The 144179-nt window shown below is 41.0% G+C and overlaps 1 protein-coding gene across 1 annotated transcript; it reads left to right on the top strand.

The window, feature by feature from the left end:
* The first annotated feature begins 37335 nt into the window (after positions 1-37335).
* LOC126201452 (odorant receptor Or1-like) lies at positions 37336-132950 on the top strand. Its single transcript, XM_049936790.1, has 7 exons — positions 37336-37590; positions 61142-61291; positions 88511-88986; positions 116049-116148; positions 123213-123326; positions 131831-131986; positions 132782-132950. The coding sequence occupies exons 1-7, from the start codon at positions 37336-37338 to the stop codon at positions 132839-132841; spliced, it is 1311 nt and encodes a 436-aa protein (XP_049792747.1). The 3' UTR covers positions 132842-132950.
* Positions 132951-144179: the final 11229 nt, after the last annotated feature.

Below are 144179 nucleotides of genomic sequence, written 5' to 3'. Positions count from 1 at the left end.
ACAATCTGGCAACACTGTAAAATGCGGAAGTATTAGGAGGAAGTGTTGTTGTCTACTTCCGAGAAGAGTTGGATTGAACGAGCCCGCGGTCTTGTGGTAATCGGCGTGCGTTCTAAGCTTAAAGTCGCATGTTCGCGTCCAACTGTATTTTTTTTTTTACCACATTTCGCTGTAAAGTTATGAGTCTGATTGAACATCGAAGATAATTCGCTTAACATTCTACACACCAGCAATAACAAGTACTTCCAGAAACAATTCCGCAGGACAGCTCGTGGCTGCGTCGCGATCATAACACCTTACGCTCGGACGTTTTCTTGCGCTGCAGCGGCTACCGGCCACAGGCCAGACGCCACCCGCCACCTGAAATCCGGCGCCGCCCATGTAAAGGCGGCGCCACGCTGTCAGTGTGTGTATAAATGCCATTTTCGAATATGAAGTTCTAGTTATCATTTTGCAGTTAAGCATTGGATGTTGCATATTTGAAAATCATGAACTACAGTTAAGCATTGTAAAATTGAGTCGCAAGTGGAAAAAGGTGTAACATCTGCAACACAACGTTTACTTTTGGTATAACAGAGGGGTGAATGTCGAGGAGGCAGCTAGAAAGATTTGAATTGTGTGTGGAGCGAGTGCTTTTGGGAAAAATACGCCAGAAAAAGATATTCTTGTTTCAACAAAGATCGTTCTAGCATGAACGATTTTCCACATTAAGGAAGTCTCGACTACTGATATATGTGACGGATTACCATTTTACCATCATGCGACATTTGCATTCAACAGGCAAAGTTCAGAAGTCTGGTGTAGGAGTACTGCATGCTCTAGTTCGAAACAACAAAAATCAACGGAGTGACTATTATTGAACGTCATCAGGTTTCTCATTGAGCATTCCTATGCAGTACTGTTACTGGTGACGTGTTATGATGCCTTTACCATTAACTTCCTAAGAAGAAATGAAAGGCTGAGCTCCACCAAAAGACGTAAACTCGAGCAAAGAGTAGTGTGAACATAATATTTTACATTTGATAGCTCCAAAAGTGTGTTTTGGGCTACGAATTCTGCCCCAAGGGGTGTGTGCAACACAGCTGGAATTTGTTGCTAACAACTGAGACACCTTTCGGTCCCAGTGTAAGGAAGTCGAGCAACAAAACTACATCACCTGTGCTACTGCGTGATAACTCACTCTGTTGATTTGAGAAACAAAACTATCCAGGATATTGATAGGAAAGTCGTCTCTCAGGCCCTTGCATTGATAGTGAAGTCCTCTCTCAAGCACTTGTCCCTCTCGTCATACATTCGTAAAATTTTACCTTTCCCGCTCTTGATCGATCAATCGTCAAAGCAATTCATTTCTAGACGAAAATACTCTTAAAACTACTCTGGTTTAATGACATCGTTAGAAAAAGTAGGTTTCTACGGGTGTAGATTTGAAAACAACTTTAGCATTGTCAGATTGTTTCAGATATCGTGAAAGAATATTCTGCTGCTGATTAATTTCTCTTTGTTGATTACTGTTGCGATTAGTAAACTAATGGAAAATGCAATTAAAATATTCACTGTACTAATACAAATTAAATTCAGCTTACTACAGAAACATCACGACGGCAATCGATCTTAATAAAGCGTTAAGTGTCTGTAAGACGATTGAGCCTATTTTAACACGAATTAGTAGGATATTACCGACTTTTGACTTCGAAAAGCTCTGTATTTACTTCATTTCCTGTATCATTCGCAAGTATGATGAAAATGTGGCATTTCATAGATGAAACTATGTATTCACAACAACAAAAAATATGTCGGCAGAAAACAAAAGTGGCATTATGAAATTGGCAGTACAGTAAGGTTTTCGCTCTGACATTAAGGGTTACTGTAGGTAGCAAGACGCATTTTCCTCGAGCGTTATCTTAGGATTCCCTTACTGAATTTGTATCTGCCTCCTTGTAGCTCAGCTACAAAAGAATTAAAAATCTGGCTTTCAGCAAGTCTCGAAAGGCGAACGAAAGCAGCTTGCACCTGGTAGGCAAGCATGTTACATGGGAACTGTTTTTTTCCTAAAGTGGGAAGACATCCTTTTGTGGTTGAATTGTTGGCAAATGTCGGTCAGACGTGTGCCGTTGGTCTAAGCGTCTCAGTGTGCTGAATTTGTACCACTGATTTTTCTACAGGTTTTTTTCTGTCCCAAATAGAGAGTTGAAGTCTCCCATTAGTATTTTCACGTCATCTTGGTGAATTTTGCTCATAGTATTTTCGAGTGTGTTCCAGAATCTTTCGACATTTTCGGTGTTTTTCTTATTTTCGATGTTGGTGGGTGGGCATGTGCATTGATGAGTCTAGATTTTTTACTGGGGCTCTGAATGAGCATAGTCATAAGTCGATTGCTGATCGGGGTGATTTCTTTGACAGAGTTGATGATAGATCTGTGTTCGAAAAAAACAATGCCGAAGATTGGTACGCCTTTCGCTACCTTTTGTTGTATTTTGCTCTTAAAGATCCAATGGTGTCCGGAATGCAAGGTTTCACTGTCAGTTAGTCGTGGTTCTTGAAGAGCAAGGATGTGAGTTTCTTGTTGGTCGATTTCTTTTGTGAGATTATTTAGTTTTCGTGCTTGGATCAATGTATCGATGTTTAGTTTTCAAATGCATGTTTTCTGTTGTCATTAGCAAATCCGATATGGTGCATCTTCCCACCACTGAAATAGATGTGCATTGTTCGATTAAGTATTTCCATCACATAAATAGGGGTTATAATTACGTTACATTACTGCTAGTAGACATATTTCTCACTTTTTCTTAGTTGCTGCCTGTTACTCCATCATAGGAATTTATGTGCGCAGCATTGTTGCAATACAGGCGTTCAAATTATCCGATTTCTGTAACTTCATTTCGATACCAGATCATTCTAATCGGATTCAGCCAGTCAGGCTTAATGTGGATATCCGAATACGACTCTCATCATTTGATAGACTGGGTAAACCACATTCTTAATCGGACGGTTTAATCTAGATCACTTATTTATGACAGGGCCTGAATTCTTAAAAACTGTAGAAAATAATAATACAATGTGCTTATTACAAATACGTTACTTAAATATAAATATATAGACGAACGAGATAACAGTTTATTTACAGGAGGAGAGCCCCATCCATCATAGCAGAGCAGTGCGAGATTGGTTTCAGGGCCAAGAGAGGATAAATCTGTTGCGTTTGTTCCACGATCACCGAACATCAACCAGATAGAGAATATGTGGGCAGAGGTAACAAGGTCATTACCTTGTGGACCTACAAATGCAAGCGATCTTTGGACGAATATAGAAAATGTATGTTGGGAAGTAAACCATAACGCTACACTGTCGACGACTTAATGAAATCAATGCCCCTACACCTTCGAGAAATCTTACGTAATGATCGTGGGTGGGTTGGTTACTAGAAGTATACTCGTCCACAAAACCCATGTGGACAGTTATCTGATAGTCGGTCAAGGTTTGTTCTGTCGCAGATCTTTAGATACAAGGCCATTTACTTTCAGTCTCCTCCTTACAATTCTTTCAATGCAAGGTAATTGAAAAATCTCATCCACTCGACGCCAACGGAGGAATTGACTGGTGCATGTGTTGTTCAACTCACAGTAGTTGTCACCCTCACTGGAATCAATGTGTGTGTGTGTGTGTGTGTGTTTTCGTGTTCATGCACAATCTGAATCAATACTATTAACGTTAGAGAGACAACCAACAATAAATATTGCATCAAATATGACTGTAAAGTATTTTAATGCGATGGGGAGTTATAAACTGAATTTTTACCCAACCCACGACCTGCATATTACGTTAAGTAAGATGTATTAACTCTATACTATCTTTAGCAGAGACAGTGCGGTCTTGTTGTCGAGGCTCGCGACAAGTGCAGCGATTAGCAGCGCCCAATGCCGCCGCGATTTGTTTATGTTGGCTGAGCGTGGACACTGCAGCAGACGCTTCGCCATCAACAGAAAGAAATCACCTTGGCTCTGACTGCAGCGAGCGGATATCACTGCCTGCGTGTTCTTATAGTAACCAACGTGAGACTCTACTCACAGGTGCCATGGAGCAATTGCAACGGGTATCATGTCATTAGTCATCAGAATATTAACCAGTGATGAAATGTCCACTCTATTTGAATCCCAAGAAAATAGGAACCTTCTCACAAAGGAATGTGAGGTGATATCAAAATACACTCCTGGAAATCGAAAAAAGAACACATTGACACCGGTGTGTCAGACCCACCATACTTGCTCCGGACACTGCGAGAGGGCTGTACAAGCAATGATCACACGCACGGCACAGCGGACACACCAGGAACCGCGGTGTTGGCCGTCGAACGGCGCTAGCTGCGCAGCATTTGTGCACCGCCGCCGTCAGTGTCAGCCAGTTTGCCGTGGCATACGGAGCTCCATCGCAGTCTTTAACACTGGTAGCATGCCGCGACAGCGTGGACGTGAACCGTATGTGCAGTTGACGGACTTTGAGCGAGGGCGTATAGTGGGCATGCGGGAGGCCGGGTGGACGTACCGCCGAATTGCTCAACACGTGGAGCGTGAGGTCTGCACAGTACATCGATTTTCTCGCCAGTGGTCGGCGGAAGGTGCACGTGCCCGTCGACCTGGGACCGGACCGCAGCGACGCACGGATGCACGCCAAGACCGTAGGATCCTACGCAGTGCCGTAGGGGACCGCACCGCCACTTCCCAGCAAATTAGGGACACTGTTGCTCCTGGGGTATCGGCGAGGACCATTCGCAACCGTCTCCATGAAGCTGGGCTACGGTCCCGCACACCGTTAGGCCGTCTTCCGCTCACGCCCCAACATCGTGCAGCCCGCCTCCAGTGGTGTCGCGACAGGCGTGAATGGAGGGACGAATGGAGACGTGTCGTCTTCAGCGATGAGAGTCGCTTCTGCCTTGGTGCCAATGATGGTCGTATGCGTGTTTGGCGCCGTGCAGGTGAGCGCCACAATCAGGACTGCATACGACCGAGGCACACAGGGCCAACACCCGGCATCATGGTGTGGGGAGCGATCTCCTACACTGGCCGTACACCACTGGTGATCGTCGAGGGGACACTGAATAGTGCACGGTACATCCAAACCGTCATCGAACCCATCGTTCTACCATTCCTAGACCGGCAAGGGAACTTGCTGTTCCAACAGGACAATGCACGTCCGCATGTATCCCATGCCACCCAACGTGCTCTAGAAGGTGTAAGTCAACTACCCTGGCCAGCAAGATCTCCGGATCTGTCCCCCATTGAGCATGTTTGGGACTGGATGAAGCGTCGTCTCACGCGGTCTGCACGTCCAGCACGAACGCTGGTCCAACTGAGGCGCCAGGTGGAAATGGCATGGCAAGCCGTTCCACAGGACTACATCCAGCATCTCTACGATCGTCTCCATGGGAGAATAGCAGCCTGCATTGCTGCGAAAGGTGGATATACACTGTACTAGTGCCGACATTGTGCATGCTCTGTTGCCTGTGTCTATGTGCCTGTGGTTCTGTCAGTGTGATCATGTGATGTATCTGACCCCAGGAATGTGTCAATAAAGTTTCCCCTTCCTGGGACAATGAATTCACGGTGTTCTTATTTCAATTTCCAGGAGTGTATGTTAATTGTAATTTAATTTGTTCCAAGGCTGCTTCTTTACCTTCTACAACAATACTCATCCTCCAGAGTCCCGACCAGAGCAGACTGCCGACACGCGCAGGCACGCGCCGACTCCTGTCGACTACAGCTTACTAGCACGGACTGACGACTACTACCGAACTGACTACTACTACTGTCGACTCGCGCAGTCAAGCGCAGACTGGCAACAACTAACGATAAACTACTCTCTGGTCAGAGATTCTGTCATGCCTCACCCATCGCCGGCAATGTATACGTCTTTCATAACCCTCCACTGGGGGGGGGGGGGGCAAAAATTTGGCAGCGATGGTGAGTCAATTGGACTTGCCATGAGCAACAAATTTTTCTTAACTAAGTTTACAATCACAAAATATATACATATATATGTGCAGAACATGAAATAAAATATAGTGCACATGCACTGAGTATACAACATATCAAGTATACACAATGAGTACAAATCATATTAACAAATGGCAAAAGTGCACACGAACTGTAAAACTCTTTAGCATTTTTACAACAAATAAACATAATGACTACAAATCATATTGACAAATGACAAAAGTGCACACGCACTGTAGTTCAGAACATATCGGCAAATCACAAAAATGTATATGCAATGAATAAACATAATGAGTACAAATCATATTGAAAAATCACATTAAGTGCACACGCACTGTAGTTCAGAACATATCAGGAAATCACAAAATGTATAGGCAATGAGTACAAATCATGTTAACAAATGACAAAAAGTGCACACGCACTGTAGTTCACAACATATCACCAAATCACAAAATGTATATGCAATGAATACAAATCATGTTAACAAAATGACAAAAGTGCACACGCACAGTATATACCTTTTTTTTACTATGTTACAATAATTAGTATAGGAGAGGGAAGGATTGCATCATGGTTGTAGCACTTTAGGTTGCACGCAGCTGCACTAAAAGTCCATATCTTTCTACAGAAGCACAACACCAAGTGAGACAATCTGAAGTTCTTTTCCCTGAAGTATTAATCAGTGTAGCCAAGACACTGAAATGTCGTAGTAATATTCCATGTTATCATTTTGGTAGTACATTAGATACACCAAACAGTGGGACCATAATAACATCTCCATCGCTCAAGGTGGTGGACAGCATGTCGTGTCAACACCACGTTCTTGTAAGGTACACCAACGTAGAATTAGTGCAAAAACCAAATAGAGTGCTCCATGATCATGAAGATACACAGGACAAACGGATATTGCAGTAATTTCTGGTGATTAGGTCAGAAGGTGAAGGACATTAAGTCACATGCTAGTCCTCATTGAGAATTACACTAGTCTAACAACTGATTTGAGTAATTGGTGGCACTCATTGCCCAGTTACTGAACATTTCTGTACCATGTATGAAGTATTACAGAATAATGTTCATAAATCATCTGATTACAGTGAACATTGGCACTCATTGGCCAGTTACAAACCACCAGAAGTCATCATTAAAAACAGGAGCTAATGAATGGCATACTATTAACATAATTCACTTAATTATAGTAATCAATGGCACTCATTGGTCAGTTACTAAGCATAAAGCAAGTATTGAATAGCACAAAACTTTTTCATCATTCAAGTGACATACAACATATTTAAAATAATTATTGGCACTCATTGGTCAGTTACTAAACATATAGCAAGTATTGAATAGTACAAAACATTTTCCATCATTCATGTGACATATGACATAGTGAAAATGTAACATACTGTAACTATTACTCAGGGTCTGTGGTTGGAAAACATTACGCAGAACTCATCATTCAAGTGACATACGACATAGTGAAAATGTAACATACTGTAACTATTACTCAAGGTCTGTGGTTAGAAAACATTACTCAGTATTACTCAGAACTGATTATTCAAGTGACATAGGACATATTCAAAATGTAACATACTGTAATTATTACACAAAGTCAGTGGTTAGAAAACATTATTCAGAACTCATCAGTCAAGTTACATAGGACATAGTGAAAATGTAACACACTGTAACTATTATTCAACGTCTGTGGTTAGAGAACATTACGCAGAACACATCATTCATGTGACATAGGACATAGTGAAAGTGTAACATACTGTAAGTATTATTCAACGTCTGTGACTAGAAAACATCATTCAATATTACTCAGAACTCTCTTAAACTGGTAGCATTATTTGGGACAGGTAATACATTTTTTTGTGCTAGCAATGCATTGCGTTGGGATCAATAATTAATAACTGGGGCATAACAATATTTGCTTTTGAGTTACTGCTGCAAATGAAAATGTGTAACGTCATTTGTCATGAGTCAGCTGTAGCAAGGTTATGAAACAAGTAGAGTATATGTGATCACATTCATGAATGACACACGTTTAATGATTAACTGCTTATAGCGTATTAATTTCATGAATAGCTTCTCCTACAAAAATACAAAATGAATTATTAAGCTGAAAGAAGAAACGCATATTATGCTGAAAAGTAGTGAACTTCGAATTAACAGGTAGTGAAATGTGTATAAAATATATATGTTCTCTAGCTGTCCTTTCCAAACCTTTCAGTCATCATACCATGCGACATAAGACATACTTTCAAAACGAACTGCAACAAATACTTAAATAACTACACAGCAGAAATACATAAACTTCAACATTATCCTCATCTGCAAAGAAAAACTTCATTATCCATATCATCATAACTCCATTATTATCATCACCTGTAAAGAAAAACTTCATTATCCATATTAACATATTCTTCATCATTATTCATCACCATTCATTATCATCTGTAAAAAAGTCACTTCATTATTCATTATACAACTATTCCTTATTTCTAGCACATTTCATCACTAAAACTAAGATGTGTAGTTCTGTCTGACAGCCTGCATCAATCGCCTTGTATTCTGAAAGGAAAAAATTAGTTAAGACTGCTATCATACGATGTGTATAGTATATTCTCGTTAATGCTAGTTAATTCTGATCCATTTACTCTTCGTGATGAGGTATTGAATCTTCTTTCGTTCATTCTGAAGGTGAAATTCCATTTCTGTTTAATTTATTTCTTTTACACGTTATTTCTTTCCGAAAATGACGAACAAGATAAATCATATACCCATTAAATACAAACTGGTTTCTAGTGATATAATTGAGCATACAGCATAGCATGACGGAAAACGTAATATGTCAAAAACACAGACAGTGTACAGGTGCAAAAATGTACACAGAGTATTACAATGTAGCAGCAAAAAAAAAAAAAAAAAAAAATAGTCACGATGTTGAGATATCATAAGGCAAAATGTCAAAGTCAACTGGTGTTTGTTATATCTTGAATATTTCATAGTGCATGCAGACAAAACAGGAAAACAATCATACATACATGAGAAACGGAAAATGTGCACAGTCTGATGTTAACGACAAGAAAAAGCGACCTGTTTATCTTACCTTGCTGGGCACTTGCCAAGAAAAAATACGATAATCATCAGTAAGTAGTCACATAAATATAATTGCATAAGTGGTCATAAAATATGTAAGTTCATCTGGAAAAATATGGACGGTCTGATGTGTAACGACAAGAAGAGCGACCTGCTAACCTTACCTTGCCGGGCACTTGCCAAGAAAAATACGATAATCATCAGTAAGTGTTCATGTGAATATAATTGCATAAGTGGTCATAATAAAAAATTAGGAAATGGCATTACAGTGTGATAAATCATAAAGTATGTTCATTCAATAAAGGGTTTGATGTTGGAGACATGGTGATTGCCCTTGCTTTTTCTGGTTCTCAAAGTTTCGACGTGTACTACATTGGGGTGAGGAATGCTGCGAATTCGATATGGACCTGCGTATAGAAGCTCAAATTTACTGCATCTACTCTTTCCTCTGTTGGATAAATAGTGTGTACGTACTAATATCTTCTGTCCAATGTGAAAGTCACGGCGTGTACAAACCTGTTTTTGCTGTCTTCTCCGGCGCTCTGCGGCACGTTTGATGTTGTTCAGCGCAATGTCAATTATTTCATGGTGTCGTAGTCGACGAGATGTAGGAAAGGTTACTAATTCTTTAATTTTGTTAGGTGGTTCAACATTTTTCAGTATAACAGACGGAGATAGCATAGTAGATTCATTTGATATGGAATTAATTACATCCTGGAATGAGAGTATGTGTGTGTCCCAATCAATTTGTCTTTTATGGCAGTATATTCTATACAATTTACCAATTTCTTTCATTAATCGTTCACAAGGGTTCGAAGAAGCATGGTACCTGGATATATAGATCGGAGAAATGTTTCTAGCTCGTAACATACGTGTCCATATAGCAGATCTAAACTGTGATCCATTGTCGGAAATTACTTTCAATACATGCCCTACATGAAATACAAAATGTTTTACAAATGCTTTCGAAACAGTGTTAGCAGTAGCTTTGCGTAACGGAGTGAGGGTAACAAATTTTGAAGTGAGTTCAACGGCGACAAAGATGTAGCAAAAACCTCTATTAGTTCTGGGAATCGGACCAAAAATGTCTACAGCGGCCATATATCTCAATTTAACAGGTACAATGGGATGTAATGGAGGAACATGTGAAGTCGTGTCTGATTTAGCTTTCTGGCAGATTTTACATGACGCTAGAACTCGTCGTATACGTTTCTCCATGTTGGTAAAATAACAGTTCTGTCTCAGTATAAGAAAACATTTTCTGGCTCCGTAATGTGCGTAACTTAAATGAGTATACCAGATTAATTTGTTAACAAGCTGGTCAGGAATACATAATAACCAATTGTTGCTGTCAGGGTGAGAGCGGCGAAACAGAATATTATTGCGTACAGTGTAATGGTTTCTAATGGTAACATTATTCCTGTCTTTACTCTGCTCCTATGCTATGTCTCGTAATGACGACGAAATGAAATTTTCAAATGCAACTTGTTGAATGTACATGACGCTGAAATTTGCTTTGCAGACGTTGGTTGCGATGTCTTGCTGATTGTTGTTAAGAGAACGGGATAGTGCGTCTGCTACAATATTTTGTGTGCCGGGAATGTGAACAATTGTAAAATTAATTTCCTGCAAATAAAGTTTCCATCTGCTTAAACTGTCGTGAGTAAATTTAGCCGAAAGTCTCTGTAAACGGTGGTATGTCTTCCATAAAGGAAATGCCGAAATCTCGTAAATGCCCAGACAACACATAATGTTTCAAGTTCAGTAACAGAATAATTACGTTCAGCAGGTGACAGAATGCGACTCGGAAAGGCGATGTTTTTAATTACTGTAGAACCATCTTCTTCAATTTCCTGAAAAATATGTACGCCTAAAGTGGTGTTAGAATTGTCGGTGGCAATGGAAAAATTTCTTGTAAGATCTGGATGTGATAACAGTGGTGCATTCAACAAAGCATGTTTCAGGTTCATAAATTCAGAATGTGCTTGCTTATCCCAGGACCAAATAGTGTTTTTACCTGTCAAATGACATAATCTAGGGGTGTCTAAAGCAGAGTAATGAATAAATTTACGAAAAAAGTTAATTAAACCCAAAAAGCTGCGTAGTTGTTTCTTCGTCGTAGGAACAGTAATGTCACGTAAAGCTTGAAGTTTTTCCGGGTCAGGAGCAATGCCTTCTGCTGAAATTACATGTCCAAGAAATTTTATAGAAGTTTTGCCAATGTGCGATTTACTGAGATTAACTGTGAGTCCTTGTGCACGAAAAGTTTGCAACAGTTGTTCAAGAATCAGATTGTGTTCAGACCAGTTAGCTTCTGCAATAAGAATGTCGTCCACGTACGTTGTGATTCAGTCTTTAAGTTCTGTCGGAAGTATTGTATTCAAACCGCGAATAAATGCTGCTGAAGAAATAGTTAAACCGAACGGTAATTTACAAAATTGATAACAGTCACCAAAACAGAGAAATGCTGTGTACTTTCTGAAGTTCGGATGGAGTTGAATTTGCCAAAATCCCGATTTCAAATCTAATGTGGAATAAATAGCAGTTCCATGAAATTTCTGTAGAAGTTCTTCTAGTGTCTGTGGGCGATCCGTTTCATTAATAATAATGTCGTTGATGTGCCGCGAATCAAGTACGAGGCGAAGTGAACCATCCTTTTTCTTAACAATATGGAGCGGGTTTATGTACGGACTAACTGCCGGTTCAATAATTCCTTGGTCAAGCATAGCTTGCAATTCTTTCTTAACTTGTTCTCTATGAATATATGGAATGGGATAATGTTTGGCTTTAAATGTGTCGTGCTGTTTAACTTGAAATTCATACATAAAACCGGACATAGTACCAGGAACGTTGTCAAAAACTGGAGCTTGCTGTAAAAGAATTTTGCGTAGTTGCGTGCGTTCGTCGTCTGTATTTGCACTGCTCTGTTTAACTTTATCAGAAATCACCTGTATAACGTCATAGTCAGCTTCGTCTGGAGTATTATAGTTGTGTACGTACGTATCTGTGAACAATGTGGAATGACAATCTAAGTTACGTGATGCGGAAATGACCTCTGTACGATTAATTGTTTGTTCTTCCGCAGATAAGGAGTGCTGAAATTCTAAAGCCAGTTGCACATTTTCATCCTTTAACATTAAATAGGAATTTTGGAAGTCAATAATTGCGTCGTGTTGTACCAGAAAATTCGTACCTAAAATAACGTCTGTCGTCAGTAAGGGAACAATCCAAAAATTTGAGTGAAATGTATGACCTGCAATACAAAATGATAAATGTGTCTGTAATTTTACATCTACACCTTTACTAGATACTGCTCCTTTTACTTTCGTTTTGCCTAATGGTAACGTAGGATAGGTATTCTCTTTGTTACACTCGTTGAAAGTTTCTTCATTTATAACTGACATAGGTGATCCAGAATCGATTACTGCTGAAAATTTCGATGATCCAATTTTAACTTCGATGACAGGGTGTGAAATGGTTTTTTGAACAACTGGTCTTTCCTGCAAAAGGCCGGCCGAAGTGGCCGTGCGGTTAAAGGCGCTGCAGTCTGGAACCGCAAGACCGCTACGGTCGCAGGTTCGAATCCTGCCTCGGGCATGGATGTTTGTGGTGTCCTTAGGTTAGTTAGGTTTAACTAGTTCTAAGTTCTAGGGGACTAATGACCTCAGCAGTTGAGTCCCATAGTGCTCAGAGCCATTTGAACCTGCAAAAGAGTGTCTCGGATGTCGTCAAAAGTAATAACATTTTCGTGAACAAGATTCTGTGTATCTGAAGTATTGCTTACGTTGTTGGAAGATGCAACCTGTACTGTATGTAGTCAAATTCTATCTGACTTGTTATTATTTTCAGGAGGATGCTGTGGTATTTCGACTATTCGAACTGTTCTGTTATTTCTTCCAGACGTATTACGTTCTGGATGATACTTACTGTCTGGTTCATTCATGATAATATGTTGTTGCTGATCTTCTTGCTGCTCATAAGATCGATTGTTATTAAATGTACGCTGAAAATTGTGCTCATTATTTTTACGTGTGTCATGATAGTCATTTCTATACGGCGCATTGCGATAGGAATTGAAATAGTGTGTTTGCTGTACGTACTGATTCCCTTGTTGCTGTGCGTTACTATTTGTTGGAGCTGATGCTATACGTGTACGCGGCGAAACATTAAAGCTTCGTTGACCTTGTACATTACATTGTTGGTTAGGTATGCTAACCGGTTGGTTTTGTTGCTGTTGTTGGGAAAAACGTCTATTGTTACCAAAATGTGGTTCCTCTTGCTGATAATTTTGTCGATAGTGATAATTAAAATTTTGTCTGTTATTAAGGTTCTGGTGGTTGTCGTTACTGAAGCGTCTATTAGCTTTGCTATTGAAATTGCGTGGCTGATCGTAATTGCTGTATATTTGTTGACCTTGGTTATTATATGAAAAATTTTTGTTTATAAAGGAATAATCCGATTGCTTCACTTCCAAAAGCTGTAACAGATCTCTGAATGCCGAAATATTCTCTTTCTGCTGACTCGTTAAAAGTGACACTCTTAATGATCGTGGTAGTTTAGAAATACATAATTGAATAAGAGCAGATTCACTGTATGGTTCACTTAAGTACTGGTTTTGTTGGACCATGTGTTCAAAAAATTGCGTGACACTGGGAAAATTTGAGTTCTCATAATTCGGTAAACTAATTAGTTGATCCTTAATTCCGCGCTGTGTCGTCTTCGACCAATACGCTGACAGAAAAGCATTCTGAAATTCTTCTACCGAGTAGCATTGTCTCGCGATCGGTCTCATACGAGTTGCCGGTTCGCCTTCCAAAAAACTGCAAATAAATTCAAGTTTGTGCGTTACAGGCCAAGTCGGTGGAAAAGCAAAGCTAAATTGTTGTATCCAATTCAAGGGGTGAATCTGTGTTCTGTCATTTTTAAATACTTTAAATTTTCTCACTGATAGAAAATGTTTGTAATCAAAATTATCGTCACTGTATGTCTGAACAGGTTCAGGATTGTATGAGAATCTATTTGTCTGTGATTGATCGGAATCTAAGTCACGTACTCTGTGTAAATTACCCAAATTATACTGGCTGTGTGAGTGTGAGAAATGTTCGGAATGTGCCGTATGCTGTGACGTGTTATTAACTGAAATATTTTTTATCTCTGTCACTTCTTGCTGTAAAGTTGACAATTTTCTACGTAATGTATTATCTCACTGATTGTCTGCTGTAAATTTTGGAATTCAGGTGTTTGATTAAACTAAATCGGTGAAGTATCGTCTGATTTGCTGTCATTATTACTTTCGATAACATCAATACGACTGGCCAATTCATCATATTTTTCAGTCAGTATTTTTACCTGTTCATCGTTTTTAGTGTCACAAGCATTAATTTGTTTTTGTATTTTACGTGTGGTTTCGTTCAATTTTTTAACGTCAGCTTTGATGACTTCGGGATCCTGAATTAGTTCTAATTGTTCAAGTCTGTCGGTCACTGTCTGAAAGTCTACTGTGTGTGTGTCTGTTTTTGTTTTAAGATCGGAAATTTCATCACGCAATTCGGTGTTCAACTGTTTGATAGTATTAATTTCGTCTGATACTGTAGCAATATTGTTGTCTACGTATGTTTTTGCTTTCGTAAACAATTTACGTTTATCTTCCTGTCTCTGTGCGGTAATTGTTTCCATGACTTGTCGCTTTACTTTATTCTGTTCCTGTATAAATTTACGGAAACGCATATCACTGTTTTGTAGGTGATGATTAAAACGTTCGTCAATTTGACTGTTCTGTTGGTCGAATTTCGCGTCTACTTTTGCATCTAGTGTTCTGCTGTCATTAATTTAAACTCCTCGCGTAACTGTGTTGTGTTTTCAGAGCATTGTTTAGCGACTGCACTAATTTCGTGTCTAAGTGATTCTGTTGTGGCTGCTTGCATATCCTTTAATTCTTGAGCAACAGATCTAATTTCTTCACTACTTTTCCTAGCACAAGTCTCAATTTCCTCACGTAATTGTTCCTTAGTATCATGACACTGCGCGACAACGGCTCTAATCTGTTCACTAAGCTGTCTGGAATTGTTGTCTAATTTTTCATTAAGGTTGTCATGTTTTTCATTAAGTTGTTTGAAATTTTCATTAAGGTTGTCTTGTTTTTCATTAAGTTGTTTGTTCTGTTCACTAAGTTGTTTGAAGTTGTCGTCTTGTTTTTCATTCAACTGTTTGAAATTTTCATTAAGGTTGTCTTGTTTTTCACTCTGTTGTTTGAAATTTTCACCAAAATGTTGTTTGACATTCTCGTTAAGCTGTATCATTAATGCTATGACTCGATCCATGCCAAAATTAGCTACTGTATTCTCTGTGCTGTGTGATGGTGTATGTGCATTTGTCACGTTTTCTGTAACCGTTTGGTCATTCTGTAATTCTTGAAAGGGTTTACCAAACGGATGTGCACTGTCAGTCACTAAATCGGAATTAAATAAATCTGCCGTACTTTGAGTACACTGTTCATTTGCGTTAGAAAAATTTTTCTGTTCACAATTCAAATTTTGCAAATCGGGTGTGTTAAACTGGGCAGCGTTCATTGTAACAGAACGTGCCGCGTAATCAATTGTCGTTAATTTAACAGAGGACACAATTGAATTTGTTTGTTCATCACTAGGATCAAAATCAACATTAGTGGTCGGTACGCACTGATTGTCTACAATTAGGGGATTAATATCATTACACTGAGTGACGCAAATACTATCGGTCAAATTATTCGAGTCGGCTATTTCACTCATTACACATCGCGATGTACTGTTAACAGTTTTTCGCGGCATTTTTCACAAATCAAAATTATTCACAAATAAAACGAAGACAATGCAAAATGCAACAAACAAAAGTACAACAAAGAGCAACAAATTGCCGATGATCTGTGAAAGAAAGAGTGACAAATTAGTAAATGCGCTGCGCCAGATGCAAACTACATTTAAGTAAATAAGAGCAGATATATGACTACTTATCAGAAGATTCACAAAGAAATACGATCCTGGCCGGATGTCGCCAAGTGTAACCTCCCCACAAAATATTGAAAAATGATTTAGTAACCAGGAACCAAATGTAACCTCCGCACAAAAAATGAAAATGTAAATGAGCCAAGTGTAACCTCCCACAGAATTATAATTAAATGAATTTTTCTAATATTGTAACCTGTGAACAAAATTGGCTCGCATTTATGCTCTGTGTGTAGAAATCCATTCACATTTAATGTTCCCACAAAATTCTTTTCTCATTTAATGTCAAGTTCGAAACAGAAAAATTCCTAAACACCAAAATAATAAAAAAGTTTAGTAACCTGATAAATTTTATGAGGACAGCAGTGCTGGCCTTCGGCCCTGTATTCTGAATAAAAAAAAGCAAAAATTCTTACCTCAATAAAAACCGCAATTGTATCTGCTCTTAAGTTGGAATTTTTCGACACAGCTTCGTGCAATGCTGGCGTATATTTTTTTTGATTATTGGAAGGAATGATAATGCATTGGAAATATTCTTTAAATTGAAATGAATGCTTTTCTTTATATTATAAAAATTATTATTGGGGCATTTTTTTTGGAACAAATTAAATTACAATTAACATACATTATTAAATATGCGCAAGGCTGCCTCTTTACCTTCTACAACAATACTCATCCTCCAGAGTCCCGACCAGAGCAGACTGCCGACACGCGCAGGCACGCGCCGACTCCTGTCGACTACAGCTTACTAGCACGGACTGACGACTACTACCGAACTGACTACTACTACTGTCGACTCGCGCAGTCAAGCGCAGACTAGCAACAACTAACGATAAACTGCTCTCTGGTCAGAGATTCTGTAATGCCTCGCCCATCGCCGGCAATGTATACGTCTTTCAATGGGACTTAACTTCTGAGGTCATCAGTTCACTAGAACTTAGAACTACTTAAACCTAACTAACCTAATGACGTCAGACACATTCATGCCCGAGACAGGATTCGAACCTGCGACCGTAGCGGTCGCGCGGTTCCAGACCGTAGGGCCTAGAACTGCTCGGCCACCCCGGCTGGCATACTTGTATACTGACCATTTGTTATTTGACTAAATATGAACTACAATCTGATTCGCATATATATATATATATATATATATATATATATATATATATATATATATATATATATATATATATGACAGGGGTTAGCGCCGGCACAAAGCAATGACTAAGGGTTGGATGCCGTTGAAGTCCCGTTACACTGATGGCAAGACAAATGTTCGCAAATCACCTCTATTGCCTCAAAAACAATTGCATCTTAAATATCGAAGGACCGACGTCCACACTGTCACAGCGCGCTGAAATACAGCAAAGACGGTAGATGAATATTTGTGACCGCCTGGGCTTCGAACCTGGACCTCCTGCCTACTAGACAGACATGCTGATCACTGCACTATTATTTTTTTAAAAACGTTTGAGAAGACTTTAAGCACTAGGTAGGCGGAGGCAAAGAGGGCAGGGGTCGAAAATCCGAGGCCTCAATGCCTCCCCCATACCTGTCACTGAGCAGCTGCATTATTCCCATGTATTCCATGTTTGCACCCATATATGCCTTTAAATTGTGGAACAAAATTGAAGGAGTAATTAAGGTAAAACAAATTACAGATTGCCGCCTCCAATGGCGTGCGTTCCTTGTAGAACATAACTTATAACTGTGAAAAGGGTGACTGAAAAATACACAAAAAACATTCATTCAGAAATATATTCACAATTTAAGTTATTATGCACTGGATGCATATGAGGTCTGTAAGGAAGCCACATATTTTTCAACAAATGAAAAAAATATCGGAGCCGGAGGGGTTTTGCCAAATTAGAACAGTTCTGATTTTAGAACCAACGTAAAAGAATATTCCAGGAATAAAAAAAGTGAAAGAATAGTATTCTGCTTCTAATCAAAAAAACTGTCCACCTCTTTGTAGCCCACATAAAGTAACAGATAAAAAAAATTTGAAACCGTTCCTTATATTTGTTGTTCTTCTTCAGAGTAAAGTGTTCTTCTGCAATATAAAACATGTACTCTTCTAAGTTCTACGTTTTGTTTGTTACGACGTAAAACACAAACTATCCCAGAAGCCACGAATAGCTGTTATTCTTTGCGGACGGACGGGTAACATTTCCAGTCGGTTGTAAAGCTTCAGTCATCGGTATACGACTTTCTGCGGTTCTGTTGATAGTGCTGATTTCTTCCTAGTCCAGTTCCAAATTCTGATTCTATTTTCACATAAGAAGATCTGCGCTACAGTTTCTACAAGCCGACATTTGTCACAGTTTGAAGATGGTCTCAATTTGATTTTCCATAATCGTTCCGCTGTGGGTATGGTTTCCTTTACAACGTCGCACCATACGGCACTGACTCTAGTTGGTAGAATTTTATTGTTGGTATTTTTCCAGACGTTCCTCCAGCTTTTTGTAGGTTAATTTACCGGAATTGGTTTGTGAAGACGATGTCTGGTAAGATAATCATAGACGGTTCTAGTGTTGGTTTGTGCTGGTGGAAGTCTTATACAGCTCCAATCGCCATAGTACTTTCGGATGTAATCTAGGCTGGCATGCTACATTAACAGGAGCGTTCCTATCCCCAGGATCTAACGAGAGGAACAGAAGTTTCGTGATTCCTGTCTCAGTGGCATATATTAGTTTAAAAGCACGTCTTTAATTCCAAGTCCTCCGTTTTGCCTCTGCAAAGTCGCCGTGTGGAAGCATCCTTTGAAGATATTTTGTTTCCACACATACCAAGAGGCTACAGCTAATATTTTATGTGCAGTGACCTGCAGTATCGGTAAGACTGCTGCGACATGTAAAGGTGTTGCAGATAAGGTTGTGCCGAGAAATAATTGTAAAGAAAAAAATTCTATACGTTGCGTAGTTTCCGATTTAATTGGCATTGACATCAGCCAGTCAGGTCGTTGTGCACGAAAATTCAAGCACCTGCGCGCGCTAAAATCAGTTAATGTACAGACATATGTGGGCCCGTGACCACAAACGCTCATTATCAGTTGAAATGTGCCTTTTTCGTAAGTGATAAATTTGAGCTAGGTGAGTAAACGCTACGTTTGTTCGGTTTGAGGAAACAAAACGAAGAACATGTTTGAGGACACTGCTTTGGCACACTGCTTGAACTGGCGCACGCGACTTCCTGACTGGATAACTTCAATGCTAATTAAATCGGAAATGGCGCAACTTATCGAATCTTTTTCTTTTCAGTCATTTCTCAGGGCAACCTACCCTGCAACATCCTTACAAGCTTTTCAGACTGACCACCCCGTAAAATCTTTGGGAGTAACCACAAAGCAGATACCACTCTGCAATTATTCTCTGATGCCGCAGTGTAAGCTGCTTTAAGCTACGGAAGTTCTTTTTCCGCTGCTGTTCAAATGCGTGTAGCAGTCAGGGCTGTACCGAGATGGTGGTGACATAGGCCCTTACTAAGGGCCTTCACGCAGGCACGGAGGGAACATAAAAATGACGAGAAAAAGAGAAGGAAGAAAAAGATGAAACTTTCCCCCGACCCGCGACTCCAAATGCACGAGGTTGTCACTGTGTCCTTTCGTCGAAGCAGCAGAATGAAACAGCGACTGCCAACGTGGTTAAGGGGGAAACAATGGGCTCGTTTCAGACAGCTGTGGCCTACACAGTTAGCTCATGTTCCACAATGGAGTTCTCGCTATTGCTTCCCTGTGGTACTGTGCAATCTCAAATGTCGGCCAGCAAATGTGTTTTCTGATTCTAAAAGTGCCCACAACATACAAATGAAATGGGTGTAGTGCACCGAGGTAATAAAAGAAATTGTCGCCAAAGTAGAAACAGGTATGCTGTAGTGGATGAAGTTAGAACAACGATCTTTCTAGTGCTGTTCGATGAAAGTTCAGATATTAGGTTAAATAAACCACTGTGTGTTCTGTCAGGTATACCTCTACAGTTTCGGGTGGGATCAGATCACAACTTCTACAACTCATCGGTTTAGACCCTGCAGATTGTTCCGCAGATAAACTCTACATAACTTTTAAAAAATGTTTCCCTGCAAATGCCATACCATTAACGATTATTGTAGGCGTTTATTGTGATGGTGCCAATGAAATGATCACGGCGTTTTAGAGATTCTTTTGTTTCTCTTCATAACCATGACGCAAATTGTGTATTCCTAATAAGCTACTGAAACCAGCAGCTACAAGACAGCTAGCAAAGCACCAATTCGTATGCTGCGTAATTGATAAATGGTCTCCGTTACAGTGCTTTTTTAATGTAGCTGCATTTGGCGATAAACTAAAAAGTGGTTATTTCGTCTTTACACCGAAGCTTACATCTTGCTTCTAGATATGCTCTTAATTTTGTCAGGGTTTCAATGCCCATTTTCAGAGTCGGAAGAATCTTATTCACTGCCTGGCAGAAACTTTTGTCAAACTTCTTAAATAAATCCGCCATAACTTTTTATCAGTAAGAGCAGTGAAAGAAAGCAATATACTTAATCCATGGTGTCCTTGAATCTTCCTTTCACTGTGCGTATTACTTTGCAGAAGCAGCTACCTGCTTCTGGAATTGACAAAATCAGAAAGTATTGTTTGGAAGTTTATGTGACTTCTACTGAAGAAATACAGAGACGCTTTCCAATTGGGGATACAATGTATAAAGAAATGAAATTTTGTGCTCTATCTTAGCAGTCAGGAAGGATAGGTCTGAGTTTACTGATTACGACATTTAACTAATGATTTCAGTAAATCTGTCAATGGAAACAATGCGTCTGTTCAGTGGCGACTTTTGCCACATTTTTCGGTGAATAGAAGGCAAGAAATTTAATGCCAATGGAGACACATGAAATGTGGCACTTAACTGATTTATTGAAGTTTTCTGACTTAGGAAAATTCGCAGAATTGATACTAGCATTGCCGGCCGCTGTGGCCCAGCGGTTCTAGGCGCTTCAGTCCGGAACCGCGCTGCTGCTACGGTCGCAGGTTCGAATCCTGTCTCGGGCATGGATGTGTGTGATGTCTTTGGGTTTAAGTAGTTCTAAGTCCAGGGGACTGATGACCTCAGATGTTAAGTCCCATAGTGCTTAGAGCCATTTGAACCATTTTGGTACTAGCATTGCATCATTGAAACGCGGAATCATAAATAATTTTTTCAGCAGTGGGTGATGTAAAGGACAAAGAAGAATCGCATAGGTGACGAGGCTCTCGGTACAGTTGCAGTCTCACGGTCTGCCTTACAGGCCGCGGGACTGGCCTGCTGTTCGTTTAAGGTCACCAACACCCATCTGAAAGTTCGCGATTCAGACGCCCTGTATTGATAAAATGAAGAAACTGTCCAAATCATTTTACACCTTGTACAGTTGAGGCTGCCCACAAGAACCCTTTGTGTCCTATATTAAATTTAGTGGGTGCAATTTACGTAGGTTCAGTATTTTAGATATTTTTATAGGCCTATAATTGGTCAGTTTCCTTCTTACAGGATTTCTAAAACAAATTTGAATGTGGGAAAAATGTTGGTTTCGTGGGAAACTGTTCGCTTATTTCAGGGAAACATGAGATAAAGTATCTGACAACACTGATCGATAATCTGCGGTCGCGTCGAGTTGGGCTGAGACGATATGCGTGTCGGCACTGCCCGGATGTACTTCCTGACTTGCTCCCGATACGAATCCTCGCGCCGCGGTTTGCTCGCATTAGGGTTCAGTATGAAACGATCAATATCGTAATGCGGCATGCGCGATATTACTAAACCGACTGTACTTAAAAGTTTTTCATATGAGTAACGTTTTCAGAAAAAAATCGTACAGTTCGTGACTTGCTAACAATAAGTATTCACAAATAAGCTCGTCGTTATCCGCTTCCTCAAAACTGTCAGTGAGTGAAATAAATATATTGTTAACTTATTGGAGTGGAGGGATGTGCCGGCATCGTCGTAAATACAGCATCACTTATCCATCCGTGCTATAACCCGCTGCTGAATTTAAAGACGCCAAATGGATGTGCGATCTTTCTTTCTTGGTAAATATGACATCTCACTTGAACTCACCAAGGGAAAAATCAGCTCATAAGTACTATGTATTACTATATGAAGACATTCGAAAGAAAATAAAGAAATTCCGAACTACGAATAAAAAACAATTTCAATCTTTTGTCTTCCCTACCCAAATGTAATACTGGAGTCAAAGGCAATTATGAAAGCTTCAATATATTTTCAAATCCACTACAGTAAGTACACGAAATTTCCAAGTGTCAAATCTTGACAGATGAAATGACATTCATCTACATCTACATAGGTACTCAGCAAGACACCGTACTGTGCGTGGGCGAGGGTACCCTGTACCAGTACTAGTCTTTTTCTTTCCCGTTACACTCGCAAACAGAGCGAGGGAAAAACGACTATCTATATGCCTTTGTATCAGCCCTAATTTTTCGAATCTTATCTTCATGATCCTTGCGCGCAAAGTATGTTGCCGGTAGTAGAATCTTTCGGCAGTCTACTTCAAATGCCAGTTCTCCAAATTTTCTCAATAGTGATTCTCGAAAAGAACGTCGCCCTCTCGTTCTGGCCAGAGCATGAATTAAGTGTCCTGCGTCACATAGGCATAACATTTTAAATATGTAACTTTGTGCACGTGCATTTGTTAATTACTATTCACAAAAGTTTACAGTGATCGTGAATTCATTTCAGGAATTTATTTTCTGTGTAAACATCACTCCATTGTGAACATAATTGCAGTATTTATCTTTCAGTTCTTTCTCTTTTTTCTTTTTTCATTTTTATTTATTTATTTTTTTCTGGTACAGAAGAATCACAATAGATCGTAACAGTACGACGAATAAGCTATACAGCCATGCGGAAACACTACTTCATAAAATTCTATTATGCATTTCGATTTCAGTACTGTGATTTGGTCATAGCTCCACCTCCATGACTGAATGGTCGCTATTTCTGACTGCCACACAGAGGCCCCGATTTTGATCCCTGGAGATTGATGAGACGACAGGAACACTGTTGAAACAAACTAAAAGCTAGAGAAGTTGCAGGAGCTCCATTTATCGTTAACGTTTTTTAGGATGAATAATTCAATGTAATTTCTTTTGCTGGCGGAATAAGTGATAGCTATTCACCACAGAATATACTTTCAGATGTACGTATAAAAAAATGAAAAAATTGCGATCTACTTATTTAGTACTCTTGATGTTCAATAAATACAGTGACTGTTGCTTCTAGAATATGATTAAATAGCTCAGTCAATGTTCTCGTTTACAAATAAATAGATCAATGTTGCGTGTGTGAGTTTGTTCTCCGGTAAGTTTGCCGATATTTAGACGCAGAATCCCCGGCAGAGTGAAGATGACGCAAAGTAAAACCTGCGAAAGTAGTCTTAAATGCTTCTGAAAATCTTCAGGCTTTACATTTGTCATATCGTACGAGAAATAAATGTATATCTGGCTTCCTGTGGAAAGACCCGTGGAAACTAGAGAGGCCTTATGGATTCGAGAGTGGATGCAATATCTGGACCACCTATCTTCCTCTGTAGTTCGCAAGTGTGATTGCTGTTTTGACTTCTTTTCCTCTAGTGTTCTGTTTTATTTGCAGGACACGTTTATCGCGCTTCTTTAGCGAGAATGGAAGTGAATAAGAAATTCATACGTATGAGAGATATTAAATACGAACAAAGAAATTTTATTTTGCCTTTACGCTTGGTATGAACTACGAAATTATTCTAAGTCGGGGAAATTTATGGAGGTGATCGAATAAGACCTTAGTGAAATGATGAAAGCCAACGAGTGAACATCATTGTTGGCGTGCGTAAATTACATGAAACGTTGATTTATTTCGCTGCAGTTCACATTATCATGAGTTTCACCAATCACGGTGAGATATTTTATTGCATTGTATTTGTATGTTTTGATTACCATTTCTCGTTTTTACGCAGTACCAATTTTTATTTTATTTGATAAATATTCAGAACTGCAAAGCGCTCACTGAAACCAGCAAATAAAATTTTACTGGACACACTGCATTGTCACTCGCCCCGAACGAATTCATTCTCCCTGAAGACGAGAACACGTTGCATGTCCGGCGAAGGAGTTGTGTAGCCGGCTGAATTTTTTATGGTCAGTATTATTCTCTTCCATAATGAAAAAACTCCACATTGCTCTAGTTAAGTGGGCAATCAACGACAATAGCAGCTTACCTTGGGAAATAAACATCAGTTCGCTTCTTGAAAGCCTAATGTGTGTTCCATCGGGTGACATTATATTGTTAGCTGGGTGTTATTCCGCAAGGAGGAAAGACCATTAATGACCGTACTAGAGCTCTGTTTTCCAGTACCAGTATCTTTAATTGATGTGTCTCGGAAATATTCCATCAAGTGATAGAGCTTCGGAAAAGCTCGGGTATGCTTTGCAGTCTCAAATGAAGCGTTTGCCTTTGTTCTTCATCGTTTCTTTGATCTGCCTGTGGTCCACGTGACTGAGAACTACACCTTAAATAATGAAAGCGGCCCGCAGTCTCTCGCTGGCGTGTCAGGACCGCAGAAGCAGAGGCAGGAGGGTGCCCACGAGACACGAGAGGTACGTTACGAGTCAGCCCGGCCCACACTCGCCGCCTGCTGTCCCGCCCCTACAGCTCCCTGCGACTTACAGCACTCATGTGGGCGAATCTTTCTTGCAATATTCTGCTTCAGTAAGACACACGAATAAAACCGATGTCTGTCAATTACGATTCATAAAGTTGTCGTGGCTTCTGTAATTCTGAGATCACTTGTAAGTTCTCACTTTAAATGAAAGGAAATAACGTCAGGTAAAAATTGCAGTATGTCAAAAAATAACCAACGAACTATGTTTAATTTGAAAAGTAATCTTTGACGTCGGAAAAATATATTAGATAACTTTTCCGAACAACTGTATCAAGGGGAGACGAAACTTGTAATTAAAGCAATACCAAATCTCTCTGTTTGTCATTAACCTTATTACCATTCAAGAGTAGAGAATTTCTCGCTTCCAGAATCAGTATTGAATATTCGACTACCTTAATCCAGAGTAAGACCTCCCGTTACCGTTATCGATTGATTCGTACGGGCAATTCTCGAGTACAGAACAAATACAGCTATTAGTCGTACTCGTAAAAGTTCTCGCGTGTGTGATCGCTTATGTTCGGTTTCCGCTGAACTTTACGAAGGAAATTCTTTCAAAGGCTGTCAGCAGTTGTGCAAAATTGAACGTTACTTTACAATGTGAGCTAAAATAAGTTCAGTTGGATAACTCACCCTTAAGCTTTACATTATCACAACCTTATACAATTTTATAATATACTTCTCCATTTTCCCTAAAAATTCTCATAGAAACGCTGAAGCCGTTTAGATTGCAGTGCTAGAGTCAGGTTCTCCAAAATCTTAGATCTAAATTTCAACAAATGAAATCATACTCTTTTTCCACAGTCAACGGTGGACAAAGATGTAGACTCAAAACTACCGTTATCAAGGACGCCCATACGACAAGTTGTAGAGGGGGGCATGAAGTATTTTTAATATTTTGGAAGACGAATGGCGAGTTGTAAGTAGCCATAGAACGGTTCCAGTTCCGACTCTTTTGAAAACCTGCGTAATACCAACTTCATTTTATTGAAAGAAAAATTACTGATTATGTTATTTTTTTCCTTTCCCTGAGAGTTAGTGGAAAGGTGGGGGGGAGGTGGCGGCCCCTTTTGCCCACGGGTATGGGGGATCTTGCTAGCAGCATGATCCCGCAAATCACGTCACAGATTAGGAAGAGAACAGAGTAAGGAAGGATGAGAGTGCACTGTCTAATGTGATAAGACGTGAGAAGGAGCAAACAGGACAGGAATGCGCGCCGTCACAAAATCTTTAAGAAGAAGAAGAAGAAGAAAAGAACACGTTATTACGTCTAATGTCCACCTACTCATTTTAAACAGAAATGGTAGCAATTTGAGTAAGTGACGCAAGCATCCCAAAATCAGTCAGATCAGGGGAAGAATGTGCTTCATGAAGACCTGTTATTTGTGAAAGAGTGCATACACAAGGCCTACCTGTATATGCTTGTACACTGAGAACATAGAATGGCATACTTTATTTTGGCAGATGCGTTGCTTAGCGTATGAGTGGCATCGGGCGATGCATGCGACCGTTAATACGCTGAGGTTCGGAAACCGCGTGAATGGAAAGTATAACGCTCTTTACCAGTCTTTCTAAATACTTCAGTTTCTCATTTCACAGGGTGTACTATGTGAATTATAATTTCGATGTGATATGTATGAATAAAGCTTAAGTAAGAAGTGTGTAATAATTATATTTGTAATCGGCTTCAAGCCAGTGAAGTTGAACTTCAGGTTAAAACATTTCTTTCCTCATTCGGTAAAAAAACGGAATTCTCCGTATGTCTGTCACTCCGACTATTAAGACCCCTTTTGCTTAGGAATAGGTCGACTTGTCAAGGGGAAATACATGCCAGATATAACACTACGGTTCTGTATTGTGTAACCAAAAGGTACGGTATTTGTTCATAGTCGCAAACCCATTCATGAAAACCTATATGGGACTTTCGATTGACCTAGAATCACGAAATTTGGGAAGAAGCTAGGGTTCATATTAAAAGTAAAAGAAAAAATACTAAAACTGTTAATTTGTTGTTAACACATTAAGAATATTTTTTCCACTATAAAATTAAATAGCATTCGTAATCTGTCAAAAATTTCTCGAGCTACTATAAAGATTCTCATCTAGTTTTCAGCAGCAGGTAGTGTTTCACGAGGAAGGTTTCTGTAAAGGTTTCGTGCTAACTGTCTGAGCTACAAGGAAATGAAGTGCGCTGTCGCTGTGAAGACGATGCCTTGTCATCCAGCAGTGGTGGGCGTATGGACGCGCGACTACCGCTGACACTCCGTGGCTCCATGCCTTTGACACGTACTGCATCTGTAAGTAAAGCATTATTGGTAATACGTAGATGCAGCACTACAATTCCATTGTTTAGATGAGGTTCCCATAAAATATCCATTGAAGCATTCCACAACAACACTAGCCCTATGGCCGGCTGTACTGTTTTCTTCTCTGGAGATTTCCGTCCGATCTTCAGCAACAGCAACATGGACGAGAGTAGACGAAATTAACGTTTCTGCATTTTCCATAACTCCAAATCCATAAAATAACTGAAAACCTACAGTAGCGATTGCGAATCACACAAAAATTTTAAACTCAATATTAATACCTTCTCGAAAGCCTTGGAATTCCCGGGATCCATATTTTGTTAATGTCGATATCGATAATAGCGAAAATTGGCGAGATTCTCTATTGCTGCGATGGATGAGCTACCTAAAAATTGAACTACGCTCTAACAGAACATGAAGGCCCAACGGAATCGACCGGCTGCCGTTTCATTTTCAGCCCAAAGGCGTCACTGCATGCTGACATGGAGGGGCATGTGGCCAGCACATCGCCCTCCCGACCATATGTCAGTTTACGAGACCGGAGCATCTACTTTTCAATCAAGTACTTCCTCAGGTTCCCTCACTAGGGCTGAGTGCAACCTGCTTGACGAGAGGGCTCGGCAGACCAGATGGTCACCCATCAATGTGCTAATCCAGCCCGACAGCGCTTAACTTCGGTGATCTGACAGAAACCAGAGTTACCACTGTGGCAAGCTTCCCATAGATATGGCCACAAGAACAGGTTATGGTATCAAGAGACAAGCGTATATACACGAGGGTTATTTTGAAAGTAAGGAACGATCGGTCACGAAATGGAAAATACAGTGAAAATCTGTTGAAGCTTTGCACAGATGCATTGGGCACTGTGTCGAGTACACCCGTCGATCGCATCATGTTGCCCTTGTCAGTTCTGAGCTCGCAGTGAGAACGTAAAGATGGCGAGAAATTAGCGTCTCTCGCCGAGTATGAGGGCCTGGCGAAAGATTTCGCCTGAAGCTATGCAATCCACATAACATAACTGTCATGCGGTTTCTTCTACAGGACAATTCTTGGCCGCACTCTGCAGGGGCAATGAAGACGTTCCTGCAGCGTTTTCAATGGGAGGTGTTTGATCACCCACAACACAGCCTGTACTTGGCTATCCCTGAGGTTCATCTCTGCTCAAATGAACCGCTGGCTATGAAGACAATATTTGACACAGACAATGAGATGCAGACCAGAGTAGAAAATTGTCGAAACGCACTGGCAACCGTCTCCTATAACGAGGACATTGAAAAGTTGGTACAACGCTACGACAGATGTCTAAGTCTGAGCGGCGACTGTGTAGAGAAGTAGTTGAAAGGTGTAGCTAACTGTAGCAAATAAAACACTTTTGATTTTCACTGTGGTTTCCATTTCGCGACCTATCGTTCCTTACTTTCCGAATAGTCCTCGTATGATAATGATGATGTTGGATTCAACTAATACTGATCGCAATTTCATCACTACATTTTCAATTTCAGTCAACATAAATGGCTTCAATAAGTGACACCTGATACGCAAGCACAACGACCTGTAGTAGTAGCCTAAGCAGATACATCAGAAAATGATTTGGACTGGGTTAAAACCGATTATGGAACGAAAGTTAAATGGAGAGCAGAAATAGATAACGTTCTCAGTGCCAAATATGAAAAAACAGTGTATCTCTGTACATGAGTGATTAGCATGTAGAAAACTGAAAAGGCACTCTCATACCATAGAATTACATTCCACATATCGTCAGTGCAAAAACTAATGAAACAAATTTTGAAATAAATACTTTGTTAAGAAGTTCTAAATACCCTACCAGGAAACTGGTTGATTCTAAGTGGCAATAAGAAAGTTTTTGCCAGCTGATTCTTGCAAAGGCGAAAACAGCCAGGTTCCGATACGTTTAATAATGCGATCTATTTGCACAAATAACAGTTTCGATTTGAGAGCTTGTTCTTGTTTATATTACATTTGTTGTTGTTTATTTTAATAGTAGATTGATCTTTTTCAACAACTAACGTAAACAGCAAGAAACGTAAAGTAAATGTGACCGAACTGTTTGAAGACTAAAATGTCGGTTCGAAACGAGTAACGACGTCATTTGTGTAAGTAAATAGCATTATGAAGTACGTGGATTTTTGTTTTCGTCTTTGCAAGACTCTACTTACACGTTGTATCAGTTTTCCACATAACGATAGGAAGAAAATCTTTGTTCAAGATATCACTGTTACTGGGACACTACGTGTTATTTATGATAATACGAAGTAGAGAAATACAGCATTACCTTTTTAACTAGCAGAACTGTAGTCGACAGAAACCACTTCTTATACCTTTTACGTTTAGAATCTCCGGAGGGAATTACAGTTTAGCACAAAGACCATGCGCCATCTACCAACGCTTGTTGGTATGCTAAAGAAAGTTTTCTATAGGAAATATAAATAAAGTCGCTCATTCGTCAATTACAGAAAAGCCTTCAGTGTTTGTGGTATTAACCCAGAATGTCAGGTACAGAATATTAGGTGGGTATTTTTTAAATGAAATTTCCACCATTTGACTGTATAGATTGTTTAATTCTACTGTACAATCATGATTTCGGCATTTGGACATTTTCAAGTGCCACAATTTTGGCTATGATCGGACTTCTATAAATGGAATCACTATCGAAATATATTAAACTTCGTTATATAACGCAGGTGTCACAGCATAAAAGCGTCAACATATACACGAAGTGTCTGACAGAAATAAAACAAACATGTGTGACATACACTGAATAAGATGGTCGCCAAAAACAGTCGTTACATGTGAAGCACCATCATCTCAAGCCACAGTGTGCCTTAGGACAATGGTACTTGCACATCTAAAGACTGTTCTTGGCGACCATTTTACGGAACAATTATTCAGTGCATGCCACACATGTCTGTTTTATTTCTGCCACACACTTCGTGGAAATGTGCTGACACGTGCATTATATGACCAACTTAAATATACACTCCTGGAAATGGAAAAAAGAACACATTGACACCGGTGTGTCAGACCCACCATACTTGCTCCGGACACTGTGAGAGGGCTGTACAAGCAATGATCACACGCACGGCACAGCGGACACACCAGGAACCGCGGTGTTGGCCGTCGAATGGCGCTAGCTGCGCAGGATTTGTGCACCGCCGCCGTCAGTGTCAGCCAGTTTGCCGTGGCATACGGAGCTCCATCGCAGTCTTTAACACTGCTAGCATGCCGCGACAGCGTGGACGTGAACCGTATGTGCAGTTGACGGACTTTGAGCGAGGGCGTATAGTGGGCATGCGGGAGGCCGGGTGGACGTACCGCCGAATTGCTCAACACGTGGGGCGTGAGGTCTCCACAGTACATCGATGTTGTCGCCAGTGGTCGGCGGAAGGTGCACGTGCCCGTCGACCTGGGACCGGACTGCAGCGACGCACGGATGCACGCCAAGACCGTAGGATCCTACGCAGTGCCGTAGGGGACCGCACCGCCACTTCCCAGCAAATTAGGGACACTGTTGCTCCTGGGGTATCGGCGAGGACCATTCGCAACCGTCTCCATGAAGCTGGGCTACGGTCCCGCACACCGTTAGGCCGTCTTCCGCTCACGCCCCAACATCGTGCAGCCCGCCTCCAGTGGTGTCGCGACAGGCGTGAATGGAGGGACGAATGGAGACGTGTCGTCTTCAGCGATGAGAGTCGCTTCTGCCTTGGTGCCAATGATGGTCGTATGCGTGTTTGGCGCCGTGCGGGTGAGCGCCACAATCAGGACTGCATACGACCGAGGCACACAGGGCCAACACCCGGCATCATGGTGTGGGGAGCGATCTCCTACACTGGCCGTACACCACTGGTGATCGTCGAGGGGACACTGAATAGTGCACGGTACATCCAAACCATCATCGAACCCATCGTTCTACCATTCCTAAACCGGCAAGGGAACTTGCTGTTCCAACAGGACAATGCACGTCCGCATGTATCCCGTGCCACCCAACGTGCTCTAGAAGGTGTAAGTCAACTATCCTGGCCAGCAAAATCTCCGGATCTGTCCCCCATTGAGCATGTTTGGGACTGGATGAAGCGTCGTCTCACGCGGTCTGCACGTCCAGCACGAACGCTGGTCCAACTGAGGCGCCAGGTGGAAATGGCATGGCAAGCCGTTCCACAGGACTACATCCAGCATCTCTACGATCGTCTCCATGGGAGAATAGCAGCCTGCATTGCTGCGAAAGGTGGATATACACTGTACTAGTGCCGACATTGTGCATGCTCTGTTGCCTGTGTCTATGTGCCTGTGGTTCTGTCAGTGTGATCATGTGATGTATCTGACCCCAGGAATGTGTCAATAAAGTTTCCCCTTCCTGGGACAATGAATTCACGGTGTTCTTATTTCAATTTCCAGGAGTGTATTTCGAGAATGATTTCGTTTATGGAAGTCTGATGATGCCCAAAATTGTGAGACTTGAAAATAGCGAAAGCTTGAAATCATGATAGTACAGTCAAATGACGGAACTTTCATTTAAAGAGCATTACGTGACTATGACCCTAAACCATGGCCAAACTGCCGATAATTAGAAAGATCGAATACGTATGAGGAAGTGCTAAATTAAATGAGAGAAGAAAGAGATTTATGGAACAACTTGACTAAAAGAAGGAATTGATTGATAGTTCTATCATCCTGTGGGATTAATGAATAGTTAGTTTGATAAAAGAAGTGCAAAAATACTAGAGGGAGATCAAGACTAGACTACATTACACAGTGTCAAATGGCTGTATGTTGCAGTAACTAAGCAGAGCTGAAGAGGTTTGTACGGGATAGACGAGCGCGAAAAGTTGTATGAGAGCAGCCTTCAGTCTGAAGACAACAACAACATATCTGACATACTAGGAACGTAAAGCCAATTCTGCTACCGTCTTGACAGAGCTACATCCAAATTTCGTAAAAAAAAAAAAAAAAAAAAATGTCGAAATTGAGCATACCTTGACTAATGACTGAACAGCTTTGAACGAGAGTTTATAAATAAAGGCGTATATTACATATGGTAAGAAACACTGAAATTTTCATCTTCATTACAGAATGGCTAACCATGAACGCATGTATGACGAATTTCAACCAACATGTAACATCCAGTTCATTAAGCCCATCTACCACTCAGAAAAGACTTTATCCAAAAGACCATCATGGAAGCAGAAACATTCAGGCAGAACGACTATAGGATATTAAAGGAATGGCGCAAGGGATGGAATATGGAGAATCTTATCTACTCGTATTGTATTGTATTGTATGTTAACCGGGGACCTAGAAACGACGGAGAGGCTCCGTCCGCACCGCAGCCGCAGTGGTCCACAACCCCAGGACGACTACCGCAGTCCACTTCACCCCTTCCGCCGCCCCTCACCGAACCTAGGGTTATTGTGTGGTTCGACCCCCGGTGGACCCCCCAGGGAACGTCTCACACCAGACGAGTGTAACCCCTATGTTTGCGTGGTAGAGTAATGGTGGTGTACGCGTACGTGGAGAACTTGTTTGCGCAGCAATAGCCGACATACTGTAACTGAGCGGAATAAGGTGAACCAGCCCGCATTCGCCGAGGCAGATGGAAAACCGCCTAAAAACGATCCACAAACTGGCCGGGTCACCGGACCTCGACACAAATCCGCCGGGCGGATTCGTGCCGGGGACCAGGCGATCCTTCCTGCCCGGAAAACCGTGCGTTAGACCGCACGGCCAAGCGGGCTGGCTTCATCTACTCGTATAAATGTATCTAAAGGAGAAGATTTTTCGCCAGCGTCAGAAATATCCTACAGGGACTGAGTCAGACTGAAAAGAATACGAACTTGTTACGGAAGATGTGCAGATACACAATTTTGACAATGTCTAGACAACCTCACTATATTTGACGCACTTCAAATAATTATTAGTTACCCTTATTGTGGGGGAAAGTGCGAGCATGTGAGCGGAATGGAATGGCTTCTTTTCAGCTTCATCAGAAGTACTGCACTGGGCTCACCTTTGCTTATGAATACTTTATTAGATTGTCTGTACACTTTTACATGTTTCCTTTTACTTCTGACGTTTCTAAATATTTATGTTTATATTTTTATATTTATTGTTTTGTCATGTATACCATACGATAAATAAAACCACATGCTGACTGATGCGGCCCTATATACATATACCTCTCGATTTGTTGGAATTCTCCAGCAATGCCTGCTCCAAACAAAGGCATCTGAAATGGTTTTCAAACTCTTACAAGGCATCAAAATGTTTTACAATAAAACTTTGTAAAAATCCCACCATCTCACTGCATATTGTCTTACGGTGGAAAGAAATAACATTTGCAGATTAATAGTAACAACTGACTTCAAAACAATGGAAACGTTTTGACGGGCAGGAAGAGATGTGTAATCTCTCGTGGCCATTAAGATCGGGATAAAATGACGTAAATATTTTGGAGCAAGAAAGATCAGCCACTTTAATTGATTGACTTTTGGGACAACTTCCTTTCTTTTTGGGCATGCCTCATGATCTTCTTCATTTTTACGCGCATTGCGCCAGTTCTCCAATCGCTGTATCTCAGAATTTCCTATGTGGTGCATGTTACAAAGTCTTTCTTTGTTTGCCACGAGAATTATTATCCTCTGCAAATCTATTCAGTAGCGATTTAAGTGTTCTTGCAGTTTTCTGACTTATCTGATCCATTTTTTAAATCGTTTTACTTATATTTTTACCCCTTGTTATCGCCTCTCAGTTCTTCAATTTTCCCTCTGTCCAATAATGAATGGGAAGTTTAGTCTGCTGTTCGGTATAATACGAGCAATAATAATTTCGGGTGATCCACTGGCCTGGTGTCGGTCTTTCAATTGTACGCCACGTCGACGGCTTGCTTGCCCCATAACTCCAGTTATCCAACTGGGGAAATGGGACCTACAGTTTAACTGGAAATCCGAACCACTTGTTATTTCTGGCGACTCCTCACATCACTGGGCAGTACACACTGGTGAGATAAGACTTTTGACCCCCTATTTAGTAGGGTGCTGGTCCTCCTTTGGAATAGAATACAACTGTGCTTCTACGTCATACGGTTTCGACAATTCCTTAGTAGCTTTCCGAAGGTAGGCTATGTGGCACCAGATGTCTAAGCACTCGTCACTCATGTCCCATAAACTGCGGGCCGGTGCTTTGTGGGCGTGGAGATTGCGCCTCGTAGTGTCCAAGATGTGTTCCATTGGGTTCAGATCAGGCGAATTTAGTGGCCAAGACACTAACCAGAGTTCACTGTCATTCTCCTCAAACCACGGTGACTTTGTCAAATGGACAGTTATCCTGCTGGAAAATACCAACGTTGTCCTGGAACACATCAAGCATAAATTGATAGAAGTGACCTGCAATAATGTTCATGTAGCCCGTGCTTGTCATGATGTCTTCACTACCACAGGTCTCATAGAAACAAAGGTGAGTGTTCCCCATAGCACAATACTGTCCCGATGGCCTCGGTCCGTGGCGCTAAGCATGATTCGAGCAGCGTTTCCATGAACAACGGCACAGCCGGACACGACCATCGAGTTGATGTGACAAGAAACTTGATTCATTAGACCAGGCTATACATTTCCAATCCCAATGACACCATCCCAATTGCAATAGTAATTCCCAATTGGCTGCTCGGAATACAGAGGTGTCGTCTGCTGCGGAGGCCCAGGTTCAACCAAAAATGCGCCCCGCGCTGGGTTGCCGCGCGGTCTCACGCACCTTGCCACGGTTCGCGCGGTTCGTGTCCTCCCTCGGGCATGGGTGTGTGTGTGTTGTCCTTAGCGTAAGTTAGTTTAAATTAGATTAAGTAGTGTGTAAGCCTAGGGACCGATGACCTCACTACAAATTTCCAAATTTTCGACAATGTGCGCTGAACGGGGCACCAGAAACATTAATGCCTGCATTTGCATTGTACTCTGTCGTTAGATCTGCCACACATTGCCGTCTATTCTGCTTCTCCGGACGAGGAAGCCTACGACCACTTCATTCTGTGATGAGGAGTAGGCCTACTCCTGCAGTTCCTTGTGACCTAATCGGGCATCACCGTCCTTCACTCTCCATAGATGCTCACAACTGTAGCACGTGGACAGCTAAACAGATTTGCCGTTTCCGTGGTGCTTGTTCCCAGCCGTCGGGCAATAACTATCTGTCTTTGGCCAAAGTTGCTCATGTCGGCAGATAGCTCGCGTCCACTGCCTGTATCGTCGCTAGAATGAGTCCTCATTCGTTTACCCCGCACTTATACAGGGTGGTCCATTGATAGTGACCGGGCCAAATATCTCACGAAATAAGCGTCAAACGAAAAAACTACAAAGAACGAAACTTGTCTAGCTTGAAGGGGGAAACCAGATGGCGCTATGGTTGGCCCGCTAGATGGCGCTGCCATAGGTCAAACACGTATCAACTGCGTTTTTTTTTTTAAATAGGAACCCCCATTTTTATCACATATTAGTGTAGTACGTAAAGAAATATGATTGTTTCAGTTGGACCACTTTTTTCGCTTTGTGTTAGATGGCGCTGTAATAGTCACAAACATATGGCTCACAATTTTAGACGAACAGTTGGTAACAGATAGGTTTTTTAAATTAAAATACAGAACGTAGGTATGTTTGAACATTTTATTTCGGTTGTTCCAATGTGATACATGTACCTTTGTGAACTTGTCATTTCTGAGAACGCAAGCTGTTACAGCGTGATTACCTGTAAATACCACATTAATGCAATAAATGCTCAAAAGGATGTTCGTCAACCTGAGTGCATTTGGCAATACGTGTAACGACATTCCTCTCAACAGTGAGTAGTTCGCCTTCCGTAATGTTAGCTCATGCATTGACAATGCGCTGACGCATGTTGTCAGGCGTTGTCGGTGGATCACGATAGCAAATATCCTTCAACTTTCCCCACAGAAAAAAATCCGGGGACAGATCCGATGAACGTGCGGGCCATGGTATGGTGCTTCGACGATCAATCCACCTGTCATGAAATATGCTATTCAATACCGCTTCAACCGCACGCGAGCTATGTGCTGGACATCCTCATCTTGGAAGTACATCGCCATTCTGTCATGCAGTGAAACATCTTGTAGTAACATCGGTAGAACATTACATAGAAAATCAGCGTACATTGCACCATTTCGATTGCCATCGATAAAATGGGGGCCAATCATCCTTCCTTCCATAATGCCGCACCATACATTAACCCACCAAGGTCGATGATGTTCCACTTGTCGCAGCCATCGTGGATTTTCCGTTACCCAATAGTGCACATTGTGCCGGTTTACGTTACCGCTGTTGGTGAATGACGCTTCGTCGCTAAATAGAACGCATGCCAAAAATCTGTCATCGTCCCGTAATTTCTCTTGTGCCTAGTGGCAGAACTGTACACGACGTTCAAAGACGTCGCCATTCAATTCCTGTTACATAGAAATATGGTACGGGTGCAATCGTTGTTGATGTAGCATTCTCAACACCGACGTTTTTGAGATTCCCGATTCTCGCGCAATTTGTCTGCTACTGATGTGCGGATTAGCCGCGACAGCAGCTAAAACACCTACTTGGCCATCATCGTTTGTTGCAGGTCTAGGTTGACGTTTCACATGTGGCTGAACACTTCCTGTTTCCTTAAATAACGTAACTATCCGGCGAACGGTCCGGACACTTGGACGATGTCGTCCACGATACCGAGCAGCATACATAGCACACGTCCGTTTGGCATTTTTATCACAATAGCCATACATCAACACGATATCGACCTTTTCCGCAATTGGTAAACGGTTCTTTTTAACACGCATAATGTATCACAAAGCAAATATCGTCCGCACTGGCGGAATGTTGCGTGATACCACGTACTTATACGTTTGCAACTATTACAGCGCCATCTATCACAAAGCGAAAAAAGTGGTCCAACTAAAACATTCATATTTTTTTACGTACTACATGAATACGTAATAAAAAATGGGGGTTCTTTTTTTTAAAAAACGCAGTTGATATCCGCCGTCTAGTGGTCATAATGTTGCGGTTCATCATTGTGTATTAATAATACTAAAGAACCACACGTATGTTGCGACTGCGAAAACGCGTTGTTCGTTCAGCGAATAGTGCGTGGGGAACTGCATCTTTATAGACTAAGTAGCCAGCTGACAAAGAAATAGCGGACTAGGTAATCCCTTCGAGAGTGTCATTGCACAACCATTGAGAGTCTGGACACCGCTAGCTAATAGTGGCTTTGAAGACCGCACATTCCACAGCAGGAGCCAGCATGGAGCACCCGCCGGCGGACAGCGACTCGTTGGTGGTGCCCGGATCGACGCTGCGGATGCTGCTGGGTCTGTGGCAGCCGCGAGGCGCGGCCCCCAGCACGCTGAACAGACTGCTCGCCTGCGTGACGCTCGCCTCCATCACGTTCCTGGCACTGTGTGTGGCCCTCAAGCTGTCCGCCGACCCTCCGGAGGAGCTCGAGCAGATCACGCTGTGCGGCCTCGTCGGATCCGCCTGTGTTGGATATTTCTTCAAGGTAAGGTTCACTGTCCATTCTCCAGATATGTGGTCGTGACTTCCATTCACGGTATACCTACAAGGTTACTTTACGTACCGTACAAAAACACCACTAGTAGAAACAAGATACAATTTGCTGTCGAAAACTCCTCTTTCAGTTTGATCACTAGTTAACGTGAAAGATATTTTGGCTGTAGGAACAGGCAGCTGCATTGGAATGTCAGTAGGCTTTTTGGTTCATACTGACGATATTTAATGGATACAGAAAGAAAGTTAAGCCTCATTCGCCTGTCGACGCTCACCAAGCCACGATACAGCGAACGACGGGGTACGTAAGGCGTTTTCAAAGTTACTACCCTGTTATCCCTCGGTTCGCTACTGAAATTTATCGTCCACCAGTTGTAACACTACGCTACTCCGCACGATACTTATTAAAGCCTGTACTATGGTAAGTTGACGGGCTTCACCTTATAAGAAAGGATTTTGGTATATATGTTGACCGCGTGTACCAGAATGGAGGCAAAATCAGACTTTCACCCACTCAGTAACAACAATGACACGTCAAGCAAGTCTGAAGTGCAACTACACGTTAGGACGGACAAGAAACGACATAGCAGATGCTACCAAATTGTTAATAATACGGTCGCCAGCCTAATTAGGCATTAATTGAGTTTCTTCCCTGTACAAGTTGAAGTACGTGTATGCAAAACAACACGTAATAACACTGCATAGTATGGTAAATTTTTGAACCAGAAAATCTACTGAATTAATAATTTCACTTTCTGTACTAATATGGACAAGCCATAAATACACAACAATATACTATAATGTTTACTACAAACTTCGTACAGTCTACTGATCTGATTAAAATCGGGCATAGGTTACCCTAGAAATAGCACTTTCGAAACACACATACAATGTCAATTTTGAAAAAAGTAAAACACTAATAACTTTTGGTTTTATCTCGACTTTGCTGGTCAAATCAGTTCAGTACATTTCAGAATTTACATGAATAGAAAAGAAAAGGGGGGGGGGGACCCTGAAACTGTTATGATCACTGTACTGAAATTTTTGATAATCGAAATCGTTAAGCACTCAAGATTTCCAATATATGAGTTACTACTCTTTTTGTCTTATTTCTTGCTCATTTGACTACCATTGTTTTTGTCTCAAATTAATTAGCCTTCATTAATAAACCAATTTTAACATTATCTTCCAACTTTGTCAGACCTATATTATTTACCTATATATTCATTAACAACAAAGTTCTTTAAACATCATTCTAACATAGATAGATCTGCAGGTAAGTATTATTAACATAAACTTTAAATCTTTATTTCGGGACACTCGGATTGCACAACATGTAGAAAGGAGCCTGTCTAGGTTAGTGATGAGGATAATTAAATGATGGGACAGTTCTGGTAAAAGTGATGTTGTTATTGAACAGTCAGGAACAAAAGTAACACTGGTCCACACGAATACAGTACTAAAAGTTTCAACCTGTTCGTGTCGATGCGGCGGTTGGCGGACGGCGAGATGGCGAGGCGCAAAGCACACATACAATCACTGCTATGGCTCTTGATGTATCGGCACTTTGTTTCTTCTTAGCGTCGCAATACATTTCCATTTAGTGCCTATGGAATATAGCCATGCTGTATAGTCGTCGGAAACGGCACATCCGACGCTCAATGAAATCACGTTTTTCAGGATAGCCTCCTCGATCCAGAGCGTGTTTCTCAGACCGATGCCCAACTCCGACTACTACTGCTGAGCCCGTTATGCCGTGCCGCGCCCGTGTGCATTTTCCCGCGCTCGCCTGCCATCCACCTTTTACCGCTCCCCAACAGACAGGGTATTCACCAAAGGTTTTGCATTCTACATATCCTAATACATTGCCTACGTATGGACCAGGCGCACAATTACAACTTTATCTTCCAACAGTTTCAACATTTCTTACATTTCAATTTTGTTATAATATTTTGTTATAATATTTTGTTATAATATTGCTTGCAATTTGACATAAACATTAATTACCGAACAATCAGTTTAATAAGCCACAGCTGCAAAATACTAACACGAATTCTTTACAGACGAATGGAAAAACTAGTAGAAGCCGACCTCGGGGAAGATCAGTTTGGATTCCGTAGAAATACTGGAACACGTGAGGCAATACTGACTTTACGACTTATCTTAGAAGAAAGATTAAGGAAAGGGAAACCTACGTTTCTAGCATTTGTAGACTTAGAGAAAGCTTTTGACAATGTTGACTGGAATACTCTCTTTCAAATTCTAAAGGTGGCAGGGGTAAAATACAGGGAGCGAAAGACTATTTACAATTTGTACAGAAACCAGATGGCAGTTATAAGAGTCGAGGGACATGAAAGGGAAGCAGTGGTTGGGAAGGGAGTAAGACAGGGTTGTAGCCTCTCCCCGATGTTATTCAATCTGTATATTGAGCAAGCAGTAAAGGAAACAAAAGAAAAATTCGGATTAGGTATTAAAATCCACGGAGAAGAAATAAAAACTTTGAGGTTCGCCGATGACATTGTAATTCTGTCAGAGACAGCAAAGGACTTGGAAGAGCAGTTGAACGGAATGGATGGTGTCTTGAAGGGAGGATATAAGATGAACATCAACAAAAGAAAAACGAGGATAATGGAATGTAGTCGAATTAAGTCGGGTGATGTTGAGGGTATTAGATTAGGAAATAAGAGACACTTAAAGTAGTAAAGGAGTTTTGCTATTTGGGGAGCAAAATAACTGATGATGGTCGAAGTAGAGAGGATTTAAAATGTAGACTGGCAATGGGAAGGAAAGCGTTTCTGAAGAAGAGAAATTTGTTAACATCGAGTATAGATTTAAGTGTCAGGAAGTCATTTCTGAAAGTATTTGTATGGAGTGTAGCCATGTATGGAAGTGTAACATGGACGGTAAATAGTTTGGACAAGAAGAGAATAGAAGCTTTCTAAATGTGGTGCTACAGAAGAATGCTGAAGATTAGATGGGTAGATCACATAACTAATGAGGAGGTACTGAATAGGATTGGGGAGAAGAGGAGTTTGTGGCACAACTTGACCAGAAGAAGGGATCGGTTGGTAGGACATGTTCTGAGGCATCAAGGAATCACCAATTTAGTATTGGAGGGCAGCGTGGAGGGTAAAAATCGTAGGGGGAGACCAAGAGATGAATACACAAAGCAGATTCAGAAGGATGTAGGTTGCAGTAGGTACTGGGAGATGAAGAAGCTTGCACAGGATAGAGTAGCATGGAGAGCTGCATTAAACCAGTCTCAGGACTGAAGACCACAACAACAACAACAACAACATTAATATTTACATCGAAAATTGTTTACATTTTCTTTAACATAATGACATGACAAGAGAAGAAATGAATTCAGAACATCGATTACACTAATTTATCGAAAATCAGAAGAACAAATTATTATTTGTACAATAGTACAGCGTTGTTGTTGTTACACAGTGTGTTCTGTTTGGACGAAGTAAAAATGCAAACTCCGACCACAGGCCAAAGTGGTCCCATCGGAACCGGCCGACCGCCGTATCACCCTCCGTCAGTGGCGTCATTGGATGCGGTACGGAGGAGCACGCGGTTTCACGACGTACAGCCGCTACTACTCTGTCAAGCAGCCCCTCAACTGGCTTCACGAAGCTTGGTGCACCCAGTCCCAGTCCTCCCACCAAGGATGAATCTCTGTCTGTACCGGGAATCGAACACGGGTTGTCCGCATGGCAGTCAGTTACACTGAAGATTCGGCCGCGGAGCCGGACTTAGACGAAATACCTCAACGAAAATTTGGTTTTTTGGTTATTTTTCTTGTGAATTGGTTTTACGATCGTCTGACTTGTTCTTAGTGAACTAGGGAAAAGCAGTGACAGCCCTGTACATATTGATTTGCGTGAAAAATGGTATATACCTTTTCGTTTACGTTGAGGCTTACCTGCACATCGTCTGATTCGCAGTAGGCGTCGAAAAGGGACCCAATATTCTTCATTAATGTTAGTACAGCCAGTGCAACTAATTTAATGCATTTTCTTCATCAGAACTTAGGAAACTGTTTCATTCATTTAAAACATAGTCAGTGGTCTGAAAGTTACAAATACACTCCTGGAAATTGAAATAAGAACACCGTGAATTCATTGTCCCAGGAAGGGGAAACTTTATTGACACATTCCTGGGGTCAGATACATCACATGATCACACTGACAGAACCACAGGCACATAGACACAGGCAACAGAGCATGCACAATGTCGGCACTCGTACAGTGTATATCCACCTTTCGCAGCAATGCAGGCTGCTATTCTCCCATGGAGACGATCGTAGAGATGCTGGATGTAGTCTTGTGGAACGGCTTGCCATGCCATTTCCACCTGGCGCCTCAGTTGGACCAGCGTTCGTGCTGGACGTGCAGACCGCGTGAGACGACGCTTCATCCAGTCCCAAACATGCTCAATGGGGGACAGATCCGGAGATCTTGCTGGCCAGGGTAGTTGACTTACACCTTCTAGAGCACGTTGGGTGGCACGGGATACATGCGGACGTGCATTGTCCTGTTGGAACAGCACGTTCCCTTGCCGGTCTAGGAATGGTAGAACGATGGGTTCGATGACGGTTTGGATGTACCGTGCACTATTCAGTGTCCCATCGACGATCACCAGTGGTGTACGGCCAGTGTAGGAGATCGCTCCCCACACCATGATGCCGGGTGTTGGCCCTGTGTGCCTCGGTCGTATGCAGTCCTGATTGTGGCGCTCACCTGCACGGCGCCAAACACGCATACGACCATCATTGGCACCAAGGCAGAAGCGACTCTCATCGCTGAAGACGACACGTCTCCATTCGTCCCTCCATTCACGCCTGTCGCGACACCACTGGTGGCGGGCTGCACGATGTTGGGGCGTGAGCGGAAGACGGCCTAACGGTGTGCGGGACCGTAGCCCAGCTTCATGGAGACGGTTGCGAATGGTCCTCGCCGATACCCCAGGAGCAACAGTGTCCCTAATTTGCTGGGAAGTGGCGGTGCGGTCCCCTACGGCACTGCGTAGGATCCTACGGTCTTGGCGTGCATCCGTGCGTCGCTGCGGTCCGGTCCCAGGTCGACGGGCACGTGCACCTTCCGCCGACCACTGGCGACAACATCGATGTACTGTGGAGACCTCACGCCCCACGTGTTGAGCAATTCGGCGGTACGTCCACCCGGCCTCCCGCATGCCCACTATACGCCCTCGCTCAAAGTCCGTCAACTGCACATACGGTTCACGTCCACGCTGTCGCGGCATGCTACCAGTGTTAAAGACTGCGATGGAGCTCCGTATGCCACGGCAAACTGGCTGACACTGACGGCGGCGGTGCACAAATGCTGCGCAGCTAGCGCCATTCGACGGCCAACACCGCGGTTCCTGGTGTGTCCGCTGTGCCGTGCGTGTGATCATTGCTTGTACAGCCGTCTCGCAGTGTCCGGAGCAAGTATGGTGGGTCTGACACACCGGTGTCAATGTGTTCTTTTTTCCATTTCCAGGAGTGTATTTTACAGTTTGGTTGTAGAAAGTTTACTTGACAAAGAACCATAGTTTCGTTTTCTTACCCAACCACACACACACACACACACACACACACACACACACACACACACACACACACACACACACACACGCGCGCGCGCGCGAGAGAGAGAGAGAGAGTGAGAGGGAGAGAGAGAGGTGTGTGTGTGTGGGGGGGGGGAGGGATAAATATATTTAAAAATAACTATATATTTACCGCCAAATCAGCTATATGATTAAACATTCTGTATCTGCAAGTACTTCCAGCAAAACATCATCATATGGCATAAGTGAACTGGTTGTACTTTTCATTACGAGACAGTACCAGAAATAGCCTTTCAAACATACAAAACGGTTTCGTGATATACAGGGTGCCCCAGAAAAATGGTCAGCATTCGGGGATATGACAGGAACGATCATTCGAAGCCAAAAAGTCTAGTAAACACGGACTCTAAAATGCATAACTTAAGAGTTATGAGCCCTACTTCATTTCCAATATTGTGAAACAAATCTCTTCTACTGCAAAGTTTTGGCTTTCCATATTTTGACAGGTGGTGCTGGGGATTAAATTAAGAAAAATATGTCCGCATTAAAGCATCTAGAAACATTCGAAGCAAAAAAGTCTAGTAAACACGGGCTCTGAAGTCCGTCCCTTAGAGCTATGGACACTTTCAACTTGGCTGCTGCGAAACACGTGTTCTCTACCGGAAAAGTGCTCATAGCTCTTAAGTTAAGCATGTTAGAGCCCATGTTTACTGGACATTTTTGATTCGAATGCTCCTTCCTGTCATATCCTTGGATATCCTGGGGCACCCTGTGTATAGTGTAATTTTAAAACTTGATGCAAGATACGTCTACGTCTACACACATACTACGCAAGGCACCCTACAAAGCCGAAAGGACGTTACTTCGCACCAGTATCAACGATTTCCTAACACATTTCATTCACGTACGAGAGCGTGGAAGAAAGGAACCAACCCGTAAATTCGCGACGTAATGTTTGGAAATAGAACGCCTCTTACATACAGAGCAAATAGGATGCCTCTTACAAACAAAGCTTAAGACTCAATTTCAACAAAATATCTATAGCAACCCTTGCTACACTAACTGATGTTAATATATTGAAGAATATAGACATGCGTGCTACTGCTTCTATTAGATTTCACCAGGGCAGTGAGAAACTCAGAATGAAAAGAGAAACCAGGAAAGTGGTTACATGTCAACCAAACAACACTGCCGGAAAAAATTAGTACGCCTTTTTGGAGGTTTCCATTTCACTCAAGATTTATTGTTGCAACAGTCCATATGGAGCATATGAAATGATTACTTTTATAGAACACAGAGGTACCAGGTATCGACCCCTGCTCAAACAACATATTAGTATGTGGTGTGGCCTCCATAGGTGGCAACGTAGGCGCTGACTCTGGTATCCAGTCGGTTGTACAGGTGGCGGATACTGTCCTGGGATACGTTATGCCACGCCTACTGGACCTGTTGACGTAGTTCTGTAAAAGTTGTTGGCTGACGAGTTGCACGACTTACTTCTCGTCCCGTCATATCCCACATGTGCTCGTTTGGAGACAAGTCCGCAGATAGTGCTGGCCAGGGAAGTTGCTGCAAGCCTTTCAGGGCACGTCAAGTTTCACAAGCAGCCTGTAATGTCTGAAAGAAGAGATACCATCTTCCTATAGATAAGGCTTACCGTCCAATGGTCTTCTTCGGTGCGGATGCACTCACGTTCGTCAAATCTTACGGGAATTGGTAGATTGACTGCCGCGCGTGATGAGTACAGTGGGCAGGGGAACTGCAAATGTAGTGTGTGGACAGTAAGTTGGAAGTGTGGGTCTCACGGGTAGGGTGCCAGAGCTAAGCCCCTGCAGTCACACTATACTCTGTGTCCTCGATGGCTCAGTCAGATAGACCGTCTGCCATGTAAGCAGGAGATCTCGACTTCGAGTCCCGGTCGAGGCACATATTTTCAATTGTCCTCGTTGGTATTTATCAACGCCTGTAAGCAGCTAATTGTCTGGATTTCATTGTAATTTCATTCTCTGAGAGCTGCAAATCACTAATGTCCGAAAGAACAGATACCATCTTCATATATCTGTTTGTGATGGTCAGATCGACACCAACGTGTCTGTAGATGGCACTGTGAAAGGTCAGAGGACATGGCGGTTTTCGAGGCTCACACACCGACTCCAGGAATCACGATGTGATGGCTACTGGATATGAGAACAGGACTGGTTTGCTAATTGTTGAAGGAAGAATGAATTTTTGTTGTTTTTTCTTACCCTTAATGGACATGGTACCAAATGATATATTCCAGTAACGAAACAAGACCCCACACCACAAGCCTCTTGAGGAATGTACTGACCCGTGACTAAGCTGCCTAGTCATTTGGTTTGTCAACCACAGAACATCTAGGGGATGCGATGGGAAGATGTATACTTTCATACCAGACTTCACCCACCATACTACGTGAACTGACACAGCATGTGTTTTAAGCGTGGCGAGAACCTAAAGATGATATTTTCAAATTGTTTCATTCGATGTCATAACTAAACGAAAAATGTATTCGTGTCCGTGGAGGTCACACCTCACACTGATGTAGACAGCAGACATTAGTTTCGAAAGGAATGAAAGTATATTCATTTAACGTTACGTGATGCGCAAAACGTTCAAACAACCGACTGCTGGTTCATAGTGTAACACTTTCCATTTCCATCAACGTATATAACTGGTTGTGTTAAAATTTACAAGTATTCTATCGCTGCGTGTATCTGTCTGTAGCACTTAATACCCTGTATTGTGTGACTGTCGTCTGTCCATTTCTACTTTCTGGCTTAAGTCTGAGTGGCATATTTTCACGGCTACAAAAATGGGCTACAGTTTCAGCGGCATCTCCAGCAAAATCTCGACCTTGGTTAGTAATATTTTATGTACGGATCTAAGAATTATTGTTAGGCTTAGTTCCTGGAAACCTATTATTGTCATTTGTTATCTACTACAGAGTTCGTATCCGAGGATCAGGAGTCGCCGATCTTATGGAGAGCTTACTCAGCCTTTCAAGGATGTAAGGCGACAGCAATAAGTGGAAGATGAACCAGTTGAGCTAGTTTACAAAGAGTTCATTTCAAAATATCACCGTGAGCTATCCGTAACCAGCAACCACATAATCATTCTCCACTGATACTTTCCGACGTCTAACATTAACATTGCTCCATGCTTACATTAGAGTTCTACTACTTTTTTGTCTAAATGCCATATACATTCTATTCACTCTCAACACAAGTGAGACATAACGAAACTGTTTCCTCCCCACTTCCCCTCCCTAAATCCATCTGTAAAATCACTGTAATTTTCGTTTCCCTGTCACCAGCAGGGGAACGCCCCTTCTTATTTTTGAATTTGCCAGCAGATGGGGAAACCTGGTAGCGTTGTATAAATTTCTTTACATTCTAATGCCACGTGACACAGTCAGTGCCCCACCCACATCACAAGGCCTGCCTCCTTATCAATGACATCACCACTCTTACCAGAAATGTTATCAGACTTATCACTGATATCACCTTTCTGATGTGACAAGCCAGGCAACCACTCCTTACTGTTACCCTTCGCGTGCCGCCTCAAACCCAACAATTCAAAATCCAAGATCTCGGAACTTGCGCTGTTTTACTTTTTAACACCTTCCACTCACCTCGCTTCCCCTCTCCTTCAATCATAGCATAGTACTTTACAGACTATTAAAATGAAACAGTCAATTACAATGCAGCGATCTTGGCGCTCAAAAGTATCCCATTTTTTTGTCTGCTATATTAAAAAATAATTAATCAAAAATCAAATTACTGGAAATATTTTTGACCACGCTTGCTAGAGAAATCATTTTCAGAATATTGAAACAAGCCTGCCAACTTTCGTATATGTCTCACACTTCTTCTGGGTGTTATGATTTTTTTTTTCGTCAGCATATGTTTCTGTACCACGAAAAGCACGTCAGTCACAAAAGAGGGTTAATTTATAGCAAATGATTATTTACTATTATTTCTTTTACAGGCGGTTTTCAGTGTAGATCAAGCTCTGAGAATACTTGGTAACGATGAATACAATAACGAGATCGAGTATGACAGCAGTCAGATTTCACTAAGAGTCCTTTGCGTTCCCACCCCCCCCATGCATGTCTCGATGCGATTGATGAGGATTCAAGCGATCAAAATAATGAAAATTTATATAATTTAGGGGGAAGTCAAGTGATGACTGAAACAGAAGTAGAAATAGTTATGGAAAGTGAACGTACTGGAAGGATGGAAACAAGAAGAGAAAAGGCAGGAAAAGGCAGACAGGATGATTATGGTATACAAACAGGAAGAAAATGTATCATGAAGAGAAATGTGATCTTACAAACTGCAGTAATGAATGGTCTCAACATTATGTTCCCAACAATTGAAGGCTATCGTAAATACAAAGACAGAAAAAAAATCGGAACACCAAGAAAGAGCTATGCGACATAAACGTAAGGTGGTAGGCGTGTTTCTATATCTGAAACATCATGTCTATTCAGAAGCAACATTTGGCACCACAGTGTCAAAAACAACTGTCAAAAATCGATTATTTCCCCGCCGGGAATCGAACCCGGGAACCCGGGCGTGGGAAGCGAGAACGCTACCGCACGACCACGAGATGCGACTTCAGTGGTGTCAAGCGGGAGTTCATTGGGGGGCAGAGTGGAGGTCGGCTGTGTTTTGTGATGAAAGCTGGTTCTGCCTCGGTGCTAGTGATGGGTTTGTGTTGGTTAGAAGCAGGCCAGTAAAGGATCTGCAACCAACCTGACTGCGTCCTAGACTCACTGGACCTACGCCTAGAGTTATGGTCTGGTGTGTGAATTCGTATGACAGCAGGAGCATTGTCGTGGTTATCTCACGCAACGTGAATGCAAAACTGTATGTCCATCTGGTGATTCGACTTGTTGTGCTGCTATTCATGAACTACATTCCAGGAGTGGTTTCCGACAGGATAACGGTCGACCACATAACCGCTGCTGTAATCCAGCATGCTCTATAGAGTATCGACATGTTGCCTTGCCCTATGCGATCACCAGATCTGTCTCCAATCTAGCACATATGGGACATCATTGGACGACAGTCATCCATAACCAGCAGTTACCGTCCCTGTATTGATCGACCAAGTGCAACAGGCACGGAACTCCATCCAAAAATCCGACATCCTACAATTGTACCACACAATACATGCACATTTGCTTGCTTGCATTCAACAGTGCGGCAATTACCCCTGTTTTTAATGCACCAGAGTTTCACATTTGCAATGGCTTCCCTCGCACTTACATTACCGGAGGAGGAAATTGGTGTTTAGCGTCCCATCGATAACGAGGTCATTAAAAAGGGAGCACAAGCTCGGATTAGGGAAGGATGAAGAAGTAAATCGGCATTTCAAAGGAACCATCCCGGCATTTGCCTGGAACGATTTAGGGAAATCACGGAAAACCTAAATCAGGATGGCTGGAGAAGGGTTTGAACCGTCGTTCTCCCGAATGTTAGAGCAGAGCTTACATTAGCCTGTAATCTTGCTATGTTAAGCACTGAAATGTTAGACAATTGTATTCCTAAAAATTCGTTACTGTACATTCATTATTTTGCGGTGTTGCTATTTTTTTCTGTCAGTGTGTTTTGGTCTTGTTTTGATGATAATATGATTGAGACGATTACCACATTCACAAACCAATATGTTGCAAACATAATAGATTGGGAGATTGATTTCAATTAAAAGGAGGCTATTTATTACAATTATTTACTTAGCAGTTATACTGAAATACTGAGGCGGATATGTACTAGGAAACAATAATCTCGTTACTTGGGATAACACAGTCGAATTCATAATGTCCAACTTACAGTTATGTGATTTGACAAGGTTAACGAACAATTGCAGGGAAGTGCAAAAAATGGTTCAAATGGCTCTGAGCACTATGGGACTTAGCTGCTAAGGTCATCAGTCCCCCAGAACTTAGAACTACTTAAACCTAACTAACCTAAGGACATCACACACATCCATGTCCGAGGCAGGATTCGAACCGGCGACCATAGCGGTCGCGCGGTTCCAGACTGTAGCGCCTAGAACCGCTCGGCCACTCCGGCCGTCAGGGAAGTGCAACCAGTGAAGAAAAACGTAACGTTGATGAGACAACTATAGCTTACTCTGGTAAGTATAGATGCAAACAGTTCTCAGAGGAAAACCAAAACAATACGGCTACACAATTTGGACTGGAGCTACAAGGACTAGATAAATTGCATGGTGGATCCTTATCAAAGTACGAGCATTACTCTACCGGAGACCCACAAACACTAGGGCTTAGGAGCGAGTGTTGTTCTACAGTATACTGATGTGTTATTGAATTTGAGGAAATACTCCTATAATCTGTTTTTTGATAATTACTTGATATCATTTCCCTTCCTTACTGAATTACATAATAAAGGCATTCAGGATACAGAGCCAATTAGAGAAAAAATGAATCTCCAAATGTGACCTATTAGACAGTAAGTAGATGAATAAATCCCATCAGGGAACCATTCAATTAAAAAGCGACAAGTCTAGGAATGCAATAGTTGAAAAATGGAATGACAACAGTATGGATATCTGTAAAGTCACTACACACACTAAAGCGATTTTCGCAGAGTAAGAAGAAATGCATAGGTATCGAACAGCCTCTAATGATTCAGCTTTACAGTGAAAACATTGATGGAGCTGATCAGGCTGACCAAAGCATAAGCCTCTACAGGACCTTCATCAGAGGGAGAAAATGGTACTTCAGTTTGACAGCACATTGCACTGATACAGCTGAACAAAATGGATGAAAATTACATAGGCTTGAAAGTAAAGAGTAACTGGATCATCTTGACTTTCGTGGGCATGTTGTAGCTTTGTCCTGTAAACAAATGCCCACGCATGCAAACCTAAGGGGAGGCCATCAGGACACGGCACCAGGACTCTAGAAACGACAGAACAGATCACTCGGTGATTGGCCTACGCAAACACTCTGCAGCCTCTGACATACAAAAACCACGGCAAGGTGTGTAAAATGTGATGTTGGCTTGAATGTGAATGATAAAAAGGGAGTGTTTAAACATGTTTTTAATCTGTTTATACTACTATCAACTTTGAAATGTCACAAATTTCACTGTATTCATCGCAAATAATACGTGGTGCACTATGTGATCCAAACCATCCGGACACACCCAAAAACATACGTTTCTCATATTAGGTGCATTGTGCTGCCGCCTACTACCAGCTTCCTCGTCATTAGACATCGTGAGAGAGCAGAATGAAGCGCTCTGCGGAACTTATGGACTTCGAAAACGGTCAGATGATTGGGTGTCACATGTGTCATACGTCTGTACGCGAGATTTACACGCTCCTAAACATCCCTAGGTCCATTGTTCCCGATGAGATAGTGAAGTGGAAACGTGAAGGAAGACGTACAGTACAAAAGCATACAGGCCTACCTCGTCTGTTGACTGACAGAAACTGCCGACAGTTGAAGATGGTCGTAATGTGTAATAGTCAGACATCTATCCAGACCATCACACAGGAATTCCATACTGCATCACGATCCACTTCAAGTACTACGACAGTTATGCAGGAGGTGAGAAAACTTGGATTTCATGATCGAGCGGATGCTCATAAGCCACACATCACGGCGGTAAATGCCAAACGACACCTCACTTGGTGTTAGGACGTAAACATTGGACGATTGAACAGTGGAAAAACGTTGAATGGAGTGACGAATCACGGTACACAATGTAGCGATCCGATTGCAGGCTGTGGGTATGGCGAATACCTGGTGAACGTCATCTGCCAGGGTGTGTAGTGCCAACAGTAAAATTCGGAGGCGGTGGTGTTATGGTGTGGTCGTGTTTTCCATGGAGAGAGCATGCACCCCTCGTTGTTTTGCATGAGACTATCACAGCGCAGGTCTACACTGATGTTTTAAGCTCCTTGTTGCTCCCCACTGTTGAAGAGCAATTCGGTGATGGCGATATCATGTTTCAACACGATCGAGCACCTGTTCATAATGCATGGCCTGTGGCGAAGTGGTTACACGACAGTGAAATCCATGTAATGGACTGGTCTGGACAGAGACTTGACCTGAATCTTATAAAACACCCTTGGGATGTTTTGGGACGCCGACTTCGTGCTAGGTCTCACCGATCAATATCGGTTGAGAGGATAGTGAGGTGAGAACATGGTGTTCGATTTCTTTTAGTGAATCTGAATCTTTTATTTGTAGGTTTAATTATCCATACTACATTTTAATCAACCTTTGTTTATTTGAAATATAATTACTTATAAATCCGCTGTTTACAGTTTTATATCAATATATTCGTTATCATTCTTTGTATTAAGACACTAGAGGGTGCTATGTCACATGGGCGCCATCTAGTTGAAATTGGCAGTCTCGCTTCAGGATCCAAAAATACTAGGCTGTATCGGAAAATCGGAAATCTAATAGTGTATTCCAATCTCACAAGACATTCATAATAAGACACTTTTGTTGCATGCTCTAGGTCCAGCCAAGGTAAGTTCACAGGTGCTACTTTGGTTCTAGCTGTCTGATATATATATATATATGTGTGTGAATTATTTTCTGCTTGGATGATTTAATGATCTTGTGAACTCCAAGGCAACAATTACAGAATAGAGGATACATCATTAAAATACTGCTAGGTGCTGTAGTCAGAAAACTAACACATGTTCAATTTACTTGATGACCTTCATAAATCAGTACTCACTGTGCAGTAGTGAGTTGTCCACAATGCAAGCTGATCTCCCTTTTTGTTGCACTCAATTACAGAAGTACACGTGTGTGCTAACCTATCTATTAGATTTCACTCTGTTTTTCTGGGGATGAGAATTATGCACTTCCAGAGCTTAGTTACCACTACTTATAGGAGTAGTCTTTGCTTTTTTTCACAACACACATCTTTCAATGGTAAACAGCAAATGGTAATCTTTGAGCTTGCTCTTCATGAAGATATGTCGCTTCTCATTTGGAAACCTTTACCTACAGCTGTTTATATTGCTACTTTTTCGTTTCTCATTACATGTTACACGATACACATTTGCACTATTACACCATTACACAGTTGCATCATTACAGCACAACCTGGTATCTCTTAGCCATTATCTGTTACCCAATACACTCTTACACCATTACCCTATTACACCATTACTCTGTCAAAAGTTGCCCACAATGCCAATATCTGTTTCCCATTAACCACTGCCAGTCACACCCTTAGACCATGACACCATTACAGTAGCATATGTTTGCCTATACCCCATTACTCAGCTACCACGTTACCTCATTACACTGTTATCCCATTCCCCCAACTGAAGCAATTGCAGAGTTACACTGTTACACGACGCGGGGGTGGTGTGGGTGCCTATGTTCGCTCTGATCTGAGACCTACTATACTATGCACATCGGATGCAAAGTGCGAAGGAGAAGCAGAGTTCTTGTTTTTCGAAATAAATACATCAAATCAGAAACTGCTAATTGGAGTAATCTATAAACCTCCAAACGTCGGTGCTATGTCCTCCTTTCAGTCTGCCCTGTCCTCGCTCGTGACACTGTATGAACACATAATCATTATGGGCGACACAAACATCGACTTACAGTTAAAATCTCCCTCTGCAGAAAAACTAAGGAGACTGTTCCGCTCCAATGATATGAGTTTAACACCGCTGGACCCAACTCATCACACGCCACACAGCCATACACTCATAGATATAATCGCAACAAAGCGACCAGATAAAATAATTCGCACCAATCAGACATCCGCTCCAGGACTCTCTGCTCATGACGTGATATTCTTAAATTACTCAGTGCATACTACCAAAGAAAAATCTCACCTGGTAACCTACAGAAACCTAAAAAATGTTAACCATGACGCTCTTCAAAAGGATTGCTCAGACATCCCTTGGTATGATATAAGCAATGAACCGACTTTAGACGGAAAAATTCGGGAATTATGTCGCAAAATCATTGCACTGTATGATAAACATGCTCCTCAACGCACTGTCAAGGTAAAGAGAGCTCCCGCTCCGTGGCTCACCACTGCATTACGCCAGTTAATGAATAAACGTGATGCTGCACATAGGGCCTTCAAGCGTAACCCAACTCCCGAGGCGTACGAAGCTTATAGGAAACTCCGAAATAGAACCAAGCAGAGCGTGAGGAATGCCAAAATCAGACATGCCCGCTCTGTCGTATGCGGCATATCAAAACCTGCTGCACTGTGGAAAAAGCTGCGCAGTTTCGGTATAGGGAAGCGAAGATCTGACGCTGTTTATCAAGCGTCTGCAGAAGAATTAAACGATTTCTTCTCAACAGCTGTAAACTGCCACGTAGCGACAAATTACCAGCCCCAAGATATCAATCTCTCGAGAGACAAGTTTTTCCTAAAACATGTCACTACCGGCACAGTACACAAGGCAATTACGAGAATCTCTTCCGAGGCAGTAGGAAATGATGGAGTGAGCATTGGCATGATCAAGAACGTCGTAGACACTATTACCCCAGTTATCACAGACATCTTCAACCTGTCTCTTGTCAGTAGTACATATCCTACTGAGTGGAAGCAAAGTTTAATTCAACCTATACCCAAGATTGACAACCCTAAGTCGCCAGGTGACTACAGGCCAATCAGCATACTACCTGCAATATCTAAAGCCCTCGAATACATCGTCCATGAACAGCTGACGGATTACCTCAGAACTCATAACATCCATGACAAATATCAGTCAGGCTTTCGAAAGCACCATAGTACAGCAACTGCATTAATCAAAGTAACTGATGACATTAAACATGCTATGGACAGACGTGAAGCTACCATCCTAACACTGCTTGACTTTAGCAAGGCTTTTGATACAGTTGACTTTGATATATTACTAATTAAAATGAAGCAGCTGAATTTCTCAAACAGCGCAATACACTGGTTCGACAGCTACCTCAAAAACAGAAGTCAACAAGTCATTTGTGGGTCGGAAAAGTCATCATGGAAAAACGTGCGCTCTGGAGTTCCCCAAGGCTCCGTCCTTGGTCCATTACTCTTCTCACTGTACATTAATGATATTTCTTCAGTGATTCACTCCTGCAACTACCATCTATATGCCGACGACATCCAACTGTACATAAGTGCAAGCCCCAAGAACATTGCTGACGCAGTAGCGAGTATGAACGCGGATCTTTGCTCTGTTTCTCGATGGGCACAGAACCTAGGTCTGAAACTAAACCCCAAGAAATCCCAGGTCATACTTATATCTCATCCAAAGTTAATCAGTCGGCACTTTCACGAAACAGTCCCTCAAATACACCTCAATGGTACCCAACTACCATACCAAAAAACAGTAAAAGACCTTGGAATAATCTTGGATGAACACCTAAACTGGGAAGAACAAACAGTTACAGCTTGCCGGAAATCGCTCTCCTCCCTACATGCAATTCAGAAATTTAGAAAAATATTTCCAACCCATGTTAAACAAAAATTAGTCCAAACACTAGTCTTGCCTAATCTTTACTACTGTGATGTAGTTCAACACGGCACAAATAGTGAAAATTCGAGACGCCTCGAGCTAGTGATGAACGCTTGCGTTAGATACGTATGCAATATACGGTTGTATGATCATATCAGTCCTTCATACTCCCAGCTAGGTTGGATACGCCCACATAAGGCACGCGATCTCCACACGATGTGCTTACTTCATCGATTTCTTAGCCACTGGTGCCCCCAATACTTATCTTCTCACATTAAACACCTATCATCATTCCACAACCGCAATACCAGATCGGATACGTCTAGCATCTTGGCTGTACCTTTACATAACACAAAATCTTTCTCCATGTCATTCTCCATCTCAGCCATACGACTATGGAACGCGCTCCCCTGTGATCTGCGTCTTATCCGGAACCACTCAACATTCAAGAGTGAACTCAAGACTTACATATTAGGGACGGTATAGCCACCATTGTTGGGCCCCTCTCATCTCTTTCTTTCTCCTCTCCATCATAGCTTCGAATTTTACCATTCTATTTCTCTTCCTCTAACCTATCTACCTCTTCTATATCTCTTTCACCCCATTCTATCGTCTTATGTCTCTGCTTGATGAGAATAACTCACAAGCTGCAAGAATATAACGAGAAAATTCCCAACTAGCAATAGGACTGACATTCATAAAAGAAAAATATGTTTACTTTCATATACATACTCATTATTATTATTATTATTATTATTATTATTACTATTATTATTCTTCTTGATTGTTATAATTAATTTTTGATTGTTATAATTATCATTGTACTACGTTTATAATCTCTATTTTTTTCTTAACATTAATACTGTATAACATGTAATATGTCCTTAATGTTCTGTAGAAACTGAAATTTGTTGAATCTGAGTATGCCTGGTTAGGTGTAAGAGAGGGCCTGAAGGCCCTAATCTTGCCAGGTAAAATAAATGCATAAATAAATAAAATAAATACTGTTACCCATTTACTAATATGCTTTTATGTTGTATATAAGTTAGCCTTTTACCAATATCCCATTGTACTGTATTGTACTGTATGGAACTGGGGACCTAGAAACTAGGGAGAGGCTTCCTCCCCGCCGTAGCCCTCAGTGGTACACCCCCACAGCAGGCTACACCAGTCCACTCACCCCACCGCCACCCCACACCGAACCAGGGTTGTTATTCGGTTCGGCCCCCAGTGGACCAACCCGGAACGTTTCACATCAGACGAGTGTAACCCCAATGTTTGCGTGGTAGAGTAATTATGGTGTACGTGTATGTGGAGAAAGTGTTTACGTAGCAATCGCCAACATAGTGTAACTGAGGCGGAATAAGGGGAACCAGCGCGCATTCGCCGCAGGACATGGAAAACCGCCTTAAAAACCATCCACAGACTGGCCGGCACACCGCCGGACAGATTCGTGCTGGGGACTAGCATGCCTTCCCACCCGGAAAGCTGTGCGTTAGACCGCTCGGCTAACTGGGCGGGCAATACTCCGTTACACTATTTTATTCATTACCCATTACACTGTGACCCCACTACCTCATTACCCTGTCAGCCCATTACACTGTTATCATGTACGAAGTTATGCTGTTACACTGTTACCTGTTGCCAGGTTACGCTGGAAAATGGACGCCAGTAGCTGACATCCTCAGTAGCTGACACCCATAACAGCTGACAACCACAGTAGCTGATAACCTCAGTAGCTGACACATCACATAGCATGTGCTAGAAAATTTTACAAAGTTCCCAGCACAACTCTAATGTGCAAAACAAATATCCAGTTGAAAGACAGTTTCTAATGTGTGACCATATGATTTAGCATTGTCATCGGAAGACGAAAAAATTTTGTTGGAAGGTAACGTAAGTACCCTAGCAAGGTGTCAGTATAATGTTTGACAGACTCTGAAAGTGAGTGGTTGACAACATAGAAACGCTCGTATCAAATCTACACAAATGTGTATTACAACTGCACTGTAATGTTTGGTATTATATCAGCAGAAGATGGCAAACATTTTATTCTGCGAAATGAAGTCCAGCATGGAATCGCTTTAATGTCTGACTGACTTTGAAAGCGTAGCAACCCTCGTTTCACACAAAGCTTAACAATCCTCCTTTCATACCTAGACGAATTTTCACTGCTACTGTCCTATATGCTGTTCCATCTAAGTGTCATGTACATAGATTCCACTGGGTGACAGCAGACGATGACAAACATTTTGAACTGCAAGATGAAGTTAATACACTAACTTGGGGTCACTATAATGTTTGGTTGTCCTTAATATCGGCTTTGGAGACGAGTTTCTGATGAACTGATATATGGGAATAACATTGTTTGCTTTTATAAACCTCGTCAACGACTGCATTTTAAACCTGTAAGTTAGATCACCAATAGCGCCCACGTGCAATTTGCAGAGCAGCTTTTGTGCCATACAGTATTACGCCGAGCCAAGAGTCAAACACATTGGATGCCGGTAGGACAAGACTTGTTGGAACAAGCAAAACACCCGGTCACTGGGTTCACTCTTAGCAATGCGTGCCTTGGGGCACATGACAAGCTTCGTAGAATATTTTGATTGTGAAACTGATTAATTTGAGGTTTCATTGTGCCTTAAACCATCTGACACAGAAATCAAAGTTTGCATCTAAAGAAGTCCTGCTTTACGTAATTTTGTCTTTAAAATGATCCTTCTCAATATATTGCAAAAAATTCAGAACATTCAGATGTTTTTGAGCACAGGTAAGATAACTACATCGTGATCGACTGTTTCATTTAAATGGTCTGCAAAACACATTTAGCCGTGGAAATACTACAGATCACACACTTTAAGTAAATTAGGAGAAATTCTTCTAAAAGTCGCACAAAAAAACAGGCTTCAGAGCATTTCGATGATTTTGAACATGGTCAAAAATACTACAAGTTAATCCTGTAGTAATTTCTTGAGTAAATATGTTTTAGAATAGCGCACAGAGTACATGTAACGTACAGATACTTCTGAGTGCCAAGTTAGCTGCACTATTATTAACTATTTCATTTTAATGAACTGTACATTACTGTGTTCTGATTTTAATATTTATTTTGAATTTTTTAAGGGTTCCACTAGCACACCCGGCTTACTTCCACCATCTTAGACAGTGATTGGCTGGGGAGAGTTAGGGTGTGGAGGTAGGGTTGAGAGAGGAGAAGAGGTGCTTTTCTTATGGGTGACGATAATTAGGTCATTGATAATTCCGATGAACTCACTGACAAGGTTTTTTTTTAAGAAAACAGAGAGGTCCAACCTGTAGATTAATGTTGCTCCTTGGTAGCTGCGCTACTGGTCCTTTAGCCGAAAATGTTGGTGTGACAGGATTGTATCTCTTAATACACACATCAAAAAAAGTTTTGCAACACCCCGATTCCCGGAACTCCTGAAGATAGACGTTGACTGTGGGTATTGTATCACAGACACAGTCCCTTTGACTGTTCAGAGATGTCACCAAACCAGCCCAAAGATATAAATCACCATGCATGAGCAGTGCCTATTAGACGGAGGGGGTCCGTCAGCTGGTCAGTTCCAGTCATTGCACTTGGAAGGAGTTACACGGCTCGTGTTGTCTATAGTTTAACCATGCCTAGACGGTCAATACCGCAGTTCGATCGCGTCCGCATTATTACTTTGTGCCAGGAAGAGCTCTCAACAAGGGAAGTGTCCAGGCGCCTCGGAGTGAACCAAAGCGAAGTTGTTCTGACGTGGAGGAGATACAAAGAGGCAGGAACTGTCGATGACATGTATCACTCAGGCCGCACAAGGGATCCTACTGCAGTGGATGCGCGCGACCTACGGATTATGGCTCGGAGGAACCCTGACAGCCACGCCACCATGTTGAATAATGCTTTTCGTGCAGCCACATGACGTCATGTTACGACTTAAACTATGCGTAATAGGCTGCATGATGCGCAACTTCACTCCCGACGTCCATGGCGAGGTCCATCTTTGCAACCACGACACCAAAGAGCGTGGTACAGATGGGCCCAACAACATGCCGAATGGCCACCTCAGGATTGGTATCACGTTCTCTTCACCGATGAGTGTTGCATATGCCTTTAACCGGACAATCGTCGGAGACGTGTTTGGAGGCACCCCGGGCATTCTGAACGCCTGAGACACACTGTCCAGCGAGTGCAGCAATGTGGAGGTTCCCCGCTGTTTTGTGGTGGCATTATGTGGGGCCGACGTACGCCGCTGGTGGTCATGGAAGGCGCCGTAACGGCTGTACGATACGCGAATACCATCCTCCGACCCATAGTGCAACCATATCGGCAGCATCTTGGCGAGGCATTCGTCTCAAGGAGACAATTCGCCCCCATCGTGCACATCTTGTGAATGACTTCCTTCAGGATAACGACATCGCTTGACTAGAGTGGCCAGCATGTTCTCCAGACATGAACCCTATCGAACATGCCTGGGATAGAATGAAAATGGCTGTTTATGGACGACGTGACCCACCAACCACACTGAGGGATCTTCGGCGGATCACCTTTGAGGGGTGGGAAAATCTGGACCAACAATGCCTTGATGAACTTTTGGACGGTATGCCAAGTCGACTACAGTCATGCATCAATGCAAGAGGACGTGCTACTGAGGTACCGGTGTGTACAGCAGTCTGGACCACCACCTCTGAAGGTCTCGCTGTATGGTCTTACAACATGCAATGAGTGGTTTTCATGAGCAATAAAAAGGGCGGAAATGATGTTTACGTTGATCTCTATTCCAATTTCGTGTACAGGTTCCGGAACTCTTGGAACCGAGGTGAAGCAAAACATTTTTTGATGTGTGTAAATAAACAGAGAAGTCCAGTAATTTTTTGCGAATGTTCTAACGAAATCACTTCGTATATTTATTTACGGAGATTGATTCCTATCGGTAAAGACCAGGCCTCGTTACAGCTCTCCTTGCACCAGCATTTGACGGATAGCTTTGAATTATATTCCGCCAAAAGGATGTGAAACATGAATTAATTGGCACACAAAGTAATTTTTCCTGAAGGAGATCAAAACGTTGTCTAACTAGGCACACGGAACGACGATAATAGTCCGTTAAGGTATCATAAAATAAACATGTCTTTGCTGTGAGCAAAAATTGTTCTACAATTTGGAGATAATCTACTCTTCTGATCTATTTAGTCGCTCACTAGTTGTTATGGATGCTTGTAGATCGAAAACTTACATACACAATAACTTTTTAAATAAATTATTTCCAGCAAAACTAATGAATAGAAGGAGTTCATAACAGCGAATTGTATAATCTGAATAAATAGGTTTCACAGGGGATATCAGTTTCCATTAGTATGTAAATTCATGTAACGAGTGCTTAGATAACGGATTCTATCATCAAAATTTATGGGAAGAATAACAGCATGTAAAGAAAACTTAGTATACATCCTAGCTATTGTAATTAGTAGCATAAAAAACAAAGTGGTATGGTGGGGTCCAAACATTATGTAATCCCGTTTTGAAGAAAAGAGGCGATTAAATGGGAAATAAGAAAAGTGATTTCCAAGGAGACCTGTGTATGTGGGTAAATTTATACACGATTACAAATGAGGACTGTTATGTAAGTGGCTGGGATTGGTGACGTTCTCCTGCAATCCAGCGACTTAGAGGCCACATGTGGAGGATGGAATGAAGGTGGGAGTACTTTTTCACAGCATCCTGTGTTGATCTGGCGTCCGCATTGAGATCGCCACCAGTGTTATCGCTTGAGAGGAGTCTTGGGTAATCAGGTTAGGTAGGGAGTGACGCACTGGGTCAGGGAGGAACTGAGCCGGAGAAGGCCTCGTGGTGACTAGCGTAGGGATAGCGTCGGGATGCAAGGAAACCTATTTGTAGATTTATGTTGCCTCTCGGTAGCTGCGCCACTGGTCCTTTAGCTGAAAATGTCCGTTACAGAGAAAAAGAAGTCCAGTAGTTCCTTTGAAATGTTCACACGGAATCGCTCTGCATATTTATTTACAAAGTTTGATTCCTGTCGCTTAAGGTCAGGTCTCATTACAGGTCAAAAATGTTTATGCATATCTCCTCGCAGTCACATGTTCTGGGTATTACCTTTATATACTAATGCTGGTTTCTCCTGCCGGTTACAAAACGAATACAATCTCTGTGGACCTTTCTCATCGAATCCAGCTCTGTCCGCCTTCTTACAGCATTCGTGCCGGCCTATGTGGTGATACCATCTATTCAATGTTCCGACATCTGACAGCTGCAAGTATCCTGTGTCCAGTTGACAGTTCGGCCTTTGACCCTATTGACCTCCTCGTTCCCAAGAAAGTTTTCGGTCTTGAAAAGATGATTTTCACAAGTGACTTAACCTGTTGCTATGTATTAGCAATGTTCGTGGTATTGTTTTTGTTGTTACAGAATTTGCCTTACTTCAGCGTGTGTTCTCTTCTCACAGGCGGGGCTCTTCGTAGCACAGGGCGGCACGCTGCGTCACACGGTGCGACTGCTGGCAGACACCAGACTACGGTTCTGCAGTGGAGATAGCAGTGAATTTATACGGCGCCGGTACCAGAACCATTCAAACATCATTTACTACCTCTGTCAGGTTAGAATATCAAACAGACCTGCAGCCTCAGGTAAAAATAACTGTGATTCTTCACAAGTAATGAGTGCTCTATATCTACAATCAATTCTTAAAAACTGAACGTGTATTAAACAAGGACAGAAAAGGGGATTAAATAACACTGACAGTAACACAGTTGATAAGGTAGTAATACTGTGTATCCTAACTAAGACCTGAACGTCACAGTCATGTCGTTTGGTTTTACTGTTTGATTTGAAGTGGTTCAGAGTAACAGTGGGTTCGGAGCTGCTCGAATGACAGATAAATCGTGACTGCTGTCTATTGGTCGTGTAGTATGTTAGATGCTGTTCTATCTATCTTCCATTTTCTTCTATTCAAGTTATCTTGTCTACCTGCGTTCTATTTCTTCTTCCATCCGTCCATACATTTATAAACTGAAGTCTACACCCACAGTTTTGTCTGTATGTTCGGGTTATTTCCAGGAAGATAGTTGTATTCATGACTTTTGTCTTTAAAATGATCATAATCTAGAACTACATCGATTTCATTACAATGAAACATCTGGAAAAAACCATCTTCTCATGCAGATTACTCTTCCGCCATCTAAATCATTCTGATATGAACATAATAGCACTTATCAATAAAAGTATTGAGTGATGCCAGCATGCACTGTTTTAAAATGAATAAAACGTAAAGAACTGTATACATGCAAATGACTGTTTCAGGACAAAAAGGTACACAAACTTCAACTCTTTCTCGTTATGCACCAAATTTGTAGGTAACAGACACCAGATCTGAACTATTACCGATGTACCTGTTTCACTCTATCAACATAATACTTAATTTTAAAATGTCAGTTATAACTAACATTTCTATATTTAGGGAAATATGAAGGTTATAAGGGAACACACGCTTACGTCATGGTACGAGTTCGATGCATTACTTTGACCTCTGGTTCATTTGATTTAATCATATTAGTTATAGTCATCATTACTTTGTCTACCTGAAATTCAAATAGTGGCAAAGTTATTACGTATTTACAGCATTACAAGCTTCAATTTCATCTATCGATGAATATTTTAGCTGATTTGGTTTGCGAGTAGTTTTACTTAAAATTAATGTTAATAGGCTGTGTTACTCGTAAACTAGAGGTCTTACAGCGGCGTCCAGAGCTACAGTGGGTTCGTGAATTTCAGATGCACAATTTGACATCCTCACGTATTTTGAGGTTGTAATAAATTCTATTTTTTTGTATTTCTTATCTATTTCCACGTTAATTTCGATGACTTGAAAGCACCACTTGGTCAACAGCGTGCGTGTCTGTCCCATCTTCTGGATTTTACCAGTCGTTACCTGCCACTGCACACCGTTTGTGTACGTGCTAGCCATGCCTAACCAGGCGATCACGCTATTACACTCGCTCCGCCGTACATAGCCAAGATGTAGACAGTCCTGTAATGTCACAGCACGTTTCACTTCTCGTAAATGCGTACGATCATGAATGCTATTACACAACAATATAGGGAACTGAAGGATCATATCACTTCAAAATGTAAGTACCTGTCAGCAAAGCAGCTGGTGGCATGTAGGTGTGACGACTCTCACATCCAATTAACTTTCAGACCTCATCTAGTGTACAGTTTATACAATTGCTACCACTGGCCCTTAAAACAAAGATGAGGACTCCGTGTAGCAATGGACTGTATAGGGTGAATTTTGGTGATCCACACTTACTGACAATTGTGGAACATCCTTTGCTTCCTGGTTTCTATATTGCTATCCTGTCAGTGTTCTGTTATTGAATTTGATTAATTCCCCACTAAAGCTTTTACTGTAAAGTAAAAATTGCAAAACATGACTCGTCAAACCCACTCCTTTCCTGCAGCAATGTATTTCTGTGCACTGCACACATTTTAACTTTACTAACATTTCCATCCGTTTTTCCCTAGTTGCTACGTCAGTTACACTTTATCATATAGGTAACAAAAATTCCACTTTTTGGAACCGAATTTCTTTAACGCAACAAACGTGCTTCACCTGTTTATGAAAGACATCTTCAGTGCGCTATAATAAAAGGAAAATAATTTAATTATACTAACTTTGATACGAGTTCTGTAGTGATTGTTTTATATCTGTTTCTATTTACGACTATATAGTTTTCTTTTTTACATTTACATTTATAACATGTTCTATTCATGCATCAGATTTATTCTTATGTATTTATTAGGTACACAGGATACAAGTTTCTTCCAATTGATATGTCACTTCCTTGCACATGACCTATTCTGTAGCACACTACAAGTGTTCTTGCTCACTAGATTTGGGGCTGACTGAGAGATCATGAGAGTTTAGAGGACAACAGTGGAATGGAGTGTTGGGTTGGGGCACGCTTCAGTGACCTTACACGTTCATTGTACCTAAAGTTAAAATTTCTTGTAGTCATCCTAATATACTGAGAGTCACACTTATTACATGTTAATTCCTGTATTCCTGAACTGTTTCAGTAACATTTTCCTTCTATCACAGTCTTTATTTTCTTCTCCATTGTGCTACTTGTCTTGAATATATGTTAATTTTATTTTTTGAAGATGTTAATAATCTTGTGTGTACGTTGATTGTGGTATGTTATGGTGTATTACTTTATGTTGAGAGATATGTTTCTGACATGAACAGCATTGTGATTACTGTCACATGTTGTCTGAGCTGTTTTTAATTTTGTTGTGTTCTGTTAGTATTTTCCTTTTAATGTTGTCATCTAGTCTGTATGCTTTGTATACCGTCTTGCTGTTGTGTCCACAGGTTTGTGCTATGTTGACTGTCATGTTTAGTTCCTCTTGATAGGTCTTTTTGTTTAGAGGTGTTTTACACAGTCTGTATACCGTATACCTGATACCGGTCATTGTATGAGACTGTGGGTAGTTTACTTCCTTGTGTATTATATGTGTTTATCTGTTTCCTTTCCTAAAGTGTTGAAACTGTGTCTGCCGTTAGATTTTGTGATTTTTGACATCTCTTTTATTTCTGTTTCCAAGTAGAACTGTATGTTTTGGTGTATATAATTTAACTGTCTGTGTAAACTGTTTGTGTCTTCTTGTGGTTCATCCATGAGGAAAACGATATCATCTACATATCTGTGACAGTGTTGGTTCAAATGGCTCTGAGCACTATGGGACTTAACATCTGCGGTCATCAGTCCCCTAGAACTTAGAACTACTTAAACCTAACTAACCTAAGAACATCACACACATCCATGCCCGAGGCAGGATTCGAACCTGCGACCGTAGCAGCAGCGCGGTTCCAGACTGAAGCGCCTAGAACCGCTCGGCCACTCCGGCCGGCGTGACAGTGTAATATTTCATATTTTTCGTTCCAGTTATCCCCTACGAGGTCTATTTTCAATGTCATTCATTATGATGTTTGCTAGTGTGTGTGAAAATGGCTTCCTGTTGGCAGGCTGTCCTTCAGTAGATAGAATGAACTGTTAAATTGAAAGTAGGTTTGTTCAATTATTACTTCTCAGATTTGTATCAGTTCTTCTTTAGGGGTGTTTGAAACTTCTTTTCCTGTCAGTTGTTCTGCGATTACGTTAGCTGTGTCAAGCAGGATTGAATTATACAAGTCATTCCTTCAAAGAATATGAGTTTTGTGGACGACAGGATTTCTGTAGCTTACATTTTTAGGATTAATTCTAAAGAGTTCTTATACTTCTGTTGTTCTCTAGCTTGAAATGTTTACTCAAGTATTTGTGTGTAAGCTTTACTATGTGGTATGTGGGAACACTCTTCATGTTAATAACTGATCTGATATGAATATCGTCTTTACGTTCTGAGCTGGCTTCCGAGCAAAAGTGCTACCAGATACTTTTGTACTAAGTTTTCATTCTGCGTTTTTGTACATTTTTAACAACATTTAATGTGTTTTTGAATTTTGTTTGAAACCTGTTGATTGGATAACATTCGAGTTCTTCAAGTAATATATTTGTTACAGGCAGTAGATTAAGTTCTAAAGGACAGGATTTTTCTTAACAGCAGAAAAGTCCTATTTTAGTTCAAGAGCAGATGTAAGAGCTCTGTGCGTTTGATAAGGAGCAGAATTCTTTCCATGTGCTTGGGTTTTTAATACTTGACGGTAAGTTTTGTCTGAGATTTGCAAGCGTTTCTGATGTTAGCTATAGGATCCAACCACTCATGCTGCAAAGACAGAATCCTAATGTTTGGGTTCAGAGGGCATACATAGTTCTTACAAGCTGTTGGCAGGACTGGTGGAGACAGCCAGCTTCACAAGTGGTGTGAAAGAATGGCTCACAATTTGTAAAATCCTACCCAGAGTCGATAGTGGTCCTGTAATTAGGAGCTGAGTGAAATGTCTAAACCAGAGGCTCACACAAATCTGCTATGATTTCGGATGCAGATTTCTTCTCTTCTGCTATCGGGTGGGGTTGTAGGGCTCCACTCAATAAATCGATCATGCACAACACAAAGGAAGCGGCAGAGGTCATTTGATGCGTACATATGGATTTTGTAAGTTAAAGGTAACCATCCGCAGGGGCAATGATAAATTACTTGCTGTAATCGAAGAAAGATTAATCTTTTTATTCTTAGAAAGGCACGATTATCATTGTAGATTGGTAAGAGAAAATGTTTGTACTGTATTATCAGATAGCAGTAGCACTTGTGGTAGGTCCTATATTTGGCCTCGCTTATTGAAGGTAACAATGACGACAAAGTGTTGGGGCCAGTTACTACAGGTTCCGAGTTATAAAATAATCTTGGTGAAGGTAAGCGTCAAAGGCGACTCCAAATGACAGTGAGATGCTTTCTTACATCTTCTACTTCAGGACGTGTAGAGGCAGAGAGCTTCACTGAAAATTTGTATATTATTGTGAACGAGTTTCCTGACCATGCTGTTGTTGTAGGAGGACACTTCATTTTACCAGCTATAGAACGAGTTATATGATCAAAACTGGTGCCAGAATTAGATTCGTCTAAGATTGTTCTGGACTTAAAAAAATGTTTCAAGAAGGCACTTAAATAACCATATCTTGAGAACAGCGCCATATACCTTGTTACAAACAGAGCAAAGCTTTTTGAAACAGTTAATATAGACCAGGGAACCAGTGACCATGAGGCAGGTACAGCATCAATGACTGTCTGTGTACTGAGGAACGTTAGGAAAGAAAAAAAAATAGTTTTTTTAGGAAAAGTAACGAGAAACAAGGATCTGTGTTACTCAGTGAAAAACTTATTCCTACTATTATTTCTCTTATTTGATGAGTTGGCAGGCTCTCACTCTCGAAACAATTTTATGGCATGATACACCTTGTTTTGTAACGGATCCTGAGTTAAAAGCACATCAAACATTTCACCTCTGTCAAACCCTTCATAAATAGAATAACTGAACAATCAACATCATATATACAGCACTGAGAACAAAGACGTGGAACACAAATGGATATAATTTAAAATCACTGTACAAAGCGCTTTAGGTCCATTATTTCCTAGCATTGTTTTAAGAGATGGGAAAGACGTGCCTTAATTCAACTTGAGTGTTAAGAAGTCGCTATGAAAGGGAAGAGAGCTTCGTCACATATTTAATCGAAGTCGAAAGTAACAAAAAATGAAAGATGCCACAATAAGCATAAGGAGAACAATGTGAGAAGCGATCAACTGATATAATTGGAGGCATTGTCTGTATGCAATCTGTAAGCACATCGATGTCATCTGTTCAGTCGCTCACCGATGTTGTTGGTACTCTGATGGAAATGACATAGAAAAACCGAAATACTCAAGCAGTATATGCAGTGGGACTTCTTGCTCCTAGGTTATAAGCTTAGTGCCGTACCGTTCCTGAGATAGCAAGCACGCAGACTGTCTACATGCAGTAGCAAGGTTACGGTGAGGAGAACATGTACGCCATCCCAAAAACTGAAAGAGCCAAAGAGTATGCAGCCTAGAGTCGCCATCCTGCTCCACAAGTTCGATTTTGACTGTTGATCTGCCAGCTTTATTCTTGTAGTTTGTTCCATGTATCCCACTTGGCGTCATAATCGCGGAAGTTCGATCACTGACTGCTGTTCACCTTCTTTGTTCCCATAGCTCTTTTTTTGTACCCCAGAGATGCCACCTTAGTCTGCTAGTACGCTCTCTGACTCCATGCTCCACCATCCTTGTTCTCGTAGTTTGACACTTGGTAGCCAAGGATGTTACAACAGAAGTTACGCCTATGTAGCCCAAAGCCACCATCCATCTCGCTCTATCAGTTCTATCTATGACTGCCTGTTCAGCTGTCAATTTTTCTCGTATTTGATCTCTCACCCCGATAGATGTTGCAATCGTTGTTCTATCTCAGACCATCTGCCCCACTATCTTCGATCTTGTAGTTCTATATGTGACTCCTAGTCCGCCATGTTTGTCCCCACATTTTAGTAAATGTATTCAAGGAATTTACAGTGCATAAACTGGCGAGCCTCTGCCATCTAGCTTTCAAGGTAGTGCAGGCACCCATCCTCATTGCACGTAGCTCACTTTATTATCAAGTATTAAGCGTTTGCCTATTTTGCCGATAATGATAATTTACGTTACATTAGCGGAAACTATATGTAGGTTAGATCTAATTATACGAGACTGAACTGTTGTTTTATTGGCATAATTGAATACCTAATCTAAAGTGCTAAATGGATCAATGATCATCTCAGATTTTTTTTTCACGGTTGCCCCCAACTCATCTTAATTTGGCTAGAAGTGATCCATCAAACGCCTGAGTCTGATGATCAGTGTAAGAGCCAATTAGAGTCTGCCTAAATGGTTCTAAAACCCACATAATGCTGTACGCTGCACTTCCGTCATACGTGAAACTCTCTGCAGAAGACTCACCTGCTAGAGTCCAGTGACCAGGGTTCAGCATATGATAAGATCGGAGCCTGCCTCTTTGCTAGATTTACTGAGTTAGGTGTAGCTTTCTTTTAATTTCAGTTTTAGGCTTTTCTGAGGTTATGGTCCACTGGTGGTTCAATAAACGAACCCCCATCAACTCACGTTTCTTATAAGAAGCTTTTTGTAAATGCATCATGTTCTACATATTATGTCTGACGTTATAGGCCGGCTTTATATTTCCTGTACATCTTGGGTCGCTCGTGGTTGGCATACCGGGGAAGGCTGTAACATTTACAGATTGGAAGTGTGGTTCCAGGGCTCTCAAAAACGTTTACTGGCTGTATTTCTTTACATATCAATATCAACTACCAAATAATACAGAACCGTCAAGTGATGATTAAAATCTTTGGTGAAGTGACTGGCAATAACAACTAGAGCAGTAGCGATCTGTAATATTAAAGTAAGTAAATTGTAATTCATTTAATGGTTTATCTATGTGGTAAACTCTCCGAGTTCGTCTTTGTACATTACGACGTTAAGGAGAAACTACCATTCCTCCTAGACGGGAATGGCAATGACACAGGAAGAATAGTACTGAAAAAGAGAATGAGCAAGGAAGCACTAAAAACCTTTTCGAGGAAATTTAAATTCAGTGGCTGTACCATATAAAAATTGCTCTACCGAAGGATGAGCTGCCTGGGATATTGCAGTAGACATATAGACCAGGACATCGCGCATGATTTGGTTGGAATTTTTAAGAAAATGGAGATGGATATTTACTAATATCACTCCACGGCTTTTTTGTGAAAGAACAGTACCAAAGAAATGGCTGCACAGGCCGCCACCTGTCGGAGGGATTACTGGGTGCGCTTTATAGCCTATGTATTCGGAATTAAAATTTTCCACCTTTGTAATTATCCATTCACGGTGCTGCTCTCATGGCCTACCTGCCGGAGCAGGACTGTGTTTCAAGTCAGTAGAGATTAGCACCAACAGATAACCGTTGGAAGGCATGCTTTACAAGCAGTGCCTGCATCGACCAGTGGAAAGTGTAGGGAAGGAGTCACAAATAGTCCTCGTCTGGAGAATGTGAGTAGATTATGGATTCCAGATTTGGCTCTCTCTCTTGTTTTAGCTGCCGGACCATCAACATGCACTTCCCTTCACGCTTCCCTCCCTATTTTCTACGGAATCGGGTTCACTGCAGCCGGCCGCGATCGCTACCGCAAATAGTTTGTGGCTTGTTCGCCGTCCCTTGGCATGCCCCTTGTATTCGGTATACTGGAATAAAAGATGAAGTTAGTTACTAATTCCTGCTGATTATTTGCAGACCATACAGATGCTCATCTTTTTCCACACGCTGACCAAATTCCAACACTCAGCTCACCCTCTCACTGAACAATTCTGGCGTCAGTGAAGTGGGATCTCTCACCTGATGGTCTGTAAGGAAAACATATTTTCATGGTTCTGTGTTCGCTCTCATGCTTCAGCACTACATGCTACGCTCGCAAGCAGTAGTGAGGTCCCATTAAAGTTTCACAGGAACAGATAAATGGTCTTACTTTTGGAAGTATGCGTTGTAGGAGCTGACGGAGTGCAGGCACAACAGTCTGGTTACTGTGTCCAGGCTACCATTAAGGCACCTGTGGAACCTCAGGCTTTCGCTGCTCGAGCCCCACAGTCTAATATAATAATTATTTTCCAGTAGCGGCATCCATTCCTTCCTTTTCGGGAAAATCCATGGAGGATGTATCCAGCTTTTTGCAGAATGTAGGAGATTTTGATCACATGTACACACAGTCAGACGAGTTTCAGCTGCACGTGGTGTGCTTAAATCTATCAGGTGGTGCAAGCACCCATGTGGAATCGGTAAACACGTTAAGGAACGCAAGAAGTTTTCCTAGGGGTGAGAGAGCAATATTGAGACACAGTAAATGTGAGTTAGTATTGGGATAAGTTGTTTACCTTTAGGTAGCGACAGGGAGAAGATTTTGAAGTTTCTGTAAATTCACAATTCCATACCATACATTTACCTTGTGGTAAGATGAAACGTGAAAATACGTCTTGCTGGAAGAGGTTGAACAGCGAGTGGTTGATGTATTTAGCCAGGACATCATCCCTCCACTAGGGTATGAAGGCAAAGTCGTGTCACCTTCGTCTTTGCATTCGGCAGTTTGTCTTGTACTACTAGGCAAAGAGATTGAGCAATTTGTTCCATACCTTCACACAATAACGACCTCCACTACGTTTTCATGACTGAAACAAATTGTAAATCAGGTGGTATCACCGAAAGCTATCAGACTCTTGCTATTCACATTGTAGAGTAATTGATCTCTTTGACATTAACTGACGCTGGTATCGAGATGAATCAAATTTCGGCGAGATGATTCCCACAATTTTAGAGTCAAGGAAAGACCATAATCATGGAAAGCATAAAGTAGCCAGAGCAGTTAACCCTCCACACTCCCGATAAGACTAGGTAAACCGAATGTGGCTCATAAGAGGTGCAAACGTGATCGTGGTAGAATCGGGAGGAGCAGTGTGAAAGTTTCCACTGAATAGGCACTCAAGCGAGTTTAGTGTTTTTGATAAAGAAAACGGGAAATCACCAAGTAGAATTAATAATTAATTGGAGGAAATAAATTTTTCATATGGAGTAGTTATGAAAGAGGACACAATTTTGATATTCTGGGGAGCGATTTTCTGCGCCATTTTGAAGCTGTCGTTGTTTACAGATCATAGACCGTATGCTGGACAACACGAAAAGGTGAAAAAAAGGCCTATTTCTCGAATTTCCGCTGAACCACATCTTGGCGTTAAAAGTCAATGCACCTGAAACGATACGTGGCAGTACAGGAAGAGTTCTCTGGATGAAATATTTGAGATCGTGACAGAACTACCTTTCTGCTGGATCCACTTGGAGAGTGAAACTGAAGATCTGCCCCAAGTTCAAGCCGACCAGGACCTTAGAAAGGCTGAAACTGTGAATGGGAAAAAGTGTGCGCCAGTTTGTCTGGGTAATATTAAAGTAAGAGATGTTATGATCCCATGTGGGACTATATGGTGAGTATACAAGAGGTAAGTGATGATGAACAATCTCCAGCAGGGGGAATGCAGTTACAGAGAAATGTGAAATGCGCAACTTGTTGCTAACGCTAGAAGCCTCCACGTCCACCAGCATTGGGTTCAATTGCGTGAGAAAATGTCACATTTATCACAGTGAGAGAGAAGCCTTTAGTATCCAGTATCAGAGGAATTTGCTTGGCTGCTGAAGAAAGACAATACTTGCCAACCACAAACTCAACATATCAGTAGGTTCTGACAGGGAATGCTAGACTGTGCAACAGTCCTATTAAGTCCTTTATCATTTACAATATGTTCTAGAAGAGAGGTCTCGTCAACAGTTAACGATGGAATCATTCAGCCACCCTCTAGTCCCTGGACTTCACCTGTAGTAATAGTACTCAAGAAGTCACTAAATGGTGAGAGAATCTATCGTCTCTCTGTTGACATGATCAATGAACAAAGTGACCTCATATGATACATATCTGCTACTTTGTGTAGACGACAACTTAGATAGGTTGAGGAACTGCAAGTACTTCACTTCGCTAGATTATTAAATCAGGCTGTCACCAGGTTCCTATTGTTCCTAAGACAGGCCAAAAACAGCATTTGTCATACTTTCAGTAATGTATAAATTTCTTAGGATGCTTTCTGGTCTGAGGAACATGTCTGCAATATTTCAGCAGCCTGCAGATCTGTTACTTTGAGGACTGAACTCAAGCATGTGTTTACTATATTTGGATGACATGATTATTTTATGGACAATACAATAAAATGCTGAATGGCTGAAAAACATCTTGTCAAGACTGCAAGTGATACACCCAAGTTTGAAGGTAAAACAGTTGTTTTCCACAGATTATCAGGTACAATACCTGGGCCACATTAAAAGTTCAGTTGGATTGAAACCAGAACCACAATAAAAGAAGGACACTTACTATCAATGATCCAAGAAAGACTATACTACTATCACCAAACTAGAGACTATGCTATTAGAAACGGATGTCTTTTGAGTGGACCACAAAATACATGACAGCAATACAGTAGATTAAGGATATTTTGATGAGATATCTCTTGTTATTCTGTCCACATTTTGAAAGGCTGTGTATTTTATCTTGTGATGCCAGTGATATTGCTGTAGTGTTATCATTGGTATTCTGGGTGAATTTCTTTAAATATTACCCACAGGTGATAGGTGATTTTCCGTAATTATTGATCATGTGGACTTACTGTGACTATTGAATCTAAAGGATTCAAGTAGTTGCTTGATGACATGGGCTTTCAAATCAAGTGAATATGACTATAAAATGCAGCATAAATGAGGAAGAATGCATCAGAACACAGATGCATTGAGTAGGAAGGCTTGTGTATTCCTAGCAGATGAGATACTAGTGGTTGAGTTGTTGGAAGCATTTGTGAAAGATGCAGACCGCCAACGATAAGTGGCTCAGAATTCTATATCGAAAGATAGTGTCCTGTATTGCAAAAGTCACCTTGGAAACTGACTGGTGATACCACAGGGGCTTCAGTGCTTTGTCATCATGTAGTGTGATGATAGTATCCATGCTGTCACTGTGAGAAGAGTGCCACTAATGCTTTGAGTTGTGATGCATTACTGGCGGAACGGCTGCCAGTTCAAACCAGACTTTGACTCTCGCTACAAACTTTGCCTGGGGCTTCCAGACCTTTTGATGTTGTAGCTTTAGACATTATGGTATGTTTTCCACAGATGAAACAGAAAAACAAATATATTTCGTCAGTTATAGAACATTCTTCACACTACTTAATTTGCGTATCGGTTGCTGACTTATGGCTGAGACGGTGTCACTTATTTAGTATTGCCCTTTCAGGAGTCCCAATGCCTTCCTGAAGGGTCAGGAAATAAATTTTATGTGTGCTTGATATACCCAAGCGTTCAAGCTTAAAAATTAAAAATGTGTAGTGCAAACCCCCGCCATCCATCTTAAGGGCAGATGTAGGGCAAAACTGCGAAAAATAAATTTTTTTATTGCATAATCTGTTAGACTGGTACTTTAAGAATAACATTGAGAAGTTTCATAATCAATTATGGCTAGAAATGTGTTTTAAAAAAGTGCCTGTGACTGCCATGCACCCTCTTTCTATGCTGTGATACACACCTTCTCTACGCTATAAATTTTCTATGCGTTAATTTTTCGTTCACACAATCGAAACGAACTGCGGATGAGTCTAGGAGGCTGTAAGAAAGATTATCTTTGCTTGTTTCCTTGTTTACAAGGTGTTTTTTTAATAACACGTACTACAAACATATTTCAGTTTTTATTTTTGGGTATGTCAACCTGTTTTGCTCCAAATGGGTTGTAACAGTGGACGCATATTCGAAAAAGTGATGAAATGCGAATTTCACGTGTAAAAGGTACAGGAAATTTAAATAACAGTGTTATAGATACTGCTCCTAAGTGTGAAGAACAGTTTTCGACGAAGTCACTGAGTTAATCGAAGAAGAAAATTAGAGAAGGAATTGATGATGCTGTGTACAGTGCCGAAGACTAGTTTTCCAGTGGATTTAGGTTAACTGTCTTTGAAGTACTTGCACATGTGATTAATGTTTCATGTGCATGTGGTAATTGTGGGTCCAAGGGCCTTAGACAGTATGATGACAGTGACAGAGTTGGCGTTCAAAGAACTGTACATATTTTATGTAAAGTTTGCAAATATGATGTACAGTTCAAGACTTCCACTCTCCTTGGGAAGATGTATGAGGCGAATACAAGATTGTGTTACACCATGAGATGATTAGGTGTAAGCAGAAAGGCAACAATTTGTTTCGTGACTTGAAGAACACGCCTGCACCAGTGGCTAGATCTAGTGATTACAATGCAATACTCTTCAGCATTGCCCTCAAAGTTGAGTGCAAGGAGAACATGAAAGTAGCTTTTGAGGAAGCTATAAATATTAACAATGAAGGGGAAGAACGACTGATCTGCTTGTCTCTTGTGATGGAATACAGAGGAAGAGGGACCATATGTCACTTTAAGGTGATCATCTGTCATTAGTGTGGTTACAGAGAAAATCTTCGACTTCTAAGTAATGAGCAGATATTAATCTAGGTGTCACACAAGAAAGGACAACGATGGCAGTGAAAAAGAAAAGTGGTAGCAGAAACAGAAGGACGTACGTAGCATAAATTAGCATGGGTCAAATGGTGGGATGGAAGCAGCTGGGATGAAACTAATATTTCGAAGCTCAGTTGAACAAAATGGTGCCAGGTATGTGAAGTATCTAGGTGATGGCGATTCCAGTGCTTTTAAGACCGTTTTAGAGAGGAATCCTTATGGTTTACGAAGAAAAACCGAAAAACTAGAATGTTTCGGGCATGTTCAAAAGCGAATGGGAGGTAGACTTCTCAGACTGAATAAAGAAATGAAAGGCAAGAAATTAGAAGATGGAAAGCGACTTGGAGGTGTTTACAGACTGACAGACAAGTAAATTCACACTTTACAATTATTCTATGGAAACGCTATCAGGGATCTTACGTAATGTGTAAACAATGCCACAAGCCGTGTGGCCAATATTCGTCCACAAACATTCCACAAATGATAATACTCAGGATTCGCTTTGTGACATATCGTGGTGCAAATATCTTCAGGCAGAAGCAAGTGGAAAGGCATACATCCACAAACATGGTTTCCACTTGCTGTTTTAATTGTTATAAACTAACTAACAGGTACCTAGCCAATCTTGAACTGCTGAAAAAATGTGTGCATAGGAAAACATAAAATTAAAATGAGAGCTACAATCACCTTATATGGATGCGTTGTTCAAAAATAGTATTTGTGTCCTCAATTATTGTGAATACAGCTACATGTGATGCATGTTTAGTGTTCAGTAGGGGAAATGTATGTCGAGTTAAGTGCCTGCAGACTAGAATTCCATCCAGGTGTATTCATACTGTAGATACTCAGAAGCACTGCTGAAGTGCGACAGAACAGAGCTCAGGCTGCAGAAGAAAAAATGCAGAAGTGGCTAGGCAAAGGAGGCAGGGGAAGAGATCACTCCAGGAAGATGAGAAAGTGAATAAAGATTAATGATACTGACAGCATTAGTCACTAGAGGTATAGCAAGATTGTCAAAATTGAAATAAAAACATTAAATGCGAATTTCTGTAAACAGATTTTTTGAGCTGTAATGTACCTTTCCTCAGGAACTATGAAAGCTATCATCCTGATAGTAGGCATAGTTCTTAAGAATTACTGAATAATGTTGTGAAGCACTTTCTATTATCCTTTCTCTGAGAAAAGTTCTACTTTAAAATTTGAAAAAAAAAGAGCAGTCCCGGATAACACAAAACTGAAAAATTAATTTCGAAGCATCTATGACCACAGAAAAGTATGTTGCACACGTTTTATTAGCCTCTTATAAAGATGCAAACTGTGAAATTCCGGTTTTATTGCTTGGTTAGTTTACGAGGAAAGGTATATTATAGAAACCAATGGTAATTAAAAATTCAAATCCTTATAAAATGTATATCGAAACTCATTTTCAAACAAAAATTCCATAAAATTTCAAGCACTATGTTGTACATAAAAGTCTCAAGTTTTACTGTTTCAGCTGTAATATTTTTGGAGATATATATGTTTAAGTACAAGGGCGTATTTTGCCCTGTGTCTGTCCTAGCTAATGAGATCGTGTAACAGCTTCATAAGATAATTTTAGGAACGTCATCGTACGATGTGAACAAGACATATAATGACTGGGACAGATGTTAGCCATACATCTTGTTCACTCACAACTGCTGAATCGACAAATCAACAGGGCACACACCCTGTGAGATGGTAATCAGGTGACCAAGGAGTTCTTCATTTCAATCATACAAATTACTACCAAGAGTTGATTCATGCGAGGTAAAGCGCCTGGCTGAAGACTTTATATGATTTAGTGACAGGTACAGTAGAGTAGTCTCAAAGTCACTGCAAAACAGGTAAAGAGGAGGAGCAAAGGTGCAGTGTTACTGCCAGCCCAGCAAAGTGTCATTATCTTGTTGTAAAACACAGTGCTCAAAAAGGGAAAACAAAAAATAATTCTCTTCATCTTACAAAGGGCCATCTAAATTGTGAGTCTGACATCTGCAGTCAACTCTGAGATACAGTTGGCAGATCACAAAGTAACTGTGGACATAGACTGGCTAAAGGCCTATCATGGACAACCTGTCCCACCTGTGATTGTCGTGAACCCACCGTGTGTCAGACCTAGAACTCTAGAGAGTGTACAGAGGTGGAGAAATCCTCTGCATCTATCAACACACAGATACGCCTTACATTACAAACAGTCCTATGCCCTACAGTCATGAGACATAGTATGGTATACTTCAATTTTTTTCTCGAACTACCAATAAATTTCAGTCAATAAATGCAAAGTCCAAGCCATGCAGGACATTTAATCGCACGTAAACTGAGGACTGTATGTAGACAGCAAGAAGGTGGTACTTATGTGACGTCTCCCTCCAGCCATAACGGCTGACTGTAAAATGGACAGCCTGGTCAGGCTGACATGTGTGGACTGTTCATGTGGAAAACTCGTGGCACTGAGTGATATGTAGTCAGGCTTGAAGCTTCACAACTTTACTTTTGCTTTGTCCAGTCTTCATAGAGCTATTACATAACTGCATACACGTGACACGCAAGACAATACTTACATCTGAAAATATTGCGTTTAGCCAATTTAATTTGAGAGTTTTAGGTATTTAAACACAATTACTGAGGTATAATTCTTTTTGATAATTAATCTGGAAGAGTGATAACTACAGAGTTTACCCCAATTTAACCAACGATGTTATTTACGAAAAAACAATGTTTTATGAGATTCGAAAAACTATAAACAGCGAGTCTGAGACTATAGAATCTTCTTGTTGTTATTCATTTGGTTACCACTACCGCCAGATATTGATTAACACTTCAACCTTTGGTCTTCTGTTGAATCACAATACAGATAAATGGATTTTATCATTCACTAATAGGCCCTACATTGTGTAAGGCAACTCAGTAAAGTAAATGTGTTAAAATTTGGAACTGAACACTGGTTCACTGTGTGAGGAAGTTGTTGAACTAGAGTGTTCAAGATCCAAGAATTTTTGACGGAAAATTATAGGACAGTGAAGACTATAGTGAGATTCACAGTGCCATGTGCTTTATGGGGTCTAGTCACACACCATATCACATACTTCTATGATAAGTATGTGGAGCCTCGCTTGATGTGCCATAGTGCTCATTAGCTGCGTGCTACTAACTGTGGAGATACAGGCCAACTGTATATTCATAAGTAACATGTACATTCTCTCTGTCCTAAGACTCCTGACGTCAATTGTACGTCAAATGTATGGGTCTACAATAGAGTGCAGTATTATCATTTTGTTGAAACGCGCTGCGAATAAGCATGTTGCCTTCTCCTACATCTCTCCTCTTATATCTTGAGTGCGTGCACATTCAGCATGCCATAAATGCAGACATTCTGTTTGGCCGCTATTTTCCCTTATCTCACTAGCTCCCCCAACTGCTGCAACCAATCAAGCAACCATTATACTTCAATGATGTCATGAACACCTTCCATCCTCCACTTTTAAGCATGTTTTATAGCCGCATTCCCTACACCTACTAACTTCTCTAATTGAGATGGATCTCCACGATAAATCATCAAAAATGCCGAAAAACACTGTTGGCTATCTGCTATGATCACTATATCATATGGTTGTCAATGAGAATGGAAAACTTTGTCATGGTTGTGCTGTTTCACTTTTTGAAGATGAGCACCACCAGAACTATATACTGACTGTAATGCTGCTAGCTCTGCATCCTCATCGCTACTGCTTCTATTTGGGGTAACTGTGTACATCTTGTACAGTAGAAACAAATTAATTTTTAGTATCTCTATTTTTTGAAGAAAACTGATGTATGGATATTTCAAGTGAGGCTGGGACCACAGAATTACATGAATTTCCAGCTTGTTTCCAGTAAACGAGGGTTTTATAAAGATAACTATGTGGGAATTACTATTTTTTCCTTACGGAATCTTGTGCAGTGAGAAAATTGGAATTCAAAGTTTGTGTGCACAGTGCAATTTATTGGTATATCTTGCCTACTTATGTGTTAAGTAACGAGTGTTACTTGACAATCCACTCGTACCATGAAATATTGTATTTCACTGTTAATGTGTTACAACCATGGTTATGCAAAGGATTTGTAAACATTGTTCTTCTGACGTATAGGTACTTTGCCAGCAGCTGTAATCTACATAAATTGTCGAATAAAGTAAAAGATGCATCTCAACTCTGTTCTGCTCCTAAAATACAGCATCAATAATGGCTAAAGTCTCCATACCTGATGCTTTTGTTAGGTTCTGAATGAAACTCAGATGGTTGATGCTCTGTATGTGAAACCATGGGCAACAGACGACATGCTACAGTTCATCGAGGAAAGAAGTAAGTACAAAAATGTTCAGCGAAATTCACGAATACAGGAACAAAATTTGCTGAGAAATGAAATAAATAGAAATTGCAGGGAAGCTAAAACGAAATTGGTGCATGAAAAATGTGAAGAAATCAAAAAAGAAATGATTGTCGGAAGAATTCAGCAAAACAACCTTTTGTAATATTAAAAGCAAGGGTTGTAACATAAAGAGTGCAACGGGAATCACACTGTTAAATGTAGAGGAGAGAGCAGATAGGTGGAAAAAGTACATTGAAGGTTTCTATGAGGGCGAATATTTGTCTTATGTGATAGAACAAGCAGGAGACGGTTTAGAATAGATAGGGGATCCAGTATTAGGATTTAAGAGAGATTTGGAGGTCTTAAGATCAAATGAGGCAGATGATGATGATGATGAAGATGATGATGATAATGATGATGTTTGGTTTGTGGGCGGCTCGACTGCAAGGTTATCAGCGCCCGTGCAAAATCCCATATTTTTCGCAGTCCTATCTTGCCAATTTAATGAATGATGATGAAATGACGAGGACAACACAAACAACCAGTCCCAGACTGGAAGAGCTGACAAGTGCGAGGTTATCGTACAAGCAGCTTAACAGCTCGTGCATTCAAGTTGCTGACAAGAATGGAAAAGAAAATTGATGATGTATTAGATGACGAACAGTTTGGCTTTACGAAGGGTAAATACACCAGAGAGACAATTCTGACGTTGCGGTTCATTATGGCAGGAAGGCTAAAGAAAAATCAAGACTCGTTCATAGGATTTGTCGATCTGTAAAAAGCGTTTCGACAATGTAGAATAATACGAGATGTTCGAAATTCTGAGAAAAATAGCGGTACGCTACGGGGAGAGACGGGTAAAATGCAATATGTATAAGAGCCAACAGCGAATAATAAGGGTGGACGACCAAAAACGAAGTCGTGGGATAAAAATGGGTGTAAGACAGGGGTGAAGTCTTTCAACCCTACTGTTCAATCTGTACATCGAAGTAGATATGATGGAAGTGGAAGGAAGGTTCGGGATTGGGATTAAATTTCAAGGTGAAAGGATATCAATGAAAGATTCGCTGATGACATTGCTATCCTGAGTTAAAGGGAAGAAGAATTACATGACACACTGAATGGAATGAACAGTCTAGTGACTACAGAGTATGGACTGAGAGTAAATCGAAGAAAGGCGAAAGTAATGAGAAGTAGCAGAAATGAGAACAGCGAGAAACTTATCATTAGGATTTAAGGTCATGAAGTAGGTGAAATTAAGCAATTATTCTACTTAGGCAGCAAAATAACCAGTGACGGACGGAGCAAGGAGGACATCAAAAGAAGTCTAGCACTTGCAAAAAGGGCATTCCTGGCCAATAAAAGTCTGCTAGTATCAAACATAGGCCTTAATTGAAGGAAGAAATTTCTGTGAATGTACATTGTATGGAATTGAAGCATGTGGGCTGTGAGAAAACCAGAAGAGAACAGAATCAGAGATGTGGTGCTACAGTAGAAAGTTGATAATCTGGTGTATTGATAAGGTAAGAAATGAAGAAAATCTATGGACAATCGGTAAGGAAAGCAATATAAGGAAAATAACGCCAATTACATTTTTGTAGTGTAGAACATGATGCTTTATCGTATTCCTCTCTAACACAGTGTTTGGCGAAGTGATCATTACTTAAAAACTTCTAAGAAACGTCAGGTGCTGATAGGATATTGTACCCACCATTATTTTTTCATCAAAATTTAAAGCGTTTTACTTGCAACATAGTGAGGTACTAACTAAAAGCAGTAGTATGTAGTAAGTAAACAAACCATTTTACAGTTTGCTAAGAAATACTTTGAAATACGCAAATCGAAAGTAAATTAAGGATTTAGTTGTAGATATGGTTGTAAGTTCAGATCTTTTTTTCTACCATAGCGCTATAGTATGATTACAACCCTGCATGGTTACACACGTGTGTTGGGGTTCGTATCAGTTACAATAGTTATATCGAAATGAGAAAACCTGCCAAAGTGGCAGGCTGCAGTCGTAACTTACGCTGAGCCTTGATCACTGGACCCGGGCGGGTGATGCATCAGTTTTAGTAAAATTAAGATGAATGAAAAGTGATCTTAAAAAAAAAAATCCAACAGAACTGTTGAGAGATTTAGCACTTTAGACTAGGTATTAGATTATGTAGATAAATCAACTGTTCGGTATATAATTCGATAAAAAGACATACAGTACGTATTATAAAGAGATTTAAATTGACATAATCGTAAAAGACGCTAAGGACTTCGTATTCGATAGCAGTGTGCAAAGTAGCATGGGGATGGAAGCCAAATGACTCTCGATAGCTAGAGGATGTCCACAGGGTATCACAAACCGAAGTAAGAGAACAGTGGCGGCGTGCAAAGTAGCATGGGGATGGAAGCCACATGACTCTCGATAGCTAGACGATGTCCACAGGGTATCACAAACCGAAGTAAGAGAACAGTGGCGACGGAGCAGGAGGTCAGAGACGAAAGTATCGTTTTTACATCTGTGGTGTATGAGACCAACTACGAGAATAAGACTGCTGAGCAGTCGGTCAGAGATCGAACTATCATGGAGCTAGCAGCAGGGTACATAGAGCAAACTTCTCTTGTAACGTCTTATGAGATTCTGTCAATGAGCTACGAGATGTGAGGTTAATGGTGGCAGAGGAGAGGACACAGACATACGTTACTAGATTGGCAAAGGCGTATCATTTAATAAAGCCTGACGTTTAATAAGGTAAGATAGCGGCGTCAAGAAGCTTGTGTATGCTACTACTACTATTGTCTGATACAAAAAAAGCGTTGTAAGCTTTACGAAGCGGTCTAAATTAGTTCCGCATGCGAGAAAATACTTGCATACTAGTTGAGTTTATCACATAAGATGTAGAATCGTGTTATGAGAAGCACATCGACTCACATATATATACGTCATCACACAATTTTACGTGCAGGACATAGACTCCAAACCAAAATTATTGTGTTAAAATACAGTTGAAATTATGTAGGGGAAAGTCGGGAAAGAGTACGCGCTTAGTATTTTATCGCTCATACCTAGTGTATGAGAAGGTTAATACAAACTTTTCTGATAACAAATTATTGCTGGTTTATTTGGGAACAACATACATCAGTTACAGCTGCCTAACTTTCAAATTCTGCTCGTCCGTAGTCTTAGCCGCATCGTCCGGTAAGAGTATGGACTAACATAAAGCACAAGAAAATTAACCACGTCCTTCATAACCTGAGCTTTCTTCATGCCGACATCACGATTAATCCAATCACACTTCATCCAGCCTTCCGTGATAGGCTCTTTGTAGACTTCACCACGCCATAGGTAATTCAAAACATCAGTTCCCTCCTTAGATTTGGACCTGCTTGTTCCTGAAGATGATGGCCCGGTTAAGTTCAGATTAGCCCTAGGGATTCTGTGGTATTCGTTACTGGTATTTTGTTTCTTCTTGGTTTTGTCTGGCTTAGCTTGTTTCTCTAACAATGCATTTTTGTAGGAGACCTAGAGAAAATCACAGATTTTTTTGCTATTTTCTTCTTTATTTAGGGTCGATTATATTTTGAGAGAGGATAAATATTGGATAAGCCTACACCTGTTCGTGCATCAGTACTCTGAACTTCACTTGTGTAACGTTCTTGGCTTTTTCCTGGTGACTGCACAGACAAATTTTCTGTCATCGAGGAGCAGCGTTTGTGGAACGCCTTTGCCTTCTTGAATTGTTGTAAATTCGTCTCTCTCAGGGATTTCTGATTGAGCAAAGTCTTCTGTTGTGAAGATATCCGAATGGAACGGGAGGATTTCTCAGCTGTTTGGATTGCGGCTACGCTGGAACATGCAACTCGAAACAAACCGCTCACATCTGTCTTCTGCGTGTGGGTCTTGCTGTTTTGTGTGTGTGTGTATGTGGGGGGGGGGGTTAAGAGACGCGCGTAGTCTTTCTAACCATCTTGCAGCGTACTTGACTAATGCGCCTAACAGTTCAAAATAAATGTCACAAATCACAGACACTGCTTGGCTTCCGTGTTTGTTTCTAGTGCATACTACTTACGATGTACAACTTAAAGATTATGTAATTTTAAACTGAAAATTATATTTACCTGCTATAACCAATAAATCTGGACGAGCTCTTCAAGATTACATGTGATGGCGTCGCCATGGAAGCGATAACTGTATGTAGTTTTTCGTTCTCGGTCGGTGCCGCCAGTATAGATAAAATGTCACTGCTAACTCCTACTGGACATGTACTCTTACCCGACCTTTCCCGACTAGATTTATTAAAACCCTTAAAATACACAAACTGTTTAAACATTATCGTATTTGAGATACGAAAAACTTTAATGAAATTATTTAGGCTTGAATACAGCACAAGGGCAAAAATACCTAAGATGTTTCTAGTTATGCTTGCACTGAGACATGTTCCTTTCCTTGCATCTTCCATATGCTGTACAAAATATTACAGCCAAACACGCCATATAGATTGAACACTACGTCAAAACCCTAAATATAACGTTGTTATATCAGTTTTCCGCATATCTTACGACGGTTTTATCAGTAAATAAACAGCTGTTCACACGTCCTTTGCGCTTGCCACCATATTCTTAAGCACTGGCTTCGGTGACACAAGTGACCTTCTGTACAGTATTTGCAGCAGTGATCTCTATACCATCTGGATCTTGAACTTCAGTTATCTGATCGTGCCAGCCGTAGTTGCCCATACCTCGTTTCTTGCTAAACTACAACATAGCTGCTAGGAAAGTCACAAACAACGAAAAGAAAATACGTTTCGATTCCGCTCCCACACCAGCCTATTACATCACATGCTGACATAAAGTTCAAAACAAAAAATCAGTCTGCATTTCTTTGTTACGTACAGACAGATGGAAATTTGTATGCCAAACTACATCATGGCGGACGATGCGAAGCACATGGATCTGGAGCCACTCTGCAGTTCTGTACTCAAGGATCAGACTTTTACATCCAGGTCGTATAGAGATCACTGATTGCCATTCCAGTATTATGTGTCTGTGAAGCACCAGTTTTGATACATAGAAGGTAGTGTGAGAACAAATATGGTGAAGCAGAGGCCAGAGAATAAACTACGAGAACAAAAATAGTGGAGCATGTGTTCAAAAATTGTATTAGCAGAGTTAAGATGGTGGCTCAGGCGTACATGACGACGGGCTCTTCCATTGCTTATTGCAGTAAAACACTAGGTTGCGATTGGGAGAGCAAAAACTGCGCTTGCATGTGTATGTGTGTGTTTGTGACTGTGTGTGTGTGTGTGTGTGTATGTGTGTGTGTGTGTGTGTGTGTGTGTGTGTGTGTGTGTGTGTGTTTTCTTCTACTCAGAGCTTTGCTGTTTACCGAGTCCGCTGTTCTAAAATAGCTTCATTCCATAAAACTGAAATATGTTTCCTCGTTTCAACCGTTACTCAAACGTCAAAAGAGAAGATGTTAAGTGACCGCAAAATAATAATAAAAAAAAATAGAATAAGAAACAAAAATCATTTAGCAGTCTAAGGCTGCTCTGATTGAGATACTTTCCCTTTCTAACAGGTGTTTAGCGTGTCTGGCTTACGTAAAGGAGTGTATCAACGATTGCAAGAAAGTGCAGGTTACTTCTGTTTTCAGACTCAATCATCATATATACGGACCTAAAAACAGACTAAGAATTGCTTAGCAGTGTGCTGATCCACATCTGGAACGCAATACAGCGCCAATTCTGCTTGCAGGTATTCGACAATTCCTTGGTAGGTTTCTGAAGATGTGTAGCATTAAGCGTCTATGCATTTCCGGCAAAATGCGGGCTGTGGTTTGTGCTTGTAGAGATAGAGCCCGATAGCTTTCGAGACGTGTTCCATTGCGTTCAGAGACATCAGTGTAAGTTCAGTGTAATGCTCCGTAAACAACTGTAGCACGGCCCTGGGCCTGTAATACGGAGAGTTAGCCTGTTGGAAGGTGCCCTCGATCAAGCGTAAAAGGAAGCAAATGAGCCTCAGTAAGGTTCTCTTAGACCTCAGCTCTCATGGCATCTTTGGTTACTGCTACAGATCCCATGGATGTCAAACACAACATAATACTGCTTCAGCAAGTGTACGTTCGTAGCGTGGTAAACGTTTTGATCAACATTCGCCTGAACGACGGCGTATCCTGATATGATCTTCGACCTGGTGTAACAAGAAATGTCATTCATTTCCGTTGAGCCATGGTCTAATGTCCGTGATCTCTTGCGCCTACAGTTTCGTCATCATGAGAACATATGTCGCCGCCTATCCTTACATACATAGAACACAAGTCAGCAACCTTCACGCTCTGTAATATAGCATCGATGTCCAGTACTTTGTAGCCTGCTTGTGTTTTCACCGGACTTCACGCTCTTTCCATTTGGGCTCACGACAGCAGCACACGAAGAGCCAGCCAGTTTCTCCACTTACAACATGCTAATTTAGAGACTATGGGTCGCAACGGGCGATCCGACTAAAATTACCTGTCATTGTTATTTCAACGAATGTTGTGAAATCCTTGTTATCCAATATCGCATATAGCAAAATAGATAATTAGTTTACACCGTTTCGGCATATTCGGATCTGACAGATGTGGAGGGATACAAAATGGGAATAGCATTCAACATTAATGGTATTTACAAAATATTTTAACAAAGTTAGCGATCAGTGTGTCCCAGAATATAAAAATCAATGTCTAAGATAATAGCCTGATAACAACGCAATGGAATAAGCTGTCAAAAAATAACGTAAAAATCAATATAGAAGCAGCATAATATAAGTCTGTATAAGCCATAAATGACAAGATAATATCGTAAAAGTAGCATGAGAAGCATTATACTAAATGCATAGCTTCGAATTCTACCATATAAGATGAGCATACTCGTATAGTATTATAAGAATAGACAGGCACTATTCCGAGGACGTAAATTTAAAGACGAGCTTTTTCTTTAGGGCAAATACTATCACTGTAAGGCAGTCTTTTGGTTTGAATGTAGCCTCTTTGTTGATAAGAGCGTTAGATCAGGTACTGGGGGCAGAGGTAACTGCTTGAATAACTATACGTGATACTGGTCGGTTAACTGCTGCTGAGTATTGAGGACAGTACAGTCGTTAATCCAGTGGCGTGTTTCGGGTTCATGAAAAGGATTACAAGTCGAACAATGAAGAAGTTGCAATTTATATAAAACAGAATTCACATTTTTGGGGCTCATTATATCCGCATAAGGGACAGGAAACGCAGTTAATACGAACCTATTCAAAATTCTCCATTTATACATAAAAAGTAACTGAATCATCTATTTAGTTCTGTTGGTTTTAGTGGAAATATGTCAGGGGCATGCTTCCAATGATCCTTCTTTAACTGGTCTGTCGTGGGCAAAAGTCCGATTTTGGGAAGAAAATTGTCTCAGAAGTTTGAGCGCTAGGCAGGCATTGGCACAAGATGAGACAATCACTCTCATATCAACGAACGTTTCTGTCTGGAAACGTATAGTAGTAAGTACTGTACTGGTGTTGAATTGTTTCAAAATTTTGGAGAAAATAAGGACGAGCAAAGAACAATTGCTCTTAGTAGTAGAACCCTTAGATGGTTTGAAAGAAACTATAGAATAGCTTGAAGAGAAATACTTCTTATCACCAGCTCCTTTCAGACGCTCAAAACCTACTTGTTGGGAGCATCCTGATCATAGAACATCTTTTAAGAAATCTCATCTACTGATAGCACATTAACAAGATTGTCCCTATTTCTCAGTAGTTTGGCAGATTAAAAAGAACAAAACATACTTTTGGAGGCACAATACTGATTTTAGAACATTACATTTCTTCGAGAAGTGTCAGCTGCTGCACTGTAGATTAACTTGATGAACACTATTACCCAAACAGTCTGAATTTAAATGTGAGTTATTTGAAAGGGATAGAAAATATAGTGCAATATACTTTGTGAAGGTTACCATTAGGGAATTTACCCAGTAATGAGTTGTTATTGGGTTACAGGATTAAAAATTTTGTACATCAAACGAAGTAAATCTGGAAGGGAAATGCAAAATATCTGTAAGAATCTGAACAATGACCAAAGTGAAGATGAAATAAGTAAAATGTTAGGTAAAACTTGGGTATGAAAGAAGATAATAAAAATTGTATGTTATATGATGAAGTACTATTCCAAAGTAGTATTGAAAACATACGCTATTTGAGAGTGTGTTGGATCAACACACAGATAGGAGCATTGGTTATTTTAATTTAAGTTATTGTCATGAGAAGACAAACAAATTCGAAGAAAAACGTAAAGAGAGAAAGATTAGAAGTGGACACAAATATTTTTATAATTTGATTCTATGTCTTACATTGAGAACAAGGTGAGAGAGTAGGTGGAATGAGTGAATTAGTGAATAAATGTTTTCGGGACTATCTACCATTTATGAAACTTAATAACATAGGTTTGGAAAACTTGGGAAAATAGTACATAGTATTAACGTATGTTAACTTGAAAAAATCAGGTAGAGAAAGAAAAAGGAGGCATTGATAAAGTTAGGAAGAGAAAGCACTGCATCTATTATCAGAATAAATTTCGTTAAATCGTGAAATAGTCTGTTTCAGTCCATATTGAGTTATAAGCCTATTTAGTAGCAGGATTACGTAAAAAAATATTTTCTGTTCTGCAAACTCTGTTTTGTAGACATGTTAGTGGTATAGGGGACTCTCAGTAAAGCAAACTCAGGATTGTGAGGGTTAGACGAAGTCTCCAGGCTCCATTGCACTACATGCTACCGGAAGTACTCCGTGCCTTACACTGTAACATGGCTTACGCAATACAGATTTAGATTATAACTTAAGGTTATTAAAACTATATGCTACAGTTAGCGTAATTAATAACAACAGTTGATAGATTCAACGCTCATGCTACTCACATTCATTCATCGTGATCTATAACCACAAAACTGGTAATTAATGATTTATCACTTTTCGTTCGGTTCATTCCTTACAGCAACTGACAAAAATAAGTTGTGATAAATGTAACTTACTAACAGTTAACAACCATGTGCCAGCTTTTACGGGCAATGCTATATCACTAAATAACCGAACCGAATATCACAATACACCACAAGTTATAATCTCTCAGCAACCCACTTCTACTTTTTTAATACTGAGTGATATGTTGTCGCCCATGTATGTTAAACACAAATGGTCGATTCAACAGAGCGTGTTGTTGTTGTTGTGGTCTTCGGTCTGGTTTGATGCAGCTCTCCATGCTACTCTATCCTGTGCAAGCTTCTTCATCTCCGAGTAACTACTACAACCTATATACTTCTGAATATGCTTAATGTATTCATCTCTTTGTCTCCCTCTAAAATTTTTGCCTTCCAAGCTTCCCTTCAATAATAGATTAGTAATCCCTTGATGCCTCAGAACGTGTCCTACCTACCGATCCCTTCTTATACCCAAGTTGTGCTACAAACTCCTGTCAATTCTATTCAGTACCTCCTCATTAGTTACGGGACCTACCCATCTAATCTTCAGCATTGTTCTGTAGCACCACATTTCGAAAGCTTCTATTCTTTTCTTGTCTAAACTTGTTATCATCCGTGTTTCACTTCCATACATGGCTACGCTCCTTTGCCATATGTAGTTACATATTATGACAGTCAAGTGCGTTTAAAACTGGACCTGACTTTCCCCAGGAGATAAAAGACTGTTTTAGTTCAGGAGGAGCTGAACAGTTTACGAGTAAATCGTTCAAGTGTTCCACAGTTTTCTGACCAAACTCCTGTATAGATCTTACTTCCAAACAGTCCTCCAAGAATTGCGATGACATGGTTTTCTCGTTTGCGCAGATGGTGGCGGTGCCGGCGGTGATTGGCTGGGTCCTCTGTCCCGTGCTGTCCCGCGCCGTCACAAAGACCGCCAAGGAGCACCAGGAAGCCCACCGGCAGCTGCCGTTGCCCGTCTGGCTCCCAGTCGACGTCTACGCGTCTCCCACGTACGAATTCCTGTACGTCGTCCAGTCCTTCTGCTCCCTGGTCACATCTCAGTCCTGCCTCAGTGTAGACAGCTTCTTTGTTCATATGATGTTGATGGTGGCCGCCGAGTTGGAAGTTTTGAACTGCAACCTTTCTTCCATGGAACACACCAATTCGACGAGAACTGAGGGAGAGCGATTTTTTTCTGGACATGAACGAAATGGCGAACGATTGGCAGTACTTGACAGCGGCCAAGTGGTTGATCAACATACATTGCCAAAGAACACTGCACACGGGCGGCTTCATCGACAGTTGCTGAAGAACGTGCTTCACCATCAGGCAATCCTAAGGTTAGCATTGCAAATATCATGCACAATAGACTCTACAGACCTCCTCATTGTCTTTTCTTTTCATTTTGGCTTCTGATTCCACATGTCTCTGTGAGGCCCCAAACTAAGGCTATAAGCAGCTATCAGCTCCATTAGTTTAGGGGACTGTTTCTGAGAGTAAATACTATATAATTGTCTGCCATATCCTTTGTCACAGGGAACAAGTGTACCTCTATGCAAATTACAGACATAAAACCAACTGTAGAGAACTTACCATCAAATAACAAACAACACACCGAAGCATAAGCAAGTATCCAATACCAGAATGAAGAAGTATTTGAAGAAAATAACTCTCAAATCTTTTGTGAAATAATTTGTCTAAAAGTAAAAAAACATAACAGATGAGAGAAACATTTTAGACGCCTGTAAATTCTGCTCCAGACGTTTTGCAATAAGTGAAGCACGTAAAATATTTCTTCAGCATATTTTGTTTCTTAATTTTAGACAAATCATTTCACAAAAAATTGCCGTTTCTTTCAACCTTTTTTATTTTCAAGTTAGAAAGGAAGAAATATAGTATAATGTTAAATAACAACTACTTTGTTTTTGTTCTTTTACTTTTACTTGTTATTGAGCCTTAAATGTGCAACTTTTCTACCAAGAAGTAACGGAAGAATCCATAAATAAGACGTGAAGTATAGTATATTTAAATCTCGATTACTATTATATTATTAATAAGAGTTCATATAGATCAACAGAAAGCAAAGTTATTTCAAATTACATTGTAATTTGATATTACTTTTATATTTTCAACACAAAAGAAAGAATTCCACAACTTTAACACCAGTCTAACGTTTTATATGCAACATTTCTAGGCCCATTCACATAGCTAGGAGCAGCTGCTCATGAAATATTTAAGTTTTTCCTCAAATTTCTAATTTTTCAACCATCCTACCTAATTTCAAGCATTTAAATATTTTATTTTATTAATTTATTTTTTGCAAAATAAAACGTCATACTGGTCAGTTTGATACCCCATTTTTCCGTTTTATACTCTTCGTTTGGCTATTTAAGTGCGGATGACAATTTTCTCTCAACTCGCTAGTTTGAAAAATTTTTGACAATTAACTTCACTGTTTTCAAGCAGTTAAAACTATTTTTCAAAGCTGGACTTCATTCTGGTTAATTTGATAAGCAAATTGTCCATTTGAGATTCCTCAGGTGTCTATGAAAATTCAATCAAATATCCATAGTGTAATTTCCCTTAATGAAGCAGATTACTTTCAAGCAAATAGTTTCTCACTTTGGTGGATTTGATGCTCCATTTGCCATTTTCCGTGTCTTCATTTGGCTATGTAAATTCTGAAAATATCCGTTTTGTAATTTCTAGGAAGCCTTTAGTTCGCTCTGCTTCAACATTTCATCAAAAATTACTACTAATTGAACTGAAAGCTGCAGAAGTAACATTACTCTCAGCATGAGTATTTACGAATCGTCATTAAATATTCAAGCTTTAGGTGATAACTGACTGAACATAAATCACTTAATTCTATACCGAGAATAAAATGGTGTAACGGGTGTAGGAGGTGTAGGATTCGTAACGAATAGGAAAGTAGGGCGAAGAGGGAGTTCTTGTGAACAGTTCTGTGATAGGGGTGTTCTTGTCAAAATTGACTGCTAATCAATACCGACAAAGGTAGTTCACGTATACGTGCCAACGTCGCAATCTGAAGATGAAGAGATAGAGAGAGCATATGAGGATACTGAAAGGGTAATACAATACATAAAGGGAGATTAAAATCTAATAGCCATGGGGGACTGGAATGCAGTTGTAGAGGAAAGAGCAGAAGAAAAGATTACACGAGATTATGGGCTTGGGACAAGGAATGAGAGAGGAGAAAGATTAATTGAGTTCTGTAATAAACGTCATCTAGTAATGGCGAATACTCTGTTCAAGAATCACAAGAGGAGGAAATATACTTGGAAAGGGTCGGGGAATACGGGAAGATCTCATTTATGTTACGTCATGTTTGGACAGAGATTCCGAAATCAGATACTGGATTGTAAGGTGTACTCAGAAGTAGATATAGTCTCAGATCACAATGTAGAAGTGATGAAGAGTAGGCTGAAGTTTAAGAGATTAGTCAGGACGAATCAATACGCAAGGAAGTGGGATACGGAACTACTAAAGGATGACGAGATATTCTTGAAGTTCTCTAAGGCTGTAGATACAGCAATAAGGAATAGCTCAGTAGCCAGTACATATTAAGAGGAATAGCCATCCCTAAAATGAGCAATCACAGAAGTTGGAAAGAAAAATATGGGTACAAAGAAGGTAACTGCGAAGAAACCATGGTGAACAGAAGAAATACTTCAATTGATCGATGAAAGGAGGAAGTACAAAAATGTTCCGGGAAACTCAGGAATACAAAAATACAAGTCGCTGAGGAATGAAATAAATAGGAAGTGCAAGGAAGCTAAGACGAAATAGCTGCATAAAAAATGTGAAGAAATCGAAAAAGAGATGATTGTCGGAAGGATTGACACAGCATACAAGAAAGTCAAAAACACCTTCGGTGACACTAAAAGCAAGGGTGGTAACATTAAGAGTGGAATAGGAACTCCACTGTTAAATGCAGATGAGAGAGAAGATAGGAGGAAACAGTACACCGAAGGCCTCTATGAGAGGGAAGAGTTGTTTGATGTGATAGAAGAAGAAACAGGAGTCGATTTAGAAGAGGGAGGGGATTCAGTATTAGAATCAGAGATTAAAAGTGCTTTGGAGGACTTAAGATCAAATAAGGTAGAAGGGACAGAAAACATTCCATCAAAATTTCTACAATTAGTGATGGAAGTGGCAACAAAACGACTGTTCACGTCGGTGTGTAGAATGTATGAGTCTGGCGACATACCATCTGACTTTCGGAACAGCATCATCCACAAAATTCCGAAGACGGCAAGTGCTGACAAATGCGAGAATTATGGCACAATCAGCTTAACAGCTCATGCATCCAAGTTGCTTGCAATAATAATATAGAGAAGAATGGAAACGAAAATTGAGGATGCGCCAGATGACGATCATTTAGGCTTTAGGAAAGGTAAAGGCGCGAGAGAGGCAATTCTGACTTTGCGGTTAATAATGGAAGCAAGACTAAAGAAAAATCAAGACACGTTCATAGGATTTGTCGACTTGGAAAAAGCGTTCTACAATGTAAAATGGTGCAAGATGTTCGAAATTCTGAAAAAAGTAGGGGTAAGCTACAGGGAGAGACGGGTCATATACAATATGTACAGCAGCCAAGAGGGAATAATAAGAGTGGACGACCAAGAACGAAGTGCTAGTATAAAAAATGGTGTAAGATAAGGTGTAGCCTTTCGCCCCTACTGTCCAATCTGTACATCGAGGAAGCAGTGATGGAAATAAAGGAAAAGTTCAGGAAAAGAATTAAAATTCAAGGTGAAAGGATATCAATGATATGATTCACTGATGACATTGCTATCCTGAGTGAAAGTGGAGAAGAACTACCTTATGTGCTGAATGAAATGAACAGTCTAAAGGGTGGTTCAAATGGTTCAAATGGCTCTGAGCACTATGGGACTTAACATCTATGGTCATCAGTCCCCTAGAACTTAGAACTACTTAAACCTAACTAAACTAAGGACATCACACAACACCCAGTCATCACGAGGCAGAGAAAATCTCTGACCCCGCCGGGAAGCGAACCCGGGACCCCGTGCTCGGGAAGTGAGAACGCCACCGCGAGACCACGAGCTGCGGACAGTCTAAAGGGTGGACTGAGAGTAAATCGAAGAAAGACGAAAATAATATATTTGATGACGAGAGAACTTCGTGACTTGCAACAAACTTAACTCATAGGTTCAAATCCTTACCAAACTTTTTCTCGCTGACAACCGCCGCAAAATTATGAAAGGAGAAAAATTTATCGCTTACTGTATTTTCGCTGTTCACGCAGTAAAAGAGTCGCATCATTCATGCCGTCTATTAAAACACATCTTATATACACCATGACCTTCAATAGAAGTGTTTTCTTCGTCAAAACCGGTTTTCGCGTTTTATAACCCATCACCAGTGGCATCCAACACAAACAGTATGTGCATTGATTTTTACAAAATGATAACATTACATATATAGAAGTCATATAAGTCTACTTACATTGTGCACTTCTATAGCAATGACATGCTTGTCAGTTAATACCACAGGATCTGAAAATAAAATAGTACACAGTTTGTCATGTAGAGTAAACATGGAACTCGCAGGTCAAGGAGTCCACATTACCTAGCTTTTGTTATTTCCAAGATGATATTTATATTGTCTGTGACACGTATTCACATAATTATGAAAATTACAATTTTTGACAGTGGTATCTGAAGGCAGAATATACAAAAGACATGATACTGCAAAATAATGCAACATATCACTTCAAATGAGACAATTTTTCATTTCCAGGACATAAACTTAAAACCAAAATTATTCAGTTAAAACAGTGTTGAAATTTTGATGCCTATATACATCTTTTTCTGTAACCCTTTTTGTTTATTAAGTACGTTGTCTGGCTGTTTTGCCATATGTATGTACATATATCAAATTCTTCTAGAATACATAATAAACTTTGATTCAAGAGTAGGCCTATATCATTCAACAGTAGGCCATTAACTTCCGTTACTTTTAACTGACAGTAAAACTGATATAAAGTGTTTCTACACTAACATACTTGAGAGTATGTGATCACTCTCAACGCTAGTAAACTGTACATAGGACATTCTCTAATATCAAAGGAATTACTTGAGCAGAATACAAAAAATAAGAGTAGTTCATAAAATTTTACTTTTACGGAGAAGAGTGCTTTACCTGCTGCAAAACACGCAGTATATTACAAAGCCGTAATTTTAATAATTGTGGGAACCCCAGAATTGCCCTCTTTCTCTCTAAATCGTAAGAAGTTTTATGATTCTTTGCAGTTTACCAATACCAGTTTTGTCAAAAAACAAGTTGATACATATCACAACTGTTCTTCAAGAGCAACTGACTCAGAACCAGCTCGCTAATAAACCATTTAAAAAACCTGTCCTTAAATAACCTTTTGATACATAGTGACAACTTTAGGTATTTTACATTGTTTTTTGTGTGGTACGTACATTTCACATAACTGGGATTATTACAAGATGGTTTTATATTGGAACAATGTTTAGCAATCGGGTTTAAATGTTAAGAAATCGCAAAAGTCTTACAAAACACAAGTTTCTCGCCATGAGAATAGGTTTGGTTAAAAAATTTCATTTAACATTTACAAAGTAGGAAGGAGCATCTGATCTTACAAATCCTACCACAGTGCAACCATTTGACCACAAACACTGGAAAATATCACAATTACTTAGTAAAATGAAAACCTGTATTATAACTGAAGTAACTCTTTGTGAGCGTCTTCATGATATTTTATTTATAATAACCTCACCTCAATACCTTTGGCATGTCAAGTTGCGGTGCAGTTTGTAGCTTTCCTCTGGTATAAACAGAGTGAGCAGCTGAGAGCGTTCGCATTTCATAATAAACTTGTCTGCTAATTGGCCGGCCGCGTGGCCGTGCGGTTCTAGGCGCTTCACTCTGGAACCGCGTGACCGCTACGGTCGCAGGTTCGAATCCTGCCTCGGGCATGGATGTGTGTGATGTCCTTAGGTTAGTTAGGTTTAAGTAGTTCTAAGTTCTAGGGGACTGATGACCGCAGATGTTGTCCCATATTTCTCAGAGCCATTTGAACCATTTGTCAGCTAAATGTCTAATTTAGTTGTACATGCACACAGTCCATTAAGTTTCGCTACTGCTTTGAGTCCCACACTCGTGTTTAGAAGGCCTCAGTGCCTGTTCCATTGTAGCTGTCCTTTCTTTTCGGTCCTGGAATAATAAAACGATATGTGCAGTTACGAATTCCACGTTAATAACCGTAGCAGTTAGAGTAGGTTGTTACTGTGACACTATGGCCAACTTTAATAGATGCTTGGTGGGAAGCTAAGAGGTTTGTGTTTGCCTTTACCGAGCCTTTAGTATAAGTTGGCACAGTGCGGTAGGCTGGTCACTTTCGTGGGAAGGTTAACCCTGGTTCCTTTAGGGCAGCTCGCCACTGTTCGCTGGTACCTTCGTAAGATCGGTTGCTCGTAAGAACCTCTCCTCAATAGTTTGGTTAAAATTTGAAGTTGTATAAATTTTCGGTCTAACTGAAGTCCTAACACTTTTCTCTTATACACTGATGCGACAAAAGTTATGAGGTACCTCGTAAAACCATGTCGGACCTCCTTTCGCCCGGCGTAGTGCAGCAACTCGACGTGGCAGGGACTCAACAAGTCGTTGCAAGTCCCCAGCATAAATATTGAGCCAAGCTGCCTCTATAGCTGCACATAATTGTGAAAGTCTTGTCGGTGCAGGATTTTTAGCATGAACTGATCTCTCGATTATGTCCCATAAACGTTCGGTAGGATTCATGTCTGGCGATCTGGCTGGCGAAACAGATTATCTCGAATTGTCCAGAATGTTCTCCTGACCAGTCGCTAACAATTGTGGTCAGGTGACACGGCGCATTTTATTCCATAAAAAATCCATAGTTTTTGGCAACACGAAGTCCGTAAATGGCTGCAAATGGGCTCCAAGTAGCCGAACATAACCATTTCCAGTCAATGATCGGTTCAGTAGGGCCAGAGGACTCAATCCCTTACATGTAAACACAGTCTACACCATTATGGACCTGCCACCAGCTTGCACAATGGCTTGTTGATGAATAGGATCCATGACTTCGTGGTGTCTCCACTCACTTGAGCCGTACCATAAGTTCTTATCAACCGAAATCGGAACTTATTCGACCAGGGCACGATTTCCCAGTCGTCTAGTGTCCAACTGATATGATTACGAACTCGGGGCAAGTGCTGCACGTGATTTCGCTCAGTTATCAAAGGCTCTCGCGTCGGTCGTCTATTGCCATAGCCAATTAACGCCAAATTTCGCCGCACTGTCCTAACGTATACTTTCGTCGTACGTCTCACATTGATTTCTACGGTTATTTCAAGCAGTGTTGCTTGTCTATTAGCACTGACAACTCCCGCAAACACCACTGTTCTCGGCTTTAAGTGAATGCCGTCGGCCACTGCGTCATCCTTAGTGAGAGTTAATGCCTGAAATGTGGTGTTCTTGGCACGCTATTGACACTGTGGATCTCGGAATATTGAGTATTCAATTCCCATTCATCCAGCTGCAATTATTATTACGCGTTCAAAGTCTGTCAAATCCCGTCGGACGGACATAATCACTTCGGGAACTTTTTCACATGAAACACCTGAGTGTGAATGACGGCTCCGCCAATACGCTGCCCCTTTGCACGTTGTGTACTAAATAATACCGCCATCTGTATACGTGCATATCGCTAGCCATGATTTTTGGCACCTCAGCCTAGCTTTATAGTCAACTAGTTGCTGAGGTGACATTTATTTTAATGTCGCGAAAGTAAATGCATTGAAATTTATGGGATTTCCTAAGCCTTTGTTTGATTTCACTAGTCAACTGAACACATGGAGGTGAGATTTCAACAAGCTTCTGTTTTTCGAAGAGCGACATGCGTGTGCATAATACGTATCTCTGTGATTTTGCCACTGATTTTTCAATTCGTTTAATTCCGCGCCTCCCGTGTCCGGCACTTGTTTTGTTCATTACCATCGCGTTTTAGTTTAAGACCCATCAGCTCTCGCTTCTTCTTACGTTTCTGATAAATTCTATCCAGTTTCGATCCATTTATCCTGAAATTGCTACTTGTTAGTTACTTGCTTTGTTCATTAACATGACGTGTTAGTGTTCCGGTTTAAAAGCCCTTTTGTACTGTAACTTTCGACATCTTTTTCCTATACTGTGGATTTAAATTAAATGTCTTTCTGAGGTTATGTTTTGATCTTCGTTTGTGTATTTTGATGGTAACTTTACATATTCATTCCACGTGCTAAAATCGAGGGAGCAGCAGCTCTTTGTTAGCGACGTGTGGTCATGCTGAATGATCTTTGCTATTTTTCTTTTCTCCTCATAGTAAATCTCATAAATTGGTTCTGAGTGTTACGTGCGTATATTTAACCCATCCTTTGATTATCCCCGTTTCATAAACCACGATTTTAGTAGTGGATTCAGACCATGGTTTAAGATTTATCATGCATGGAACTTGGTATATATCTGCACCGATAAAATTTTTTATGTTCACAAGCGCTTTAATTCAGATAACGTAGTCAATAAATGTTCATTTTACCCGTAATTATATACAAGTTTTGGATAAATGAAATTCATTCCACGCCCAAACCATCTCAGATCCAGGGCATGTCCCACAGCGCTTCCTTACGCAATAATTAAATACAGGTAACTGTTCATCATGAACTATGATTATTTAAATTAGCCCATGGTTGCATCTTACATTCTTAAATACGCTATCTAGCCAGAGCACATATTGTTCAGGGTGCAGCCGCACTCTTTAAATGAGCAAATTTTCGCAAAGAACGCCAACTAGCGTAGAGCAGCTATCACTCTATTTTTCTCTTTAGTATTACAATACTTTACAACCAGCGTAGCAGCCTTTTACAACGAAGCCTTCCAAAATATAACCACGTGTTCACAAATTCATAAAAATTACCTTAACACATGCTATGTTACACATATTGTAACATAGCTGTCTGTTCTGTTAATAGTTCCCTGTTTTAATACACAGATAAACTGACAACTCAGTTGTGCCATAAAACATGTCAGTTCCTTGTAAACCTTTATATATCAAATTTTACAGTTACGTTTACATCGTTATTTGAACTTTTCGTACTGAGATATAAAAAAAGGAATATTTACTGAGTTACAAAATATAGTGCCAAAAATAAATCACGTAACCATAACATATGTTTTAAAGTTAATTGTTTGAGAATGAGGTCATACAGTAAATGTACTGCGTATTTATAATGTTAATATTGTACACAATTTTACGATTTTTTTTTCAGCAAATACCTTAGTGTACATAGTGCAGTGCTTTTCGTTCAGTCGTTTTATTGCTTTCTTCTGTATAAAAGTAAACAGTAACTGTTTACTTGAAGGTCTGAACACTGATGTTTTCATATTTGCATGCGTATTTCACGAGCGTTACTATCTCCTGAGCCTAGTAATGCACGGAAGTCCATAATTATAGATCTATATCTTTGACAACGGTTTGTTGCTTAATCCTTGACCACATTCAGAGTTCGAATATAACAAATTTCCTTGGTCAGAAAAGCTTCTCACGTGGTATACTACAAATCATGGATGGAGGGCAGCAGGCAGGTTCCATATTCGTAAACTTCCGGGAGGCGTTTGACATCATGCCGCACTGAGACTCTTGACGAAACTCCGAGCATGCGGATTAGGTTCTTGGATACGCTATGTGATCAAAAGTATCCGGACACCTCCAAAAACAAACGTTTTTCATATTAGGTGCATTGTGCTACCACCTACTGCCTACTGCCATATCAGCGACATCAGTAATCACTACACATCGTGAGAGACCAGAATGCGGCGCTCCGCGGAACTCACGGACTTGGTGGTCAGGTGACTGGGTGTCACTTGTGTCATACGTCTATACGCGAGATTCCCACATTCCTAAACATCCCTAGGTCCATTGTTTCCGATGTGATAGTGGAGTGGAAATGTAAAGGGACACGTACATTACAAAAGCGTATAGGCCGACCTCGCCTGTTGACTGACAGAGACCGCCGACAGTTGGAGAGGGTCGTAATGTGTAATAGGCAGACATCTATCCAGACCATCACACAAGAATTCCAAGCTGCATCAGAATCCACTGCAAGTACTATGACAGTTAGGCGGGAGGTGAGAAAATTTGGATTTCATGACCGAGCGGATGCTCATAAGTCACACATCACGGCGGTAAATGCCAAACGACGCCTCACTTGGTGTAAGGAGCATAAACAGTGGACGACTGAACAGTGGAAAAACATTGTGTGGAGTGACGAATCACGGTACACCATGTGGCGATCCGATGACAGGCTGTGGGTATGGTGAATACCCGGTGAACGTCATCTGCCAGCGTGTGTAGTGTTAACAGTAAATATCGGAAGCGGTTGTGTTATGGTGTGGTCGTGTTTCCCATGCTGGGGGCTTGCACCCCATGTTGTTTTGCGTGGCGCTATCACAGCAGAGGCCTACATTGATGTTTTAAGCACCTACTTGCTTCCCAATATTGAAGAGTTGAAGAGCAATTCGGGGATGGCGACTGCATGTTTCAACACAATCGAGCGCCTGTTCACAATGCACGGCCTGTGGCGGAGTGGTTACACGACAATAACATCCCTGTAATGGACTGGCCTGCAGAGTCCTGACCTGAATCCTACAGAACACCTTTGGGATGTTTTGGGACGCCGAATTCGTGCCAGGCCTCACCGATCGGCATCGATACCTCTCCTCAGTGCAGCACTCCGTGAAGAGTGGGCTGCCATTATCCGAGACACCTTCCAACACCTGATTGAACGTATGAATACAGAGTGTCATCAAGGATAAGGGTGGGCCAACACCATGTTGAATCCCAGCATTGCCGATATAGGGCACCACGATCTTGTAAGTCATTTTCAGCCAGGTGTGCGGATATTTTTGGTCACATAGTGCATGTGAATGGCTCGAAGATTTTTTAAGAGATAGAACCTAGTAGGTTGTCCTCGACCGTGAATGTTCATCAGAGGTAAGGGTATCGTCAGGAGTGCCCTGGGAAGTGTGATAAGTCCAGTCTTATTCTCTACATACATGAATAAACTGACAGAGTGAGCAGTAATTTACGGCTGTTCTCTGATAACACTGGGCTGTACGGGAAGGTGTCGTCGTTGAATGACTGTAGGAGGATACTAGAAGACTTAGGCACAATTTCTAATGGGTGTGATGAATATCAGCGAGCTCTAAATGTAGAAAAAAGATGTAAGTAAATGCGTACGAATAGGAAAACCAATGCTGTAACGTTGTAATACAGCATTAATAGTGTGCGAGAATTCTTTGAAAGTGTTCTTCATCTGTGAAGGAGACGGCGTGTAGAAAGGTAGTGGGATCCATTCCTATTACTTGAGTGTTTGGGTTGTTCGCCAGGTCTGATTCAGAAAGATATCGATGCAGTTCAGAGGCGTGCGGCTAGATTTGTTACCGGTAGGTAAGATCAGCAAGCAAGTATTACGGAGATACTTCGTGAACTCAAATATTGTGCGAGATGCATTTGGGAAGTGGGGAAAGACTGGGTAAAAGAAATTCATACACATCACCGAGAGTTAGTTCTAGCATCATAAGCAAAACGCGGAGAAAGGGGAGAATATCTTTCTGCCTCAGGATGTTAGTCTAAGGCATACAGGAGCGAAATAAGTAGCGTGAAAAGCTGCTGATGTTTTGAAGTGAATACAGAATCACGAGATCGTATAAAACGTACCATTTGTAACATTTTATTATTTTTGAATGACAACAGCTTAAACGATATTTCATCCTAAAAAACGTACTGTCTGTATGTTTTTTGTTGCTACCACCGTCTGTACAACAAACATTTCTCCTGAGTTATCACAATAATTATATTTAGAAAGGACTCTGAATGCGCTCCAGGCTTTTTTTCACAACATAAGAAAAGTGTAAATATGCGAGTCCAGTATTCAATTTTTTACCCACTTAGCTAATAATATCTCAAAATGTTTATTCCTTTACTAATCTCATAGCTTGGCCAGGATCGTGTTATAGGTGGCCGACAGAATTCCTATTCTTAAGACTTCATTCGCACAGCGTAATTGTTTAAATACGCTACCGAAAAGTATCCCACGTGTCGAAAATTCAGTAACGTCGTCAGGAAAAGTGGTGTTGTTACATATCCGCACACCATTAAAAAGTTCTTGCCATAAATAAAACTAAATTAAGAACACAGTGATGCGTTTTCGGAACACATTGTTACCAGCTCCATCTTCGTGCAATGAACAGTTTATAAGTTTGCGCGCGTTTAGTGAAATATGTTACGACCGCGTTGCGTGCGGCATCTGGAACTCCTCTCCACGACTCCACGTGTTCCCGTTTCAACAGAGTATACTTCCTCTGGCGCGAACAGAGGTATAACGAGAGTCCTGCTTCGCATGTGCGAGTTGCACGTGGGATAGGAAAGGGGTAGAAATGATGCTGTTGGACAATCTACCCTTCGCCACAAGCTGAGACGTATGTGGATGCATGTACTGGTACAGATTTGTGGACGATGTAAGATACACGATCTGCCAAAGGAAATAACTACTTTCATATGGCCATAAATATAATCGATCTGGGCTTAAGAATAACGAAATGGAACAGCAAAGAAAATTTTGATAGAAGACGGATTGTAAGAAATGTAATAATAAAAAATAAAATGTAGCTTCAAAACTAGGAAGAATAAATATAAACAGTGCCACACAGTTCTATTGGTAACGTAAATAACAGTCATGTGGTACAGAGACACTGTCGTATTCTACACTGAATTTGCAGATGATTAAGCTCCAGGGATTTAACCATAATGTACAACACATCCCTTGAGCGAAAGATTGTGAGCAGTGATTGGGAAAGAAAACCACAGGCCGCAGCTGCATGCAACAAGGGTAACAGAAGTGACCCGCACAGCTGATGTCCGTTGTCATTGACTTCCAACTGTGGCAGAATGTCAGAACATATTCTGAGCTCAAACATGATGAAGTTTCTCGAACAGAATATCGAGTTCCATGACAACCACCGTGGATTCCGAAATAATTGCTTTTCTCATGTGACATCCTGCAAGCAATGAGGAAAAACAGGTAGCTACATTATTTTCTGACATCTGAAAAGATTTAACTAGATGCCACGCCAACTTTGAATAATAAAAGTACGATTATATAGTACATCCAACAACGGGTGGACAGTCATCGACAATAGTAGAAGCAACTTCAAGCATGCCCCAGGGACATTTATTGTTCGTACTGTATATTATTGACATAACTGACAAGATTAATATCAGCCTGTATGTTATGTGTTTATTAACAATGAAGTACTGCTCCCAAAAGAGCTGCAGAAATTTTTAGTAAGTGAAGCCAGGACTGGTAGTTAGCCTTGACTGTACAGCAATGTAAAATTGTGTACTTAATAAAACGAAAAAAGTATAACATCCTATGAATACATTATCAGTGATTCACAATTGGAATTAGTCAACTCGAACAATTAGAAGGGCCAGTAAAATAAAAACGAGATAGATGGAAAAACGCAATTAAATTGTTTATTTCAAAAGCAGTCTCCATAACTGTTAATAGGTTTATCCCATTGTGAGACAAGAAGACCGACCCACATGTTGGCACTGGTTGTTCCACTATGAGGCATAAGCTTCGCTGGGAAGTCGTTACACATCCTACATACTGTCCCGATAGGTCCCCGTGCGATTTCCATATTTCTTGAGCCCTGAAGAAAGACATTTGCGCCCATAGATTTGCTTCGGAGAAGGAGGTGCACGCCTGGGTAAGATCACGGTTCCATAGGCAACAGAAAACATTTTTCCATGAGGGCAGCGACCGCCTTGTCTTCCAATGAGATAAATGTATTAACAGTTATGGCGATTACTTTTGAAATAACGAATAGGTTACTCACTCTTTAGGGTTCCGTATCTCAGTCGGTATGAAAGTAACCCTCATAGAATGACTCTGTTGTCTGTCTGTCTGTCCCTCTGTCTGTCTGTCCCTCTGTTAACACCCCTTTTTTTCGGGACAGGTCTATCGTCTCTTGGCAGTATGAAAACTTCAAGGTTTTAAGGCAATTCATTCAAAAGATACGGCTATTTGTGTCGCATACATTGATACTCGGAAGTTCACTCCTCATAACCTATAGGGTGCTCCCGTTTGATCTAGAATCATAAAATTTAGCAGGAAGCAAGACTTAATAGTTCACGTAAAGGAAAAAACAGAAGACTGTTAATTTATAACTACAGCACAAAAATTAAATCGTGTCCTTTTTTTTCAGTCAGTCGTCTGACTGGTTTAATGGTGCCCCCCACAAAATCCTCTTTTGTGCCAACCTCTTCATCTCAGAGTACCGCTTGCAACCTATGTCCTTATGTCCTCAATTATTTGCTGGATGTATTCCAGTCTCTGTCTTCCTCTACATTTTTTACCCTCTGCGGCTGCCTCGTCTCTCTAGTACAGCGGAAGTTATTCGCTAATGTTTTAACAGTTGTCCTATCATCGTGTCCCTTCTTCTTGCCAGTGTTTTCCATATATTCCTCTCCTCTACTATTCTGCGCAGAATCTCCTCATTCCTTACCGTGTCAGTCCACCTGATTTTCAACATTCTTCTGTAGCACCACATCTCAAATGTTTCGATTATCTTCTGTTCCGGTTTTCCCACAGTCCACTCTCACTAACATACAATGCTGAGCTCAAAACGTAGATTCTCGGATATTTATTCCTTAAATGAAGGTCTATGTTCCATACTTCTCTTGGACAGTAATGCCTTTTTTGCCAGTGCTCGTCTGATTTCTTATGTTCTCATTGCTCCCTCCGTCATGAGTTAGTTTGCTGCGCAGGTAGTAGAATCCCTTAACTTCATCTACGTTATAAGCATCAGTCCTCATGTTAAGTTTCTAGCTGTTCTCATTTCTGTTACTTCTTATTACTTTCGTCTTTCTTCGATTTACTCTGAATCCATATTCTGTACTGCGTAGATTGTTCATTCCAGTCTGCAGATCCTGCAATTCTTCTTCACTTTCAGTGAGGATAGCAATGTCATCAGCGAATCTTAACATTGATATTCTTTCGTCTTGAATTTTAATTCCACTGTTGAGCCATTCCTTTATTTCAATCATTGATTCTTCGATGTATAGATTGAACAGCAGCGCAAAAGGCTACATCCCTGTCTTACACCCTTTTTAATACAAGCACTTCTGCTTCTACTATTCCCTCTTGGCTCCTGTTCATGTTTATATTACCCGTCTCTCCCTATAGTTTACCACTTTTTTCTTCATAATTTGAACATCTTGTACCATTTGACACTATCGAACGCTTTTTCCAGCTCGAGAAAATCCTATGAACGTGTCTTGATTATTCTTTAATCTTTCTTGCATATCAGCCGCAACGGCTACCTCTCTGGTGCCCTTAGCTTCCCTAAAGCCAAACTGACCCTCATGCATCACATTCAGGTCTCAAGTAGAAATGTATGTCAAATGGTTGAGGTTTACGGCCTTTGGCGGTGTAATTAGTTTAAGCTTCTAAGTTAATGCGGTCAAAAGATACGGGTATATATGTAACACCTTTTGTTGTTTGTTGTTGTGGTCTTCAGTCCAGAGACTGGTTTGATGCAGCTCTCCATGCTACTCTATCCTGTGCAAGGTTCTTCATCTCCCAGTACCTACTGCAACCTACATCCTTCTGAATCTGCTTAGTGCATTCATCTCTTGGTCTTCCTCTACGATTTTTACCCTCCACGCTGCCCTCCAATACCACCCCTCCAATACCAATCTGGTGATCCCTTGATGCCTCAGAACATATCCTACTCAACCGATCACCTCTTCGAGTCAAATTGTGCCACAAATTCCTCTTCTCCACAATTCAATTTCGTACCTCCTCATTAGTTATGTGATCTACCCATTTAATTTTCAACATTCTTCTGTAGCACCACATTTCTAAAGCTTCTGTTCTCTTCTTGTCTAAACTTTTTATCGTACGTGTTTCGCATCCGTACAAGGCTACACTCCGTACAAATACTTTTAGAAAAGATTTCCTGACAATTAAATGTATACTCGATGTTAATAAATTTCTCTTCTTCAGAAAGGCTTTTCTTGCCATTGCCAGTCTACATTTTATATCCTCTCTACTTCGACCATCATCAGTTATTTTGCTCCTCACATAGCAAAACTCATCTACTATTTTGACTGTCTCATTTCCTAATCTAATTCCCTCAGTATCACCTCATTTAATTAGATTATTTTCCATTATACTTGTTTTGCTTTTGTTGATGTTCATCTTATATCCTCCTTTGAAGACACTGTTCATTCCGTTCAACTGCCCTTCCGGGTCCTTTGCTGTGTCTGACAGAATTACACTGTCATCCGCAAACCTCAAACTTTTTATTTCTTCTCCATGGATTTTAAATCCTACTCCGAATTTTTCTTTTGTTTCCTTTACTGCTTGCCAATATATAGATTGAATAACATCGGGGGTAGGCTACAATCCTGTCTCACTCCCTTCCCAACCACTGCTTCATGCCCCTCGACATTTCGATACTCGTGAATTCATTCATCAAATCCTGTAGATGAACTACCTATACAGAAGCAAGATTTGGTGGTGTAGCGGTACAACTAGTGCCTGAAAACCGAGGGTTACGGATACGTTCGTTGTACGTCGCACACTGATTTTTCCGTTATTGTTTCACGATGTGTTGCTTGTCTATTAGCAAAGACAGCCGTACACAAACGTCGCTCCTCTCGCTTGTTACGTAAAGGCTGCCAGCCACTACGTTGCCCGTGGCGAGAGGCAGTGCATGAAATTTGGTATTCTCGTCACACTCTGGACACTGTAGATCTAGTATTATTCAATTAGCTCATGATTTACGAAATGGAATGTCCCATGGGTCTAGCTCCAACTACCATTCCGCGTTCAAAGTCTGTTAATTCCCGTAGGGCGGCCCTAATCACGTCAGAAACATTTTGACATAAATCGCCTGAGTAAAAATGAAAGCTCTGCCAATGCACTGCCCCTTTATACCCTGTGTGTGCGATACTATCGCCACTTGTATGTGTGAATATAGCTATCCGACGACTTTTGTCATCTCTAAATACAAGGTATATAGAACATCAAATACAATCCAGTCACTCTACTCACAGCAACATAAGAACCTGACAGTAGCAGATAGGTACAGACTTATTTATGTAATTCTACGTACATGTGGGTGACTGGCATAAATTTCAAAATAAAAGACAAGGATACGTAATAAAATGGAAATTTGCGTTGTGGTGGAAAAGGAGACATTCGTTTTCGTTTCTGCGGCGACGAACAGGATGAAGTCGTTTCTTCAGTTTCCTGAGAGTACCATAATACACTTCAGAGTTGCTCGTTGCTCCATGAGAGATGACAACAAACAGAACGACCGCTTCAGATCCCCAGCAAACCTTCGCCATTACTTTACCGGCTGATGGTGCGTCTTTCAACTTTTTCTGTGTGAGTACCCCAACTGGTGGCTGAGTGTGTCAGCTCTATCATCGGAAACGCCAGTGATCCGTCGCCATCTCGAATGAGAGTGTAACAGTGCAGGTGTCACAGCCATGTGTGGACGGCCAGCTTTGTGCGAGCTTGTTGTGATTATAAAAGACGCCTCGTCCAATGTCTCTTCGTGCTTCTGTTCACTGCCAAGTTTCCGGAGAAGTTCTGGAAGCTGCTATGAATGTCTGTGGTGCTCTGATTTTTCGCAATAAGAAATACCCGAACAGAGCAGAGTGAAAATACTACGCTATTCAGGTTTTCTGCCCCACACACCTTGTTTTAGAATCCAGACGCTGAAAGAAATCTACATACTGGAACATGCATAAAAATCAACATAGCGGAGAATCTGTAAAAATGGGCACAGGCATAAGTATGGAAGTACGGTCACCCCTCCCTAAAGGGGTGTGAGGGATGCTGCAGCCTGGTGCCCTGGAATGTAACTGGAGCTGCTTATTGATACAATGCAGCAGCGAGCAGCTGGGACCTTTCTAGTACTTAGGATGCAACATTGGTTGTAGTGTTTGTTCTGGACTAAAGACCTTTGGCGGGTATGTGATATACTTTACCTTTTTTTTACTTATGTTTAGTTTAAAGCAATTTCTCAGTGACATCCGGAAAACGAAATCCAAAGCTAGATACGTTTTTACTCATCCATGTCTGTAGACTGCATTCGATAGTAGCCATCTTACTTCGGTAGTGTTAGTTTAAATATGGGCCCCAATGTAAAGATCACAATATTCCCAGGGGCCCTCAAACCCAGATTCTCCGTTCGCGCCGGCCAGGGTGGCCGTGCGATTCTAGGCGCTACAGTCTGGAACCGCGTGACCGCTACGGTCGCAGGTTCGAATCCTGCCTCGGGCATGGATGTGTGTGGTGTCCTTAGGTTAGTTAGGTTTAAGTAGTTCTAAGTTATAGGGGACTGATGACCTTAGAAGTTAAGTCCCATAGTGCTCAGAGCCATTTGAACCATTTTTTTTTCTCCGTTCGCCAGATCTTCTGTTCCCAGTATTAAGAATAGAATCACCACCCGGGAACGCCACGCATCAAGTGCTAGTCTCGGGAACGTGGTACAAGTGTCACTTGAGAAAGTCGTTTGATAGAAGGGCTTCAAAAAAGAGGCCTTTGAATTTTACCGGGGTTGGAAGCCGGCTAGAGAGCAGCGTTGGAAGGCCAAACGCCCCCAGAAAAAGAAAATTCAATCCACGAAATGAACAGATTCTTCATTAGACTCGTGCGATCCTCACCTAGTGGACAGGGATGAATGACCTGGACATCATAATCGATGAGGATACATCTGACACGAACTATGCAACCCGCATCTTCCGTGATGAAAAATTCTCTCACTTACGCTGCGCCGTGACTAAAAGAGTGATTTACATTTGCAATTTCTGTAAATGTTTCTTGATTTGATGTTCGTTTAAAATGTTTGTACCCAGGTAGCTCTTTGTAGACTGGTATACCGTTTTTTATCACGTATTCCTGTTTTATTAAGACACTTTAAAAGATTTTTTGTGACGGTTTTGGGAAGGGTCCATATTTCCTCTCCATTTTAAAGACATTATTCGACCTTTATGTGAAACTTGGTTTTTAAATAGAACTAATCGATGTTAATCATTGTTTTGACTCCTATCATTTAACAAACTTGTTACAGTCGTTAATTAAGCTCAAAAATTTAGAAGTTTTCCACAAGAAAGCAAGTGTAAGTAAGAAACAAGAAAATGTTGACCATATTTACATCTACTCCTATTCTCATTAAATCACACAACCCACCCACCCACCCACCCTCCCACCCTACCACACACACACACACACACACACACACACACACACACACACACACACTCTCTCTCTCTCTCTCTCTTACACACACAAACAAACAAACAGCCAGCTACGACCAACAAAAGGAATTTGAGCTGTGCAGTGGTAACACAACACAAAAAAGACTTCACGAAGTCACATCATAATAGTCAGCATCATTATTGGCAATGTAATAGAAAAGAAGCATTCGCATTCGTACCGGGATAATTTTGAAATCTGAAAGAAAAATCGTAGCAGTTCTATCTCAGCACCGATGTAAAGAAAAGACTACAAAATTTTTACACGTGCGTTGAATTTGAAGGTTTAAAAATTCGATGAAAATCTCCACCAATATGCGTAACCTTTAAAAACTGGCCCAGATCATGAACAGTTCAGTAAAAATTATCACAAATTGTTGTCAGTTCGCTAGCGTATCTTTTAACACAAAACGGAAACTTGCAAAAAAATTCTCTTAGTAAGCAGCAGAATCTTCAAACTGATTTTAACGAATGTTCTTTCGATAGAGATGTAATTGCTGATAACTGAATTTGTTCTGTTCGATATAAAGTTGAAAAATAAAGCTGACCTTACTGAAGATATCATTCACGCAGAATGGGTTATTCTGTGGTACATTGGTGCCAAATTGTGGACAGAAACATAAAGCAGGAAATTGTACTTAAAAATAAAATGGTGTGGGAAAGAAGACTGACTTTCTAGAGTGCGAAATCATACGAGGGCGTGCTGAAGAGTAATGCCTACGAACCTTTTTTATGTAAAAGCCCGTCAAGCTTTTTTTTAAAAAACAACCCTGATTAATATTCTACATCTTTGTTCATAATATATACATTTTTATTTGTCAACGTAGCCACCCTAGAAACGAACGCATTCCTTCCATCGAGAGCTTGTTGATACCGTCACTGTGGAATGTTTGTTGACAGAGCCACAATATCATTTCTGCTAGCGCCTCATCATCACTGTCAAAGTGAAGTCCTCGAAAGTGTTGTTTAACTTTTGGAAACAGATGAAAATCGGATGGGAGCAATTCGGGACTATATGAAGGATGAGCGGTGACGGTGAAACTAATGTGTCGGATTGTTACAGATGTCAGATCTCTTCCGTTTCATGTAAGCACTGGGCATTCGACGCACCAACCATGTGCACAGTTTTCTGTAATTTTAAACATTTTTATTGGCTGAGATCCAGCAACCGAGCGTTAACTTAATTACAGGATGTGTGTATAGCCACCTCTGTGGCACAAAATGATTGTCAAATTGATCGTGGTTTCGACGACACTAAGGCGGTCTTCATCAGAATAAAAATTACACAGGATTACATGTAAACACACCATGGATGAAAAACATCTGAGCAAAAATTCTCTCGTTATTCTTATGACAATTTCTATTTGACGAGAGCATTTTTTCTCAGATGTTTTTCATTCATGGTTTGATTACATGTAATCCTATGTAATTTTTATTCTGATGAAGACGGCCTTCGTGCTGTCGAAACCATAGTCAATTTGACAATAATTTTGTGCAACCGAGGTTGCTGTACATACATTCTGTAGTACAGTGTTTTGTACTGCAGCTCTGCAATAACGGCCTGTACACGTTCTGGCGAGGCGCCACGCTTACCTGAAAGCTGTGTCTGAGTCATCCGACGATTTCCTCTGACGAGTTCGTCAACTCTGTTCTAACGAGTCTCATCTGTTGCCGTACGCGGTCATCTACTCGGAGACCTATCATACATTTTGAGGTTAACACCACCGTTTTCTACATTAAGAGCACGAACAATGCAATGCCGCAGATCACTGGTGTCGACACAACCAACGGTCACCGTACACAGCTTTCATTCTACTACGGGTTGCAGTTGAAGGTCCGATTTCTGCGGTTGCAAACTCGATTACAGCAAGCTGTTTCTCAGGCACTGACACTGCTACGTTAGACGGTGTCATGTTACACGCTACAATCCAGAACCCCCTAGCGACAGGCGGTTGCAACTTGCGTCAGCGAACAGGGGAAGTCGACCGTGTAATACGCATGACATGTAATACCTCAGCCGATATTGAGGACGGAATAAAAAATTCGCAGGTATTACTTTTCACTACGCCCTCGTATTCAAGGTAAATTAGTTTAACACTGATTTGTCGATCTTTAAAGAGCAGTAAGAATGGGTGGTGTACTTTTTCCCGCTATATCTTGCCACTTGTGACGTTACTGTTCTTATAGCTCATCTGAATATCAATATGAACATATAAGCTTAGCAGCCAGTGACATTGGTGAGTTCTGAGAATAAGTAATACTGCACATCTGAGCTATGGCCAACTCGAGAACATTTTTTCCTCGCACGTAACATCTGGAGTAACCCCCCCCCCCCTCTTTCCCTCCATGCTCCATCTGTCATTAGTTGCCTTTCCTTCAACTTTTATTTATTTTACTCATATCATAAACATAAGAAACCGCTATGACGCTGAGTGGTAGTGTTAACGCTTTTCACGCGTTGGACTCAGGTTTTTTAAGTCGGTTATAGCACCAATTTAAACTTACACAGCATTCACTGAAATTGCATCAGATGAAGACATTTGGACCGAGCAACATGACTTTTATTATTTACTTACCGATAAATGTCAAAGCAAAACTCTATTATTATAAATACGTTACCTTGGATCTTGGGGAACACGATGCGTGCATGATACGCCACAGGCATACGTCGCCGTTGAGGTAGGACATACGGTCTAAACTAGAATGATCCAGCACAGCCTGTGCCTTGGCCTCCAAGATCACTTGACCTCAGTCTTCCGGGGTTTTCTGTCCAAGACCTCTAAAAAGAGGAGAACTGCAGCAACAACCGAGCAGTACTGCAAAATTTAGGATCCGAGGTAGTTTTGAAAGACTTCGGAACTGCTAGCAGAGACGTGTATAATATTACTCCAAATGTGAGTACGCACGTATAGTAAATTGTGTAACGTGCTGAAGTAATATTATCTTTATTGTATTTTCTGTTAAGGTAAGCTCTGGGTGAACTTTGAGCCAAATCGCATCGGGGCTTGACCTTAGGGTATACATTTAAAATACAGTTACAATAAGCGGGAAAGTATTTGATGACTTGCGAACTCGTAATCACATATTCGCAGGTATTTCCAGAACGATTAGTTTTTTTTTTTAAAAAAAACTTTATTGCTCAATACATTATGATACATTACAACCCACTACCTTATACAATTAGTGGGTCCTAGTTGATACAGTTGGGTATTAGTACTACAGCTTACTCTACTGGTTTTCTATTGCTCTCACTATGGGCACTACTATTTGTCTTCCTATGCTATTATTATTTTATTCTACTTATACTAAGCTACTTCTACCTGCAGCGTTACAAATGTGCTAGCAAAGTATAAACCTACGTTGTTGGCCCTGTTCACCGAGCTAATCCCGGTGAACGTGCCCCTGGCACCGGGCTGGCCGGAGTTGTAGATCGCTGCAGTACTATTACATATATTTTTATCCTAACTTATCCTACGTCTAACCTATCCTAACCTAGTGTCAAAATCGGTGAGTGTCTCAGATCGGCAGTTGGGCGCACCCCCCCCTCCTAATCCCAGGCGTGGCGGATTCCAGTCGTGAGGCGGCTGGCCAAGTCCACGCCTCGGCGGAACAGGTCAGGTGCGCGGAGTCAATTTGGGTGTTGTGAAATCTTAGTCATTGTTCCTGAGATATTCCCTTATCACTTTGAGTGAGATCTCATTGGCCAACTTGTTCAAGATTGTGAAATGGTCCTCATGCCTGAGCAGGTGGCACGTGTCATGGTGTGGTAGTTGCTGGCGAAATTGCGCGGCGACGTCGTCGAAGAGGCGGCACTCATACACCACGTGTTCCGGGGTGCCTGGTGTGGCCCCACAGTCACACGCTGGTGTAGCCCGTTTCCCGAACCGGCATAAGTATGCCGGGTAAGGTCCATGACCTGTGAGGAAGTGCAGCAGTCCTCGCGACGGTGAGAAGTGTTTTAATTGCAACCTTTCCCTGATATTGGGCAGCAATTCATGTGTTCTACGACCAGTTTCTTCATTATCCCATTGTTCTTGCCAAAGTTCTTCCCCCCTTCGTTTGATTTCTATTTTGTTCCCCACGTAAATCCCCATTAGATCAACTATTTTATCCCTGTTACCCTTTTTTACCCAGTACCATGTTGCCCGTTCCCTAATTTTTATGTCAATCGGACAGAGCCCCATCAGTACTGTTAGGGCTCCTCCTGGTGTTGTTCTGTATGCCCCTACAGATCTGAGTAACATGTTCCGCTGCACTCTTCTCACAGCCATGGCAGGCATAACCCTCGTGAGTCTGTGGGCCCAGATTCCTGATCCATACCCTACAATTGATGTCAAAATGCTGTTATGATATAACTTGATTAATTCTGGTGGTAAGTGGAATCGCTTGTGTCCAATGGCAATTAGATTATTTAATGTTTCTAGTGATTTTTGCGTAACGGTGTCAATGTGTGATGCATAAGTCCACCTCTCATCGACGACTACGCCCAGGTATCGCGCCTCGTGGCGTCGAAGAACTGGTGAGCCATCTATCCTTACAGTTGGGTTTCTAACTAATTGTCCTTTTAGAAGCAAATATGTAGATTTGGCAGGAGAAATCTTCATTTTAGACATGTGGCACCATGCACTTAGAATTGATATAGCCCTTTCAATTTTTGGCTCTAAGTCTTCGCGGCTACGGCCACCAACCAGCAGGAGGAGGTCGTCCGCGTAGGCTATGCCCTCTAGCACATCTTCGCTGTTCTGAAGGTTTTCCAAAAGGGGTTCCATATTAATATCCCAAAAGAGTGGCCCCAGGACAGACCCCTGTGGACACCCCTTATTGATCTTTTTACTTATTTTCCCGCTAGGGGACGATAGCCAGACCTCCCTATTCTCACAATAGCTCCTGAGACAGCCATATAGCGACCTCGGGCACTCCTTCTCTCGCAATCGGGAGAAGAGCGAGGGCCACCACAGGTTGTCAAAGGCGCCACTGATATCCACCATGATGCCAACCACGTATTTGTGCGGGGTAGAGGCACAGACATACTCAGCCAGGGCAATAGCGTCAGACGCCGATCTCCCAGACGTGAAGCCAAACTGTCTGTCACTCATCCCGCACAAAACTCGGTGTGCTGCCAGTCTGTCTGTCAGCAACCTCTCAAAAAGTTTCCCCAGTGTGTCTAGTAGACAAATGGGCCTGTAGGATTTAGGTTCTCGTGAATCTTTATCTGGGCTTTTCTTGATTATTACTACGTTTGCCCTTTTCCATATTTGGGGGAATTTCCCGAGCCGCAAACACTCGTTGTATAGCTTTGTGAGAGGTGCCACCAACTGGGGGGCCAGGAATTGCACCACCTCCGCAGTGATGCCGTCTGGGCCAGGAGCCTTGCCTTTTTTAAGGGCATTTATCTGCGTGGCTACTTCTTCCTCGGAGAAGGGATATACCATGTAGTTGTTCCGATATTCCTCTTCATCTTGTCTCCGGATCTGCTGTTGTGCCTCGGAGTCATCATTCTCGTCATCGTCAGGCAGCAGGACACGGAGGAGGACCTCAGCAGTTTCCTGCCAGGTTTCCGTCATCCTGCCCTGATCCCTGACGGTGGACAGCACCATGGGTGACCTGATCTTTTGCCGTACTAACTTGTATGGTACACCCCATGGGTCTGTAACTAGTTGCGTCTGTACATATTTTTCCCAGCTCTGTAGCCTTACTGCTTTAAGCTCTTGTTGAAAATGCTCCTTTGCCTCTCTGTATCGTAGCAGCCAGCGTTGCTTTTCTTCCCAGACGACACTCCGCTGGTAGTACCTCCTCGCCCTCCTGATCGACTGGCGCATCTGTTCCAGTTCAGCTGACCATGGTGACGGAGAGGCCGCTACGGCTCTCCTCCTTTAGTTTGCAGACCTGCGCTCATTGGAGCGTTTCTGCTTCTTTTATCGTATACAGTGACCTGTGTTAGTATTCGCTACTAATTATGATACTCGCTGTTTTACAACAGGTACCTCTGGCATCCCTCTAAGCATGGTGTTGCAAGAGGCCGATAGTGTCGCATGGGCTTAAACTGGCTCTGCTGTGGTAGCAATGGATGAGCCTTAGCACCGCGTTTAGGGCCACAGGCACTCGGATTCGGTCAGCAGAGTGATGGCAAGCTGTCGTGGTACGGTAGCGAGAAATTACTTTGATATGATTCGTCTGCTGCTGATAAGAAAATCGGTGGTGAGAGATGTCTGAAGGATTAATGAAACTACTAATCAGCAGCAGAGCAGTGGCATATAGCGTTTAGTGAAGTCGAGTTATAGTGGAAAAAACCGACACCAACAATAAATACATTTAAGTTGTTGGTTGATCTGGGGAAGGGAACCAAACAGGGAGATCATATATTAAATGTATTCGCAGTTCCGAATATGGACTACCATCTGTTGTATAATGAAATGACGACAGTGAAAATGTATGTCGGACCGGGATTCCCCGCTTTTCTCCTTACCATTAGACCATACGAGCGGGACTCACTGCCAGACAGCATACGGCCATGTGTCGTCTACTCTGTGTCTACAACCTGTTCTCGGGCATCCATTAAGTATACTCCCACACAAGGAGGAACCATTTTAATTGAAAGTCGTTTGCCCGGAGTCGGCGGACAAATACGACATTGCAGTGGCTGTGCTATTCCGAATTACGATGCAAAATTCCTTTGAACATGCATGCATATCAGAAGGTACTTTACTTCGTAATTCGAAATGACACAAGTACTTCAGTATCGTAATAATGTGTCGTTATTATTAATCGGAAACCCATTGTAAGACGATTGAATCTGTTTCTCGATTCGTACTGCATCTTAGTTTGAGACAAGAGAGAGATAGAGAAAGAGAGAGAGAGAGAGAAAGAAGAGACGTTTAAGCCGGCAAGCAACGAGACTATAACGGTTACCAGTTCAGTTCAGCTTAGTTAATCTTCAACAACACTCAAAAGAAATAGTTTTCTAGAAATAAGTACGGCAATTATTTTCTCTTTCTTTTCATTTCAATGGTAGTTCCAGAAGAGGACCGTTCGAACAGGGCGATTGAGATATTTAGCTTATCTCGCAGTATAAGAACACACAAATCACGAATTGATGAAAACAGAAACTGTTTCTCGCTACTGTGTTTTGTCTCCCTTGCTTAATATCTCGCACATTTTCCAACAGATTGAGATGGTACATTCGCTGAGATACTGCATTTGTTTTCGCGTCCACCAGGGTTCGAATCCGTGTGTCCTCATGCCGGATTTGTAGTTTCTGGATCATTTGAGGCAGTTGCTGAAATAGTTCTTAGAACAGGGACACGTCTTATTCCTTTCTTCAAACATCTCGAACTCAGCTATTCCGTTCCTAACGGCACCATTGTCCACGAGACACTACTCTCGAACGCATCATCTCTGCGGTCTCAGGTTCACATCATAAATAATTCTGGCCGTCAAACATCTTGTCATATCTACATTTATAATCATTTGTCTATTGTAATGTACTTAACATGTGATAAAAAGTTCATTTCACGTACATATGGGCCCATGTACCAATTTTTCGAAATGTTACTGTGTTTCTTTGCAAGATCATAGTTCGCAGATTTAAAAAAAATGATGAAAGGAAGCAGCAAATTCATCAAAATGAAAATTATGAAGTGAACGTGTATCTCTGCAACAAGGCGGTACGAAAAGTAATATGTCGCCATAAAATTGTGGGTTAAACTAGAAAAGGTGCAATTGGTAGTCCAAATACTCTTGTGTTATATTATAGTTAGAAGACTAATATTTCAACGTTGAAAGTATGGACATTGCAAAACTTGGTTATTGGACGTGTCGGACATTATATCTCACGATCAAAAGTATTACCCTACTATTTAACAACTGTTTTCCCTACAATTTTTATGTAGTCTGCATACAACATGAAACAATATTACATGTAAGGTTTAGTGGGCATCAGAGATTTTAATACAAAAAGTTCATAGTTTTCATCTTTTGCTAATTTTGTTACAGATCTGTGTCCCTCTTACAGTCAGCAATGAGTGTGTCCATATTCAGTCTTCTGTTCATCAACATGGCAACCCTATGCTCCAGCTTGTTTGTCGCTGCCGTAGTAAGTATATCCGTTTACTTTTTCTTTCTGAAAAATAAACATGGCGTATTTATTAGCTTGTTGTTACACTAGCTTTTAAAACGCAGCACAAAGTGGTTCAGAGATTGGAATTGTGCTCAGCGAGATAAGCAAAAGTATACAATCTGTGGCAGCTGTCCCCATGCTGCATTTATACTAAGCGTGGTTTTGTGTAAGTATCGTTTAGAAATAAAAACAAAACAACTAGACTTTTCTTAGCAATTTTATTTTTATGTGAAAGCCTGTACTTCAGTATACTTTTCTAAATAATTCCCACCAATATTAAGGCACTTGTCGTATCACACAGCCATCTCTCCTCGTAGAAATGTCTCCTAATTAGGCAACAGCTGCATAAAGCACACTTCTTGACATTTGAGGAAACTCTCCCTCACTTTTTACTCAACTTTCTGTACTAAATCGTTAATAATGACTGAAGGCCCCCAACTTCGTTCCTCAACTTGCACATTCGTTCAGCCGTCTGTAAATACTCTCACTCATTTCCGTACCATCCTGTCGCTCGGAATATTTACTCCATTCTCTTTCGCGGTCTGATGGTGAATTTTAATCCGCTTTCATATCATTAGCACTAAGGAAACTAATAACAGCTCTTATATCACAATGGTCGGGTTTAGCAATCAAGGCATTTCAGATACTCACAGACAAACGTAAACACAGAGAATATTGATAAGAATCATGCATTGGTATATTTTCATTTGAGAACGGTACACGCTTCGTACCACGGAGACACAGATAACACTAGATACATTCAACATTCGTAATTAACTGCTGATACAAAACACAGATTCTCTAAAGAAAACTGAAACCGGTGGGTATGTAAAATTTATGTTGAGTGATGTGAGGGTTCACTGGGGATGACAATTAGGTATAGTTAGGAAAAAAGCTGTTGGATTAAATAGAGTTATACCAGTACGTCTCTGACCACAACTTACTCATGTGTCATCATTTACATGAAAATATTTCTCTTGGAAAAAGAAAGAAAGAGCGACATCGTACTTTCGCATGGCAGGCTCTGAGGGGTTGTTCAGCTGCCTAATCAGGAACAGTTTACTTTCTCCACACACAATGACCTCTTTCTTCGCGGTGTGTGAAAATTATGTCTTAAATGTGTCTGACGAGTGTAGCACGAACTCTGTCCACAAGCCCTAGAGGGGCCAGTTGGTTCCGACCGTCCACCGTGTCATCCTCTGCCAGTGGGGTCATTGGGTGTGGTATGGAGAAGCGTGGGGCCAGCAAACTCCTCTCTCGGTCGTTACCAATTTCTGTGGTCTGAAGCCGCTACTAGTCAGTCAAGCAACTATCAGTTGTCATCACGATGCTGAGTGCAACCAATTCTAGTCCTCCCACCAATGAAAAAGAAAGTCCTGACAGTACCAGTAATCGAAGACGGACCCTCCAAATGGTAGTGAGCTGCGCTGACCACTAAGTTACAAAGGCTGACATCTGTTGAGTGTAGATGACCGTAAATAGGGCGTGTGTAGTGTGATGATATGTTTGTGTTGCGTATGATGAGAGAGGAGTGAATGTGAAACGCTGTGCTGACACATAGGCTACACCACTAGAATAGCGCTGAAGAGACCGCTGTGTTTAACGTCCCCAGCTGATGGAAGGATCATCAAGAGTGTTACAGTTCAGGGATCACTGTGGGGAAGTTTGGAATTTAGGGGAGGACGTCCATGCAAAGCCCATCGTCAGAAACATTAGGCCGTGACTGCAACATCTTTCCGGTCATTTCCGGATTCGAACCGAGTACCACCAAGTTGAAAACTACTGCGCAGACGCACAGACGTGCTTTAACGTTAGATATACCTTTTGGAGCTCATGTTTCAGAAACATTTTTCTCTTTTTTTGGACCATACTATCACCTCTAAAAGTTTGTTGTTGGAGTTGTGGTTCACCCCGCACATTACTCCTGCACTCTCAAAACTTACCGGCTGCAAGATATAACAAAACCGCACAAAGAACTCATCATAGTAATATCATATGCAAAAACTCGTGCTGTGGGGTGGCTACTTGCGATATTTCTATAAGTACAAAAAGTGGGACTGACAGAACGTGCAAAATGACAAAGCAGGATTGGCTAGAGGTGAAATGCAAAACTATAGAAGCACGTAGGAATATGATAAAGGTAGACGCCGAATATAGGAAAACTGAAGAAACATCATCATCAGAAGGTAAGATGATAATCAAGTACCAAGCAAACAATGGAAGATTCAAATGGTTCAAATGGCTCTGAGCACCATGCAACTTAACTTCTGAGGTCATCAGTCGCCTAGAACTTAGAACTAATTAAACTTAACTAACCTAAGGACATCACACACATCCATACCCGAGGCAGGATTCGAACCTGCGACCGTAGCGGTCGCTCGGCTCCAGACTGTAGTGCCTAGAACCGCACGGCCACTCCGGCCGGCAAACAATGGAAGACCTAAGGGTAGAAAGAAGAACATGAATAATATAAAGGACAGACATTGTAAAAGACTTTTATGGATAGGGAAGAGGAATTGGTTGGAGGTATTTAGGAGGTATGGTACTGTGAATAGAATGTGACAGAGCGCTGAAAGACCTAAGTAGAAGCAAGACACCTAGAATAAATGACTTTTACTCATAATGAATAATATCCGTCAGAGAAACAAGCGTGACAAAACCGTACCATCCGGTATCCACCCTATATGAGAAATGCGAAATACCCCCAAAAGTTCAAGGTGAAGTTAACAGTCTCGATGACAAAGAACGCAGGTGCTGACAAATGTATTAAGGAACTATCTGTTTAACAGGTCTTGGTTACAAACAATTACAATAGTAATTATTTACACGTGAATGAAAAGACTCGTAGAAACCGATCTGGGGAAGAACAGTTTGGGTTCCAGAAATATGTATGAACGTGCTAGGCAATACCCAATCCATTACTTAAAATGCAGACTGAAAAAAGACAAATTAAAAATTATAATATCTGTAAATTAAGAAACAGATTTTGATAATGTTGAGTGGGATACACTCTTGGAAATTATGAAGTTATCATGGATTAAAAAACAGAAAGTGAAAAACCATCTACAGAAACCAGACAGCAGTTGTAAGAGCTGGAGGACGAAAAAGAGAGGCAGTAATTGAGGAACGAGTCAGACATGTTTGTAGCCTATTAGCCTTCCTCCACGTTATGCAGTTTGTACATTGAGCATACCCTTTAACCAAGAAGAAATTTGGTGAAGCAATTAAAGATCACGAAGAAGAAACATAAACTTCTTTTTACCAATGATATCGTAATTCTATCACAGACAAGAAAGGACATGGAAAATCAATTGAATGGAACGGCCATTGATTTTAAAATAGAATATAAGATGGATATTAATAAAAGGAAAAAAAAGTAGTAGAATTCAATCATGTGATATCAAGGGAATAAGATTAGGAAACCAAACACAAAAAGCATCATATGAGTATTACTATTTCGGCAGCAAAAAGCTGACTTTAACAGAAGTAAAGATGGTGTAAATTGAAGTAAAGTTTTTCTGTAAAAAAGGACAAAAATATCAACATCTAATATCTAAACTAGTTTTTGGGAACGTGGCCTTATATGGAAGTTAAATGGTGACCAAAAATAGACCAGACAAGGAAAGAATAGAAGTGTCTGAAACGCGGAGCTAGAGAAAATGGTGTAAAGGTGGGCACAGGTCTAATTATGGGCACCCCTCACGAAGAGATGGGAAGTGCTGCGGTCTGGCGACCAGAGCTGAGAACGGTGCCTGTTGTTGATAGACGGTAGCAGTGGACAGTTGGAAGCATTGTTTTAAGCAGTGTAGCTAAAGCGTCGGTTATTGTGTGAATTGGTGTTTGTTCACGACTGCAGACGTTTGGCAGGTATCTGAAATGGTTTTCTTTTTGTATTCTTCTGAATAGTTTAAAACAATTTCTCAGTGATATCCGGAATAACGGAATCCTAAGCTACTTCTAGAAGCACGTTTTACGTTACACACGCTTCTAGGTTAGACGTGATAGTGGCCATGTTGCTTAAGAATGGTTGGTGTAAATGTGGACCCATTGGGTTGGTGTAAAAATGGGCTCCTATTTAAGGAGGGCCCATAATTACATCATCTCTTCTCTTAAAGAGTGTAAAACATTTAAATAATTTTATGGGGATATGGTTAGTCGAATTTTGTTTGGAGATCATATATACAATCTATGCAGCAACAAATAAAGGAATAGAATTTTCAAATTGCGATAATAGACCCTAGTGCTTTTGTTCGTCCTTGCAGAATGCCGAGAACGAAGATGCACTGAGAATGTAAGAACCAGAGGCATCAGTGGGATAAATCTCAGACGGTTTGTGCCATAGCAGCTGTGTAAGCAATGGAGGCTTCCGTGAAAGGTGCAGCAAGAACATTCAGAGTGCCTCGTACTGCTTCACAGAGATTACGTAAACTTGATAAAATTCCTGAGCAAGCAATGCAAGAGACAAAGCTTAGAAGGAAACCGATTTTAAATACAGACCTCGAAAAATAGTTTCTTATCTCCTTGAGGTGGAGAAAAATTCTTTGGTTGCACTTTGGCGGAGCAGAGAAGAATGACATTTTTACTTGCCCGGAGAAATTGTTTGACAACCCTTTTCAAAGGAGGAGAAGCGGACGAGCTTGGGCTGACCTTTTTCTTCAGAGACACAAGGATGAACTGTCAATTCGCAAACCTTGTGGAACTTTATATGCCAGAGCCTTAGGATTCAATAAAGAGAATGTGATGATTTTCTTTGACTTATTGGTAACGCTTTCAATAAACACTCATATCCAGCAGACCGAGGGTACAGCGTGGACGAGACAGGCTTGTCGTTTGGCCAAAGCAAAATTCCAAAAGTGATAGGGGTGAAAGGGAAGAAACAAATTGTAGCTCTAATATCTGCAGAAAGAGGGGCTACAATCACAGTTATCGAATGTATGAGCGCTTCGGGACATTGGGCCCCGGCAATGATACTTCTCCCTAGAAACAATATGACCCATTATGAGAGGTATAAATTCGTAGAGCCCATCCTTCAGAATGGGTTCAAAACAATTTATTCATGGAATGGCTTGTTCGCTTCATCGAGAAAACATGTCCGACTGAACAAAGGCCTGTTCTCCTGAACTTTGATGGTCATTATAGCCACGTTCGAAATCCAGATGTAATTGACTTGACGACAGAATACCACGTGACTATCATCTCACTTCCTCCACATTGCACCCACAAACTGCAGCCTCTAGATAAGACGTTCATGGGACCTCTTCAAACGTACTACAGCGAGGCAGTAAGAGTGTGGTTGCATCACAATGGGCGCCCTCTAACACATTACGACGTCATGGAGGTTTTTGGCCAAGCCTACCTTCGTACCGAATCAGCTGAGACTCCACTAACTGGGCTGTACCCTATGAGCCGTTACATCTTCACCGACGCTGATTTCATAGCTGCTGAGTTGGTTGCAGGAAAATCTTGCTCCACAGTGGAACATAGACTTAATGTTTCTGAATCACATGCTCCTCTGCTTCTTCTTCGAGTTATCCTGATGTACAGTCACATAAAGCTCTAGCTATGACAGTTTATGCAATTTCACCATTCGACATATCTCCTGTCCCGAACATTATGAAGAGAACCACAACGCGGGTACGGAAAGCAGCAACCGCCTGCCATATCAATGGACCGCCATAAAAAGATCACTTGACAAAGTCGCTTGACGAAAGTGCTGTCAAGAAAAGGTTATTGAGTTTCTCTGGTGTTAGAGGCCGCGCTGCGGACAGATGTGCAAAATCTAAAGGCCTTCAAAAAAAGAAAATTTGTTCCACAGATCTATCTGATTCATCATCGGATTCTTCAGGTTCCTGCAGCCCTCACCTTGTGGGCAGTGATAATGACCTTGATGTGAACGAAAGGTACACTAGACTCAAGCGAAAGCTCTAATTTAGATAGCTGAATTTATTAATCATTCAAATTGCATAACATAATAGTACAACAATAAAATGGTCGAATATTGTAATTATGTACATGCAGGTTTTACTATACTATACCTAACTTCCACTAACAGTTTTGCAATGTGTATGTAAGATGTGCTTTGTAATTGAATTTTTTACATTTAATACGGATTTTTGTTATCAGTTTTTTCACACAGATGACATCTGCCTCCTGGAACGATTTTCTTCCGATGTGTGTCTCAGACTCTTAGAAATATTCTGAGCTGACACATAGTAGAGTGTCTGGAACAGAATTACCTCCTCCAAGCCAACAATCCTGGGTCCACAACCCAAGTCATACTTTCCTCACAGGACGTCCTGTAAGCTAGGGATCAAAGCAGTCACGTAGGTGTAGTATTTTTAGAGTTCCGAAAAGGATTTAACAGAGGAACATACCCAAGCTTATTAACGGAAGTACAATCATTTGGGTTTTCTAAGTAAATGTGTGACTGGACTGAGCATTTATTGGTGGGAAGAACGGCGTATGTTATCTTGGATTGAGAACTGTGAACAAATGTAGACGTTTCTTCAGTCTTGTGTAAGGGAAGTGTGTTTAGGACCTTTACTATTCATGTTGTATATTAATGACCTGGCGGACTCTATTAATCGTAACCTCAGACGTTCTGAAAATGATTTGACCCATGATGAAGTATTGTCCGAAAGAAACTGCATACATATTCAATCAATTCTCGGAAAGATTTCAAAGTGGTGCAAAGACTGATAATTTTCCTTAAACGTACGATAACCTAAAATAGTGCTATATTTATATGTATTTACATTACTATTTGTTTCTGGCCTCAACGACAGGCTTATTTTTTCGCTTATCAAAGAGCGACGGGTGCTGTGTTAAAGAGCTTCGTTGTTATGACGGGTGTCTTAGCGGTTGTATGCGCTTGGTAGCAGGCCGCACTGGCTTGGTGTGTGTTTGTTGTGTACAATGTTCGATCATGACTTATATTGTGTATGGAACTGTTGGTGTATTAGTGGTCTCTAATTCCTATTCTATTTATGGTTCTAACTGGAACGTATTTGCGTATAAATTTCATATTTTCTTTCATACAGCTGTTGCAGAGAGATGGAAATATAGGAAAAGCGATGAATGCACTTTTCTCAATACCTGGTCTCCTCTACGAAACTACAATTTTCTGCATTTATGCGCACATCATGACCGACCAGGTAAGTGACTAATTGTATGTTTTACTATTGCTCTGCGAAAATGTCTTATTTAATTTTTCCTTTACAATGAGCTTAGTGCACGTAAAGAGAGAAGAAGGAAGGATACATAGGGTGGTTCAGCGCCTGTTATCTTTAACATTATTCATTATTTTATCTGTTGAAATTGTTTATCATTTATTTAATTGCCTTCATTGCTCGAGAATGACAGATGCAAGAATCTTTATCAAATGGTTCAAATGGCTCTGAGCACTATGGGACTCAACTGCTGTGGTTATCAGTCCCCTAGAACTTAGAACTACTTAAACCTAACTAACCTAAGGACATCACACACATCCATGCCCGAGGCAGGATTCGAACCTGCGACCGTAGCAGTCCCACGGTTCCGGACGGCGCGCCTAGAACCGCGAGACCACCGCGGCCGGCAATCTTTATCGATTTGATGGTTCTAGACGTTATGGGTAGATTTGAATAACTTTGTGACAATTTTAAAAGTATAGGCAAGGAATTTAGATGTGTTTCTCTGTCTTAAAAGTATAGCTTGCTGGCCATTTCAGGTTTTTTAACCGAAATGTTTCGCGTACAGCTGTTGTCGAATGTCACTGAATATTTTGTTGAAGGTTAGCTACAGTAAACACGAACAATCATTACACCAGTATCTTCAGTACGTACAGAGATTAAACACAATCATAGAGATCAAGTCCTATACACTTAGTTTTTATCAATTCACGAAAGTTGCCTGCACAATCAGTAGAGCATTTTCCTCAGAAGAATCCCATCTGTATGACAACAGAAATCTGCATGAAAACTGTAAAACGTTTTTCGTGAAAGTCGATAATGTCTCATCCATACTGGAAAAATAACAAAAATTTCTCGTTAGCGTCGACTAATTAGACTTAATAACTACATTCTATATGAGGATATTATGCAGGTGGAACACAATAACTACAAAATACCTTCTCAAGGAGAACTTTAACTAGAAAAACAAAGTGTAAAATATTTATCCTAAGTGAGCATTACGAGTACAGTTGACACTCTGCCATGAAAACGAACAGAATATAAGTTTAACGTGCTGAGTCATTCTCTACGACCATACCCTTGCCTTTCAGCATGACTGAGATTTGGTCTAAATTACAGGTCGACTGTTTTCAGCCAAGAAGCTGTGGGGTTCTTAACTGAAATTGGGAGGTAGTAAATTGTTTTCTCGTGAATGGAACAAATATGACTGCATGGAAAAGGATTGTCCGACCTTTCGCTAAGATCGAAAACCCACAATTACTTTGTGATTTCCGATGAATCACCGTCTTACCCGCTGTATCCAAAGCCCTAGAATATATCGCTTAAGGCCAAAAGTTTTCCAGACCGTCAAATTTGACGTACTGCTTAAAAAATGCGACAGCTAAAATATTCAGGTTGTATGCTGAAGCAGTTACAGAGCTTCTCGAAAAACGGACACCAACGAGTTGTCTCTGGAAATTAAAAGTTCTGCTGAAAACATGTTGTTTTAAGAGTGCCAAAGTTATCAGTTTCTTTGTCAATGACATCTCATCGCATCTGTCCTCCTGCAGGTATCATGTCCATGTCGACGATCTTCAGTGTTACCCAAGTGGTAGACATGAAAGAATCATTACTACTATCTTCCACTTGAATGACGATCTGTCTTCAGTTGTAAGGTGGGCTCAATATCTGGGACTTAAACGAAATGCAAAAAAGTCTCAAGTAATTTTAGCATCCCACCAGAAATTAATAAGTTATGAATTCCGCTTACAATTGCCTCCTATTCTTCCCGACAGTATTTGAAAGAACTTATCAAAAACATTAAAGAATCTGCGTGACCTTCTCAACAGGGCAGAAAACACGGCCACCTTATGCAGAGAGAATTCCGACTGCCTCTATGTACTTGAAAAATTTCGGAACATATTTCCACGGGGTGTGGAACGCAGACTTCTGCAATCACTCGTTCTACCGAAGCTCCAGTTAATCCAACACGGAACGAGTGAGAACTAACAATGAATGCTTGTCTGCGCTGTCCATCTGTTTCACCCAGTCAGTGCTTCAAATGCCCAGTTACGTCGCCGCAGTCAGACGACCTACGTGGCTGTCGAACCCTGTGCTTACTTCATCGGTGCTCGGTGCACAAGAACACCAGTGCTTTGTGTCGGAGATTAAGTAATTCAACACAAGGCCTCACTTATCTAGTACTCTAGCTGTGTCCAACTAAGAAACAACATTCTTTTATGTTGCTGCTGTCCGTCTCTGGAATAAGACGCTCTCTGCTCACAATTAAACGGTTTGTTACTTTTAAGAAGTGAAACACTTCTTTCTGTCTCTTCCATAAAGTTTCCGGAAATACCACTTGTTGGATCACTTTTCCTTCCATTAAATGTATTCTCCCAGCTACGTTGCTTGCTCTTTTAATTTATGATAGTAGAAAGTCTGATTAGTATTATCAGGTTAAATAAACCAATAAATAAGTAAAAGGTTACGAGTTACGGTATTTACCTTGCACCAAAAGGAATCCTTCCGAAATCTGTTATTGGAATCGAGGGATAGGGCTTGTTTTTATTTAACTTCTGCGACAATACGAACAAAATAAAAAAATTAACCTATAGAGTTTGCGTGTGTATATGTATCTTATGTGTTGTTACTCCATATCTGCTACAGTGTATCTCATTAGTGTGATAGAGCACCATCGCTGTGCTGTCTTCAAAAATGGTTCAAATGGCTCTGAGCACTATGGGACTTAACTGCTGTGGTCATCAGTCCCCTAGAACTTAGAACTACTTAAGCCTAACTAACCTAAGGACATCACACACATCCATGCCCGAGGCAGGATTCGAACCTGCGACCGTAGTGTGTGCTGTCTTCATTTGTACATTTGAAAATTGTGTTTGCCAGCTCAGGAACTTATATCACATCTAATTTTCGAATTGCGCTATTCAGCTGCCTTCTGCCCAGTACGGAGCACGTCTGCGGCTTCTAGTCATAACCACACACTATCGGCCAAAAGAACTCGGACACCTCTATGTAAGGTGGAATTGATCAACAGATGTCACAAGTAGGTAACCAACCTGTATAAAAGAAGGTGGGTGTATTGTGTTGTCAATAGAGAATCGGTGTCGGCAAACTTAGTCGTTCGGTAGAGCTCAGTGACTTCGATTTGAACTAGTCACTGGACGTTACCTGAGTAACAAATCCACCAGGGACATTTCAACCCTTTTAAATCTGCCAAGTCAACTGTTGGTGATGTGACTATGAAATGGAAATTCGAAAGAACAAACACTGTAAAATAAAAATGCCGTGTAGCTAGGGCCTCTCGTCGGGTAGACCGTTCAGCTGGTGCAAGTCTTTCGAGTTGACGCCACTTCGGCGACTTGCGTGTCGATGGGGATGAATTGATGATGATGAGGACAACACAATACCCAGTCCCTGAGCGGAGAGAATCCCCGACCCAGCCGGGAATCGATCCCGAGCCGTTAGGTATGACATGCCGTCACGCTGACCACTTTATTTTTTTATCTCAGTTTGTTCGTGATTGTTCGTTGCATGTGTCCGGGGCGGACGTCCATTACACCTGTTCAGGTTCATCGTTGATCTGTTCACTCAGTTTTTTTTATTACAGAGAGCAACTAACCCTCTGACCGAAAACGCTGAGCTACCGTGCCGGCAACCACTCAGCTACCAGAGGCGGACAACAAACACAGTTAAACTTAGTCTAAGCATATCTCACGTGCTGACACAAAGGGACCGTCAAGCACTGGAGAGGTCGGTTGTAAAAAGTCGGATGAAACCAGCGGAAGAAATCACTTGTGAGTCCCATAGTGCCATATCGCCAGCTAGCACTACGAGTGTGCGTAGGGGAGTTGGAAAGAATGGGTTACAAAGGTCGAGCATCACGTCACAAGCCGCAAATCCCTGTAGAGATCGCCAAGCAACGCTCGAGGTGATGTAAGGAGCTCCATCACAGGACAGTTTATGACTGGAAACGAGTGATTTGGAGTGATGAATCACGCTGTACCCTGTAGCAATCCGGTGGAAGTGTCTGGGTTTGGCGAACACCGGGGTGACCAACTCCATGATGTGTGGGGCCAACAGTAAAGTTCGGAAGAGCTATTCTTAGGGTATGGAGGTGTCTCTCCTGGTTGCCCTGTGGTCCCCTTACAGCGTTTAAGAAAACGCTATATGCGAAAGGATATGAATACATTTAAAGCATTGTGTGCTGCGTACAATGGAGGAACAGTTCCGAGACGATGCTTGTATCAGCACGAATGCACCCTGTTATAAAGCAGCAATTTTGAGGCAATGTTTTGGGATAATTGCATTCCTGAAATGGAGAGACCCGCCCAGATTCATCTTTTGGATGAGTTGGATCGGCGGCTTCGCTGCACAACCCAGCGTCCAAAAAAATTTTCGGTTCTTAAGGAGAAATGGGCTACCATTCCTCCATGCCCATTCACACACTCACTGAAAGTGTCCCCAGCAGAATTACAGCCGTCATAAAGGCGAAGGGACCGCTAGTTTTGATCAGATAGTGTAGTTCGCTAAGCGACTAGAAAATCCCATAAAATCAATTCTAAGTATGCAATTTGGTGTCGGCTGTTACGAGACAACGATCTCCGCAAGGGTGTCACCTTTCGGTGAAGACAGGAAACAGGATTACTAGACATTGCAAACTGTGACTGAGGTCCATTCAGAGGCTGCTGCATGCAGCGACTGTTATTGACTTGTAAATAATAGATTTCAGCTATCAGTCGTCCTTTCGAAATTTTATTGGCAGATCTAGATTTCAGCTAGAAACTGGCCATTCTCAATGCACCATCATTTTTGATCAATGTATGTAATGCCTGTTGGTCGGGCTTCATTCACAGTTCATTGAATATTCAATTTTCACTTATGATTACGAAATATTCTCCTGCAGATTGGACCGTCAAGTCTTTCCCTTCAATCCTCAAAGAAAGGAAGCCGAAAATGTATCTGGGCTACCTGAAGAAAATACTGATGAACCTAATGCAAACATATATCTATAAGCCTATCTTTATACAGGATACGGGTGGTTGCTGACCTTGACTCTTCAATATAGAAGTCGAATCAAAACACCCTCAGCCGTTTAAATTTCCAGTTGTTATTTTATTTGAGTAACTAATTTAAACGCTACATTACGCCATTTTCAGGCCTCCTGAGCAACGTGTAAGAAGAATCCCACCACTGGTCCAACCTTCAGTGGCTGGTATCTGTAGATTTCTTCGCAACACAGCGATCCCTTCGATCCACTGAATGCTCGCACCTATTTTGAATGGACCAGAGGTGAGATTCCTCGCACATGCCGGTCAGGGGACTTGAAGAAAGCGTAATACAGTGATGAAACTTGTTACTCGAATAAAATAACTGGAAATTTAGACAACTGGACGTGTTTTGATTCGACATTTTATAGTGCAAACGTAAGTATGTGTAAGGCCAAAATTAAGCAAGCAAATGTACCTATGTGATATCATTACAGAAGATGGCATATGAATTCATGCAGTCTAAAAGGTAAGGGTTTCTGTTAGTAAAGCGAAAGGAAAGATTGAAAGAGTATTGAGAAAACACCGTATTTACATATAAACCAAACACTGCTAAAACGATTGTCTGAAGTTCATTTAACATTCCACTGAATGTATCTGTCCAAGATTTACTAGTGAATTTTATCCCCAGCCAATACTGTCATTTCGTCTACATTTAGACGGAATGATAGTATTGGCTGGGGATAAAATTCACTAGTAAATCTTGGACAGACACGAAAAAGTAAGACGATAATGTTGGTAGAAAACTATGGAAACAGATTCCGACTTGAGAATAAAATTAATTTTGGTCACTTCTCGAGTCAATATGTAATAGTGAAAAGTTTTTATGTCGAAAAGGAAGATAGATGTACATAAACTTCCTGGACGAATTTGAGAGTATCGTGGTCGTTGTAACATACATGAACCTTAAAGTAGTGGGATATTTCTCTTCCACGGAGAGTAGAAGCAGAAAAATAATTTTGCTTACACAGTTGACTGTTCTGGTGTGTGTTACGGGTGGCTGACAGAAATCCTGTTCGGAGAAGATAAAACTATAATTTACTCTTAAGACTTCATTCGCACAGCATAATCGTTTAAATACAGTACCAAAAAGTATCCCAAGTGTCGAAAATTCAGTAACATCGTCGGGAAAAGCGGTTTTGTTATATATCCGCACACCATTAAAAGTTCTTGCCATAAATAAAACTAAATTAAGAACACAGTGCCGCGTTTTCAGAACACATTTTTACCACCTCCATCTTTGTGCAATGAACAATTTATATATTGGCGCGCGTATAATGAAATATGTTACGACCGCGTTGCGTTGCGTTGCGGCATCTGGTAACTCCTCTCCACGCCTCCTTGTGTTCTCGTTTCAACAGAGTATGCTCCCTCTGGCACGAACGTAGGCATAACGAGAGTCCTACTTCCCATGTGAGAGTTGCGCGTGGGATAGGAAAGGGGTAGAAATGATGCTGTTGGACAATGTACCTTTCGCCAAACGCTGAGACGTAAGTAGATGCATGTACTGGTACAGATTTGTGGACGATGTAAGATAAATGATCTACCAAAGGAAAAAAAATTACCTTCATATGGCCATAAATACAATCTGTCTGTGCTTAAGAATAAGGAAAGGGAACAGCAAACAAAATTTTGATAGAAGACGGATTGCAACAAATGGAATAATAAAAAATAAAATGTAGCTTCAAAACTACGAAGAAGAAATATAAATAGTGCCTTAAAGTGCTTTTGGTAACGGAAATAACAATCATGTGATACAGAGACACTGTCGTATTCTACACTGAACTTACAGCTGATTGAGCTCCAGTTTTAACCATAATCAACATATCAATTGAGCGAAAGATTGGAACCAATGATTGGGAAAGAAAACCGCAGCTCGCAGCTGCCTGCAACAAGAATAACAGGAGTGACCCGCAAAGATGCGTGTTTCAAGTTGAGTATAATAGAAAAACTGTTTCATGTCCATTCGTAGACAGTACAACTATCTTATAAATAAATATAAAAGACCACTGTCTAGCTCCTTACTCACGTAGAACTAATATGGGAAAGGAAGGAGTTACGCTTATTGAGACGGAACACAAGATAAAAAACACTGAGCCAAGTAGTGAGCAACAAACAGATGTTTGTGCTGGTGAATCAATACTGAAAAATAAGCCACTGTAATTGTAAGTGTATTTAAATTCCCAGTTGCAAATTTTTAACTGTTTGTGAGGAATTTGGATGCCTTAACGTGCTGTCTGTCAGAGAGCACCAAGCAGTTGACAGTCTGCAGCAATATCAGTGTAAATTTTTTAAAAGATTCCGACAGCGAAAACGACCTGGAAACCTGAATCATATAATTTAATCTCAGCAATTCACTTTCTGTACAGATTTCATAACCCTCAGAACCGAGGTGATGCAATACATTTTTTGATGTGTTTATGGTACGTAGCCATTTTTATCGTCTATCAAAATATGTAGACGTAGTGGCTCGCGTAAATACTAACATGTTTTATGTTGCTTCTTGTAAACGTTGCCATTTGTAGAAAAGAAACTCGGTCTCGTCGGGTACTGCTATTCTTAAATAATTTTTAAATTTTGATGAAAGGTGGTTACCAGGAAAAAAGTAAATAACGAAATAAATGTGTAGATAATGTAACTACAAAATTCAGACAAACCCAACCGGACAAGAAGCTGCCGAGATACCAGTTGCTTATAATGGAGCCTGAGTTTGAGCCCCGTTAGAAATAACTAAGGTTTAGGCTCTTCGACTGGGTTACAGTTCGTATCCGATTATCAGCGAGAGAAAAAAGGAAAAAAAATGTATAGATTTTTTACTAACATTATCAGTGCAATGAGTTTAATCTTATGGAAAAAAGAGATGAAAGTGATTTCATTCCACATGCAATTGACTGGTTGCAGGATATCTAAAGATAGTTCGCAGATCGTGGTAAAGTGGTTAGCGTCGCTGTGTTTAGATGCCGGATTCCGTGGATAGATTCCAGGCCGGCTCGGAGGTTTTCTTTGCTGGTTTCTGGACTTTTGTATTGTTCTAATCGCTTCATCCACCTTCATCATAGAGATGCCCAAATCGCCGAATTCGCATTAGTTGGAAAGACTTGCACCAGCAGCCAAGCAACCCCAGACGGGGTCTCTCGGCCAATAATGCCATACCATCACAGACAAACATACAGGAACAGTTACATATCCTGAGAATTCAGGCTTGCTCATTGAACGACAAGTCCGGAAAGAAGGATCAAAAAAGCGAATGTGGTCATGCACCTGAGCATGCTACTCTCGTAACGTGCCTTTCCTTTCCCAAGCTCGTACTTGTTCTCGAACATATTACCCGTGCGCATAATAGTGAGCGACCATATAGCGTTTACCCATCTTAACGAAGCACAACACTCTGTAATGTCGTCCGTACAGTCGTTCCTGTGCGTAACAGAAGTAACAAACCCTTTTCAGAGCGAGAGGCTGATGTACTCCGCCTTCAGCTGCGGCTGGGTCAACAGTGACGCTCGCTTCAAACGCAGCCTGGGCATCTTCATGATGGTGACTGTGCGCCCGATAGTGATCACGGTGGGCAAGACGTGCACACTGTCCAAGCAGATGCTGATCCAGGTGAGCGAAACCGATGTAAAGTATAGTGAAAACAGCAAAATCACTCCTGTAGCCAATAGTAAACTGTCTTGTACTGGAGCGCGGTGCGGGACAGCCGTGGGAGAAGGTATGCAGATAGTGTTACGTGACACGTAAATACTGTACGTTCGCACTGGGGAACATTTGTTGTTGTAACAGTGAAACGAGTTGCCTTGTAACATTTCTTTTACCGAAATCGGTACCTAATCGCGTTAATTAGTCTACTAGGAAAACAGTAATTAATAGTCACAGTAAATGACTGACAGTCATTCACAGAATAAACCAGTAAAACACACTGTTTTAAATGTTTGTTCCTGTAACAGTGAAAAGGTCCATCTTTTGAAGTGGTGTTCCTGTAATAGTGAAAAGGTCCAACTTTTGAAGTGGGTTCATATTCATATCAGTATATAATCAGCGGACTCCAGTCTCTACACGTTCGAGCAGATCAGGAATTTAGGAACATGTTGTGTATGTAATATTTCGAAACTGATCAAGAGCAAGTATATGAATTGCTTATGTATAGACAAATATTATAAAAAGTGAACTAAAATTATTTACTCCAAATTTTCTAAAACCCCTCCAGCATGTCAAGAGCACTAATTAGCGCCATTGTATTTTTACGTGAGGGTTCCCGAAATTATTGGCTTGCAGTGTGTATGTGGTTGCTGTAACTTTGGTTCTGTAAGAAGAAAGTGAGCACCTAATCTGCTTTTTGGCTTATTGTCATGTGACTCGCTAAGAGATTTCATTATATTTATATTTTTGTTTTCTTCGCAGGTCTTGAATGGAGCGTACGGCTTACTGAATTTGCTCTACTATCTACATAGCAGCAACTGAAACGGCACCAGAGAGGCGGACCTGAAGAACGCAATGAATGTGCTACACACTAAAAAACCACCAGAAACAACTGTAGTGTGAAAATTTAAATGTTTACTGTAAATGTGAAACAAGCCTGTGTTGATAGTATACCAGTCAACCGTTGTTCCATGAAGTATCCATAAAAATCACTTACGTCTTATTAGTTAATGTGATATCCAAGCAAATGAATTCATAACTGAAATATATGTATGCATTATTTTTATATGTGGGAAACGGACCAGTATACCCTCACTATCTGTCAATGGAACTGAAGAAGTGTCCAATCTAGTCTTGCCCTACACGAAGTTGTTCAGAATATTAATGTTTCATGCCGGCGTTATGCAGAACATAGGTATGTTGTGGCGATTTATATTACAGTATGCGTGAGTCTCCGGATTGCAAATAAACATATAGATACTAAATCTAAATCGTAGAAGCGATGACTAAATAGCTGAAACATCATGCATCGAAGCACCACGCTACCCAACAGCAGAAGTGTATTCCACTATCTCAAAACTTTTACCATCAACTTCCACAATATCGCGCCTGAGCGCCTTCTGTAAACTTAAAAGAACTAAGTAAATCATAATCTTTTGTAGTATTATGAAAAACTTGATCACATTTAAGATAAATAACTGACTACTAGATACATAGGTTTGTGTTATCATGACGCCATAAACAGTATTAACATCTTATGAAATCATAACTGTAGTGCGGTCCTGTAGAAAGTTACAGAACTAAGCTCATCGTGTTCTGTAGTTTTGAGTGGAGAAAGTTCAGGGGAAATATATCCGTAGCAGTGCGCTTTGTTCTGCATCATGGACCTGCCGAGCTCACTACCGAAGGGGAGAAGTGTGTGAAACAACGCTTGAGACTTGCACCTAAATTACGCTTCACGACATACGGTATAATCCTGTGCACAGCATTTAAATATGCAGCTCTCCAACAGCAATTAGTAACTGATAGAATTTTGATAATAAAACTATTTTTCAAGTACAATGAAAATAATTTGGGATTAGTGTTGACTATTACGATGTAGCAATGTTGACAAGCATTACGAGACGTACCCTTCCTCAAAACTGTTAACTTACAGTAATATTCTTTTTTGGTCATCAGTCTTCTGACTGCTTTGATGCGGTCCGCCACGAATTCCTCTCCTGTGCTAACCTCTTTATGTCAGAGTGGCACTTGCACCCTACGTCCTCAATTATTTTCAGTATGTATTCCAAGCTCTGTCTTCGTGTACAGTTTTTGCCCTCTGCAGCTGTCTCTAGTACCATGGAAGTCATTCCATCATGTCTTAACAGATGTCCTATCATCCTGTCCCTTCTTCTTGTCAGTGTTTTCCACATGTTCCTTTCCTCTCAGATTCTGCACAGAACCTCCTCATTCCTTACATTATCAGTCCATCTATTTTCAACATTTGTCTGTAGCACCACATCTCAAATGCTTCGATTATCTTCCGTTTCGCCGCGCGGGATTAGCCGAGCAGTCTAGGCACTGCAGTCATGGAATGTGTGGCTGATCCCGGCGGAGGTTCGAGTCCTCCCTCGGGCATGGGTGTGTGTGTTTGTCCTTAGGATAATTTAGGTTAAGTAGTGTGTAAGCTTAGGGACTGATGACCTTAGCAGTTAAGTCCCATAAGATTTGAACACATTTGAACATTTATCTTCCGTTTCGGTTTACCCACAGTCCATGTTTCACTACTATACAATGCTCTACTCCACAAGTAATTTGTCAGAAATTTCTTCCTCAAATTAAGACCGATATTTGATATTAGTAGACTTCTCTTGGCCAGGAATGCCCTTTTTGCCATTGCTAGTATGCTTTTGATGTCCTCCTTGCTCCGTCCGTCATTGGTTATTTTACTGCATAGGTAGCAGAATTGCTTAACTTCATCTACTTCATCACCATCAATCCCGGTGTTAAGTTTCTCGCTGTTTTCATTTCTGCTACTTCTCATTACCTTCGTCTTTCTTCAATTTACTCTCAATCCGTACTCTGTACTCATTAGGCTGTTCATTCCATTCAGCAGATCATGTAATTCTTCTTCACTTTCACTGAAGATAGGAATGTCATCAGCGAATCGTACCATTGATATTCTTTCACCTTGACTTTAATTCCGCTCCTGAACCGTCCTTTTATTTCCATCATTGCTTCCTCAATGTACAGACTGAACAGTAGTGGCGAAAAGCTACATCCTTGTCTTACACCCTTTTTAATACGAGTACTTCGTTCTTGGTCGTTCACTCTTATTATTCCCTCTTGGTTGTTGTACATATTGCACATGACCCGTCTCTCCATATAGCTTACCCCTACTTTTTTAGTAATTTCGAACATCTTGCATCATTTTACATTCTCGAACGCTTTTTCCAGGTCGACAAACCCTATGAACGTGTCTTGATTTTTCTTTAGTTTTGCTTCCATTATTAACCGCAACGTCAGAATTGCCTCTCTCGTGCCTTTACCTTTCCTAAAGCCTAACTGATCGTCATCTAGTGCATCCTCAATTTCCTTTTCCATTCTTCTGTATATTTTTCTTGTAAACAGCTTAGATGCATGAGCTATTAAGCTGATGGTGCGATAATTCTCACACTTGCCAGCTGTCGCCGTCTTCGGTATTGTGTGGATGATGCTTTTTCGAAAGTCAGATGGTATGTCGCCAGACTCATACATTCTACACACCAACGTGAACAGCCGTTTTGTTGCCACATCCCCAAATGATTTGAGAAATTCTGATGGAATATTATCTACCTCTTCTGCCTTATTTGATCTTAAGTCCTCTAAAGCTAAATTCTGATTCTAAAACTGGGTCACCTATCTCTTCTATATCGATTCCAGTTTCTTCTTCTATCACATCAGACAAATATTCCCCCTCATAGAGGCTTTCAATGTATTCTATTCACCTATCCGCTCTCTCCTCTGCATTTAGCAGTGGAATTCCCGTTGCACTCTTAATGTTACCACCCTTGCTTTTAATGTTACCGAAGCTTGTTTTGACTTTCCTGTATGCTTAGTCCTTCCGACAATCATTTCTTTTTCGATGTCTTCACATTTTTCCTGCAGCCATTTCGTCTTAGTTTCCCTGCACTTCCTACTTATTTCGTTCCTCAGCGACTTGAATTTCTGTATTCCTGAGTTTCTCGGAACATTTTTGTACTTCCTCCTTTCGTAGATCAATTGAAGTATTTATTCTGTTACCCTTGATTTCTTCGCAGCTACTTTCTTTGTACGTATGTTTTCCTTCCCATCTTCTGTGACTGCCCTTTTTACAGATGTTCATTCCTCTTCAACTGTATTGCCTACTGAGCTACTCCTTATTGCTGTTCTATAGCCTTAGATAACTTCAACCGTATCTCGTCATTCCTTAGTACTTCCGTATCCAACTTCTTTGCGTATTGATTATTCCTGACTAATGTCTTGAACTTCAGCATACTTTTCATCACTACTATCTTGTGATCTGAGTCTATATCTGTTCCTGGGTACACCTTACAATCCAGTATCTGATTTCGGAATCACTGTCTGACTATGATGTAATCTAACTGAAATCTTTCTGTATCACCCGGCCTTTTCCAAGTATACGTCCCCCTCTTGTGATTCTTGAAAGATTATTTGCTTTTACTAGATGAAACTTGTTACAGAACTCAATTAGTCTTTCTCCTCGCTCATTCCTTGTCCCAAGCTAATATTCTTTTGTAACCTTTTCTTCTACTCCTTCACCTACAACTATATTCCAGTACCCCATGACTATTAGATTTGCATCCCTCCTTTACATACTATAATTACCCTTTCAGTGTCTTCATACACTTTGTCTATCTCTTCATATGCAGCTTGCGACGTCGGCATGTATACCTGAACTATCGTTGTCGGTGTTGGTTTGCTGCCGATTCTGATAAGGACGACCCTGTCACTGAACTGTTCACAGAAACACACTCTCTGCCCTACCTTCCTATTCATTACGAATCCTACTCTTGTTATACCGGTCTCTGCTGCTGTTGATATTACCCTATAATCATCTGTCTTCTTTCCACTCCATTTTACTGATTCCTACTATATCCACATTGAGCCTTTGCATTTCCCTTTTCAGACTTTCTAGTTTGCCTACCGTTCAAGCTTCTGACAGTCCAAGCCCCGACTCGTAGAACGTTATCCTTCCGTTGATTATTCAGTCTTTTTCTCTTAAAGTAATAGTAGCATAAATACTCGGGGAGAGAAGATGCAAGTGAGTGATGGAGATTTCCTGAGCTACGACTTATCTAAATAACACATCACTTAACTGACGTTTGTTCGTTTCAGCGCAAGTGGGAGGTTTACAGGAAGGACATGAACTGCTCACGGAACACAGGAAATTATGTTGAATTTGAGAAGTGAAGCTTCATACAGAGCATGTGTATGAGCTCACATTAATAGGGCATGGCCTGATTCGTCAGTTGACAACAGGATAGTGAATAAAAATTTGACTGGAAATAAGAAACTTAAATTTCATGTGATGTATTCTGCATAAAACTGAGAACTTACTCTCTTCTCCTTTCAGCATCTTGACAGTGACATAATTATAAAGACTAATGATTGTTGCGTGACAAGAAACAGGAGACACTATACAATATTGTAGTACATCTCATAGAAGATTATAAGCTTAGGTGTAAAAAAAAAGTAGAAATTGTAGTGGAACACAAATTAGGTCAGGCCACTATAAAGGATTCCATTGCACACTGAAAAATAAAATTCCTTCTCTAACTGATGTCTACTATTCGCCAGAGAATTTCGGTTCTACCCCAAATCAACTTAAACATCGCTGAACATCGTTTTCTTCTCCATCTGAAATATTATTGCTTTTTCCCCAAGGAAACGGAAAGAAGAAGAAATGATATCCTATAGTATCTACAACGAGACAGAATTTTGTGTATCAAAGTTATTTTTCCTGATGAGAAATGAAAAGAAGAAGATCATACCACTCCTTATAGGTTCGAAATCACGATGGAAGTTAACAGTTTCTGTTCTCTTCTCTTTGCTTTTACTGTATTTTCTTCGTTCTTAGCGACTTGTTGTATGATATATTTCAGTTTAGAGCTCACCCCATCGTCTATCGTGTAACAAAAGTTGCTGAATCCAAAGAAATGTTGAGGGAGAAACTCAATTTATTCTCAAGAGTACGATAAATATCATTTACTGAGAGAAGTATTTTGAATAAATAGCTAAACATCCTAGGTATAACACTGCAGTTAGTGTGTTAGTTTTATAACTCTTAAATATTAATAATTATGATCAGCATAAAAAGTACTTCTAGGAACGCGGATTTATGTGTTTAGAGGAATATTGTGGTCCATTTCCTCTTAACTGACTTCTTAACTGATATGACACCAGCGCAAACGCATGTTTCAGCAGATGTGTGGCAGAATACTGTGCAAGATTTGTTGGAGTTTATTATACTGTAGAACTTCAGACGGCGTACTGAGTACTTTTGATGCGATATGAACGTGTTCTGACCTTCTCTCCAAACAGACACTGAGCTGAAAAAAGATTTAGGCGCTTAAGAAAGTAAGTAAATACACCTAATAAAATAAAAAAAGAGTCACCTGTGGCAGCTGGATCAGGAATCAGAGTTCCCTGAATTACTCTTCCACCGTTACAGCAAAAGTGTAGGAACACACGGATTAATTAAATACAAGACAATGTCTTATTTAAAAACAGTGCTTTTCGAAATACCAGGAAAATGGAGTAAAACAGTAAGAGTGAAAACAGCTGTATCGTAACGGCTATTTACGTGTATGACAGTCTTCTCTGGGTGATCTAGGTTCATGACATTTCTGCGAGAACCTGTGGAATACCGAAAAAACGGAAAACGTAATTCAGGAAAAAACCTGATGTATTTTTAGCGTGCTATAATTTGAGCAGTGAATCTCTGTGTCATAGTATTAAAGCACACTTATCATAAGATTCACCGTAAATGATTATGGTATACTTTAAAATATATATTATTCTTAAAATTTACATTTCAGATTCAGAAGTTGTTGACTATCCATAACTCATCCGTCATAATGATTTTTGTAGCTAAAGTTTTGCTTTACGGATCGTCTCTTCTAACCTCTCTATCAGGCTCAAAACTCTGTCAGAATAGGTACATACCTTTATCCCACATACACAAACCCATCTAGAGACGTCAAATAGCGAAAAATAACGGTTATGTCCTACGCTTCATCAGCTTGTATAATAACGCTGAAATGGTAGGAAACATGGATCTGGGGGTAGTAACACGCTAAGCAAAAAATTGAAAGATCTTGAACAACATTTATTTGATCATCAGCATTTCAGAATTGACAAAATGAGGAATAAAATATACCACAAAGCATTTAACGGGTATGAGTATGAAAATGATAATTAAACTGTAACAGAATAACTTTAACAACATTTAAACAAAAAAACAAATTTTAAGGAGTTGAAACATACACATTTGAGTATTGTTTAGGCTCTGCTCTGCAAAGCTTACTTAGTCTCCGCTCTTCTTGAATTTGGTCCAGATATCGCTTGGTTCCTTCATTCAGCTCATTAGGTAAACTAAACCATACGCGAGGGAAAATTCAAACACATAGCTACAAGATGAAAACAACATAAATAATTATAAGGTCCGTTCAGGTTTTAACTGTGAGTCAGTAATGTTTAAGAAAGGTGGCAATGTTATGTATTAATATTAAAGATAGAATAAGACACTCAAAGGTTATACTGATCCACAATGGAGGCTAAGACTAAAATAAATGTCGTTAGTCAAAGCTGGACATAATCAAACACAAGAACCCAAACTCGGTCTTTACAGCAATTCCTCTCTCAAAGAACAAGAGCTACGACTGGGACTACAGTCACAAGTAAAAGAAGGTATTCCCCATTTTTCTTTCTACTCTAGTCCTTGACTATATAGTAAAGTATAGTATAGCTCAGCACCCGAAAAGTAAAGCGGTAGCAATTATAAATGTGTCGACTGCAATGACACCAACCCAGCGATGACAAAGGCAAAGGGCAATGGTAGTTCTTCAAATACGGAAGGCACACTTTCCACAGCCATCCACAACAAGGAAATGTGGACCTCGGTCCTTGGTGACCAACCCAAGAACAGCAGGCAAACACACAGACCAAGAGGGAGCCTGTATTAGGTTAAATCAGCTCTCAGGTACATCCTGAGATGCTTTCTGTGTGAAGCGCCTCTGGACATCTCTGTGAGTCGCTCTGGCGCGAGTGACGTCATGGCGAAGGAGTCCGTTGCGCATGCCCGCGGTTGTCTGGCTACCTCTCACGGCATGCCATCGAACCCGCCGCTAGGCTACGAAGTGCAGAGAGGTGTGATGAACAGAAGGCCCGATTTTAACACAAGCGCAACCAAATTCCGTCCCAACCCCGCTCTCCCACCCCGCACACTATGGGACAATTTTAAGTAATATGTAGTTTTCAGTTCAGCAGCTTCTTCATGTGTTCTCTCATTTTTCTTGGTAGCTCTGACCTGGATGAGAAAACATACTGGGGATATAACCTTCATGACAACTTGCAGACCAACAAAGCTGTCGAGCATCTTGGCTGAAATCTTTTGAGTGTCCTTACCATATGCCTAAATATTTTCTAGAAAGACTACGTCACCGCCATTTAACAAAACAGGACGCCTCTCCCTGTGATACCTTGCAGACTCCACAATATAGTTCAATTTGTCAATTTACTTTTAAGAAACGAGAGCGAATTTTCTTCGCAAGAAGGTCATTTATCGATCACAGATTAAATATATTACGTTAATTACTAGGATACATAAACATCAGCTTAATTGTTGTTGTCCTATGAGTTTCATGATTGCGGTATCAAAGGCAAAATTTACCCATCTGATAGAATGATTTACATTGAGACTGAATATGAGAAATAATAAGCTCCAATTTCAGACTATGGTTGACTCGTTCGACATTGATGGCTGCATTTAATAATATGTAGTCTGGTATGAAAAACCGCATTATTAAAGCAAAATTTCTTAAATTCCCGTGATGAAAAGGTGGGTGCGTTGTCGCTTAGTAGAAACTAGGGCAGCCCAAAGACAGAACATATTTTTTCCAGGTGCAGGTAAAGAACGGTTCAAATGGCTCTGAGCACTGTGGGAGTTAACATCTGACGTCATCAGTCCCCTAGAACTTAGAACTACTTAAACCTAACTAACCTAAGGACATCACACACATCCATGCCCGAGGCAGGATTCGAACCTGCGACCATAGCGGTCGCGCGGTTCCAGACTGAAGCGCCTAGAACCGTTCGGCCACAGCGGACGGCCCTGCTACAGGGCAGTAGGACTTGTTGACATAGATTTCCTCGGAAGTAACCAAACAAAACTAGTAAATGCGTCAACCACAACAAAAACGTGCCTAATACTGCTCTTTGTACGGGGAAGAGGCGCCAGGTAATTGATGAAAAGCTTATCCATGGGCTCCTCCTCTCTGCTGGAATGAAAGAAACCTTAACGGGAATTCAACAAACGCTTAGCTATCCTACAGTCCTGATGCTGAGCAACTAATTTCCTTTCTTGTTAAATAAAAACTGCTGCAGCTGACCGATTTCGTAATTTAACTTACATCATCAGGTGCAAATCTGAATAAAAAGAAGAAAGACGTCGTTAATAATACTACACAAGGCCATAGCACAGAGGAAAAAAGTGGCCACTAGATTGGACACTTACATTGTAGTAGTCAAGCCTCTTTTACAGTCCTATCCCAGACCTTTCACCAAAATTTGAGAAATTTCGCAAAAAGCGGTACTCATGTATTAAAACGTGGCAATGAAACTGGGACGGTGTGAACAAATGAGACGAGGGAAAAGTTATGAAAAACACCAGAAAGATGGGGTGAGGGCGGGGAGGGGGCTGGGGAAAGCCGAAACATATGGTAAATTGTACCTCGGCTGACGCCGCACTGGGACGGAACGCTGCGACTGCCACACACGAAGTGACAGGATACCGCAATATATGTCCCGAGGGAAGCGGTGTATATGCTAAAGCGTAAATAGCATCAGGTCGTCAGATGTTAACATCACCTGTGGTGATTGCCAATTTAAGAATATAGGCCAAACTGGAAGACCCTTTGAAGTTAGGTTAATAGAACATATTTTTGCTTCAGCTTCCAGTTCTTCCTTGAGTCCACATTTATCCGAAACGGGTCACTTAGTTACCAATATTACATCTGGTCTTACAATTTAGCATACGTAACGCAAGGGTTGCGTTATTAATATATAGGAAGAGCTAGAGCTATTTCATGTTTAAGAAAATCTTCAAACCAAACACTTAATTCTCAATTAAGTTATAAGGCCATTTCGGATAACTTTGATTACTTAAATGTGTAGCTTTTTTCTTTCGTCTCCTCCCTCTTACCTCCTCTTCTTTGATGCACTTACTAGAGCTGTTCTCCTTTTTGAAAAACGTTTAAAAATTAGTTTTCAGTTCCTGAAATATTTTAAAAATTGTAAGACTTTTAAAGATTTTTAAAATTCTAAGTATTATGTTTATCGGTGGCCCAAAATAGGTTCTAGGCTTTTATCCCCATGCCTGTGAATCATCCACTTGACATTTGCTACCTTCATTATTGTGTTTATTTTTGTAATCCCGATTCCCAACCGTTTGCTTAAAGTCTATGGTATGTATTTATACGCTTCGCTCGAAGCCTGATACCCTGTTGGTTCATGTATGGCAGTCACAACGTTCCGTTGCAGCGTGGCTTTAGCTGAGGTACTGCTACCGTATACTTCGTCTTTTTTCCCCCTCCCTCCTGTTTCTTGTGTTTTTAATAATATTTTCTCTCGTTCCAGTTGTTCGTAATCCATGACTACCGCTTTTTGCTCAAAACTTAGAGGAGGGGTTGGGATCAGACTGTAAAAGTGGTTTGAGGACTGTGGTGTAAGTATTCAGCATTGCAGGCACTTTTTATCACTGTGATATGGTCTTTATGTAAAGCTGTGTATGTTCTCTTTTGTCTTTTTATTCAGATTTGCACCTGATGATGTAATTTAAATTACGAAACCGGTCGTGTCTTTAATAATAGATTTACAAAAGCTGCAGCGGTTTTTATACAATACCCAAAAGTTTGTCTGCGTATGTCCGTCAAATAAATTGATTTCTTGACGTCGGAGTTCAGACTCCCCCAGGTTACGGTAGTGCAGCTGCTATGTTGTTAAGAAGAACGAAGCAGTGCTCCGTCGTACACGGGTGCATGCAGCTGCAGTATCGTATTTATGCGTCGATACCGGGCAGCGACTTTCAATTAAAATGTCCTCCCTTGTACGGGGACTACATAATGTATGTACGAGTACAGGTTGTGACGCAGGAACGAAGTTTGGGTCTGACCGTGAGTCGTGCACCAGGTAGCTAAAGCGGTTAAGGCGATCTCTCGCTTAAAGCGGGGAACCCTGGTTCGAGTCCCTGTCCGACACAAATTTTCATGGTCATCATTCCTTTACACAGCTGATGGTTGTTCGTCATACATTCAACAAATTAGATGCTTCCTACTTTTCGTGATTGTTTTGTATGTAACCAAATGTCACCAGGACAAGGATTGATGAAAATACTTGGAGACAGCTGGAACCAGTTCTTTAGGAAGACAAATCTTGAATCACCCGTCATAGCGGGTACGGAAACACTAAAGATCTTTGTTAACAAAGCCAACGGCCTTGCCGCAGTGGTAACACCGATTCCCGTCAGATCAGTGAAGTTAAGCGCTGTCGTTTGAGGCTAGCATTTACGTGACTGTTGAGCGCTGTTCGCAAGAGGGGTGCGCTCAGCCCTTGTAAGGCAAACTGGGGCGCTACTTGATTGAGAAGTAGCGGCTCCGGTTTCGTAAACTGACATACGGCCAGGAGAGCAGTGTGCTGGCACATGCCCCTCCATATTCCCTTCCAGCGTCCTCTTCCAGTGATGCCTGTGGACCAAGGATAACACGGTGGCCGGTACGTACCGTTGGACCTTCATGGCCTGTTCGGACGGAGTTTTTTAGTTTTTCTTTGTGAATAGAAAAGCCCGAAATCTGTTGACAATCGCTAAGTCGATTTTTCATGTTTATTATCTGAGCATCTTGATTCTGTCTTTCCCGCAAGTCACCAAATAAGGACTGTGTTTCACTCTCGACAGTAGAAAGACTCGCAGCTCCATGTCAGGCTTGTGATGGTTTGGTTATTTACGCTTAAAAAAAATGGTTCAAATGGCTCTGAGCACTATGGGACTCAACATCTTAGGTCATAAGTCCCCTACAACTTAGAACTACTTAAACCTAACTAACCTAAGGACATCACACACACCCATGCCCGAGGCAGGATT

The sequence above is a fragment of the Schistocerca nitens genome, chromosome 1, assembly GCF_023898315.1.
Source record: "Schistocerca nitens isolate TAMUIC-IGC-003100 chromosome 1, iqSchNite1.1, whole genome shotgun sequence".
NCBI classification, from domain to species: Eukaryota; Metazoa; Arthropoda; class Insecta; order Orthoptera; family Acrididae; genus Schistocerca; species Schistocerca nitens.
Note: the sequence above shows the minus strand (reverse complement) of the source record. Positions and strands in the feature narration are given on the sequence as shown.

What these genes read in the sequence shown, in the direction of transcription:
- LOC126201452 (XM_049936790.1), top strand. Translation starts at nt 37,336, where the DNA reads ATGGAGCACCCGCCGGCGGACAGCGACTCGTTGGTGGTGCCCGGATCG. An exon ending in GCTTGTTTGTCGCTGCCGTA is followed by an intron (nt 116,149 to 123,212) that starts GTAAGTATATCC and finishes TCTTTCATACAG; the next exon opens with CTGTTGCAGAGAGATGGAAA. An exon ending in CCAAGCAGATGCTGATCCAG is followed by an intron (nt 131,987 to 132,781) that starts GTGAGCGAAACC and finishes TTTTCTTCGCAG; the next exon opens with GTCTTGAATGGAGCGTACGG.